Consider the following 139,801-nt stretch of genomic DNA (forward strand, 5'->3'; position numbering starts at 1 on the left):
AGGAAATAGCCACCCAAGTCCAGGAAGTGCAGAGAGTCCCATACAGGATAAACCCAAGAGAAACACGCTGAGACACATAGTAATCAAATTGGCAAAAATTAAAGAAAAATTATTGAAAGCAAGGGAAAAATGGCAACATACAAGGGAACTCCCATAAGGTTAACAGCTGATTTCTCAGCAGAAACTCTACAAGCCAGAAGGGAGTGGCATTATATACTTAAAGTGATGAAAGGGAAGAACCTACAACCAAGATTACTCTACTGGCAAGGATCTCATTCAGATTCAATGGAGAAATCAAAAGCTTTACAGACAAGCAAAAGCTAAGAGAATTCAGCACCACCAAACCAGCTCTACAACAAATGCTAAAGGAACTTCTCTAAGTGGGAAACACAAGTGAAGGAAAGGACCTACAAAAACAAACCCAAAACAATTAAGAAAATGGTCATAGGAACATACATATCGATAATTACCTTAAACGTGAATGGATTAAATGCTCCAACCAAAACACACAGGCTTGGTGAATGGATACAAAAACAAAACCCATATATATGCTGTCTACAAGAGACCCACTTCAGACCTAGGGACACATTCAGACTGGAAGTGAGGGGATAGAAAAAAATATTCCATGCAAATGGAAATCAAAAGAAAGCTGAAGGGCTTCCCTGGTGGCGCAGTGGTTAGGAGTCCGCCTGCCGATGCGGGGAATACGGGTTTGCGCCCTGGTCCGGGAGGATCCCACATGCTGCGGAGCGGCTGGGCCCATGAGCCATGGCCACTGGGCCTGCGCATCCAGAGCCTGTGCTCCGCAACGGGAGAGGCCACAGCAGTAAGAGGCACGCGTACTGCCAAAATAAAAAAAAAAAAGAAAGCTGGAGTAGCAATACTTATATTAAATAGACTTTAAAGAATGTTACAAGAGACAAGGACGGACACTACATAATGATCAAGGGATCAATCCAAGAAGAAGATAGAACAATTATAAATATATATGCACCCAACATAGGAGCACCTCAATATATAAGGCAACTGCTAACAGCTCTAAAAGAAGAAATCAACAGTAACACAATAATAGTGGGGGACTTTAACACCTCACTTACACCAATGGACAGATCATCCAAAATGAAAATAATAAGGAAACAGAAGCTTTAAATGACACAATAGACCAGATAGATTTAATTGATATTTATAGGACATTCCATCCAAAAACAGCAGATTACACTTTCTTCTCAAGTGCACAGGGAACATTCTCCAGGATAGATCACATCTTGGGTCACAAATCAAGCCTCAGTAAATTTAAGAAAAATGAAATCATATCAAGCCTCTTTTCTGACCACAACGCTATGAGATTAGAAATGAAGCACAGGGAAAAAAACATAAAAAACACAAACACATGGAGGCTAAACAATACGTTACTAAATAACCAAGAGATCACTTAAGAAATCAAAGAGGAAATCAAAAAATACCTAGAGACAAATGGCAATGAAAACATGATGATCCAAAACCTATGCGATGCAGCAAAAGCAGTTCTAAGAGGGAAGTTTATAGCTATACAAGCCTACCTCAAGAAACAAGAAAAATCTCCAATAAACAATCTAACCTTACACCTAAAGGAACTAGAGAAAGAAGAACAAGAAAAACCCAAAGTTAGTAGAAGGAAAGAAATCATAAAGATCAGAGCAGAAATAAATGAAATAGAAACAAAGAAAACAATAGCAAAGATCAATAAAACTAAAAGGTGGTTCTTTGAGAAGATAAACAAAATTGATAAGCCATTAGCCAGACTCATCAAGAAAAAGAGGGAGAGGACTCAAATCAATAAAATTAGAAATGAAAAAGGACAGGTTACAACAGACACCGCAGAAATACAAAGCATCCTAAGAGACTACTGCAAGCAACTGTATGCCAATAAAATGGACAACCTGGAAGAAATGGACAAATTCTCAGAAAGGTATACCTTCCAAGACTGAACCAGGAAGAAATAGAAAATATGAACAGAATATCACAAGTAATGAAATTGAAACTGTGATTAAAAATCTTCCAGCAAACAAAAGTCCAGAACTAGATGGCTTCACAGATGAATTCTGTCAAACATTTAGAGAAGAGCTAACAGCCATCCTTCTCAAACTCTCCCAAAAAGTTTTGGAGGAAGAAACACTCCCAAACTCATTCTGAGGCCACCATCACCCTGATACCAAAACCAGACAAAGATACTACAAAAAAAGAAAATTACAGACCAGTATCACGGATGAATATAGACGGAAAAATCCTCAACAATATACTAGCAAACAGAATCCAACAACACATTAAAAGGGTCATACACCATGATCAAGTGGGATTTATCCCAGGGATGCAAGGATTCTTCAATATACACAAGTCAACCAATGTGATTCACCATATTAACAAATTGAAGAATAAAAACCATATGATCATCTCAATAGATGCAGAAAAAGCTCTTGACAAAATTCAACACCCATTTATGATAAAAACTCTCCAGAAAGTGGGCATAGAGGGAACCTACCTCAACATAATAAAGGCCATATACGAGAAACCCACGGCAAACATCATTCTTAATGGTGAAAAGCTGAAAGCATTTCCTCTAAGATCAGGAACAAGACAAGGATGTCCACTCTCGCTACTATTATTCAACATAGCTTTGGAAGTCCTAGCCGTGGCAATCAGAGAAGAAAAAGAAATAAAAGGAATACAAATAGGAAAAGAAGAAGTAAAAGTGTCACTGTTTGCAGATGACATGATACTATACATAGAGAATCCTAAAGATGCCACCAGAAAACTACTAGAGCTAACCAATGAATTTGGTAAAGTAGCAGGATCCAAAATTAATGCACAGAAATCTCTTGCATTCCTATACACTAACGGTGAAAAATCTGAAAGAGAAATTGAGGAAACACTCCCATTTACCATTGCAACAAAAGGAATAAAATACCTAGGAATAAACCTACCTAGGGAGACAAAAGAAAATGTCTATGATCCTGTCTTAAGCAAAACATTTTTGGATATAAGAACAAAGCTACAATTCACAAAAGAAAAAAGTGATAAATTGGGCTTCACTAAAATTAAGATCTTTTGTGAAGAGAATGAAAAGACAAGCCATGGACTATTGGAAAATCTCATATTTGGTAAAGGACTTGAATTTAAAATATATAAAGAACCTTGCAATCTCAATGATAAAAAATAAACAAGCTACTTTTTAAAAAATGGGCAAAAATGTTGGATAGACATTTCACCAAAGAAGATTTATGGATAACAAATGACCACATGGAAAGATGCTCATCATCATTAGTCATTAGGGAAATGCAAATTAAACCACACTGAGATACCATTACACACCTGTTAAAATGTGTTCAATTAAAAAGTGGACCATACCAAGTATTGGTGAAGACGTGGAGGAACTGAAAATCCCAAACACTATTTGTGGGAGGGTTAAGATGGCACAGTCACTTTGGAAAACAATTCGGCATTTTTTTAAAAAATTAAACATATACCTATCGTATGATTTCACCATTCCACACCTATGTGTTACTCAAGAGAAATGAAAGAATATGTTCATACAAAGACTTGTACATGAATGTTCATAATAGTTTTTTTTGTAATAGCCCCAAACTGGAAACAACCCAAGTGGCCATCAACAGGGTAAAGGATAAACAAATGGTATTAGTGTATCCGTATATTACTAGTAGTAGTAACAGTAGTAACAGTAGTAGTAGTAGTAGTAGTAGTAGTATATCCATTCACTCAATGGATACACTACTGAGCAACAACAAATAATTATTAATAGATGTAACAACATGGAATAATCTCAAAATACTTGAACCAAGTGATAGAAACCAGACAAAAATGAATACATACTGTACAGTCTCATTTATATAAAATCTTGAGAATGAAAACAAAAGAAAGAAAGCAGTGGTTACCTAGGAAGAGTGGGGCGAATGGAAGAGTTCTCAAGGGAACAAGATTGTTGTGATGGTTTCATGAGTGTATACATATGTCAAAATTTATCAAAATTACAGTTTAAACATTTTTAGTTAATTGTATATTAATTATATCTCCTTAAAACCCTTTTTAAAACATAAAAAATACATAAACAAATGCATGTTTACTAAATTGAAAATACTTGCAATCCTGGCACCTTCATGCCTCAAGTGTTCTGCCCCTGCAAAGCATCAACAAAATAGAGGTAGAGATAATATAAGCGTAGGGTGAAGCCAGAATAAGGGGACCAAAATTTTGACAGAGCCAAAGTCACCATGGATTTGCTATGTCTTCTTTCTCACTCATACCCCTTCACATTCCTCTTCCTCTAGCTTCAGGAAGAATAGTAAAAGATCTCTTAAAACGCAGCAGTAACCATAAAAGGCAAAGTTGATAAATCAAACTTAATGAAAGATAGGAATATCTGCTGTCAAAAGATACCATTAAGAATAAGTGAGACATGGTCTGGAAGAAAATAAAGAGAGATGGAGATAGAGGTAGAGGTAGAGAAAAAGATATGTGTGTATACATGTATATATTACCTGTGTATACATATATGTTATACATACATGTACACACACACATGCATGTATATGGACTTACATGTAGAATTTTTAAAATTCCTCCAAAGGAATAAGAAGACAACTAACAATCCTGTTTTTCAAATGAGAAAAATACTTGAATAATTACAAAAGAAGATATCGAAATAGCCAATAAACATATTAAAAGGTGCTCAACATCATTACCCATCAGGAAAATGAAAATTAAAACAAAAAGGCATTCTGCTACAACACCAGAATGGATAAAATAAAAATATTAAGTGTTAATGAGGATGCAGAGAAACTGAAACTCTTGGACATTGTTGATAGCAGTGTAAACTGACCTAAATATTTTTGAAAACAGTTTGAGAGTATTTACAAAATCTAAATATATGCCTACTCTATTATCCAGAAAATCCACATCTAAGTACACATCCAAAAGAAATATTTACCTACTTTAATCAAAATACATGTTCAAAAATGTTTATAGAAACGTTATTAATAATAGGGAAAAACTTGAGACTATCTGTTCATTAACAGACTAAATAATTGTATATTCATATAATGGAATACTACACAGCCTTAAAAAATAATGATCTATCCAATGCAACAGTGTAGATGAATATCACAGACTTCATGCTGAGGAAAAGAAGCCAGAAACAATAGACCACATGTTTAGATGAAGTTCAAATATTAATCTATGATAATAAAGGAATAGTGGATAGCTCTTGGGGTGGGGGGAAGTTGTTGAGGGCAGGTAGTTTTTACTGGAAAAGAGAAAGAGGACACCTTCTAATGTGGATGGAAATGTTTTACATCTTTATCTAGGTTGTGGTTATATATAGATATGCAAAAGTTCAATAATCTATACACTAAGATTTGTGCACTTTACTGCATGAAAGTTAGACTACAAATTTTTTTAAAGGTTTCTGTTTTCTTTCATTACCTATGTTGTACTGCCTACCCAATATACCAAACCACTCCTAAATTCTAGGTCCCCTGAATTCAAGGATCTATTCAGTCTCATCTAAAGTACAGTCCTTCTCTGTATGCTTATTCTTTTCATTGAAGCAACATTGAACAGAATCAAAGGGCAAAACTAAACATTTATCCAAACTTCCCTTATTTCCTAATAGAAGAACTTTCCTAAGGAAAAATTGATAAGTAAAGATATTTCCCTAGCACTTCACTTGTCATTGTTCTCAAAGAAATTTTACCACTAATGGTGAGTTTAGACCAAAGATTTTCTCTTCTGATTTTTGATATACAGCTATATTTTCCATTACATAATACTGTGTATTTATAAACGTATCCTGAGTTCAACATCCCTTTCCCATATGCCTCATTATTAGAATGTCCTGGAAATGGGCAGTGCCTGGAAATTCAATAGCAATTGCCCCTCCTAATAAGCAACAGCTTGGTGCTGCCCTGATAACTAAATGTGAACCCACAACCATCTGTTTGCTCTGTTACATCCTCCAGAGCAGTGTCATCCAATAAAAATAGAATGCAAGCCACCTATATGATTGGAAACTTTCCGGTAGATACGTTAAAAAACTAAACAGATAAATTCATTTTAATTATATATTTTATTTAACATAATAGATCAAAAGTGTGATTTCAGTATGTAATCATTATAAAAAGTTATCAAGGAGCTTATTTACATTAGTTTTCATCTTAATTCTTCAAAGCTCCAGTGTGTATTTTACACTTACATTGCACACTTACACTATGTTTCAATTCAGATGATCACGTTTCAAGTGCTTGATACCATGTATGGCTAGTGACTACTGTATTGGATAGTTCAGCTCCCAATTACCTGGGCCCACAGCCAAGGTAACCCTTGAAATGAAACTCCAAATTCTGACTCATTAGTCTTGGAATAATATATACCTCCACCCCATATCTTTATAGCCCATAAAATTATATTTCTCTCACCTGGAAGTTCTAATTCACTAAACTATGTCCCTAGGGCTCCATCCACCAGGCCAAAGGTCACCATACTTGCATCTGTCTGAAACCTAACATACTTCCCACTTACACACTACAAAATCCATCAGAACTGATCTTGTCATTTTGCCAAGACCAACTCAACAAAAATTTTCACCTACTCTCTTAAAAAATGTGATATATCAAAATTATCCTGTAAAAAGTAGCATGAAATTACTATGAATATATTCATAAATTCAATGTGCTAGGTCAACAAACATGTGAAATAGAATCTTCCAAGAAAGACATGAGGCAAGAAAACATGGCATAAGGGAAAACAAACTGGATTGGGGTTCAAGCTGGGATTTCAGTCCCAGCTTTGGCACCAGGTAGTCTTATGTTCTTGGGCAACATACAAACATTTCTCAGTCTCCAAAGTGTGATGTATTATATAAAGGCACTGGATTAAATGATTCCTAAGTCCCATTCAATAGTACCAACTATTTTTGTAAAATAAAGAAGAAAGAGTTGGGAAATGAGGGTGAAGGAGGATAAATCTACTTGGGAAAGAGTTAAAATCTCCTCTACATATAGCATAGAAAGGAAGCACTGGAGCTTGGAGTCCACACCAAATAATAACAACAACAATAGTAATAGTAATAATAATAATAAACACTCCAGTAAAAAATTCTTGGATCCTGTTTCTCAATTTCTAGTATTTCTTCAAGAGAAGGTTATTCTGCCCAAGGTTTTCTTCAGGGCAAATTTGACATCCTTATTCCTCAGGCTATAGATTAATGGGTTGAACATGGGCACAACAATGGTATAGAATAGGGAGGACACTTTCCCCTGGTCAAGAGGTGAAATAGAAGGTGATTTGAGGTACATAAAAGCTCCTGACCCAAAGAAAAGAGAAACTGCAATTATGTGGGAACTGCAAGTACTGAAGGCTTTGGACCTTCCCTCAGTGGAGCTAATGTGGAAAATGCTGAAAAGAATGAAAACCATAAGAGAGAAAACTGGCAACAAAAGGCACCCCAATGCCAATAGTCACAGCAATAAAGACAACTAGTACGTTTATGTAAGAGCTATTGCAGGAGAGCTCAAGGAAGGGAATGATGTCACACATACAGTGATTGACAAGGTTGTCAGCACAAAAGGTCAGAAATACCATATTTCCTGTATGAGCCACAGCCCCAAAAACCCCCATCCCATAGACTGCCAGCAAAAGGAATAAACACACCTGAGGAGACATAGTGACCGTGTACACCAGTGGTTTACAGATGGCAACATAGTGGTCATATGCCATTGCTGACAGGATGAAGGATTCAGAAAAGACCAAAAAAAAACAAAAGAAAAAGAGCTGAGTCATACACCTTGCATAGAAAATGATGTTCTTCTTTGGGACAAAACTTGTCAGCATTTTGGGGATGATGGCAGTAGAGAAACTAAAATCTGTGAAGGACAAGTTGAAGAGGAAAAAATACATGTGAATATGAAGGTGAGAATTCAGTCCAATCAAAGTTATCAATCCCAGGTTCCCCACTAACTATGGTGACCATGTAGAAACCTAGAAACAAGAAGAAGAGCGGATCTGGAGTCTTGGCTGGTTTAAGCCTGCGAGGATAAACTCTGTCACAGAGAAGATGTTATCTGCAGCCATTCTCCTCTAGGAGAATCTGTGAGGGAAAACGAAGAGTTGTTCAGAAAAAAAGAGGGAGAAAAAAAACCCCTTCTTGAGGGCTTCCCTGGTGGCATAGTGGTTGAGAGTCCACCTGCCGATGCAGGGGACGCGGGTTCGTGCCCCTGTCCGGGAAGATCCCACATGCCGCGGAACGGCTGGGCCCGTGAGCCATGGCCACTGAGCCTGCGCGTCCGGAGCCTGTGCTCCGCAATGGGAGAGGCCACAGCAGTGAGAGGCCCGCATACCGCAAAAAAAAAAAAAAAAAAAACCCAACCCTTCTTGAGAATGGCATTTGAACAGAGAGATTTTTGAACTTCAGGAAGATGGCATTTCATCATACCTGTGTCTCTTTTCAGGGTCCCCAAGTACCTTGAACCATCCTAGTAACCTGTGGGTGAAATTTACCTCCAGAGTAAGGGTCCCTTCTGGGCACTTCCTCCATGCTACAGCCCTTGGTCAAGTATGTAAGCCCTTCTCTAGGGTGACTCTTGAGACGTGGAAGCCACTCAGCCGTGCCTAGACCTTCCACCTTGGGACCAGAACTCAGCAGAGCAAGGAGATGAGGCTGTGTGCCCAGGGCCTTTGGCTGGAATGGCTATGGAATTATCATGTGACAATAATAATGGAGTCATAATGTAAAGTTATCAATTAACTTTAAGAAAAAGAAAAGGAACACTTACTGAGCACTAACTATGGGATAGGCATTGATCTAAATGCTGTGTGTCATTGTGATTATCCCCATGTGACAGATGAGGACACTGGGTTTAAGTGACTTGCACAAGTCCCAGTGCTTCTAAGTTGCAGCAGAAGGTGAACTCAGAAGGTGGTCTGGCTCAGAGTTTGAGCTTGTAACCACGCTGCCACAGCACAGACCAGGTCAGGCAGGCACTCACCCTTCTTCTGTTTGGAGTCACAGTGCTGTGCTCTACTGGCTCTCATCCATCTCCTTCATGGAGACTCAAATGCCCTGGTGAAAAGAAGGTGAAAACTTGGAGCTCAGAGTCCTCTGCTTCTGCTTCTCTACTTTAAGGATCAAAACCTCTAGTTTATCTTGATTCTCTTACTGAGCAGAACAAGATCTCTGATTGTGGCTTTGCCCCAAGCCTCTGTCCAGCTTCCAGGGATGAAACAGCATCCTTTCCTAATGCACAGGAGACGATAAAGAGTTTTATTCCGGATCAGAGATCTCAGTTGACCTAGTTACAAGAGACTCCCTCAGGATCACTGCTTCAGAGACCACCTTCCCTAAGGAAGAAGAAATGTTTATTTACATCTTTGATAATGCTTGACACGGCTTTTAATGGCCTAGTCCTTTACAGAGTTTACATTTTTAAAGCACATGTAAGGGCAAAGCGATGTGGGAAAAATAATTCTTGCTACTTTGTTTTGAGCACTTACGGTGTACCAAACACTGTGTCTGACCCAGGATCCTCATATGAAGGATCCAAAGCAATACACAAATAATTTCATCTCATTAATTCCTCACAACAACCTGTTAATAGGCTAGACCTGTTAATCCTCACTTTAAAAGGAGACACGCACACAGCTTGTAGGTTCCAGAATCTTAAGTCAGACTCTGGTCTGTCCAACTCCAAACTTCATAGGGGCCAGGGACGTTGCTGGGCTTTTTTTTTTTTTTTGCGGTACGCGGGCCTCTCACTGTTGTGGCCTCTCCCGTTGCGGAGCACAGGCTCCGGACGCGCAGGCTCAGCGGCCATGGCTTACGGGCCCAGCCGCTCTGCAGCATGTGGGATCTTCCCGGACCGGGGCACGAACCCGTGTCCCCTGCATCGGCAGGCGGACTCCCAACCGCTGCGCCACCAGGGAAGCCCTGGGCTTCTTAAAGATACTTAATGTGTGTTACTGATGGCACCCGGTTTGTCTCTCGGCATCAGTCCTGGCTACTGTAAATTTCACATGTTCTCAAATAGTTCTCAGGAAGGAACTTCATTCAAATAGGGACTAAAGAGGCAACTTGTACTCTGCACCTCTTACCAGGGGCTTTTATGTATTATGGACGACAGATTTCATAGCCAAGAAATAAATTTTGATGTGGGGAAATTTGAGGTTTGGTGTGCTGGTGGATTAGAGAGGGTTTTGGTCCTGGGTTAATGGCAGAAGTCCTCCTACAAAGGTTATGAAATCAAAATATAAAGGCAGAAGTCTGTCTCCTTCAAGCAAGTCTAACTAAAATCACTGCACTCAGGCCTGTGTATGTTTATGAGTTTGTGTACATATATCAGTGATTACCTACTTACCCTCAGCTAAGACTCCGCAGTGATGGTGCCTCATCTTTTTGATATACATTTAGAATTTTCCATGTCCCAAAGTAACCCTAATGAATCTCGGTCCCACTGCACAAAAGTTAAAAATTAAGAAAGATAATTCATTAAAATGAAATTAAAATAGGCTCTCCTTGAGTTCCAAGTACAAAGAAGACTTTCGGTGGTTCTCAGAAAGCTCTTAGGGGATTTTGTTACTTCAGAGACAGTTGCTAGGGCAACCCCATTTCCAAATGCATCTTAAGCAGGGTTTCTCTAAAGCCATGTTACCTGATGCCTTGCTCCAGTACAAGCAGAAAGCAAAAGCAAAAGCAAAAAAATTAAAAAAATAACCTGTTTTGTTTTTCTATTTGTATAGTACTGTCACCTTTCCAAAACTTGAATCTCTGAGAAATGACTTTCTTCTATTTATTTCTAACTTAAATTATATATTATACATAAAACATTACAGGGCATGTGAAGATTTACATATGATAAAATGTCTTTGCGAATACGTCTCATGCATGTGCATTAGCTGTCAGACTTCTGGTAGTCCATCGGAGTTGTACAAGTATGGTACCAAACCAATCCCTACCTATCATAGGATTCCCAGTTTTGATAAGAAGCACAAACCTGACCAGAGAGAAAAGATGGCATCTGAGGGGGCTTCATGTGAAATAGTCTCCATTAGCTCCTGAGAAAGTAGATAGAATTAAATTCATCTTTCAGTAGTCATATGGGCCTGTATAATAGTTAATGTTAAATTGTTTTTAATAAATGTATTTGACAACGTAATATGTGAGGTTCAAGGATGCAAGAAGACATGATGCATGCCAGAAGGAAGCTTACAGTCTAATAGTGCCATCGCCCTTATAAGCTCTTCTTCCTATGTCTGTCCCTTGGTATTTTACATTTCCCAGGGTTCAGTTCTTAACCTTTCATACTGTTTTTTTTTCTTAAATTCTCTGTGAGCTCATTTGTTTCATGGCTTCAACAGTCCCTCCATGTAAATGGCTCTCAAATTTGTGTCTTTAGTTTTCAATTCTCTATTAAGTTCCTTTCCTGTGTATCCAGACTTTTTCTGGATATTTCCAAGAGGCCGTCCTGTGGTCATCCCTGAACTCACTGAGAACAAGGATGAACACGTTTTCCTTTCTCCAAAAGTAGCTGTCTTTTCAACCACTCCATTATTTATCTGGGTATCACCAATGGTTAGGAAGTAGAAAGTAGAATTCATAAGGCTAGATTCTAAGTCCTGGTTTTCTAGGACAGTCCCCATTTGTGCTTATTGTCCCAGAAAAATTAGTAGTTTTCTTCCACTCTGAAATATATCCTAGTTGAATGAGAAGTAATCAGAGCATGAATTTTGGAATCTGGTAGACCTCAGCACAAACCCTGGTTCTACTACCTAGTAGCTATGTGATCTTGAGAAATTTGTTTAGCCTTTCTATGAGTTTCCAAATTTTTATCTTAAAATTAGTAAAATAACCACAACTCAAAGTGTTGTTTTTTTTGTTTTTTGTTTTTGTGGTATGCGGGCCTCTCACTGTTGTGGCCTCTCCCGTTGCGGAGCACAGGCTCCGGACGCGCAGGCTCAGTGGCCATGGCTCACGGGCCCAGCTGCTCTGCAGCATGTGGGATCTTCCCGGACCGGGGCACAAACCCGTGTCCCCTGCATCGGCAGGCGGACTCTCAACCACTGTGCCACCAGGGAAGCCCCTCTTTTAGAAGTTTTAAAGTCTTTGCTTTTACTCGTAGATCTATTATCTATTTTAAGTTAAAACTTTTAATATAAAAATTTTTAAACATATACAAAGTAAAGAGACTAGTTTGCTAAACATCCATGTACCCAACACCCAACTCAACAGTCCTCAACATTTCTTACTTCATTTATCATCTCTATCTCCACCAATCAAGTATAAAATGTTTTAGCCGTTGTATCATCAAATGTTTTTTGTTTCCTCCCTTCCTTCTGGGACTCTAATTACACCATTGTTAGACCACTGGATATTCTGCAGTTTATTGAGTTTGTTCATTTTCCTCTGTGAGGTTTATTTTAATAGTTTCTATTTCTCTATCATTGATCTTTTAGCTTCAATGTCTAGTCTGCTATTAAGTTCATTCAGTAAATCTCTATTTCATATTTTTTATCTCTAAAAGTACTATTTCATTCTTTTTTGTATCTTCCATTTTTCTTTTCATTATATTCACATTTTCATTTAAATCCTTGAATAACTTAATAATAGCTGTTTTAAAATTTTTGTCTTAATTTCATCAGATGTGATATTTCTATTTATATGTATTTTCTCCTGCATTTCTTACACACTTTCCTGCTTATCTGAATGTCTAGTAATTTTGATAGGATGCTGTACATTGTTGGCTCTCTTAATTGTTTTTTGTTTCTTTAAAATATTTTAAAGTTTGTTTTGGCAGCCAGTTAAACTACTCATAGATTGTCTTGGTGTTTTTGAGGTTTATTTAAATTTTGTTAGTACATATGAAGTATAGCTTTTATTCTAGAACTAATTTAGCCCTAATGTTAAGACATAAACCTTGGCTCTCTAGGGAATGCTACAGGTGTTCAAGGAGATCTCCTCACTGGCTGGATGGAACACAAACATCACACAGTCCTGTATAAGGTCTGATAATTATTTAACTTAACTTTCCAAAGATTTAGACTTTGCCCAGCTTCATCGAGTTTTATGTTAGAAATGCATAGCTTATGCATTTGTCAAAGCTTAGACAAAGACACAAGGACCCATATACAAATTCCTGGAGTTCTTTCTCTGTGGCTTCAATATACTTTACTACCCATTCCACCTACTTCAGTCTCCCAAAACTCTAGTCTGCTTCTTCTCAACTCACAAAACAATGCTGTGCTCTGTTGGCATATATCTTCTTTGGGCTATGATATGGAAAGTCTCTCCTGACAAAGAGTCAGGGTGAATATAGGACTCACCTCATATGTTCCTCTTCTGTCTTAGATCATAATTCAGCATCACCTCTTGTCCAATGTCTAAAAACAATTATTTTATATACTTTGTCCAGTTTTTAAATATTTACAGTGGATGGCTTATGGAAAGAACACAATTCAGTCCATAGCACATGCCCACAATGAATGAATCCTATTACATTCTATCAAAATGAGCTAAAACACATTTTTAAATGATACAAGGTATGAAAGAGTAACAAAACTCAGAATTAGAAAAAGTCAATAATTACACAGTAACTCAGGAAATTACTAGAAATAAAAGAAAAAATGATTTAGGAAATTAAACTGAATTAGAAATAATAGAAGAGCAACTAAACACAACACATAATACTTCAAGAAATTAGAAGGTGAGAAAAATGGATGAAAAGAAGAAGAAAAAATAAACTAAGAGAATGAATGGGAAGTAACAGATGCAGTGCTCTGTTAGGCAAAGAAGGCAAAGAAGGCAAAGAAGATCTTATCTGTGGTGACTAGGAGCCACAATGGAGAAAACCAAAGCAAGGGAACAGAACAAATAATAAAAAATATAATTCAAGAAATTTTTCCCAGTTAAATATACATACATACATATATATATATATATATATATATTTGATATATTGAAAAGGAACAGCACACCTAAGAAAATTGTTGAAGAATGAATATGGAAACATATCCTAGTAAAATTATTAAGAACCATGTAATACAAATTTTTGAGTACTTTTTCAAAAGACCTAGAAACAATAACCCAGAAGCAATGAACCCTTATAGCACCTACTCTTTGGCCTTCAAATGCCATTTCAGCACTAAAAGTAACCAAGTTTCTTGGAGAAATTGTTAATTCCTGGTCTGAAGAGAGAAATTTATGAGAGGAGCTTAGAACATCTTGTCCTATCAGATAGTAATTAATATTAGAGGCTAATAGCACTGTGTGCAAAAGACTAAAGAGACAAACTGAAGAGAATACCACAGGCCAAAGGTAAAAAAATTTGAGCAACAAAAGGATAATAATTGCAATGGACTGGAAAACATAAAATGTGATTAAATTAGTGAGAGTATAAAGATACTAAAGAAAAATAACTAATCATCTTTGGAGGATAATAAGAAACCAAATTATTATTTTGAAAATTAGAAAATGAAGGTGATGTGTTTTTATCTGAACTGTGCTGGTGGACACACAAATCGATGCATGTGATAAAATTGTATTGAAGTAAATGGACACACACACAAATGAGTATAAATAACGCTGGAGAAATCTGAGTAAGATCAGTGGATTATCTATGGCAACATGCAATATCCCGCATGTGATTGTACTATAATTTTGCAAAATGTTACCATTGGGGAAACTGCATAAAGGGTACACAGGATCTCTCTGTCTTATTTCTTGTACCTCCATGTGAATCTACAATTAACTCAAAAGAAAAAGTTTAATTTAAAATCTGCATTAGCAACGTTTTCACAGATGATATATTACTGAATGCATTCTTGAGAAGTACATATTCTTATAAACATATTTCCCTTATGAATGAGAATATATGGGTGAAGCGTTCTCATAAGTCTACCATCTTGTGCCCCTCAACCTCCTGTCATTCTTTACTGTCAGTCTACAGGTAGAGGAGCAGGGTGACAAATTTAGCTACTGTTATTACTATTATAGGAATCAAATGAGACAGTGTATTTGAAAGTACTTACATTAAAAGCAGGTAACAAAATGTTTTTTAAAAAAATACATATATGCTCATACACATGTAAATACATATATGCATTGAAAAAATCTAAAATGACACTCATGATGACTGTCTCCAAGGAGCAAGAAAATGGTATTTTATTTTTGCTTATTTGTATTTCTGATTTTCTATAGTGCGCTTATACTGCCTTGGTAAATTTTTTGCATGCAACCGAAATTGGCAATAAAATCTATCCTCTATGTCCAAACATTCAATAAATTAAGTTTACTGAACAATAATAAAGTGCTACACATAAAATAACCTACAGCAGAGCAGCATAGTTTTGTGAAAACAAAACAGACTGGTGGTCAGAAGTCCTAGGTTTTAGACCCAATTCTGTGTCTTGCTAGTTTTATGACTTTGGGTAATTTAACTTTTAAAGCTTCAGTTTTCTAGAGAAGAGGAAAATAATATAGCATTCCTCATTTTTTTTTTTTTTTGCGGTACATGGGCCTCTCAATGCTGTGGCCTCTCCCGTTGCGGAGCACAGGCTCCGGACACGCAGGCTCAGCGGCCGTGGCTCACGGGCCCAGCCGCTCTGCGGCATGTGGGATCTTCCCGGACCGGAGCACGAACCCGTGTCCCCTGCATCGGCAGGCAGACTCCCAACCACTGCGCCAGCAGGGAAGCCCGCTTACAGTTTTTTGAATGACTAGAGAAGGTGTGAGGATGCCCCTGAAGTGACTTCACAATAGATATGACCTACTGGTCAAGAAGCTCCAGTTGCCACTGTGACCATTGCCACCACAAAGAATGCCCCTCATACTCACAAAGTTGGTAAACAATAACTGAACCCTGGGATTGAGCATCACCTGGAAACTTGTTAGAGATGCAAACTTAGGGCTCCTGCTCCACACCTACAGAATTACTAGGTGGGCCCAGCAATGTCTGTTGTAACGGGCCTCCTGGGGATTCTGATGTGCAGTAAGGAATGAGAGCCACCTCTCTCCCACCCTTCAGACCTCACACAGGAGCATTTAATTAGTGGGAACTAATTCACATCCATGGCTCTAGCTACAAGGGAAACTGGAATATGTAATTTTTAGCTTTTTAACCTGACCAGAAGGAGGGTAGAATAGATATTGAAAGAACCATTCTCAACTGTCTACCTAGTGTTTCCTGACCTTTTTCCAGCAAGAGATAAGATCTCTACCACAGAGATCTCTACAGATCCCCTCTAATTAGAAGAAAATGCAGGAAAATATGTTTGTTTTCCAAAGGTGAGAATCTATAAAGCCAAATAAACTGGTGAGTTTGATTCTATCAAAAATTAGCAGTTTTGTTCAGCAGAGGACTCCACGGAAAGAGTAAATAGCAATATAACAAATTGGAAGAAGATATCTAACTAGCATATATTAGAAACTTCAACATCAACAGAAAGAATGGGCAAAGTATACAGAACAATTGACAGAAGGGAAAGCCTGAAGTGCCTCTGAGCAGATGAAGAGATGCTCAAGCCAATGACTAATCAGAGAAGTGCAAATAAAACAACAAGGTATCTCTTGACATCCACCACTGGGTAAGGAATAGGTAAATTGAAGTGGAGACTTTGCAACAGTTCGAAGCAAAAGATTAACTAGGCCATATAGCCTAGAGCTATAGTGCTATATGAGCAAAGTAAGAAAGATAATGAGACATAAAACTTAATGTTACTTATGTATGTTTAACTTACATGCACACAAACCAGAAAAAAAACACAGAGAGAAAACATAATTCATAAAATACACATTAAGCAGGTTAGAATGGTTACCCAGAGAGATAAGATGCATGGAAAGAGGGAATGGGAAAAAGGAAAACAGAAATAAAAATTCCTTCTCCTGGGCCCACCCCCAGCTGCGTAGCAGTCAACTCTCCCAAGAGGCCCTGGATCAGAGCTCCCACTGAACTGCTGGGTAGGGGGACAGGCCAGCCCACCCTTAATATCGTGTGGCCTGAGGAAAGACTTTCTAAATATTTAGAAGTTAAAAATAGCATTCACAGGCTTCCCTGGTGGTGCAGTGGTTGAGAGTCCGCCTGCCGATGCAGGGGACACGGGTTCGTGCCCCGGTCCGGGAAGATCCCACATACCGCGGAGCAGCTGGGCCCGTGAGCCATGGCCGCTGAGCCTGCGCGTCCGGAGCGTGTGCTCCACAACGGGAGAGGCCACAGCAGCGAGAGGCCCGCGTACCGGGGCCTTCTTTTAAAGGCATCTTCACACTCAATATCTATCAATGCTCACAATCTTGTGAGATCATCTATAGACCGTTTACAGATAAAAGAAATGGGGCTAAGTCACTTGTCCAAAGTGTGGGATAAACAACACCAAATGAGAACAAGCAAAGTCTATCTATCCAGAGCTTGCTCTAGCGAGGCATCCAGCCACCATCACTGCCTTTGTCAGACGTAAGCAGAAAGGGAGTGGGAAAGCTTACTAGTGAAGAAAGGGGAAGGCTTCACGTGTGCTCTGATTGGAGGTTGTTGGCACGGGGAAGATGGAGGGGAGCTAACTATAAGCAGGGCATCCTTTGTGATTGGTTTGGGAGCATATTTGGCTTTTCCTGATTGGCCCCAAGTTGGAAGCAGGGGTTAAAAAAAAAAAAATAGGGAAGCTGGCAGGCAGTGAGCAAGTCCTGTTCATTCTGGGCTGATTATTGCAGACACTGTGGTTTGGCTTCCTGGGCTGGTTGCTGCTGGGGTTTTGAGTAGGAGTTCTATTTTTACACATGGTCTAGCCTTCGTGTGTTTGTATATTCAGTTTCTCAAAAGTCACACAGTGAAAAACTGGTACTATCATCACTGGTCTTTTGACTGCAGCTTTGAAAGTTCATGCCCTTTCCACTTCTGTTCCCTGCCCTGCATTCCAGAGCTTTTCAGAAATCCAGTGTAGTTTAAACCACTTGGAAAAAGTCCAGGGTGTGGGTGGGGAAGGATAGCCTTAGGCATCAGTAAATGCAGAGCAGTTTTGGCATGGGAACCACAGCCCTTCATTGGGAAAAAGAATAAATGAAGGTGTAACAATCCCAGAGAGAGCCTTGGGGCTCCATTCTCATTCCAAACCACAAAATGAGGGCCTCCATCTGATACAGTTAAGCAATTTCCACACCAATTACTTAGGGTCCCTAGCCCCATAGGACCCCTTTCCCCATCACCATACTGAAAACTTCTCATTTGCAAGACTTTGGCACAAAGAAAGGGGGCTCCACCAGCTCAGGGACGGCTCAGAGTAGGCAGCCTGGCACCAGTCCCAGCTAAAGCTGGATCCTCCTCCAGCTAAGATGGGCTCAAAGCCAACAAGGCCAAGCCTCCCTCTAATTACCAGGGGCCTGGTCAGGTATTTAGAGAAGCATCTCCTGCTTCTAGTATAGATAACTGCTCAGAGCCATCTGCCTAAAGTGATTGGGTCCCCACCCTGCCTATCCTGGGGTCTCCCCGTGCTCAGGAGTATCTTCTTGTACACACAACTGCAGGGCACATGCTCTTGGAAGCCCTGGTGCCTGACACAGAGTCACATTCATAGCTGTGGGTTTCCCCCTGCCGTTAGTGCCCCTCGCCCAGGGTTCCCCTCCACTGTGTTACTTTCACTACAAGGTGCAGCAGAGGGTCTCCACCACCTTATTCTTCTCTTTGCATGGGATCTAAAATAAGGCAGCTCCAAGTGTGAATCATATGCTGACCAAGTTTCATTATTGGGACTGGCCTGAAAGAAATGAAACAAGCAGATGAAGGATGTGTGTTCTCAGTTTGGACTTTGAGAAGTAGACAAGTCCAAATATGGTAAGGATAATGAGAGGCCTGTGCCACAGGAGCTGGGGTACAGAAACGTCTGTGGGACCCCCAAAGCTGACAATGATTAAACAATATCTCATAAGACGTTTGCTGTAGATGTGTTCCATGCTTATTTCACTTTTGTCATCCCCTGGCCTTTAGGACAGTCATGCTGGAACCCTCTGGCCTTGTCTCCAGATGCACCACAGGGCAGCAAGGCCACGGTCATTTGTTCAGTGTTGAGGGGAAGCAGAAGCCTTGTGAGGGCTGCAGGCTGGTTGGTGGACATCAAATTGGGACCCAAGGAAAGGAACAGGGAAGTCTCCAGGACAGAGTCAGGGCCACTGCGTCCAATCACCTCTCCCCACCCTGAGAATCAAGCTCACTCCCAAATTTGTACATTCTGGGTTTATTTTTGGAAAAATGGCTTTTCTCCCTTTCTTCCTTCTCCTACAGAAGATTCACCAAGTCCACAGCAGTGACCAAGAAGCACACGAAAGAGCAAATATTTCTGTTTATCAAGATAATTCTTGGGACTTCCCTGGTGGCGCAGTGGTTAAGAATCCACCTGCCAATGCGGGGGACAAGGGTTCGATCCCTGGCCCGGGAAGATCCCACATGCCGCGGAGCAACTAAGCCCATGCGCCACAACTACTGAAGCCCACGCGCCTAGAGCCCGTGCTCCACAACAAGAGAAGCCACCACAATGAGAAGCCTGCGCACCACAACGAAGAGTAGCCCCTGCTCACCACAACTAAAGAAAGCCCGCACGCAGCAACGAAGACCCAATGCAGCCAAAATAAATGAATAAATGTTCCTTAAAAAAAAAAAAGATAATTCTTAAAGTATCCATTCATTAAATTGAAAAATATTTATTGAAACAGTCCTTTCTGGTTATATAATCAGAAGAAGAAAACCTTCTGTCACTAGAGACATAAAAATAGTGGATAAACAATATTAAAACAACCTTTTACTACATGGTATGGTTTGTGGGAAAGTATCAGAAGTTGCTGTGAAGGCAAAAGAAGAATTAAGAAAACGTAAATGAAGCTGGAGCCAGTGTTGACCTGAGGGTGTGTGCCGGTCCTCAGAGGCTGAGAGCCTAGATTTTCACACGTGAGGGGCAGGAGATGAAGCCCGGGCCCAAGCAGAGGGAAAGTGGGGATTGAGGCATGTCACCTCCCCACCACCCTTATAAATGCATGCTCAAAGAAAGTGAGGCCTGAGTGAATGAATAGAAAAAAAAATGCCCCACCCAGAGAGATGGTGAGAATGCAGGCTGGTCTCAGCCTTGGCTCTGGACGGAGCAGGGGCGAAAAGGAAAACCCTCTCCCCTGAGAATCTTTAACCACACCTGCAATCACATGTGTATGGAACTGGATTTATTATAAAGAGGTCCGAGGTGTTATTATAATGAATTAGAAGTGTGATAAGTGCTCCAAGGGGAAGTACGGAGTTGGAGGAAAACACAAAACGGGGGAAATGAACTGAGTTCCCAAGGTCAGGGATAACCTCTCTGAGGAAGTGAAATCCAGAGACCTGAAGCATAGGAGGTGGAGGTGCTGTTTGGCTTCCAGGATCCCCCTTCTCCGTCTGGAAATCCGCCCTTGTTTGAGTCTTAGTTGAAATCTCGCTACATGGTGGCTAGTAAGGCTAAACCCTTGTTCCCCAGGCCTCTAAAATGTACAGAGGGGTGCTCAGCCTCAGACAGTCAGATGCCCCCACTCAGGACTTTACTTCTTTACTACAAAGAAGCAAGGAGGATTTTGAGTCCATTATGGACAGACAAAGCCGACTCGCTCTTGCAACCAGCTGTGTTACATCGTGTATCAGGTGGCGCCTGTGGTAACGGCCAGTGGCCAGTGCTCCTTAGAGCAGTACGCTCCTTACCTGTGGCCTTAGCTGTGATTCTAGCCACGTGGCTTCCCCTGGATCCTAATTATTTCCCAAACCTGCTTCCCTAGGCTTCTCTGTGATTCTGCAGATTACCCCATATCTTTCCAACAAATTTATTTCCTGCTGAAGTTAATGAGGAAGATTGTTCTTCTCAGCCAGGAACCATCACTGGCTATAACAGAAGCCAGCAAGATGGGGCACCGGTGGGGAGGGAGTGGGAGGAAGGCACCGCAGGCTGGGGAGCAGTGTTCTCATTCCCCACATGGGTCGTGGGCCCCTGCACCATCTTCCCAGCAAAGTGGGAACAGCCCTTCCCTCTTCCTTCCATACAACACTCATGTATTTAAACTTGTTTTCCCCTTCCAGGCTCTTTTTGTTGGTGTTATTAAGGGGTGGAAATGTACAAATGGACCAGATTCCAGATTATTATTCTTCCAGAGAGTAACATCCTTGGGGAATAGGGAAGGGGAAATCTGTAGGCCATTTGTCTCACAAGAGCTACATTTTAAAAAGATAAACCAAACATTAATGCTCTAAAGTCAGCAAAGCAACTATAAACATGTTTGCTTGCATATATATATATATACTATATATATAGTGTGTATATATATATATATATGTATACGTATAGTGTATATATATATATATATATATATATATATGTCAGCTCAAATTTTACTGGGAAGCATCTTAAAATAATTTAATACATCGCCAAAATTCTTTCCAAAATCACATAAAGCTAATGACAGCATTATTGTTTAAATGTTTAACATGTGGCATAGTTAGCATTTATATTTTAAACACTCACTGTTGTCGTAGAGGCCTGTGTTTCATGTGACACACACATGCACACACAGATACTCACACTCACACACCCCCTTTGTTGTCTGTTGAGGTGCCTTATGTAATCAATACAAGGAGAAGCTCATGGCCCATTTTTATAAAATTTATTTTATGGTTTTGTTTTTAAATGATTATAGCTTATAATATATGGTATGACAGATACTTGGCCATACCTTTATTTTATACTCAGTCTTCACTCAGAAACCATGTCCTAGTCATTCACATCATTGCTATAGAAATACACAATCAGGTTTATGGTGTGCTGAGAACTCATTGCTCTGAGTCCTGAATGATAAGTAAGTGACCAGCAGAGGATGGGGGAGGGATCCGGGCAGAGAAAACAAAATGAAAAAAGACATGGAGATAAAGAAAACCCTAGTGTATTTAAGGAAGGTAGGTGACATGGTGGCTACATCACCGAGTCTCCTGAAGAATGAAATAGGAGAGCTTTGGGGAAGAGTGGTGTGGTCGCTGATTTTATGTGTCAACTTGGCCGTACATTCTGGGTGCAGGTATGGATTCGTTATTGTCTTTACACGGATATCAGTATGGTTAAAGGAGGCGTGTATGGATGCCTGGTTGACAAAGGGTAGACTGTGAAGGTTAATTTTCTGTGTCAGCTTGGCTAGGCTAGGGGTCCAGTTGTTTGTTCAACCACTAGCCTAGATGTTGCTGTGAATGGATTCTGTAGGTGGGATTAACATCATGACCAGCTGACTTTAAGTAGAGCAGCTTATTCTCCATAACGTGAGTAGGCCTGATTGAAACAACTGAAGGCCTTAAAAGCAAAGAAGTTTCCCAGAAAGGAAGGAATTTTGCCCCAAGACTGTAACATAGAATCCTGCCTGAGTTTTCAGCCTGCCTGCCTGCCTGATGCGTTTGAAATTCAAAACAAGCATCAACTCTTACCTGAGTTTCCAAGATGCCAGCTTGCCTGACACATTTCGGACGTGCCAGTCCCCCCACAACTACATGAGCCAGTTGCTTAAAACAAACCTCTCTACAGATATATAGTGTGGGGGGAGGGGAGCAGAGAGGCGTCTCCCTGCCAATCTTAATCTTAGCTTCCCTGTGTCCTATCCTTCCCTGCCCTGTGCCGCTGGGACAGGCAAGTACACCTGACCTGACCAGATGAGGGTTTAGTGCATAGGCTCCTTGGAGAAGAGAAAATCTGTGTGTCTGGTGAGGCAGGGAGAATAAGGAGTCCTAGTCATGGGTGAATGAGGCAGAGGAGCTAGAAGAGTAAAGGCAAGAAGAAATACTTGAACTTAGGAAGGAATCATTCTCCTGCTTCCTGGTGCTCCTTCCATACAAAATAGGACCACAATCGGATTTAGTTCCCAGGGAGGGGGCTAGTAGGAGGTAAGGTTGGAGTCCAGGTCAAGGAAATTGAGCGCTTGCCCAGAAAATCAAGACAATATCCCTCAGAGTCCTGTAGAAAACGGCAGCACTCAAACTGGATGGTTTACCTTAGACTACAGTGCCAAGAGATCTCTGAAGTACATGAATGCTGCAGGGCGGGGGTGGCAGATGAATAGGAGACAAGAAGGAAGAAGAGAAAGTGACCAGGATTGAGTAGAGTCTGCAGGTACTGAAACTTTGGACAAGTCCTCATCAAAGATAATGCCAAAAAAAAAAAAATGATAACTAAGGTGATGAAGTGAATGAAAACATGAGATAATGATGCTGAGACTGGGAACCACGAAGTTAATGCCCATGACAGGAAATCCACCAGCTGTGACATAGGTGCTAACTCAGGAAAGCTGGAGGAGGGAGCTGCATGGCACACCTCTGAAAGCTGTTGCTCTTGTGATCACAGACATGCTCAGTCCACATCTCCTGGTCAAGTCATGGCTCTAGAAAACACGGCAACATCAGAACCAAGCATGAGCAGGAAGGAATCCTTCGAGAACATAGCCTCAATAGTGACCCCAGGCCACTAGTATCAAAGCCCAGGGACCACCAATGACAAAGAAATGAATAAAACGCCTAAGCCCTGTTATCATTTTGGGTGAACTGAAAGATGAATAGAAGAGATCTATGAAGGAGAAGCTAAAGGATAAGAAGAAGAACGTGGGGAGTTGAGTGACTCGACAGAGTGGTGAAGCCCTGGCATCCCTAAGATCAGGAAGAAGTGAATGGCGGCAGCTCTGGTCTGTGTGTGAACTCAGCAGGGATCTGTAATCACGGCTGAGCCACCCTCTTCTGGGTAGTGATCTCTAGGTTTAGAAAAGAAGAACCTTATTAGAGGTAGTACCAGTTCCTTACCTCCAGAATGAGAATTTCTTTCTCCATATCAAGAGAATGGCTAATCTTCATGCAAAGGAAGAGGAGCGAGGTAGCAATGGCTGTCTCTTCTTGCCCCCTTCCACACTTAAGTGTGCCCTTCCCCTATAAATTCATCTGCAGGTGTAAAGTGTCTATAGGTCCTCATCCCCTGCCACCCCACCCAGGGCATATCACCAGTCCAGGCTGGGCTGCCCTAGACTGTGCACCAGAATCCAGTCCACACAGCATCTCAGAGAGATTCAGTAGTTGTCTAGGCTACTCAGATCTTGGTCTTGAACCAGGTCCAAAGACTGAGACCCAGGATGAGACCTAGAGACATCACAATCTCTCCTCTCACCCAGATCAAACAAGGGGAGGGGACAAAGCCAAACCAAAATCCAAATCCAAAACATTCCAGTGCACAACTGTAGGTTAAGACAGACTTGAAGAGACAAGGGATGAGGCCACTCTCCCACTGGTGTCATCATAGAGGGTCCTGTAGTCCCTTCTCTCGGGCTCCTGGAAGGGAAAAGACTCAGATAAGGGAGAGGGGGAAAGTCCTGAACCTAGATCCTTCTTTTCTGTGTTATGCTAGGAAAAGAAAAGCCTAGTCCCTTTGTTTCTACATTATCCTGGCAGGAATTCTGAACTAAAGACCATGATTTCTGATTAAGTCTGTGCCCGAGGCTCCTTGCCAAATAAAGGAGGGAAGCATCATACGTCCATGTCACTGTGGCCATAGGATGATATTTTTTAAAGAGTTTTATTTCACATGTAAATGTATCAGAGGTCTAAGTAGTAATCAAGAGGTAGCTCCCTTTTTCCCAGAGAAAACAAGAAATTGTGGCCTTCGAGTTTACACATGAAGGACGCTTTAACCACTACCGTGCACAACTTCACTTCAACCCTGGCACTGTTTACCCCAGAACAGTGGAGGGAGGGGCCGACTCTGTCCCCCTCCCCCATTTGGCCCTGGGGCCCAGGGTTGCTGCTAGTGGGAATCTGTACACTAGATCTCTACAAAGATGACCAAAATTCAGTAACACAATTTGTGAAACTGGAAATTAGGGCTTTTGTAGTGTCTACATGACAAATTCTAGTGCTTGCTTTTAATTTACTTTTGAAAATAAATATGCATATATATTATATATAAATATTTGAATGCTATGTACATGTATGAATGTATATATATTCAATTAAATATGTGTATATAAAATATAAATATGTATATATACATTATATATGTGTATATATACATATATTAATATATATGCATATATGAGTGTATGTACATTTCCATTTTGAAAAGTAGAAGGCAGTGTTTAAAAGTCAGCAAAGGCCCAAACGTCTTCAATGTCAGTTCCGAGGATGACTCCTACTGCCACCTGGTGGCAACATACCTAAAATTAAGAATCCAAAAAGGTGCTCAGGATCATCTTCTAGCTCAGGAAACACCTGGTCATTACACAGCAAGTTCTAAAACACAGAGAATGCCCAGATTTTGATTTATACGTACATCTGTATAGGAGTTGCGGTGGGTATGAGGAGAGAGATGGGCAAGGAATGGTATAGTATTTAGAAATGAACACCAGCCCTTCAAGGTAGACGGGAAGGCATGCATCACTATTTTTAAATTTTTTACAATTAAAGCAAAAGAGAGAGAAAGGGCATTGGTAGGAATATTTTTAAGGTAGTAAAGGTATGCTTATGTCTGTACACTGAAGAAAAGAATTAGTAGAGAAAAGAATATTGAAGGTACAAGGAAGAAAATGGAACTTTGAGGATTTGCAATACCTGAGGGGATGGGGGAAGGAGTGGGACCAGGAGCATTTGACCAAATTCAATACTCACTCATTATTATAAATACTAAATGAAATAGAAATTGATAGTTTGTAAGATGAATTGAGAACATTTTTTAAAACTTATTTAATTTATTTATTTTTGGCTGCATTGGGTCTTCGTTGCTGCGTGCGGGCTTTCTCTAGTTGTGGTGAGCGGGGGCTACTCTTCGTTGCAGTGCGCGGGCTTCTCATTGCGGTGGCTTCTCTTGTTGTGGAGCACGGGCTCTAGACATGCGGGCTTCAGTAGTTGTGGCATGCAGGCTCAGTAGTTATGGCTTGTGGGCTCTAGAGCGCAGGCTCAGTAGTTGTGGCGCACGGGCTTAGTTGCTCCGTGGCATGTGGGATCTTCCCGGACCAGGGCTCGAACCCACGTCCCCTGCACTGGCAGGAAGATTCTTAACCACTGCACCACCAGGGAAGTCCCAAGAACATTCTTAATGTAAAAATATTCATTGTCCTTATGAGCTGAATTGTGTCCCCTTCAAAATTTATATATTGAAGACGTAACCCTCAGTATCTCAGGATGTGACAGTATTTGGAGATAAGGCCCTTAAAGAGGTAATTAAGTTACAATGAGGCCACTAGGGTGGCCTAATCCAAGCTGACTGTTGTTGTTATAAAAGGAGAACATTTGGACACAATGAGAGACACCAGGGGTGTGTGCACAAGAAGGGAAATCCATGTGAGGACACAGGGAGAAGGCGGCCATCTGCAAACCAGGCAGGGGGTCCTCAGGAGAAACCATCATATGGACACCTTGATCTCGGACTTCTAGCCTCCAACACTGTAATAAAATAAATCTCTGTTGTTTAAGCCACCCAGTCTGTAGCATTTTGTTATGGCAGCCCTAGCAAACTAATACAGATGCATTCCTATTAAAACCTGAACCAAGAACAGAATGCCCATCGTCTCTTCTATTACTTAATATTGTATAGAAGGGAAAAGAAAATGCCATTAGACAAGAGAAAGGATTTAGAGGCAGAAGAATCAGAAAGGAAATGGTAAAACTACCTCTATGTGCAGATGATATTATTATATAGCTGGAAACGCCAAAAGAATCAATGAAAATACACTAAAAATAATACCAGCAAAATTGCAGGAATAAAATTAGAAATCAATATACTTCATACAAACAGTAACCTGTTAGAACGTATAAAAATAGATCTCATTTCAGTAGAAAAGTAAAATAAATTCCTAAGCAAAAATCTAATAAGAATTTTACAAAACCTATATGACTAAAGGTATAAACACACCTAAAAAACACAAAGAAAAATAGAAAGACATTTCATGTCCTTGGATTGAAATATTCAACGAAAATATATCAATTCTAAGTTTGTTTATAATACAATTTCAATAAAAATAGCGTCAGGTTTTTGTTTCAGGAGGAACGCACACTGATTATAGAGTTTATATGAAAGAATAAACAAGCAAAAGTAGCATGAAAAATCCTGAACACACACATTGTTTAGAAGCTAACCCTAACAGGTATGCAAACAATATAAAGCTTCTATAATTAAAACAGGTTGGTGTTAGTTAGCACATGAATAGAATGGTATTGATAGAATGTTGAAATAGAACATAAAGTTCACATATAGACCTGAGAATAGATATGTAATATATGATGATGGTAGCATCTCAAATCATCAGGGAAAAAATGGGTTCCCAATTTTTATAATAGCAATGATACAACTGGATAGCCATATGAAAAGTAATAAAATTAGATTCATTTCTCAACCATAAGCAGTATAAATTTCAAATGTATCCAAACATATATACTTGTATCTCAGACAAAAAGCTAATGTCTTTAATATAAAGAGCTTCTAAAAACTGAGAATCTAAACACCTACAACCCAAGAGAAATTGGGCAAAAGATATGAAGAGATTTCAGAGAAAATAGAAATATTAATGGTTTTTAAACATATGAAAAGATGCTCAAACAAGAAATGCACATTAAAACTACAGAAAAGATACTTCAAGAAAAACTGGGGTTGAGACTACCTTTTCCAACCATGATGGAGCAGCAAGGTTCAGACTCTCCTTATGCCTTAAACAGCTAGACAAATAGAATATATGAAACAACTGTTTCCAGACATTGACAAAAGGCAGCAGAAGAATTTAATTCAGGGGAAAAAAGAAAAACAAATGTGATCACTCTGATTTTCTTCCTAGAGGCAATTTTCAAACAGGGGTGTCAGGAAAGGGAAGCAAACCAAGCTCGGTAGTCTCACTGAACTGAGGAGACAGATGCTGGAGTTCAGCCAGCCCAAGCAGCTAGAATCCGTAGAGCTGAATAGTGAAGCCGAGGGAGCTACGCAAACAAGAACTCCACAAACCTAGATGAGACTTTGGCTCAATACCAAATCTGAGTAGAGTTAAAGTCCATGCGGACAGGTTTTAAAAAAGAAAAAGAGCTTCTTGGACAAAACCAATTACCAGAGAGCAATGAGCAGCTCACACAGCCTGTCATCATTCGAATTACTACCAGCCAGAGAGAAGAGATTTCCGTAAACGCATGGGGCATACCCTAGGCTATTCTAGATGTACCCTAGAAAAGCTCGAAAACAAACTTCAAAGGGTTGAACTGATTCTAAAGATAAGTAAAACCTGCCAGAAGAAAGCCCAGCACACTTTAAAGGAATACAATAAAATCCAGCATTCAACAGCATAAAATCTATAATGTCCACATCCAGTCAAAACTTACTAGATATGGAAGACGTAGAAACATGTGGCCTGTAAACAGCAGGAAAATAAGTCAACAGAAAAAGCCCAGAAATGACAGAGATGATGGAATTGGCAGATAAGAACTTTACAATTAGCTATGATAAATATACTCAATATGCTCAATAATTTAAAGGAATAAATAGACATGCTAAAAGAAATGGAAGAGCTTTTAAATTTTTATTTTATTTTTTATTGAGGTATAGTTGTTTCACAACATTATATGTTACAGGTGTACAACATAGCAACTCACAATTTATAAACATTATATTCTGTTTATAGTTATTATAAAATATAGGCTATATTCCCAGTGCTGTACAATATATCCTTATAGCTTATTTATTTTATTTATTTTTTAATGTTTTTTAAATTTAATTTATTTTTTATACAGCAGGTTCTTATTAGTTATCTATTTTATACATATTAGTGTATATATGTCAATCCCAATCTCCCAATTCATCCCACCATCACCACCACCCCGCCACTTTCCCCCCTTGGTGTCCATACGTTTGTTCTCTACATCTGTGTCTCTATTTCTGCCTTGCAAACTGGTTCATCTGCACCATTTTCCTAGATTCCACATATATGTGTTAATATACGATGTTTGTTTTTCTCTTTCTGACTTACTTCACTCTGTATGACAGTCTCTAGGTCCATCCACGTCTCTACAAATGACCCAATTTTGTTCCTTTTTATGGCTGAGCAATATTCCATTGTATATATGTGTCACATCTTCTTTATCCATTCATCTGTCAATGGGCATTTAGGTTGCTTCCATGACCTGGCAATAGTAAATAGTGCTGCAGTGAACATTGGGGTGCATGTGTCTTTTTGAATTATGGTTTTCTCCGGGTATATGCTCAATAGTGGCATTGCTGGGTCATATGGTAATTCTATTTTTAGTTTTTTAAGGAACTTCCATACTGTTCTCCATAGTGGCTGTATCAATTTACATTCCCACCAACAGTGCAAGAGGGTTCCCTTTTCTCCACACCCTCTCCAGCATTTGTTGTTTGTAGATTTTCTGATAATGGCCATTCTGACTGGTGTGAAGTGATACCTCATTGTAGTTTTGATTTGCATTTCTCTAATAATTAGTGATGTTGAGCATCTTTTCATGTGCCTCTTGGCCATCTGTATGTCTTCTTTGGAGAAATGTCTATTTAGGTCTTCTGCCCAATAAATGGAAGATATTTTTAAATGGAACATCTAGATGCTTAAAAATATATAATATCTGAAGTGAAAAAAATCACTTGATTGTATTAACATCAGATTCAACACTGCAGGAGAAAATATCAATGCACTTGAAGACATTCAAGGCAGTAGAATCTATCTAAACTGAAACACAGGAAAAAGACTAGTATAAAAATGAATAGAGCCTCAGTAACCTATGGAACAATATCAAGCAGTCTAACGTAGGTGTAATTTGAGTCCTAGCAAGAGAAAGGAGGGAAAGAGAAAAATATTTAAACGTATAACGGCTAAAATTTTCCAAATTAGATGAAAACTATATACCCACACATCCGAGGAGCCCAATGCATCTACAAGCAGAATAAACAAAAATAAAACCACACAAAGCTACATCATAGTCAAATTGATGAATACCAGTCATAAAGAGAACATTTTAAAAGCAACCAGAGGAAAAATAGCACATTATATACAGAGGAACAAAATAAGAATGACTACAGACTTCTCATCAGAAATGCAAACGATGCAAGCAAAAAGATAATGGAATGGCATCTTGAAAGTACAGAAAGAAAAAAAATTTGTCAATCTTGAATTCTGTATTCAGTGGAAATATCTTTCAGAATTGAAGGTGAATATGGGGATATATGTATACATATAGCCAATTTACTTTGTTGTACAGCAGAAACTTACACAATATTGTAAAGCAGTTATACTCCAATAAAGATAAAAAAGAAAAAAAGAATTGCAGGTGAAATAAAGTTTTCATATAAACAAAACCTTAGAGAATCTGCTGCCAACTGACTGTACTACAAAAAACATTAAGAGAAGTTCTCTAGGCAGAAGGACAAAAGATACCAGATGGAAAACTGGGGAGCCCCTAAAAGTGTAAAAATTAACCTTGGAGATACAATGTAGATATAAACTTGGAGAGCACCTAAAATTGTAAAATGTGTGGATAAATATAAAAGACATTTTTCTCAATTTTTAATATGCTCAGAAATAAAGCAAGGAAAGATGGTAGAAAGGGATATATATATTGCTGTCCACTAGAGAATGTAAGCTCCTTGAGGGCAACGATTTTGTTTGTTTTGCTTAGCACTGTATCGCTAGTACCTAAAATAGCCCGTGGCATAGGGCAGGTGTTCAACAAAAACTTCCAGAATGAATAATTCAAGAAAAAAAGGGGGGAGGGGCATGGGCTGCAAATTAGGTAGTGGTGAGGTTAGGCCTCATCGTGAAGGTAGTATTTGTACAAATACTTGGAAAAGATGCAGCCAGAGTTGTGCTTGGTAATGTCAGCTATTCCAATGTCTGTTTGGGTAAACATGGCTCAATGAAACATCTCTCCTAGGCAATACACTTCTATTGTGCACTTCAGTAACCATACCTTAACCCAAAGCAAAGAAAAATTGAGATATATTGAGAGTTTAGAGGAGCAAAAATTCTTTCTGAACATTTTAAGAAATCATATGTCATTTCATGAAGGTATCTATGTACACCTAATTCTGTTCTCCAAACACCGAGCCCTGGCATCTCTAAATTCCATACATTATATAACTGACTTCAGGAAGGGATATGATAAATTTATTTCTTCAAGGACTAATAAAGCTGGTATTTGACCACCTGTGATCCACTTTCCTTATTAAGGACACTTTTATTTTAATGAAGACAGACCTTTCAGCCAAAGCAATAAATCTCAATTTGGGGAAATTAAAGCCTCAGCTATTGGGTGGGTTAGATATATTTCTGGTCAGAGTTAAGTGCTGGAGTCCCCTTGGAGAAGTTATGGAATCATAATATAAGGGCCCAAACCCATCTTCTTCAAGGCCTGTTTGTGTTTATGAGTACTTATCAATGATTGATTATATTTCTCTGTGGCCAATATTCGACAAAAACTCAGAAGTAATGGTGCCTTATTTATAGATTTTCACTTAGAATTTTGCTACGTCCTTCAATATCATTAATAAACCCCAATCCCTGTCCTCAATCCCACTGCACAAAATTTACATTAGAGAAACACAGTGCTTGCTTCAGCGACACATATGCTACAAAGAGAGGAAAAACAATTTATTATCACAAACTTCAAATAAGCCCCAGAAGACAGCCTGTCCCTGGGACTCAGGAGCAAATAAGACTTCAGGGGCTCATTAAAAGTTGACTTTTCTCTACAAACCTTTGAGGGCTCTTGTCTGGATGACGCAACATCAGGGAAAGTTCCTCTGAGCTGATGTCACTTCAGAAACTGTTGCCATAGAAGCATCGTTTCAAATGCATTTCAAAGCTATTAGAGCAACCACTTTTTATGTGTTTGTGCTTTGGGGTTTTTTTTTTACTTTAGTTTTACTTTTTTTGAGGTAAAATTCATGTAACATAAAGTACACCATTTTAAGGTAGACATACCGTGGTTTTTAGTGTATTCACAATAACGTGCAACCGTCAGCACTATCTAATCCCAGAACATCCTATTGGCTCAAAAAGAAACCTGGTCACTTCCTACGCCCTCTGCCCCCGGTCCCTGGCAGTCACTAGTCTGCCTTCTTCTCTGTTGGTTTGCCTCTTCCGGTCATCTCACATAAATAGAATCATATAATACGCAGCCTTTCAGGTCTGGCTTCTTTCACTCAGCTGCATGTTTTCAAGGTTTGTCCATGTTGTAAACATCATTTTTTAGGGCTGAATAATATTCCATTAAATGGATATACTACATTTTATTTATCCATACATCAGTTGGTGGACATTTGGGTTGTTTCCACTTGGGGGCTATTATAAATAATGCTGCACGAAGGTCGGCCAGAGGTGAGAGCTTAGGGTCTTCTCAGGTCTTTTCTGAGCATGTGCCCAGCCCTAGCCATGTGTGTGGCCTTCCAGGTTCCCAGGAATACATGGGCTCTTTTCAAAGCCCTTATTTTCAAAAACATCTCATTCCCTAGTCTTTCCTCCCAAGATCTTTGGTTAATCTGTTGTTTGCCCCAACTGTTATCCATTGCCCCAGGTCGCACTGACTAGTACATTTGCCTTTAAATGTTTTCCACACGTGGCCTCCTCCCCCTGTAGCCCCATCAGCCGGTGGGAGGAGTCCAGGTTAGGCAAACTAGAGGCAAGCCCTTTCATGATGCTTCAGAGAGCCACCAGATAGGTCAAAACAAACAACCATGGTTCTTGGAGAATAAGGTCTGTTATGCTCCTTCCAGTACTGGCACTTATACCAGGAATGCAAGCTGCTGTCTTCAAGGCCAACGCTGAGCTGCAGCAAGGCTGAGTTAAAATGCCACAAAACTGTCTTACCAAGATTAAGCTTTTTTTCTTGATTGTGTTCTCCTGGTTGCTACAAGCTTCTGGTTAGTATCTAGAGTTCCAAGAAAGTTTATTTTGAAAGTTTTTGCCAGTTTATTTATTGCTTTTGTCCATGAAAGGACTTCGGAAGTTCCCTGCTGTGCCATTTTGGCTGACAGGACTCAACCCCTTTCAAATCTGATGCGTCCCACTTGAATTACAAATTATATGGCCCTGCTCAGTATTCAGAAAATAAACTTTGGAATTAGTCTGATCTCAGTACAAATCCTGGCTCTGCCACTTCCTAGCTGTATTAAATTTGTTTAACCTCTCACTGAACTTCAGATCCCTTGTCTTAAAATGTGGATAAGAAACACAACTCAGAACTGTAGTTTTGAATAAATGGTGCCTTTGGGGCACCACAATTTAAGGTATAAAGCTTATGGTGCAGTGTGGATTTCCCTGTCTTTACCACTGTAATCTGAAGCCTACAGGAGCATGGTTGGGACAGGTATTGCTAGCGGAGTGTGTGTGTGTGTGTGTGTGAGAGTGATGGGAGGGGAATCATATAAAACCATGTATTTTAAAAGGCAGCCCAATAAAGCAAGCTATGAACAGTATATGTAATATGATCTCATTTCAGAAAAAGAAAGGTATATGTATCCATACAGAAATATCGGGAAGAATAGACATTAAGTAATTAAGAATGTAGAGGAAATACGGTGTTTTTAATTTCTCATTTTTTCTTATTTACTTATATTTTTCTCATTTCTTCATGCACATATATTGCTTTTGAAATCTTAAAAAATGCTTATGAAATACAGCAGTAAGAGCCCATTTATCCCCAGAAATTCAGTAAACCTATTTTACTTTGAAAAAATAAAGTCCTACACAAAAGTATGTTATAGCAAAACAGCATGTGACCGAGAGGACAGGATGGGCTGGTGTCAGAAGTCCTGGGTTCTAGGTCATGCCCAGGTCTGCCTCTTGCTAGCTATGTGACCTTGGGTAACTTGAGTAACTTCTTGAGTTTCTGTTTAATAACGTAGCATTCCTCTTTTTCCCTATGCCATACTGATAATAAGACATCAAGAGTAAAACAACATGCCTGAGAGACACAGGTGTACAGATTTAAAAGGCTACAAACTAGAGCAGTGGTTCTCAAATATTAATGTACATCAGAGTCACCTAGAAAAGCTTTTAAGACTCAGATTGTCAGGCCTCATCTCCAGAGTTTCCAGTAGGTCTGGGGTGGGGCCCAAGGCTTTGTAAGTTCCTGGGCAGTGCTGATGGTGCTGGTCTGGGGACCACACATTGAGAATCATTAACTAGAGGCAAAGAAAAAAAGCACAGAATCTTCAGGTTCAAGTTCCAAGTCACCTCTTTTAGTTCTGTGACTTTGAACAAATCTCTTCATCTATCTACACATGAGTTTCTTCACCAATTAAAAAATATATATATTATAGTTCTTGCTAATAAATACAATCTGCCTCCAGGATTTTTATGAGGATTAAAAGATTTAAACTTGTGAAAAGAATGCATAAACTCTACTGAATTATGCAAATAGCATTAATTATGTAAGTTAGGCAACTAAAGTAGCTAGAATTTAAATTATTTTTATTTTAGGAAGTACATCTCAGACACAGAGATGTCTGTCAGTTTAGATTCCCGGTGGTAAAGATCCATGCTTCTAGCAAGCATGTCTGAAATTTGAGTCCGCTGCCACTGCAGATGGAGATAATAGTGCCTTGCTTAAGTACCATTATAGAAACATGAAATAATAATAATGACACAACAGTCTAAATTTACTGAAACTTGATATTTTTTCAGGTACTGTAGTAATTTAAAATTCACAATCCTATGAAGTAGCTGTGTAATAATTCCCAACTTGTAGCTGAAAAAGTTTGGGCTTCAAATAGTCAAAAAATTTGCTCAGGGTTACACAGCAAAGATTAGAATCAGGGTTTCTAAATAATATGCTTATAATGCTATTTGTTGATTCATCTAATTTAAACATAATTCATTGATTTATGGCCTAGAATAATAGCTAACTCATCATAGTTATTTTACCATTATTTGCTTAGGGAATTACTGCCAATTCAATTTGATTGGGATTTAGGGCTCTTATATTCCCCATCCTCACTTCTCCTCTCCTTTCCTCCCAATATGGGTACATCACAATTTTCATTTCTCAACATTTAATGTTTACTGTACTATGATTATGTTTCCTTACTTGCTCCATTTTACTTTTTCCCAGAGTAGATATTGTCCCCATGGTTTTCTATGTGCCTCTTCTTAATATTTCCACATACTCCAATTTCAGGGATAGAATGTGACATGAGAAAAGGAATTCAAGGACAAACAGACTTCTTGGGACCCCAATGTAAAGGGCACAGAGCATAGGGGAGTCTGGTTCCCCACTTAAATCATTCTCTTTTGATCTGTGAATGTCATATTCTATTTCTAGTTCCACCTACTTCTAACCTGACCTAACCTGAATTTTCCTGAGCTCCTCTGAGCACAAAAGGAGCAATAGATCTCATCTTTTTTTCTTAATTCCCTTATTTTATTCAGAATAAACTACATTCCAAGCCTAATTTGCCCAATTTGTTAAACTGCAAAATTTTTCTGATTCCCCAATTTTTCAAGCTACAAAACTCTCAGTTGCTATAATTTAATCTGTCTTTAGTAGAACAGTGCCTTCAGTCTAGAGTCAGAGATGCTGGCTTTTCAGCAATCATAGGACTTAAGCCCAATTACCAATTTGTTGGATTCAATTTCATATGCAAAGCAAACCTAGTTGTTGGCATAAATACATAAAGTGCTATATCCTACTTCATCTTTTATTTTCAATACATATGTCCACAAGCATATATACAATTTTTCACAAATACATAACTGTGATAACATGCATGTGTTTCGTGGGTGTGTATAATCCCTTGTTATTTATTCTTTTCCTTCTTCTTTGGCTACCTTGGGCCATGCCACACACAGGCCACGTACAGGCACCTAAAACACAGTTTCTTCATGGTCTTCTTTTACATCTGGTGCATTAAAATTCAATTTGTCAAGCTCCATTAACACTGATATGCATGGCCTATCGGGGTGCAGATTATACTCCTTTTTGGAATGGTTTCTCAGGAACTACCATGTGATGTTCTCACCCCAACTACTGCCCTCCAATTTAGCTGGTAATTAACCTCCCCAAAGTAGGATACCTGTTGAGTTAAGTCACAGAGCTTCAAGTCCAGGGGGAAACTAAGGTCAATTTCCAGATGCCTAATGACAATTCACATTTCTGTAGCAACTGAGCATTTGAAAACATATTTGCATATGCAGTATCCCATTTTGTGCTTACAACGAACCTTCGGAGTTGATATTTTTATTTCTTATTTTATAGGTAAGGACATGACTTGTCATTCAATAAGTAGTATAAGCATACCACACTATACTCCCTGGATTTGGGATAATGTCAGCTTTACATTATCATGTTCTGGTGACTATTTTGGAATTGACTATACGAAAAGAGAGATTAAACTTCTGAAGCGAAATGCATGTCCAAGAAACGGAGATTTTTAACTCTAAATGTATGAAGTTGTAGGCAGTAAAAACTCCAGGCCTTGCCCATTTCCTCTAACCCTGCTGGTCTCTGAAACACTGCCCACCTGGTCTGACTCCTAACAAACATTAGCAGTAGTGAGATGAATAAAACACAAGAAACAGTTAGGTGCGGGGAGATGCTCATACCTGGCCTAACCACAGGACTCCCACTTGGAAGAGAATGGCTGCAGCAAAGCATTCTACAGGGACAGAGTTCATTCTTAGGGAATCAACAGGGCAGCCAGGGCTCCAGCTCCCTCTCTTTCAGGGAGCGCCATAGTGGGGTTCCCAGTCTTGATTGCTCTAACTTTTCTTAATTTTCAACTTCACACTCCCATATACTACTTTCATCAGAAATTCATCATTTGTGGATCTCTGCAACTGCTCTGTTATTACCCCTAAAATACTGATGAACTTTGTATCAAAGAAGAAGGTCATCTCCTTTGAGGTCGGCTTGTCACAGCTCCACTTCTTGCTTGTATTTGTCATGGCTGAGGGTTACATGCTGACCCATGACCTCTGTGTCATCATATCTCATCAGCTTCTGCTGGTAGTTGCAGTATTTGTAATGGGTTTAGTTGGTTCAACCATAGACATTGTGCCTTGTATTAAAATTGTCCTTTGTGAGTTATTCATCAGTCATTACCTCTCTCATCCATTACCTTGTATAATATTGATATGACAGTTTTCTCTTTGACTTGATTCAACGTTGGAGTCACTAGATTAACAGTCCTTGTTTCCTATGCATTTTCTCTCCAGCATCCTCCACATCAGCTTCATAGAGGGCAAGTCCAAAGCCTTTAGCAGAAGCTCTGGGATTTTTCTCTGGGTTTGATGCATTCATGCTTCTTCCTGGTTCTCTCTCAGATTGCTTGCTCTGGGAGAAGCCAGCTGCCATGTAGTGAGAACATGGAGTTCTTCTTGTAGTTGACCTATGGAAAGGGTCACGTGATGAGGAAATGAGGCTGCCTGCCACACGGAGGGCTTCTGCCAGGAGCCGTGTGAGTGAGCCTCTGGGACATGAGTCCTCCAGCACCAACCAAGCCTTCAGATGACTGTAGCCCCAGCCAATCTCTTAACTTTAACCTGATGAGAGACCCTGAGCCAGAGCAACCCAGCTAAGCTGCTACCAAACTCCTGACCTACAGAAACTGGGAGATGATAATGTTTATTGTTTTAAGCTGATAAGCTTTGAAGTAATATGTTACACAGAAATAATTAATGCACATATGAAGAGCTATTCAACTCATGAATTATCAAGAGCAATGCAAATTAAAATAACACGGTATCACTTTATACCAACAGCTCTCAAACATTTAATCTCAGGACCCCTTTGCACTCTTAAAAAATATCAGGGCTTCCCTGGTGGTGCAGTGGTTGAGAAACTGCCTGCTAATGCAGGGGACATGGGTTCAAGCCCTGGTCTGGGAGGATCCCACATGCCGCGGAGCAACTAGGCCCGTGAGCCACAACTACTGAGCCTGCGTGTCTGGAGCCTGTGCTCCACAACAAGAGAGGCCGCGACAGTGAGAGGCCCGCACACCGCGATGAAGAGTGGCCCCCGCTTGCCACAACTAGAGAAAACTCTCGCACAGAAACGAAGACCCAACACAACAAAAATAAATTAATTAATTAATAAACTCCTACCCCCAACATCTTCTTTAAAAAAAAAAAAAAATCAAGGACCAAAGAGCTTTTATATATGTGAGATATATCAACTTATATTTACCATGTTAGAAATTAAAACTGAAAATCTTTAAAGATTCATTTTAAAATAAGAATAACAAACCTATTACATAAATATTTTTGTGAAAAGTAACTATATTTTCCAAAATAAAACAAAAATTTAGTGAGAAGAGTGACACTGCTTTATAGTTTTGCAAATCTCTTTAATACCTAGCTTAATAAAAAACAGATGGAATCTCATATCTGCCTCTACATTCAACCCATTGAAAAATCACATATCATGTAGCCTCCAGAAAAGTTTACATTCATGCAAGAATGAGAGTTAAAGACCAAATACTGCCAATATTCATGTGAAAAGAGTTTTGACCTTGCAGGCCTCCTAAAAGGGCTTCAGGGACTCTCAGGGGTTCCTGGACCGCACCGTGAGAAGCCCTGCTTAACATCCAACAGAGTGACAAAAATTTTTAAGTTAGATGGTTCTAACTGTTGGTGAAGATGTAGAAATATAAGAAACTATGCATTACAGCTGTTCTAGGAGCAATATGATATCACCTAAGACAAGTTAAGTATATGTTGCCCTACGATCTAGAAATTCCAGTCTTTGATGTATATCCCAATTGAATTCTGTCATAGAACCACAGGGGGAAATGTGCATTACTGTGGTATAAGGAGTACAGGCAAAATGAATACTCGTCAACAGGCAAGCAAGTAGATAAAATGCAATGTTTTGCAGCAGTGGAAACAATATATTATCTGTGTACATAGCCACATTGATGGACTTTTAGGGGTACAGAGACAAGTTTTTTTTTAAAGTAAGAAACCATAAAATATAAAACATAAAATCACTTACATGTATTAAAATTATAACGCACAGACTTTCAGGCAAAGTTCAGTATGTTATAACAGGCAACTGTTCCTGTAGCCATAGCAGAAAAGGCTGTATTAATTACAAAAACTATGTTTTGTGGATATCAGGAAGTTGTGGAAGAAATGAAGACAAGATGAATTAAAATTCCACAGGAGATAGAACCATTTTGAGGTAACAAGACAATCTTCAGGAAGTTTTCCCCTGGAGGAAGTTCCTGCCTCTGGGTGCCAACCCCCCTTTGTTCTCGGTCCAGGCAGAGGGCTTTTTGCCAGGGAAAAATGAACCATCAAAGCTCTTAGTGGTAGTTACAAAGTGAAGTGACAATAGGAAATTTGAGAGACTTCAAATGCATGCCCAGTCTTCCCCACAGGACATTTCCTGAGCACTGGGGCTGTGTGGAATAGACTAAAAGCCTCTAAAATGCAAAGTGAAATCTCCTACACTCTGTGCTAATTATGAAACAAATACACTACAAAGGGAAGGGTCCTGCATTAAAGTCACTGATCAGACTCACTGAGGCAGTCTCTCCTTCAAAGCATTTGCCAGGTTGAGAAGCTAAATGCAGCAGGAGGCTAACGAGCTACACTGAAATCCTCTGAAGAGGAAAATAGACCCTCTCACAGTCTTTCAGAGCTTAAGAGACAAAGACCCAACAGGCTCACTCAAAATCCTGGAAAGATCAGGCTCTAGCAATAGGAAAAACTAAATGTACATTGACTCTAACTAAAACTCCAGCGCAGACCTACATCAGCTCAGACCCTGATTGGATTCAGTGGTCAGTTCCTCACCCTACATGACTAATAGAAGAAAGGGGAACTGTCTTTGGTAAAAGACAGGATCATCCAGAGCATCTCTGGTTCCTGTGGTCCTTTATCCACGGTGTTCAGCATACAATGCAAGTTCCAAACAGTAATTTTTGCAAAAAGTAGACAATAGGAGCAGATCTACAGATTGCCCCAATCCTGGAGTTAGCAGTAAGGGTTTAAAAATAACCGTGATTAATATGATGAAAAAAATAGAAGACGGATAAATTAGGTGAAAGTATGGAGATTTCATCAGAAAACTAGGATCTCTAAAAAGAATAAAATGGAATTTTCTGGAGTGAAGACATCCTAGTCCTGATGAGGTGTGTATTACACAGGTGTATGCATTTGTCAAAATCTGTGTATGCATACTTAAACTTTGTGCATTTCATTGTACATAAATTTTACCTTAAAAAAAACAAACTGTAAACAAATATTGAAGTATAGTTAGTGATGTGCGTGCTGAAGTATTTAGGAAGTAGTATATCAATATTTACAATGTACTATGAAGTATATCCAAAAAAAAATTGGATGGTTTATGTGTGGATAGAGGGGTGGATAGAAAAATAGATACATAACAAAGCAAGCCAAGTAGAATGTCATAGAATTAACTGTTACAGATGTTCAGTGTAAAATTCTTTCAACTTTGCTGTATTTTTAAGTTTTTTTCATAATAAGATAGTAATACAATATGATGAGAGAATATTATGAATAATGGTATGCAAATAAATTTGACAATTTGGATGAAAATTGACAATTTCCTCACAAATTGTGGTTTAAAATATTCCACAAATTCTTTGACACTCCCTTTAAAATGTGGAGCCCAATTCCCATCCCCTTGAATATAGGCTGGATTTCGTGACTTCCTTCTATTGAATAGGAAAAAAATAGAAGTAGCAGTTGAAACTTCAGAGGTTAGGTCATTAAAGCACAGCGGCTCCCGCTTTGCTCGGATCACCCGGTGAGAGGTGGGGAGGTAGGGAGAGACCCACCTGCTGAGGAACTGAGGCCTCCTGCCAACACCCAACAAGGAACTGAGACTCCTAGAAGATATAAATAAAACATATATCTGGTGATGGTCTCATATGCAGAATATAAAAATAAATTCTGCAAATCATTATTCAAAAGATATACAACCCAAGAGGAAAGCAGGCAAAAGACTTAAACATACTCTTCACAAAAGATTTCCAAATGGTCAAAGTGGCCAACTGCATTCATGATCAGAGAAAACCCCAATCCAATGTCGTTATACACCTTCCAAAATGGCCAGATTGGTTTTAATTGCAAAAACATAAGGAAGTGGAGAAAATAGGACTCTCACAAACTGTTGATAAAAATGCAAATAAATATAACCACTTGGAAAACGAATAAAGATGAACATATGCAAAGCATTATGACCCAGAAATTCCAGTACACCAGTTTTCATGGGTATATAACCAACAGAAATGCATACATATTTTCACCATAAGACACAAGTTAGAATGTTCACAGTAGAATTATTTTATAATAGCCAGAAACTAGAACTCAAATGTCCATCAGTTGGTGAATGGACAAACAAGTTGTTGTATTTCTGTGCAATAAAAAGGAATGGAAATCTGACACACACAGCAACATGGATGAATCTCAGAAATATGTTGAGCAGAGAATCCAGTCACAAAAAAATATGTACATATGATTCCACTTATATAGAGCACAAAAACAGGAAATAAAACGGATTCTCAGAGATATAATGTAGAGCAATAGAAGGCAAACACAAAAGAGTATATACATACGATTCCATTTCTATAACGCATAAGGAAGGCAAAATTAATCTATGCTGTTAGAAGTTAGGATAATGATTATCCTTTGGGAAATGATGGTTATTAGAAAGGAGCACGAAGGTGGCTTCTGGGGTGTAAACTAAAGTTCTGTTTCTTGATCAGATGAAAATTTATGGAACACGTGTGTATTAATGTATGTATATTATACATCATTAAAATGTAAATTATTTTTAAAAGGCAAAAGAAAATACATGCATATGAACCAATAATATTTGGCAAAATACATTTGGCAAAAACACATATAATAAAAAATACAGAAAGGGGAGTGTGGAAAGGCTGATGGGGAATAGAAATAAAGGATCCCTTCTCCCGCTGCCAGGCCTGGATCACTGCAATTAGTGCACACAGGACAACTCTGATTCAGAGTTGGCCTCTAGCCCGGGGATGGGGAGAGAGGCAGTGCCAGACCACATACCATATATCTAAAAAATTAGAAGTTATAAATCAAGGAAGCAAGCTGTTAAATAAAATATGCTCTATATCTGCCTACCTTGACACATATAGACACACACACACACACACACACACACACACACACACACACACACACCCCTTCATAATGATCAGGAATGCCAGGTTCCAATTTAGAATATTCGAACTGCCCAGATCCCTTCTTCCCAACCCAGCTAAGTCCCACGTTGCAAGAAGTCTCACAGTTTCATGTGTGGACACCCAGGACTTCTAAATTCCATCCAAACCCCAACAATGAGCCATTCCTAAGGCCCAAGGGTGCACACCAGCAGCATGATCTGCCGATGGGAGAATGTACCTGAGGAAAAGGCCTGCACAGGCCCTGGAAGCAGGCTGGGGCCATCTGGGCAGGGAATTACAGCATCCCTGGTGCTGGAAGAGTGGTCTAGGCGCATAGGCTCTGAATGAGCACATCCCCTTGGCCCCATGCACTCCTTGCCTTGTGGGAAGGCCACAGGCAGAGGGGCCCAGTGTGAAAGCCAAGGTCAGGGCCTCTCTTGCCAAGTCTAAGGGCAGTCCTAGAGAGAAGATTACCATATGCCCCAGTGTTTGCTTTTCTACCGACCAAGCCCACCAAATTAAAGTAAGAGCTGACATTTACCCTACACTTTCCAGTTTACAATGCATCTTCCCATACAATGCTCTTCATCAATCTTCACAGTTTTGTACAATCAATATAATACCATTTGACAGATGAGAATACAGAGCCCAAAGTGACTCCCTGCAGTCACGCGATGAAACACAAGTACTGCCAGGTCTCCAGTGGGAGACTTTTCCCTCCAGATTTCAAAAGTCATGTTCTTTCTACTACTCAACACTGCCACCCATTCCTCAGCTTTCTAGAGAACTGACGGGAGCTTAAAAAAAAAAAGAAATTTAGTAAATATATGGAAATTGTAAATACACGGTTGAAACATTTTAGAAAAAGACCAGAGGCGGGGAAGGGAATGTAACACCAAACACAGATCAGTGTCTGGGAGAGAGCCTGGGCCCAAAGCAAAAATCATCACTGGGACAAAGAAGACTATGTAGGAGCAGCAACCCTATCTGAGTCCTGGGGAGTCCGTTCCCACCCCAAACCACAAAATGAGGGCCTTCAACACATTTAAGCAATCTCCACCCAAATTCCACACCAATTACATGGGGGACCTGCTCCACAGCCCTCCTCCTCTCCACCACCCCACCAAAAATACTTTATTAATGAGAGGGCAGCATAAAGCCACGGGACTGCATCTGCTCGGGGAGAATCCAGAGGACAGCCTGGCACCAGCCCCAGCTGACACCCGACCCTCCTCCAGCGAGGACCCACTAGGCTATGCCTCCCTCTAATTACCAGGTGCCTGGCTCAGGGCCTGGCCAGTTATTTAGAGAACCAGCGCCCACGCCTCGCACAGATATCTGTGAGGCCAGGGCTGCAGGCACCGTCTGCTGAAAGCCTGCTGCCTGAAGCTGCTACCTCCTGACTCCACTCTCCTGGGACCCCTCCTGCCACCCCCGTGCCCAAGCTCGGGGCATCATGTCGCTTGCACACACAGCTGCAGAGTACATGCTCTCAGATGCCCTGCTGCCCGACCGCAGGGGCCCCCACCTCAAAGGACTGCGCCTGGAACTGCCCCTGGACCGCATGGTCAAGTTCATAGCCGTGGGCTTCCCCTTGTTGCTGATGTCACTGGCATTTGCCCAGGAGTTCTCCTCTGGTAAGTGGCTTCCAAGACCCAGTGGGCCCTGAAATGAGTCAGCCCCCACTGTCTAGATCACATGACTCGGGCCGGGCATCACCCAAAAGGCAGACTATGCATCCGTTTGGGGCACCAGCAAAGCAGAGGTGTTAAAAAACTTTGAAAGTCATTTCTAAAATTTTCCAATAAAAAATATTTGTCTTAATTTCAGTATTCGCATGTTCTGTGTCATTGCAGTGACTAAACTTTTATTTTGATTTTCATGTGGATGATAGAGATTAGGATCCTATAATCTCTCCAGGATTTATGACCTCTAAAGGTCTTAATTAGCCAAGCTTCAGATAAATCTCCTATCTTCTTGGAGTCTTCTTGCTACTCCCTACCTCCAGGATTATTGACTTGAGAACCTATTAAGTGCCTGACAGAGTCTGGCGCATCACAGGTGCTGAATAAATCCACTCCTTCCTCTCCAAGAGCTCCAGCCCCATGCACGAGCACTAACAAACACGTATACCCAGTGTTCTAGGTGCTAGATTAACACAGCGAATCTGCCACCTCTATTAAAGACAACGTGGACTTTCCCGAGAACTGGGATTGCTGGCTTTCTTTTCTGGCTGTGTGCTGAGCTCACCACCTTGCCCAGGGAGGTGTGTCAGCCTCCCACTGCCTCTTCATTCACCCACAGTGCAGACCCAGAAACCTAGGGCCTGGGAAGAAGACAGGGCCTGCCAGATTCAGAAATGGCCAGAGAGCTCTTAGCTGATTGTACCCTGGATCCCCATTCCTCCACCCCAACTCAGGGCTGCCTCAAAGCTGTGTTTCTGTTCCAGGGTCTCCCATCAGCTGCTTCTGTCCCAGTAACTTCAGCATCCGGCAGGTTGCCTACGTGGACAGTTCCTGTTGGGACTCACTGGTTCACCACAAACAGGATGAGTCTGGCCAGCACAGGACGAAATCCCTCTGGCCTCACAAGGTAAAGTGGCAGGGGCTCTGTCAAGCCTGCCTCACGGCTGGGTGGCAGGGGGGCAGAACTGCATCGATAGGTTCTCTCCTGCCCGCCTCTGCTTTTGTATTTTGCTCATTGACTTTCGTGTCTCAGGCATTCTTCAAATATCTGGTCATAGTTGCTCACCCACTTTTATCTGATTGGAAGTTTTGTGCCTTGGGCTGAGGCTGTCAGTTCAAAGTAATCCCTTTGGGCCATTTCATTGGGGAAAACCCCAGATATAAGTATCTGCAATCTGATATTCTGGGCTGGTCAGTTTTCCCAAGAAGAATCATTCAATCCCTAATTTGGGTGGAGGGGGCAGCATGCGGTTGGTATCAAGCTCGTCTGCCAACCCTCTGGGAACTCAGCTGTGGGTGTCGGCATTCACTACTCATTCAGCTCACCCCCGTTCTCAGTATGTTCCCCTGCCCTCAATGGACCCAAGTGCAGAATCCGTCGGGTTTAACGTTTCCAAAGAATAAACCACAAGGGCGGTCGGCTGAGTGCACCATGTTTCAGAAAGGATCTGCGGATCTGTTTTCTCAATATTCCTGTTTCCAGCCCCACCTGTGCCCCCATTTTCAGACACACCCGGTATCTCCCATCCCTGAGTCTTCCTGGTTCTGTGGTGAAAACAGCCTGGCTGTACCCACCTCAACTTCTCATCCTCTCCGCAGGCTGGTACCTTCTTTCATGCAGCTGCTTCCCAGGTTTCAACACTTTGTTACTCTTGTCTCCTCTTCTATTTTCTTTGCCCTTATAGGATTATGTCTTTTGGGTCCCTTTATTGTCATTCTAGTGGGGTTTCATGAGGGAGCAGAAGTAATATGTATGTCCAAGGCACAGTTTTAATCAGAAGTCACTCATAATGTTTTCTAGTTCTGACAGTTTACAGGGCCTCAAAATGCCACAGTTCTAGGACCCAGACAAAACCAGAGACTTAATGGAAAGAGTTCATGAGGTGTCTGTCCCTGGAAGTGTTCAAGCAGGATCTAGATGGTAACAAGTTCAAAGTACTGCAGAGGGGATTCATATGTCAGAAAAGAGTCAAATTGTCGATCATCAGATGGCCTGAGTGCTCGTTAAGCCCAGATTCTCTGGCTGCACCTTAAGCCTCCTGAAACAGAAGCTCTAGGGTGAAAAGTTCATTTTCAAGAAACGTCATTTCTTAGACAGGAGTGAAAAGGTTCTCATTTGCTCTCGTGGTCTAATATACCTTTCCTAGCCTGTCTCTCTTGTTTAGTTCAGAAACACACACATGCGCGCGCACACACACACACACACACACACACAGACACAAATCAAATAGCCTCCCTCTCTCTTTTTCTTCAAACTCTCCTCTAAAATAAAAAGCATCTATGGTTCAGGAGAAGCTATAGGCCAGTATTTCTTAAGGGAATAAGCTCCAAAGTCGGACTGCCTGGTTCCAGATCTGCTCATTCACCTGCTAGACATGTAACCCTGTATCGGGCACTTAACATTTTCATGCTTCAGTTTCTTGGTCTATAAAATAGAGCTACTGATAGTACCTGACGAAGAATGAATAATGCATGTTCAGTACCCAGCAAAAATGTCACTTAACTGAGCCTCTACGAGTAGGGTTTTTACTGTGGGCAAAACAGTGGGTCCAACCTGTTGGGTGTGGTGAGTATGATAAGAAACATAAGGAAAAGTCCTTTATCTAAGGTAGCAAATAGTGTAGTGGAGGACACCAGCTTTATGAATACCCAATGTCAGTTTACAAATACAGACCAGAAACAGCCCCCAAGGATTCCAAGACAGTGCCTGATGGCGTAGTTTGGTCTTACCAAGAATCTAAAGATGAGAAAAGGCCATTGCCCATCAGAGAAGGCAGGGCAGGCTACGTGGAGGAAATGGAACCTGACCTCCTCTCTGGAGGGTTGCAGTAAAGGTCAGCCATGCCGGGGCCCCTGGCAGGACTTGGAAAGCTATGGACTCTGGATGTCTGGAGCAGTCAGAGAAAGAAAAGTGGAAGATTGAGAATGAAGATGCTCTCCCCTAGGATGCCATGACCACCATTGGCCATGATCTCTGGTTAGCTACCCAGGCTAACATGCATGGAGAATGGGGACAGGAAGCTAGCGCTCCCTCTTGCTCTCTTTCTTTCCCTTCCTTCCTTCCTTCCTTCCTTCCTTCCTTCCTTCCTTCCTTCCTTCCTTCCTTCCTTCCTGTCTCTGTCTGTCTCTCTGTCTGTCTCTCTCTCTCTCTCTGCCCTCCCCTTCTGAGGCAGGAACTGGGGAAGGAGAGCCCCTCACTCAGCACCCTGTCTGCAAGGTTGCAAGGTCTGGGCACCCTGGGCCTCCCTCCTCAGCTCGCTCTCACCCTGCAGGCCCTCCCCTACTCCCTGCTGGCCCTGGCCGTGGCCATGTACCTGCCGGTTCTGCTGTGGCAGTATGCAGCCGTGCCGGCCCTCAGCTCAGATCTGCTGTTCATCATCAGCGAGCTGGACAAATCCTACAATCGCGCCATCCGCCTGGTGCAGCACATGCTGAAGATCCGGCAGGAGGGCTCGGACCCGCACGCGTTCTGGGATGAGCTGGAGAAGTGAGTTGTCTCCTCCACTGCTTTCTGAAAGACGCGGTCGAGCCCTAAAATGGGATCTTGCAGAGTAATCTTTAAACTATCCTCTGCACCATCCTTCTCGAGAATTCAACGTTCTTAACACGTCACCGCATTGACTTTCTATCATCTCTGTACAGGGAGAGGGAAGGGACTCTGCCTCCAGTTTATAGGTGACTCCACTGAGTCACAAAGGGGTTAGCCTCTGAAAGACCACTTTTTTCAGAACCCTGAATAGCTCCTCCCAGGCCTACAGGAAAAACAGCCCAATTCTCCCAGATACTTTTCCTAGGCCCTCCACACACTGTCATCAACCACTTCCTCAGACTTCTGTCGAACAACTAAATGACAGAAACCTTCCACTCCACCTAGGCAGTCTCCTGCTCTCCTCCTGAACAAGCCGTTCATTCATTTAAGCATTCACCTGTCATTTAGGAGCACCAGACCCAGCTCTGGGTGCGGTGGATACGGGTGTGTGTGTGTGCTGGGGGCGGGGGCTTAGATTGTATTGAGGGAAAACAAACAGTGAATTAGCATAACACATAAGAAAGCTATATGGTAGAGGATAAGTGATATAAAGAAAACTAAGACAGGGGAAGGGGCTCAGGAAAGCTGGGAGGTGGAGGGAGGTGCAGTTTTAAATAGGGTGGCCAGGGCAGGCCCCCTCAGAGCACAGCTGAGCTAAGGTTAGAAACCATATTCTGCCTCGGGTTTGTGTACATCTCTATCCTCTGAAAAAAGCTCTTCTCCTGTCTATCTTTCTGAACCCTATCTACCTTTGGAAGGCCACTCTAAGACAATATTCTCCATAGAGGTTTCGGAACACTCCAGCTCACACTGTTTGTCTTTCTCCTAACTTTTACAACTACCATGGTTTGTATCCATCATTTTAGCAACAGAATGAGCATTATTTTTATTTCCTATTTGCATGTTTCATCTGCCCCTTCCCTACAAGCCAGACTGCAAGCTTCTTCAGGGCAGAGACTGGATTACATCTACCTGAACACCACAGCTCTCAACAAACACTTGTTAGCAGATTTATTTCTATAAAATGAATGAACTGGCCTAAAAAAAATCATACACAAAGGAAACAGACCAAGAACCAGAATGTGGTTATTTAGAATCCCAGTCCAGTGCTAAGTTAATAAGTCTTAATGCTTCTTAAGGATCCTACTTCAGCTTAGAGATTTAGTCTGCCTTGCCAGGCAGAAATCCAGAGTGATCATTCATTATTCACTGATCATTCACTGGGTTTACTGCATTGCACTCATGTCTTGGAGAATTAAGATACACTCACACACCTCTCTTTGGGGAAAGGAGGGGTTATGCTCAAAGAAGGCAGATATTCCTGTGAGCCAGTAATGCCGTGTTGCATACACAGATGCTGTTACTTCCCCACATGGCTCTCAGGATACAGTTCTAAATGGTCCCTCCTAATCTTGCCTCCTTTCTTCCCCTGCCCAGGGCTCGGAAAGAACGATACTTTGAATTCCCCTTGCTAGAGCGGTACCTGGCCTGTAAGCAGCGCTCACACTCACTAGTGGCCGCCTACCTCCTGAGGAACTCCCTCTTGCTCTTCTTCACCTCAGCCACCTACCTATACCTTGGCCACTTCCACCTGGATGTCTTCTTCCAAGAGGAATTCAGCTGTTCCATGAAGACAGGGCTGCTACATGATGAGACCCACATCCCCGATCTGATCACGTGCAGGCTGACCTCTCTGTCTGTTTTCCAGATTGTTAGTCTCTCCAGTGTAGCAATATACACCCTGTTGGTTCCAGTGGTAATATACAACCTCATGAGGCTGTGTCGGTGGGACAAACGGCTCCTATCCATCTATGAGATGCTCCCGGCTTTTGACCTCCTCAGCAGAAAGATGCTGGGATGTCCCATCAATGATCTCAATGTGATCCTTCTTTTCCTCCGAGCCAACGTCTCTGAGCTCATCTCTTTTAGCTGGTTGAGTGTCCTTTGTGCGCTGAAGGACACAACCACCCAGAAGCACAACATTGACACAGTGGTTGATTTCATGACGTTATTGGCTGGCTTAGAACCCTCAAAACCTAAACATCTCACCCACGGGATGTGTGATGAAAATCCGTAGTTAAGAAACCATGAAGCAAGAAATTTTATGGAAAGTAAAAATCTCTCCCCTTCTTCACAAGTCTCACGCACTAATATACAAAAACACCCACTTTAGGATTGCTAAACTTGCATTTAGCTGAATCGAACATCCTGTATTATGCTATCCCAAAGGTGAGAAGATATAATCAATACATGGAAACAAATCTGCAAGTTGGAGCTGATGAGTCCAAAAGCTAAAAAAAAATAGATCTAGAGCTTAATATGAAGACAGAAGAAAAACTAAGACTAAAATTAAAATCTAGGGACTTCCCTGGTGGTCCAGTGGTTAAGACTCTGCGCTCTCAATGCAGGTGGCATGGGTTTGATCCCTGGTCGGGGAACTAAGATCCCTCATGCTGCACAGCATGACCAAAAAATAAAAAATTTAAAAATAAAAGTTACCATTATTTTAAAAAATTCAAAAAAAATATTAAAGTCTAGACATTGTACAAAGGGAGAGGTTTCTACAGGCTATTAAATGGAGGTAGTTTCTTCTCACTCTGTTTACGCCTTTGCAGGATACACACTCAGTTTAGAGCAAGTGGGGTAATCTGGTAAGAGAATAAAGATATGAAATCCCTGGGAACCCTGTGGTGTGGCCTCAAACCCCAGCTTGTCTTGTGGAAGTCACCAACCTTGCCCAGGTATCCTGTGGCCTGCAAGATGGGCCAAGAGATGCTGATGGCAGGAATTTGCCGTCTGCTCTTGGGGCTTAAGGACAGCATAGAACAAGGCCAGGGCCATGCATCAGCTGTGGGTGGAGCCTTGAGGTGTACAGATATGCTTTTTCATTGTGTAAACCAGGAACTCACTTCACCAAGGGCTGGGATTATGGGCTGCAGACTCTGTAATTCTTGATGGGCCCAGATATGCTTCTAATACCCCAGGGGATGCTCTACCTCCACTTACAGCCAATCACTGATAGCAACCATTTAGAACTAAACAGGATAAATAGTAAAGTGCTGTTGGGCCCCAACTCTCTCTTACTCATCTTAGCTTCTAACTCCCATTGCTATGTTCGGAACCTTGATCTGACTCCAAAGGCCATGCTCAGACCACAATACCTTGCTGTCTCTCATTTGCTATTTGTAGAGCTGCACATTATGTATTTCTTCAGAGAATTTTTGCATAAGTCACTTCGACCCCTCTTCATATAGATAAGTAGAAAAGTTAGACAAATTCAGATAAGTTTACCTAAAACAAGCAGAGGGGTCGATATACCGACATTCATCAGTGGCTTCCTGTCGTCGCTCGGTAAAAGCCTCGCTCTTCAGTTGGTACACAAGACCTTCACGATCCAAATTCTGCCTGCTCCTCCAGTCTCTCCTCTTGCCTCTGTCCACATACATCTTCCACTCTGATCAACAACTTGCAGTTCCCACGCTTCTCACGATGCTGAGCCTGTGAATGTGCTGTCCCCACTGCCCAGGATGCCCTCCTCTGTTCTGCACTGGGCCGACTGCTAGCTCCCCTTCAAAATCTGCCCAGGCACATTTCCTTCAAGAAGCCTTCCCAATCTCCTCTTTCCTTCCCTAACTAGGTGCTGCTATGTCATCCAATACCTACCTCTGAGATAAAACTTATTACACTTAATAATATTAATAATATTAATATAGCCCATGTATATGTCTTTTCCTCTTAAATAAGTTTCCTAAAGGCTGTGTCATCATAGGCACTAATAAATAAATATTCTTCGGAATACATAGTGAATAGTTGCTCAGGAACATTACATTGTCTGGAGAACACAGAACCAGCCACTAAAATACCCTGTATTGAAAAAGCTTTGTACACAAACATGCCCTTCACAGCAATTGATGAGCAAAAAGTCAAACATGGATGTAAATAATTATGTAAAACTATTAAGCCATAACTGGAACATTAAGCAGCCATTTAAATAACATTTCTAAAGAACTTATAATAGCACTACAAAATGACTATGATAATGGTAAGTGAACAAAAGAGGAAACATTATGTTCGGTATGATCTAACCTATATAAAATACATTAAAATATTAAACATACAAACTACTACATATAAAATAAGCAACAAGGATATATTGTCTAGCACAGGGAATCACAGCCATTATCTTGTACTAACTTTCAATGGAGTATAATCTGCAAAAATACTGAATCACTATGCTGTACACCTGAAACTAATATTGTGAATCAACCATACTTCAATAAAAAATTAAACATACATGTTAAAAGTGATTCACTTGGGCTTCCCTGGTGGCGCAGTGGTTGGGAGTCCGCCTGCCAATGCAGGAGACACGGGTTCGTGCCCCGGTCCAGGAAGATCCCACATGTCGTGGAGCGGCTGGGCCCGTGAGCCATGGCCACTGAGCCTGCGTGTCCAGAGCCTGTGCTCCACAGCGGGAGAGGCCACAGCAGTGAGAGGCCCACGTACCGCAAAAAAAAAAAAAAAAAAGTGATTCACTTCGTATGGCAGCATTATGAATTTAAAAAAAATCTTCTTTGCACTGTATTTTCTAAATTTTGCATGAAATGTTTTAGAAATTGTAAGGAAATGTTTCTAATGAAATAAAGCCTGCAAGGACAAAATACAGCTGAACAGCAAATAAATCAGGCAGTTAGCAAATAAGGGTTAAAAAAAGAAGAAGAAAAAACGAAAATCTGTCAATCAGAACTACCTATATTCAGGTTCCAAGGAAAAGTGCCAGTCTATATAGTATGAAAGGCAGGATTATGGATATTTTGTAGACTGAAAGTATTCCTGGCAATTTCCAAAAATGAATCTATATGGTTGCCTTGAGTATGTTTGTAAAAGCATACTGGAACCGTGAGTTCCAAAAGGACAGCTTTCAATACGAAGGGGCAAAAAGGACTCTCGTAATCTTTCTCTCTGTGTTAAAACCATTTTGTCAAGACTCTTGTCACTGTTCTTACAATTCCAGAAATGAAGTACCTGGGTTATCGATTCTAAACCTTTTTTGAACTGATTGTAAGTTACTTATTTTAGCGTTAGTTTTTTCTCCAGTAACTTACTGAACTTAGTGTTTTAACTCTATACATATTTTCCTTAATTTCCGTATACAATTGTAGAAGTCTATGAAAAGTGCCGGTTAAATCTTCCCTACTAAATCCTAATCTGAGAGCAGAGGATTTTTTTCTATTCACCACTGTAATCCCAGCTCCCAGTAAAAGGACAGCGTAACAGGCCCTCAAGAAACATCTATGCGAGCTGTATAAAGAAAGGAAGTAGGGAAAGCAGCAGTCCCAGCAATGCGTTGGAGTGCATCCTACAGTCCAGAAGGCCAGTCTGTATCAAGTGTGGAAAAGTGGTGCTGAAACGCAGTGGGTGGGGTTCGGAAGCGTGTATGAGATTGGCTTCGGGAAGATTTTTGTGCGACTTTAGCTCAACAATAACACGCCTCAGCTAAACACACACACGCGAGTCTCAGAGTCCTTTCCAGCTGCCCTCCTCCTCCCCAGGTTCTCCCCTTCCCCTCCCCTTCCTTTCCCCCTCCCCATTCCCTCCCCTTCCCTCCCCTTCTCTTTCCCCTCCCCTCCCATTCCCTTTCCCTCCCCTTCCCTCCCCTTCTCTTTCCCTCCCCTCCCATTCCCTTTCCCTCCCCTTCCCTCCCCTTCTCTTTCCCCTCCCCTCCCATTCCCTTTCCCTCCCCTTCCCCTCCCCTTCTCTTTCCCCTCCCCTCCCCTTTCCCCTCTCCTCCCCCTCCCTTCCTCCCCTTCCCTTCCCTCCCCTTCCCTTTCCCCTCCCCTCCCCTCCCCTCCTCCCTCCCCTCCCCTTCCCTCCTCCCTCCCCTTCCCCTCCTCCCTTCCCCTCCCCTCCCATTCCCCTTCCCCTTCCCCTCCCCTCCCATTCCCTTTCCCTCCCCTTCCTCCCCTTTCCCTCCCCCCTTTCCCCTCCTCTTCTCTTTCTCCTCCCCTTCCCGCCCCTCCCCTTCCCGCCCCTTCCCCTTCCCCTCCCCTCCCCTTCCCCTCCCCTCCCCTTCCCCTCCCCTTCCCCTCCCCTTCCCTTTCCCCTTCTCCTCCCCTCTTCCGGAGCCGAGGATCGGCCGAACCGAGACGACCCAACTCCCAGCCCCGGAAGTTACGCGCGGCTGGCGCCGTGATGTAAGTTCCGGTCACGGTAACTTCCGAGGCAGACGCGGAAGTGCAGGGAGGCACCGGGAGCCGGATTTGGTTGCAGGATTTGCGGCCGAGCCCTGCGCCTCGTGAATGTTCTAGAGAGGTAGATTCCTAGCGGCCGGCTTCCACCAGCCCAGACCAGACGTAGCCGGCGCTAGGGGCCACTCCTCGGTCGAGGAGCTGATGCCGGCCGCTCCCTGGAGCCCCCGTAGCGGGGCCGGACCATGAGCCTGCTGGGCGGCCTGGCCTCCTCGCCGCGGGCCCCGCTGCAGTCCAGCAAGGCCAGGATGAAAAAGCTCCCGAAGAAGAGCCAGAACGAGAAGTACCGGCTTAAGTACCTGCGGCTGCGCAAAGCGGCCAAAGCCACGGTGTTTGTGAGTGTGACCGGCGCTCAGCCCTTCTCAGCCTCGAGCCCCTCCTAACTCGCGAAATCTTTCCCCGAGCTGTTCCCCTTCCCAGAGTGACAGTATTAATATAGTGTTAGGTTTTACATTGTACATTACTTCTTGTTAGCCTCATGCCTTGGACAAATTACGTAATTCCTGTAATCGTGTTTCCTCATCTGCAAATGAGAGCTAATAACTGCCTTGCAGACTTAATGAAGATTAAATGAGGAAAGTAAAGCGCTCGGTACCTAGAAGCTGTGCTAATAAGTTTTAGTCATTATCGTTATTACCGCCGAACTCTTGGAAATGCCTTTGAGCCTCCAGAGAAACCTGAGAATGAGGCGCTATTTTTAAAGTAGCAGCACTTAAGCCCCGAGAGATGATTTGCTCGAGGGCACTATGTCAGAGCCCTGGCTCCAACTCAAACACCTGATTCTAGTTTCTTTAGTACTTCCATTACGCAGCCTGTTTCCCAAGCACCCCGCTTACCCATAACTGACCCCTTCCACGAACAGGCACATGAAGCTTTCAGTAATTCCCCCCTTCTAACCTCTTTTGAGTCTTCCCGATCCTTTATTGTAGAGGCACTGGATTTACTGAATGAATGAAATGGTTTTCCAGCCACAACCAAGTGTTATAATATTCTGGCTTGCTCAAGCTCACCTCAATGCTTGGAAATAGCAGGTGTCTCAAATATCTCCCCACATCTGAATCACCACTACCTTACCCCTTCTACCAAAAGCTAGAACATCCCTCAGCTTTTTTGGAAGCATAAGGAAAGGTTTGGAAATCAGAGCATTCATTCCGAAAACATTTATTTGGCACTTGCCATGTACACTGGAGAGAAATAAGAAAAGCAGAATTAAGAGGATTTAGTATCTAATTATGTTACCTTTCTTTTATTCCCTAAATGTCAAAGGTACCTAAAGCTTGGCACCTATGTTGTTAGGATACTGCTTCCACCAAGTCTATGCAGAAGGTTTTGTGAAGAAAAAGGATATTGTTTTGATCATTCAAAGTTTGAGGTCCCAACTATGGAGCATCCAGATTGGAGCAGTCCCCTCAGGACTCATGCTTGGGAACTAGATTGAATCGTCAGTAAAGAAAGCTGATGCTTGAATACACATAAATAGGTTATGAAATTTAAGAATTTTATAGACTAGACTAGATTTTGTTCCATCTATATTTTCTCTTTAAGGTTCATACTACATGGGATGCTTTGGGTTAGGTTCGCTTTGTAAGCTCCCCAAGAGTCAAGGCACTTGGGAATGGACCTTCCCCATATTTACAAGGGTTGAGTTTAAGCATCTATGATTTGAGCAGTATGCCCTTTTCTTTGCTAAAGGCTACCCTAATTAAGGTGACCATATGTCTTGGTTTGCCTAGGACAGCCCTACTACTTTGCCATATTGTTCTGGCAAAATCATTAATAGCTCCCCCTTTTCACGCAAAGGTACACCAGTTTCTATAAATTATCTAATTACTCTGCCCACATTAGAACTTGACCCTACCTTTACTTATAGGTTTGTCTACAGTTTCTCTGCAAGGTAGACTAGCACTTCCTTCTCACCCAGCAACACAGACTTCTTTGGTTTGGAATATAGCTCCTCTTCTCAGCATAATACTTTGATCTTTTATTCATTTTGTGTGACTATATTCAAAATTTTCTTCAAGGAAAATGCTGCTATTTGTGATGAAATTGCTCGTCTTGAGGAAAAATTTCTTAAAGCTAAAGAAGAAAGACGGTGAGCTGGTTCATTTTGTGTTCAGAATTACATTTTTTGGTGATTGATACGGTGTTTCTGCTCCTATGAATTTTCCTCCATCGGGATTTTTGTGCTTTGCACAGCCCACTGGCCACTAATCTGGTACAAAGTCACAACCTATGGTATTGGTTCCTGTTTACCCAGGTCGTGTTGGACCGTGATGATGAAACAGCTCTATTCATCTCTCTTGCCACATCTTATAAGTAATTTTATTATAACTCTGCAGTTATAAAAGCCAAGGAATAAAAGAAACTGCATTTCATTCTACATATATTTATTCCATATGTAGTACTCCGTGAGTACATGTACACGTGCAGTTCATGGTATGTGCCCTTCAGAAGCCTAACACCTTCCAACATCCAGTTAGAAGAGCTCTCCAGATGCAAAAGAGATACGCTATAATCCTTTATCCTTAGCTTCTTGAAGTAGTATTCTCTGGAGCTTCGTTTTTCCCGGGGTCCAATAAGAACCTTATTTTTGTGAATGCAATAATCTTTGTATATAGTTCTGGCTTTTCCCAGTACTTGAATAAAATATGGAATTGTGATAAAACAGAAGCTCATACTTCTGCTCCCTTTCCTTCCCGACCTCAGGTACTTGCTAAAGAAGCTCCTTCAGCTCCAGGCTCTAACTGAAGGGGAAGCACAGGTTGCAGCTCCTTCCCACAGCTCCAGTTTGCCCCTGACTTACAGTGTGGCCAGCTCTGTGGGAACTATCCAGGGAGCTGGGCCGCTTTCTGGGCCTAGCACTGGAGCTGAGGAACCATTTGGAAAGAAATCCAAGAAGGAGAAAAAAGAAAAAGGCAAAGAGAACAACAAACTGGAAGGTACCTTGGGGAGAGGATATCAGTTGCCCCAGTGGCTCAACGACTAATGACGAAGACCTGGTACTAACTGGTAGACACTCGGCCACAGAGATGACTTAAACTCTCACCTGGTCCTTAAGCAGCCCTGGTAGCCCTTGAAAACCAAGTGTCTTAAAGCCACTCCAGGTGGAGGAATTGCAGTTAGACCTGGTTAAACGTGATGGGAGCAGGCCAAGGCCTCCCCCTTCTCCTACACACCCGACTCTCTGGGTGCCTTCAGTTCAGTCTTTCCTAGAGGCAGGGAAATGGGCTTGGTGGCCTTTTGAGCACACAGATGACTTGGGAAATTGCTGACCTTATAAATGAAGTCAGAGGCCTTAAAAAGTATAAGGCTTTTAGATACTAAGCACTGATACCAAAATTGGTTACTGCCAGGTGGGTGGGTTAGAAGAATACTCAGGGCTTTGGGGAAAAGTCCCATGTGCCCATTCAGGGAGTGTGTAGAACCAGGATTGGCTTATTGCTCTTAGCATCGTGCAGAGTTTTCCCTTCCCCTCAACACTGGGAAGGGCCTAAAGTGGGTGACCCTAGATTTGCGTTTCAGTTCTGAAGAAAACATCCAAGAAAAAGAAAATGGAGACAGGTGCTCGCAAGCTGGTTCAGCCCATTGCCCTGGATCCCTCAGGACGGCCTGTGTTCCCCATCGGACTGGGGGGTCTAACAGTATATAGCCTGGGGGAGGTGAGTGAGACCAGCGATAAAGAGAGAGGAGAATCAGAAATACGGGAGTGGGGTTGAGCCTTCCCTCCCTGTTCCCATTAGCAGCAGCCCCTTGCTGATCCAGACCAACCCCAGAAAATCTCCAGTCCCTAGGAAACCAGGTCAGTTTTGTCTGCTACACATCCTACGCTCTTTCTCTCTCTGATTTGAGTCACTCTTTGCAGCCCCAAGGTGGTTCTAAAGGCTACCACAGTACCCTGGACTTCTACATTCTCTGGTGACCTCAGTGGTGGGTTGGGGGTATCTTTTTTTATAGATCATCACCGACCGACCTGGCTTCCATGACGAGGGCGCCATCTACCCTGTGGGCTACTGCAGCACTCGGGTGTACGCCAGCATGAAGAGCCCAGACCAGCAGTGTCTGTACACCTGTCAGATCAAGGACGGTGGCACACAGCCTCAGGTACCCACTCTAAGAATAACTGCTGGTTTTCTTCTTTTTTTTTTTTTGAGAACCTTCTCTGTGACACACACTTAATATATATTATCTATTCAGACACTTTACAAGGTAGATGGTGTGTAAGATGCAGAAAGTGATTGGCCCTGAGTCACACCTCTGCTAATAAGTGATTTGAGCTGGGATGTGAATCTGCATTTGTGTGATTGTCCTACTGACACCCATTCCCTTGAACCGTGCTGGTGCTAATGTCAATATGGTGACCACATGAGGCCTGATCAAGCTGCTTGTTTGTAAAGTGCAGGCCTACATTCAGGGAAGATTAGTTTGACACTCTGCCAACTCAGGTGGGACCAAGATGGAGGTAGCAGAGAAACTGCATATTAGTTTCTGACTGCACGTACTCTTGAGGACCTGGGACACCTGAATCCTAGTCGTATTAAGTATCTTTTTTCATCCTTCTCAGTGCTGTGGTTCAAGACAATTCACTTTCCCGGTCTCCTCTGATCATTGGGGGAAAATAGACCATTTTCAGAGTTTCAGGCTTCACTGTCTGATGATGTTACAGATCGCTACAAAAGGGGGTGGAAGGAGATAGAAGCAAGGGAAGGAACCTTTGAGCAGAAGCTGAGGGCCTGCCTGACACATGTGGACAGTATTGCGTCACTCCTATCCTGGTTAGAACGCTGTCGGATGCAGCTGAGAGTTCGGATGACCTTGGCCATGCAGCATTTCTCTTTAGAAAGTGCTCTAACAGACAGTGTCGATATTGTAGTAATAATTATAACAAATCTATATGTTCAAGGAAGATCTAATCAAAATCCTAATAGAATGTAAATGGTAATTGACAAGCTGGTCCTTAATTTCCTCTGAAAGACAAATTGCTAAAATATTTTAAAAAAAAAAAGTCTTTGAGGTTTTTTTTGTTTCCTTTATTAAGCCACTAACCCATCCAGACATTATTTTCAGGTACATTGTGAGCTTTAATTTTTTTCCCCTAATATCAAGTGACACACTAAATATATATAATACTTGAGTATGTTTCCAGACGATTCTGTTTCATCTATTTGTCTAGAAATGCCAGTATGACTTTTAATTGCTTTAGCTTTATAAAATGTTCTATACTATAAATATGTTTAAAAAATATTGAACAATATATTTATAATCCTAGGGTGAGGTGAAAAGGTTTTCCTTAGCAAGATGTGAAAAGTAGAAGCCATAATGGAAAGTAGTAACAGATTTGACTATTAAAAATTTAAACACGTCTGAATGACCAAAACCACCATAATCAAAGTTAAAAGCGACAAACAAGAAGAAAATATGTCACAGTGGATTAATATCCAGATAAAGTGCTCTTGTGGTCTAAGATAAAAAAGCAGTCAGATAAAACAGGCATTTCACAGAAACAGTGCAGATGGTCGATGAGAGCAGACCTTACTAGTAGTTAGGGAGACGCAGATAAAACAGAAAGATCTTATTTTTTCTCATAGGCAAATATAAGATAGATAATAGCAGATGTTGGCCAGCATGTAGGAAAATAAGTACAAATGGCATTAGTAGGAGGGAAAATTTGTAAAGTTCCTTTTTTTGGAAGGCAGCTGGGCAGTATCAACAATTTTAATGTGTGACTCCTTTGATCCAGAATACTTCTAGATATTCTAGTATGTCTTAGAGAAATGTGCAAATGTGAACAAAAGAATTACGTACAACAATGTAATTGTGGCATTGTTTGCAATAGCAAGAAGTTAAAAGTAGCCTAAATACCCATCAATAGGAAAATGGTTAAAAATTAAGATATATCCACCTTGTGTAATATTATACGGCAGTTAAAAGAATGAAGTAGGGAAAGACCCCAAACCAAAATACTACATTTTGGCCTTTTAATTGCTCTTTGCTCAAATAGAATATATAGTTTACACACAATATAAAAAATTGGAATTGGCATGATCAATACCAAGTAGAAGAGCAATCCTGAAATATTTAAAGATAATTGTTTACGGTTTTTTCATGAATTAGCTGAGAAATCAGTATAAACCATCACAATGTTAAACTTGCAACATGTCACTGAAGTAACAAAACCATTGACTAAAACTACTCTCAAGATAATTTATTACTGACAAAATTGAAAGAGCTCTAAAATTGACACAGGAAAATTGAATCAAATGAAATAACCACAGAAGAAAACTAACAGCAGTAGAAACTGTACTCAGTAAGGTTCGCTTTTGGATTCTAAAAAAATGATCAATAATGCACATCACTGGGGGGGAAAAGGAAAAAAAAAAAATATATATATATATACAGAAAATAAATTAATTCTGTGTGGAATAATTTTATTAAACATTGAAAAACTGGAAACTGCTTAACTGAACTTTATAGAAAACTGGTTAAGGAATTTAAATGACTAAAGAGAAGCTGTTACAGAAATTTTTTTTTTTTTTTTGCAAAAAGTCGTGAACTTTATAGAAAACTGGTCAAGGAATTAAGTTGGGTAGATAGCACTTGTTACAATAATGCTTTCTTGGCAGAAATTCCTCAGTATCAGTATAATTTTGATTTAACAGTTTCTTTTTATAAATAAGATATTTTACAACTCAAAAAGTAAAGTGAAATGGCGATTTGCAGTCAAAATGGCCTATACTCTTCCTAGGCGTTATAAAGTAAATCTAAGATTATGTGGAGAATGATTTCATTTGTTTTTAAAATACCATTTGTATTTATACTTACAAATGTAAGTAAGTGGATAAGAAGGCATCTGGAAAGGTATATAAGAAATTAAGTGTTGGCCTCTGGAGAGGAGTCAAGCAAAGAGTATAAAATTAAACAGAAGACTTGCTCTGTTTTCTTGGCTTGGAATTTTTAACAGCCCTCTAGGAAGGGTACCCACCTCCTACCTGGTATACTCAGCTTCAGGTTCCAGAGTGAAGAAAGAGTAATAGCAGTAGTGTGACTCTCTCTACCCCCTTCTCCTTGAAGACTGACCTCATTGCTCCCTTGTATTTCTCAGTTTGAAATTGTTCCTGAAGATGACCCCCAGAATGCCATTGCCAGCTCTTCTGCAGACGCCTGTCATGCAGAACTGCTCGAGACCATAAGTGCTGCTATGTAAGTTGACCAACAGCTTGGAGACAGGCTAAAAAGATCACTTTGGGTACACTGAGGCCTTCTCTCTTGCTTTTAATGAGTAGAGATCCCATATTTTATAGAAAGCTATCCTGTGTCCTTTGAATGTCTTAGCAGCTACCGTCTCCAGAGTATCCAAGTGAGGAAAGCTTATTCCATGTGTTCATACGCACATTCTCATCTCCCTCTCAGCTCTCAAGCTAAAATTCTCCCTCTCCTGTTTAGGGGGAAACTAATGCCCAACGTGCATCCATCTGGAGCTGACTTTTTTGGGTTTTCTCATCCGGCCATCCACAACCTGATCCAGAGTTGTCCAGGAGCTCGAAAATGCGTCAAGTAAGTGGGGTCAAATCCATTCCCTTGAAAGAAGCCCCAGGGACCAGGTGGGCCAGGGACCTAAACTGGCGGTCACTGCTCTGCTCATTCATCTATTTAATGAGCTGCTTCTGTGCACAAGGCACAGTATTGGTCCTCTGCGGCCCCTGGACGGCGAGCAGGAGCCAGTACCCCACTGTACTGAAGTTCTTATCGTCTGTGTGCACCATGACAGCAAATGGATTGGGAAGTCCTGCAGAGTGTGTGTCACTAAAGAAGCCTGTCTGTGTGCTTTTCATTTTTGGTTAGTTAATATGTTTTTCAGATATATATGGCAGAGACCTAAAGAAAAAAACACCTGATCCCTTTGGAGGGAAGAATGGGTTGTATGGCCAACAGACAACTCAGTAATGATCCCTTTGGTCCTGCAGTTACCAGTGGGTGAAGTTCGACGTGTGTAAACCTGGAGACAGTCTGCCGCCCCAAGGACAGCTAGAGAATGATGCAGCTACAAGCTTTGAAGCCTTTCAGAGACAGACCTTCCATAAAGATCACAATGATCCCATTCTACAAGGTATCTTTTATTTTTTCCCTTCTGCTTCGAAAATTGGCCATTTTTAGGCAACCCTCCCCTCTTCATCCATCGCTGAGTATCCCATGTCTGGACAGTGAGTGATAGAAGCTTTCCCTGCTCTGGCCATGGGCAGCCCTCGCAGAAGTCACAAGGCGTGGCTGAGATCATGGTGAGGCAGGGCTCACCGAGAAACTAGGGCATCTCATTTTCTAACCTAAATAAGACCTAAGCAGAATACAAGGGAAAGTTTACTGTGGGACTGAAATTTCAGATGTAGTAAAGGGGATCAGGTCATGGCCTTGGTCCTGCCTATGTTCCGTGGATTCCCTCCCACAAATGAGTGGAGTGATCAGGGGATCCGGCATAGGAGTCATATAGGGAGAGCTCTGGACTAGAAATAAGAAGATAGTATTAACTTCTCTGTCTCTGCCTACTGTGCTGTGTAACCCTAGGCAAGTCACTTGATCTATTTCAGCCAGTTTTGTTCTTTTTTAATATTTTATTGAAGTATAGCTGATTAACAATGTTGTGTTAATTTCTGCTGTACAGCAGCGATTCAGTTATACACGTATATATTTTTTCATATTCTTTTCCATTATGTTTTATCACAGGATATTGAATATAGTTCCGTGCTATACAGTAGGACCTTGTTGTTCATCCATCCTGTATATACTAGTTTGCATCTGCTAGTCCCAAACTCCCAATCCTTCCCTCCCCCTTGACAACCACAGGTCTTTTCTCTATGTCCGTGAGTCTTTGTTTCATAGATATGTTCATTTGTGTCATATTTTATATTCCACATATAAGTGATATCACATGGTATTTGTCTCTCTTACTTCGCTTAGTGTGATAATCTCTGTCCATCCATGTTGCTGCAAATGGCATTATTTCGTTCTTTTTTATGGCTGATATTCCTCTGTGTGTGTATGTGTATGTGTATATGCCACATCTTCTTTATTAATTCATCTGTCCATGGCTTGGCTTTTGCAAATAGTGCTGCTGTGAACATAGGGGTGCATGTATCTTTTCGGGTTATAGTTTTGTCTGGGTAAATGCCCAGGAGTGGGATTGCTGGGTCATATGATAATTCTATTTTTAGTTTTTTAAGGAACCTCCATACTGTTCTCTATAGTGGCTGTATCAATTTACATTCCCCCAACAGTGCAAGAGGGTTCCCTTTTTTCCATATCCTCTCCATTATTTATTGTTTGTATATTTTTTGATGATCCATTCTGACTGGTGTGAAGTGATACCTCATTGTAGTTTCAATTTGAATTTCTCTAATTATTAGTGATGTTGAGCATCTTTTCATGTGCCTCTTGGCCATCTGTATGTCTTCTTTGGAGAAATGTCTATTTAGGTCTTTGGCCCATTTTTTGATTGGGTTGTTTTTTTTGTTTTTGAGTTGTATGAGCTGTTTGTATATTTTGGAACCTAAGCCCTTGTCAGTCGCATCATTTGCAAATATTTTCTCCCAGTCCGTAGGTTGTCTTTTCATTTTGTTTATGGTTTCCTTTGCTGTGCAAAAACTTATGTTTGATTAGGTCCCATTTGTTTATTTTTGCTTTCATTTCTATTGCCTTGGGAGACTGACCTAAGAAAACATTGGTACGATTTATGTCCGAGAATGTTTTGCCTATGTTCTCTTCTAGGAGTTTTATGGTGTCATGTCTTATAATAAGTCTTAAAGGCATTTTGAGTTTATTTTTGTATGTGGTGTGAGGGTGTGTTGTAACTTCACTGATTTACATATGGCTGTCCAATTTTTCCAGTACCACTTGCTGTATTTCAGCCACAGTTTTCTTCATTGTAAAAGTAAGTATCTGTCCTGTCTTACCAAACAAGGGCAGAACTGGGCTGACAGATGCAAAAGAGTTGAAAGAATTAAAAGGACACGTATGTGTCTGGTCAAGCCAGTCTCCTGAGATTCCCAGGCAGCAGTGGAACTTGAGGAATTTTTTTTTCTCCAGGATCCTTGGACCTCCCAGAGCTTCAGCCTACAGCCTTTGTGTCTTCTTATCAACGCATGTTCCTGACACATGAACCCTTGGTAGATACTCACCTACAGCACTTGAAGTCTCCGTCGCAGTGTAGCCCAACTCAGTCTTCAGATTGAACAGGAAGGGATCAATGACCACATCATTTTCATCAGGATGGATTTTTTATCTTAAACTAAAACTTAAGACTATATGGAAGAAGGCAGCGACTCAAGTGAAGAAGATAGTAAATTAACACATTTTGTCGCGGAGGTTCCCATGGTGACAGCTTTCCTGGGAAAAACTTCAGCTGCTTTATTTTTAGTAATAAATTTTTCTTGACAGTTCTGCTTATTTTCATCTTGTTGTAATCAGGATATAATCTTTTGGCTTAGCTCTGCCTGAGGTAAACTTAAGTCCTTTGTAAACCAGAGGGAGAGATGGCTGCTGACTCATGAGGAAGGTAGTAAGATTCTGACAACCTTGCACCCTTGATTCTGATCTAGGTCAGTGAATATTAAGTCGCAGCCCCTACAACCAGCTGCTGCTTTGTTTTCATGTCAGCGTCACCACAGTGAAATCCTGCTTATCCCCAAGCTGCAAGGTCCAGTCCCAGGCCCACTGTTCATCTTTTTCACATTTCACAAGGGGATCAAAAAATCCTCTCTAACCCTTCCTACATTCCCTTTGTGGCTCCTTATTGGAGAATGTGCTTTTAGCTAAACCACATGATAACACACATTTAGATAGAACGTGATTGGTTCCCATCCTCCGTAACAGACTCACCCCAACAGTTCGTTAGTCGTGTAATGATGTAATTCCTCATTCTGTATAACTGAATTTTTTGGACTCTGCTTACAGCATTAAGGTAGAGGCATACCACAACACCTAATCCCAGCCAGGACAACTCCACGGTGCCTTGTGGGATGCTTCGCTGCCCACCCAGCCCGGCCTGGAATGGGAAGGAACAAAAGGACCCCGGAAGTAGAAGAATGGGGAAGGCGGTGAGAACTGGATTGTCACTGTGCTACCGTCCATAGCTGCTAACGGGGGAGGAAACAAATGGGCCTAGCATCTTACAGGACTATATCTGGATGGCAGAGGGAGGGATCTGATGCAGCATTTAGAGCACATCACACTGGCCACTGCAAAGTATCAGAAACTAAAGTAACTAACACTAATTTTATGATTCTTATTTATAGTCTTACAAGTTTGTATAGCTTTTACAGTGCAAAAACAATAGTAAAATTTGGATAATAGCAAATCAGGGATAGAAAGGAGTTACGCAAAACTGTCAATGTTTTTCGTTTTTCTTTTTTCTCTGCATAAGGTGCCTGAAGCCATTTGCACTTACACAGAAATGGTATATGCTGCTTTTATCACATAACCAGTATCTTTCCATTCTGTTACAGCCTGAGTTAATCACAGATTCAACGTGAGCGTCATTCTAAGGACATTAAAACAAATTTATGTAAGTTAGTGCACGGTTTTCCTTTAATTAAAGTATTCATTTTGTAGCTTTCCTAAAACAGTGTTTTTCAAACTACAAATCTCAACACACTAGTTGTTCTTAAACTTAGGCAATCAAGACCCACATCTTTTAAAATTAAATTAGAAGACAATTAGAACATATTGGAATATATCGCACGTCAAAGGTTGAAAGTGGTTTCAACTATAGTGTGTATATAGGCGTTTATATACCATTCACACAATACACATGGGGATACATGGAATGATGTAAAGTGTTTTTACTATGGATCATCATTTTAAGTAGCTTGAAAAACACTGCCCTAGCTAGCATACTTAAAAAATCTTTTCATCTATTGGATTGTTGAAGATAGTTTGACAACATCCAATGTCAGTGAAAATGAGGGAGAAAATGGGACTGTGCCTTGGTGGAAATGTCAACTGTTGAACCCTTTGGAAGGGTTAAGCTATAGGTGTCAAAATGTTAAACATATTTATCCTTAAACCCATTATTCCATATTCAGGACCCTAAGGAATTAAGTGCGGGATGGTGTTTGCACGTAACAGTTATCACAGTATTTGTTTAAAACCCTCTATGTCCACTGATGGCAAATTAGTTAAAGAAAATATGGAGCTCCCACAAACTGAAACAAACTAAATCTGTTTTCACTTTACATAGGAAAATTATTTCTCTAGAATAAGTCAGAAACGCAGGTTACAAAATAATATACCGTGTAGTAGTATGTAAAATGTGACCTAAACAAATCAGGTGATGTTCACCAAGATATTAAGTGTCTCCAAATGATGAATTTTGTGGTGATTTTTACTTACGTATACTTTTCTTTAGCATCCAAGTCTTCTTAGTGATTATGAATTCGATTTTTTCAAATAGTAAAAAGTTATTTTCATTTGGGAAAGAAACTGAATTCCCACAGAATGTTTTAAATTATTCAACCATTAAAAATAAACTTTCATATGACTTTTCATTAAGATATCCACCACCTAAACCTAACGTTTTACACTGTGTGCCCTAGCTTACTGGGGGTGAAGGGAACCTGGGCCTGGAGCGCTTAACTGTTTCTAGCTTCTTCCAAGTTAGAACGGCCGCCACGCGACGCGCGTGAGTGCTGCGGTGAGGAGGAGTGGACAGTACATTCGCTTTTCCGCAGGAGTCTGTTACTGGGTCCGTGGTTCCTGTTAGGCCAGATGAGTAAGAGGCCAAGGTTTGGGTGTTAGGAGCCAGCTGTGCGCTGGGAAGTCCTTGAAGGAGCAGAGTTCCTTGCAAGCTGCGTAGCTGTTTCGCTTTTTACTAAGATCCTGGCACTGACGATGCATTCCTGCTCTTCAGTTACGCCAGGACCCCTTGGGGGACAGGTATGGAGAGAGTGATGCTTATGCTTTCGTTCTCATTTTTCACAGTAAGGGAATGGAAACTACCCACAGATTAGTCTCCTTTCTCAGGTTCAGGGGACAATTTGCAAGCCCGTTCATAACCCAGTTTTGACTAGAGAGGAATGTGTACACGTGACTAATGATTATACTTTTATTTCCAGCTTCTTAGAGATTACAGACAATTGTCAAGTGCCTTTAACTGTTCTTAATCAACCAATAAACAGCATTATGATTCTTAATAGTATACACAAAAGCCCTCTTTCACATTTGCCCCATCTAGATTACTTTTCTAAATGCTTATCCTGTAGCTTTACTTTCAGCCTCACGTTGTTCCTCCATCTGGATTGTCCTTTTCATAGTTAAACCTCTTACCTTTAAAGAGCCTGATATCTCTGTTTGCTTCTCAATGACCTCTGCGGTCACATGGCCTCCCCATGGGCTGCTCCAGCTCGCCCTTCTCTTCCCTCCTTGAGGCCATCCCTTAGCGCCTCCCAAAATGCCTGCACGTGATTCTGGTTTCTTTCTGTTAAATATTCACATTATCATTATTTAGACTAAAGGAATAGAATTGTTTTCAGCTTGGAACAAAATAGGACTGAAATCAGTTCTCTGAAAGATTGTTGTGTAGTGGAAGAAACATTTCGGTTCCACAGGAGGAAAAACTGTTGGGAAGTTTAGAAGGGAAACTTTATACAGAAATTTGATAACCACCTCTCATATTTTATAGAAAAAAACATAAATGCTAGCCGGCCTGCATGGCCTTAAAATCTCTTCCGACCCCGAGTTGCCACAGTCTGGAGGTAAGGGGACAAAAGTGTTAAAGACATTTCACTCCCAGTAATAAGGGAAGCGAATGACATTGAGATTCAAGTTGTTTGTAGTTTGGAATTATTCTAATACAGATACCTGGCCCAACTGGAGGACAAAAGACAAGCGTTACATTTGCCTACCAGCTCTGGCATCTCAGAATATGGAAACAGCCATGTGCTAGCCGGGCGCTGTCAATGAGGCAGTTCTATTCATTTCCATTAAAAAGCAACAGCTGTCATTTAAACTCCTAAATGCCCAAATCTAAAGGATCCACACTTACGTCTAAGATGTGATCATACTGCAACAGAATCATTTAGCAACCTTGCTGCGATACCCAGGAATCTGGTTTGTAATGAAAGCAGTGAAGGGAGGAGCTGGCAGGGCACTGGTGGGGTGGTACAGGGGACACTGCTTATATTCACAAGGCCATGTGGTCCACGCATAGCGAACAGCAACCAGGCTGTTGTGACAAGACTTGACATTCAGGGCCAGCGTCTGGGCGGAGAAAGTGTCCATGGGAGCTGGAAGCCACTTGCACTGATGGTCACTGCAACAGGAGATCTAACAGGAGAGTCATAAACAGGAACAGTTAGGTCAGGAGGATATGCCAAGAGGCGGGACTGCTCTTCAGACAGACTGAAAGAGGAGAAGCGGCCACTCGCAGCCACAGACACATTTCCTACAGTGACCAGAACAAACCTGAGTCCAGGCTGGGTCTGGTCAGTACAGCCACAGATCCATAGTAAAAGTTCACGTGCTAAAATAAATAGCTTAAATCAATGAGTAAAACATTAAATGACTGAGGGAGACAAGGCAGCGTAGTCATGAAACATTCAGGGAAGGCTCCCCTGAACAACCTTCCTGTGATCCTCCGGCCAAACAGCAAAGCAGGCAGGAATTTGGGTGAAGCGAGGCACCGCTGTGCTGCTCTCTGGCTCCCAAAGGAGCTGGGGAATGAAGAAGGGGCACAAAGGAACTTTGGATGGTAAGCTGTTCTCAAGTCAGAAAACAATCTATCTGGTGAAGGGAGCATAAAATACCCAGTTCCCAAGGTTCAATTCTGTCCTGGTCCCAGCTAAGATTCCAGGTCCAGACGATGGGCAGGCTGCCAGCTGTTGACTAGAGAGGAGAACTCAGAACACAGAGGCTCCTTGGAGCTAGGATTCACCTAAAACCCAGCATGCAAAGAAGCTAGGTGGCGTAGGTGCTGAGGAAGCACCTGGGGCAGGTGGATGCTCTGGTTAGGATTCCAGAGGAGGAACAGTCCTAGATAAACTCCTGTGTACAGTTTGTCTTCTACATTCTTTCATCCCCCCTCCAATGCCCTCTTTTCACTCACCGCCCACCACAGCCTAACGACTTCGGGGCTCCCAAAGACACTCATATAAATGCTCCACCTGGGAATGCCTCCACCGCCAACCCCGACCTTAGAAGACTCCTAAAGAAGCTGTTTAATCAATAGCCCCAGTTCCACAGAGGAATGATCCTCACCAGGTATTAGAAGCGAGTACAGAGTTCCGTTACAGTAATTCATACTAAGTTGCAAATCACCAAGCTTCAACCTCTTAAAGGAGAGACTCAAAAGAAAATCAGAATTTAGGATAGTGTGACAAAGAAAAGATGTCTACGAGTGAGGGAAACATTCTGGAGCGAGGGTCCTTTCAATAGGTGTCCACACATAAAGCCACGGGCCCTTTCCCACGCAAAGATGGCTGCTCTGGGAGGGAAAACGCAAAAGGAGTATCATTTCAATGTGGGCACGTCTTCCCTTCCTTGGTGGTCCCATCAAAATTGCCTCTAAGTGAATGAATCAGTAGCTGCTTTTTTGTTGCTCTGAGATAAACTCAGCCCCTGACCAACCAAAACCTGCCTCGCAGTCATGTGATAATTAGAGGTGGGCCTCGGCGTGGAGGATATCCCGCCCCCCCCAACCCCCCACAGGATGAACCCCTACTGTTTCTGCAGTTCTCACCTCAAATATCTTGTTGTTGTGCCTCTGCACCTGGATTGGCTGGGAATATGTGAGGTTCAGCAGCCCCATGTCGCCCAGGAGTTCTATCTTCTGAGGCAGTGGTCCTTGAAAGGTCAACTTTGCCCCATAAGCCACGGCACGGGCCCCCAGGTGCAGCCTGTAGGCCACCGTCTGCTTATCCCGAGGGTGTGTGCTACAGGATAAAGAAGAGGTAGAGAACTGTGGGTTTGGGCTCAACAATAATCACATTTTTTAAAAAAGGAAATCTTATACAAAGCACCCCTTAAGAAGGTGAGAATAAAGTTGACTGAATCTAATAGCCAGTGATCTGTGGCGAGTCAGCCTAAGAGAAATGGTGAGTTGTAACCACAGATGGGGCTCTGGGCCTTCTACGGGTCGGAAACCTTGAAATAACCGAGGACTCGGAAGGAAAGAATAAAAGGAGAGAAGGAGGGAGGGAGGGCAGGTATTGGAACTAACCTAGGAGAGCTCTCGTAAGACTGCTGCAACCACTGAAAGTCCTGTGTTTCATCTGAATCAGCTGTTCATTACTTGGTCTCCTCTAGGTTTATTTGTTCATTCAATAAACATTCATTCATTCAAAACTAAATAAATATCCCTAGTGGTCCAGTGGTTAAGACTGCACTCCCAATGCAGGGGGCCCGGGTTTGATCCCTGATCAGGGAACTAAGATCCCACATACTGCAGCTAAGCCCGCATGCTGCAACTACGGAGCCCACGCGTGCTCTAGAGCCCATGTGCCACAACTAGAGAAGCCCGCGCACCGCAACAAAGACCCAGCGCAGCTGAAATAAATAAATAAATAAATAAATAAATAAAATTAAGAAAGAAAGAAATGTTCATTCAGGCTCCTACTATAATCCAGACACTCTGTGTTGGGCTCCATTTCACAATGAAATCCCCTGGTATCCTACAGCTAGCGGGTGGTAATCATAGGGGCTGTTAACATTGGGGTAGTCATCCAGATAGTCCCCCTCTGAGTCCACGGCAGAATTCCATTTCCTGCTCTCGCTGAAGACAGGCATGGCCATGGGATTTGCTTTGGCCAGTGCAATGTGAGCAGAAGTGACTTACGTTGCTTTGGGTTGGGAAGCATTTAATTGCCAACCTGAAACCGTAGGTGCATGTGGAAGCACAGATCACCCTGGAGCCTCTGTCGCTCTGGATCTGTGAATGACGATGAGAGCAAAGCCTCTCTGTTGACCTTATTTGGACATGGAGTGTGAACACGAAATAAGGTTCCGTGGCGTCAAGGCACTGGGATGGTGAGGGGTTTTGGTTACTGCAGCACATCCCACGTGAATGACTGATAAATCATGCTTCTAATGTCCAATCCTCAGGCCCCCTCACCAGTGAACATCAGAGTGAAGGCCACAGACAAAGAACATATATTATTCAAACAAAGCCCAAGAAGCACCCACCTGCCAAAAGGCGAATTCCTATCACAGAGATCCACAGCTACAGCCATGAAAGTGCTGGGCATCCTTGGGTTAGGGACATAGCCAAAGTCTGCCGTTTGATGCCAACGGATCTCGGGAAGCCCATCATTTGGGGTTGCACCAGACAAATATGAAGATAACTAGGAAGCAGACATTGTGCATCAGCATTTTATTTCACCAGAAACCTATACTGCAATAAAGCTGGAAAAACATTCAACATTTTTAAAAAGAAAGCTACACTAGAGTCTTTCACAAGAAGACCCTGCTTCTGCTTCACTGACCCCCGTGCTCATCCAACACGTACTTACGGAGCCTCTCACCCTTGTGGCTGAACCTCTCACCCCCCTCGCCGCAATGAAACTCTGCCACCCCTCTCAGCAAGAGGTGGAGTCTGTCTCTCCTCTCGCTGAACCTGGCTAAGCCTGTGATTTGCTCTGACAAACAGTGCAGCAGAGGTGAGGGTGTGCGGCTTCTGAGGCTTTGCCTCAAGAGCCCTTGCCTTCAGATTTCATTTTCTTGGAACCCTGAGATGGCCATGTAACAGAAGTCCAGCTACCCTGCTGGAGAAATGTGGAGAGAGCAGCCTTGGAAACTGGAAGGCCATGAGAGAGGTGTTAATATCCCAGCCGTCCCAGCTGAGGGGCCAATCATGTGAATTCTAGATCCTTCAGTTCAAACTGCAGCCACATGAGCAAGCCTGGCTGAAGTTACAGAGCAGAGATGAGCCACCCCAGCTGAGCCCTGCCTGCCTGGCCAACCCACGGAATCAGGAGCAAACACAGTGGCTGATGTGGTAAGCCCCGAACTTCTGAGGTAGCTTGTTACAAAGCAGTAGGTCCGTCACTGACAACTCTGTGTACAACACAGGGCAAAGCACTGTAGGGAAGCAGGGAGGAATCTGCCCTCGAGTGCGTGGCAGATTGCATCAAGGACCCCAGTTCTTCACACCTTCCAAGAGCCACACCCTCCTGCCATATGGCTCTGTGGTTTCTCCCACTAAGAGAAGGAGTACATTTCCCCACCACTTGATTCTTATTAAAATCTCTTATGCAAATTGGCTTTAACATATGAAATGATAAAAGGTGCTGAAGCTGCACAATGAAACGTCATGCAAACTAGAAAATGGCAAAAAAAAGATCCAGTAAGTGACCCTACTTCTTCCCACACAACAGCCAGAAGAAGAGTGAAAGTGGAGCCATGTTCACCAACCAGCGCCATGATGAGGATCATGGCAACAAAGTCTAGGGTGAGTTACTAACCTGAAGCGCTGCGGGAGAAATGCTACCAACAGCCACTCAAGCCTAGGAAGTTGTCTCAAAATGGCAGTTTGCTGAGAATTGCTGCAGTAATTCTCCACTATTTCATCGGCTGCACTACTACACACTGGCCTCACGGGGGCACCAGCAGACTCCACACGCGCATGAAATTCCTGTTTTTCCTGAGATAAAGCAGGGCACTTGCTCAGTCTCCTGCAGTGATTAGTAGAAATACTAATCACTGCTAAAGAAGGCATATAATAGCCAAAGAATATAAAACTGGGCACATTTGGAGGACTTTACAATAGCATCTGCAGTCTGCAGTGTGTTCCACTGTTCCTCCAAAACCCTTTTTAAAAAGCACACTCCTAAAAAAAAAAAAAAAAAAAAAGCACACTCCTAGGGACTCCAGTGCCTCAACTCCGGCTCCTTTTTCTCTCTCCCCGGGCCTCCGCTCACCTCTCTACTCAGACACAGGTGTCTAGCCCTGCTCTCTCCACGGAGTTCGTGTCCTGCCTCTAACTGTGCTCTAGTTACTGCCACCACCGTTTCACACTCGGCCCTTCCATTAAGTCAATTCATCTTCCTTTACACAACAACTGTCCCTCCAGATTTTCTGACTTCTCTCATGAATAATAATAAACACTGACATTTTCTAGCTTGTGCCAGGCTTTACATGGACTAACTCATTTAATACTTAAAATAACAAAAAGGTTCAATATCTTGTTCGAAATCACATAGCTAAAGAAGCCAGAGCTGGGATTCGAATCCCCAGACCATGCTCTGAGCCATTATGTTGCCGAATTTACCATTTCCCTTTGAAGTTAAACATTTATATTTATATTTATATTCCCAGTTTTCCACAAACAACCAACCAACATACTGTTGTTGATGATGATAAAGTTGACACCCAAGGCTAAGGGACTTCCACTAAACCACATGCACAAGTGCAAGGACCAGGTCTCTCTGCTTCATGGTATATTTCTAGTACCTCACACAGTTCGTGGCATGTAATAAGCATTTAAACATATTTTTGGCTTGAATCGGTTGAAGTCACATTCAAATCACCATGTGCACAGGCTGAGAGACAAAAAAATAGTTTCCACCAACAGTAATACAGAACTGGTGACAGGAGTTGCTATTTTGAAAATAATGAGCAGAATATTCTCATTCAAAGTCAAAACAAATGTTAGAAAGAAGAAAGAAAATGATTGTAAAGTAATTATAAGTGGAAAGAAGGTCTATAAAAATCTTTATCCAAAAAAAGGTACATGAAATGGGATGAGGTAGAGGAACAGGAGGATGGTGAGAGGAGAGCATCTGGGGGACACTCAGAGGCAGACGCCTGGAAGTAGGTGCGTCCAACTCAAACATTAAAGCCTATTTTGTGTTTATGCTGTGAGGTGGGCCTCGTTTTTTTGTTTGTTTGTTTTTGTTTTTGTTGTTTGGTTTTTGTTTTGCAGCACACGGGCCTCTCACTGTTGTGGCCTCTCCCGTTGTGGAGCACAGGCTCTGGACGCACAGGCTCAGCGGCCATGGCTCACGGGCCCAGCCGCTCCGCGGCATGTGGGATCTTCCCGGACCGGGGCATGAACCTGGGCCTCGTTTTTATAACACCTTACTTGTTTAATTCCTATGTCCTAGACAAGTCAGAACTACTACCCTGCTAAGACGTCTAGGTCTCGGAGGGGTCACGTGAACAGGTGAGGCAAGGCAATTATGAACTTGGTTAAATATGTTTATTCCTTTTAGACAAGGCTGAGAGCAGAATCTTTCTGACGAGGTACCACTAACTGAAAGTATGGTTTCTCTTGATATACTTTTTCATTTGTGTGTCGGGACATATTTAATGAGTGCCGACCAATTAGGTCGTACTGGGGCTATAAATGTGATCCAGGAAAATGTGGTCATGTGCACAAAGTACATACAAGTAAAAAGGGGAAGTGAAGGGTACTAAGCAGTCACCCATATGGGGACAGACTCTGGGTAGTCGCAGAAGGCTTCCTAACTGATATCCAGGCTAACGGATGATAAAAGTTAGGAATGTGTGGGAAAAAAAGATTATTCCAGGCAGAGAGCATGCGCAGTGGGCTGGGAGTGAGTGAAAGAGCGCGGTTCATTCTCAGAGGTGGGAGGGATAACAGCAAGTTCGGGAAGGTGTGGGGAGGTGGACACTGTCACACATGGTTGCTAAGAGTATAAATATACAAATGGATACATTTCCACAGAAAAATTTAAGGACATGTTCAAAGCCTTAAAAAGTGTGCAATTTAACCTAGTAATTTCATTTCTGCGAATTTATCTTATGGAAATAATTAAGCATGTGTGCAAGGATTTAGCTACAAGGAAAATAAACATGCCACTGCTTATAAAGGCAAAACGTTTAAAGCAACCTAAGAGCCTATCTATGGAAGACTAGTTAAATTACAATACAACCACACTTCTGAACACCCTCCAATTGTTATAAATTGTGCTGAAGATTAAAATTTATTGGCATGAAAAATGTTCACAATATGGCCTTAAGAGAAAAAGCGAGATATGATACAGTATTACGGTATGGATCCTATTTCAAAAATATATGAGCAGAAAAGGTCTGCTTATTTCTGGATTGTGGAATTATAAGTGTTTTTAGCTTCTTTTTTTTTTTTTTTGCCTTTCTCTTTAATATTTCTTTAATGAACATGTAATGCTTTTTAATAAGAAGAAATATTGGTTACTTATTAACTTTTTTAAAGATGTAATTGTCCCATCAGTAAACTGAGATGAATTAAGTTACATTCAGTTCTTGACCAGCAGGCAAGCTAGGAAGGCAAAAAAAGGAAGATGGATTCCAGGGAAGAGATCTCAACAGCACCTCCCCACACCAACGCCCATGAACCCTCTTCCTCTCAGCACGTACCTGGACAAATCCAAATGGGAAGAAGCGCTCTGTCTGCCCCTGGGAGCCATCGTGGAAGGTTTGGCGCCAGTCTTCAATGAGTGCAGGGAACGTACAATTGTACAGGTCCCTGTTAAAGTTTACATTGGACTCCCCTAGAAACAGTCCAAATTGTGAGAAGAGTTTGGGGTAGATGCAAAGGCAGCCACACACTGCTCCCCAACCTCCATGCATGCCCTTAGGTAGCGGGCCTTCCTGCGGTCTCCCTGGACTGGCCTTGTGCTTGTTCTGGCCAATGGGGCATCAGCAAACACGATGCAAGCAGAGGCTTGAAAAGCAATTCAGCTCTGTGGTTTGTTCTCTCCTGATACACTTGGAACCCTGACACTGCCATGTAAATGATAAATTAAGTCTGAACTAGCTTTGCTGAAGGATGAGAGGCCACGTGAGAACCAGGAGGCCCCGGCAGACAGACAGCCCCAGTCAACAGGCATGAGGGAGAGGCCAGGCTAGGTCATCCAGCCACCAGACAACCTGCCAGGTGGCCAAAGGCACGTAAGAGCTCCCGGCAGAAATCAGCCAAAGCAGCCCAGACAGAAAAACTACCCTGCTAACCCAGAGAATAGTGAGCTCGCTAACATTATTACTGTCGGAAGCCACTACGTTCTGGGGTGGTTTCTTGTGCAGCAACAGCTAACTGATACAATGGAAAACCAGCAAACTGAACACTCACCCTGGTACCATATCACCCCTTTCAGAGTCATATTACGGAGCGGATGGATCATGGCATTCCAGAGAACAGAGTATTCACTGGGACCAGTTTCAAGATCAGACGGCATGAACCTGAAATCAGTAAGACACACAAGTGTCAAGAGAGAGCCAATGACTGATCACATGACGATCCCTGAGCTGGGCATCTATCCAGCTTCACTCGGGGCAAGCTCCTGATGAAAGCAACACAGAGTTCAATTCAACCACTCTGTTTCCATGAAAACATGAGGACAGTCTCCAAATTTCACTCCAGGTTCTTCCCAGAATCACTGTCATCAGTCAGCTTTCTGTGAGTTCAGACGGGGCCACCCCGGTTTCCATCTAGTGATTAAGACCAGGGAGGAGGAGCGTTTTAATGAGTCTATTGCACAGGCAATAAGTTTATTTAACTAGTACTCAGTGGGTGGACACTGAGATTGCGTTAAGCTCTTTGCTTTTATAAGCAATGCCATGATTATCTTCCTTAGAGCTAAATCACTGCATATAGTCTTAATTATTTCCTTAAGATAAATTCCCAGAAATGAGATTGCCAGGTCAAAAGCGTACATTTTCTTAAGACTTTGAACATGTCCCTAAATTGTCTCTGTGCAATACTTGTATGAATTTACACTTGCAACAGCTGCATATGAGAATGGCCACTTCCCCTTGCTATTGTCCCTGCCATGTCCCCAGAGACCTGGGAAGCCTGGCTTCAGATTCCTCCAACTCTACCGAAGGCAAGTCTTTCTGTTCCAAAACTGGATAACTTCACTCCACAACAGGCAGACCTTTACCCAAGACATACCAAGAGCTCAAGTCCATGCTCTTCCCAGAACTGATGGGACAAGGTCTGTGAAAGCAGTTCACATATTATTCATCTCTGTTTTAACATTAGTGTCAAGATGTTATTAACCAGCCTTTTCTCTCCCTTCCCCCACCCCCAAATATTCTTCCTGATCCAGCCCTTCCTGAGCGTGCTTTCACCATCAGTCTTCTAATACACTTCTCTGATTACATGGGTACTTGTTCTTCCAAACTGTTAGACTGTGTTTATTCTCACAGGCAACACAGCACAGTGGTTAAGAGCACAGACATTGACACCAGACTTTATCATTTACTAGTCGTGTCCACAAGCAAGTCACTAAACCTCTCTCAGACTTAGTACCTTTTTCCATCATATGTTAATAGTATCCACTTCAAGACAGTGTTGTATTAAGTGAATTAATATATATAAAGTGCTTACAACAGTATCCAGCATTTAGAAAGCTTCTATTAAGTATTAGCTATCACTATTATTAAGGAAAAGGGTCATAATTACTTCCTGACGTATTCTCAGATGATTGTGGTGCTGATGACAGTGAAAATAATACCTGAATAAGTTACATACATTTAATACATATTCGTACATTAAACACATTCTTGACTCCCCAAAGGAGACCACGATCTTTCTCTCTTACAAAATTTCCTGGCTGGCTTTCTCCCAGACCAGAGGACGCTTTCTTACCCTTGCCTTGGGACCCCACAGGCTTTCAGTGACCTTTCAGATGACCAGGCTTCAATGGGCGTCCCGGCCCACGAGGAGGAGATCAGCCCCACGGGATACCGCAGAGTGTCATGCAGGTAACGCCCAAAGAGCCAGCACACTGCTGACATGTACGTGAAATTGCCATGGCCCAAGTTTTCTGTTCGGAGAAACAGTTAAACAGTCACGGAAAAAGTAGATGGATAGGGACTGCAGCTCCTAGGTGAGTCTAGGTGAGAAGAATGGGTGTGGGTCAGGCCTTGCATTTCTTTCTGAGACTTTCCAAGAGTAGGATAAGATCGAGAGGCAGCTGTCTCACTAGCAGAAAGCCAAAGGCTCTCTGGCCAGGCAAGCAGGCATCCCCCTGCTTCCCCACCATGTGGGGGGGGAATCTAGGAAGATTAATACTCCTCTGCAATAGGTGAGGGGCAGAAAGGCTGCTGGCCCCCATTCCACCCTCACCTACGTGTTCCTCTTTCCCAGCATCCATCCCCACTTAGCTCTGTGGAAGGGAACAAGCAAGCATGGGGCAATGTCGAGAAGAAAGGTATATTTTTTCTGGGTAGTTTTATACCCAATTTTATAGCTATGGTAATGAAAACAAGAACAAACAAGTGATGGGGAGTTTGGCCAAAAGGGAAAGTAACAGAAACCAAAACCAGTGTATGTTCAGCATCGGGACTTCCCCGGTGGTCCAGTGGTAAAGAATCCTCCTTCCAATGCAGGGGACGGAGGTTTGATCCCTGGTCAGGGAAGTAAGATCCCACATGCAGTGGGGCAACTAAGCCCACGTGCCACAACTACTGAGCTCGTGTACCTCAACTAGAGAGGCTGTGTGCCGCAAACTATGGAGCCCACGTGCCCTGGAGCCCGCGCGCCACAACTAGAGAGAGAAAACCCACACGCCACAACTAGAGAGAAGCCTGCATGCCACAATGAAAGATCCCGCATGCCACAACTAAGACCCAACAAATAAATAAATCTTTTAAAAATAAATAAATGTTCAGCATCATCTAGCTCATTCGTCCATACAGCCCTGTAACCAACACAGACCAGAAGAGGCAATTTCCATGTTAGAAGAAGGCTGGTGAAGAGGGCAACGTGAACACACGCAGCTGATGGGATCAATCCAATCCAACAGCTGTTAAAGAACCACTATGTGTAAACCACTGGCCTGGCACGTGAAAGATCGAAACTCAATACAGTTCGGCTCTCAAAATGCGGATAGCGTAATAGTAGGAATTGAAATCAGTTTCAAATCAGTTAAAATGGATTGAGCGCCCACCAGGTGCCAGGCGCTTCTAGATGATAGGGGTACTGTAATTAAAGGGACATGGAGAGACATGGAACCTCTCCTCAGAGGTCTTATATTCTACAGAATAAGACAAATATTCAGCTGAGTAAAACAGATGGCAAAATATGGTTTAGTGCTTTAAGAGGTATAAACAAGTGTTAAGGGGTTTTAACAGCAAGAGAAAGAATAAGAAATGAAAGGCAGATCATTAAATGCCAGGTGAGGGCGGACCTCCTTCCCTGTGCTCCGGGCATACTCTGTGCCCGGTGTTTCCCTCACCCCACTAAACCATTAGGACTTCTATATTCTCCATGTCTGGCACCCAGTGCAGAGTCAGTGAATGTTTGTTGGCTGGTGCTGGGTAGCTGTGGGCAGCTGGAATAAAGGTGACTCACTGATGGGCAGGTAGAGGGAAGAGGTAATTAAGTGGGAAGGGGAGGGAGGTCGGGCGGCCTTGAAAGACAGGAGTCCAGGAAGTAGAGCTAGCATTCTAGGCAGAAGAAACAGTATGTACAAAGGCACGTAAAACTGGACAGTTTTTAAAGTATTTGCCTAGAGCATAGATTACAAAAGGAGAATGGTATAAGATAAAACTGGAGGGGAGGCTAGAGGCACATCTTGGAGTAAAGGAAATGGAAAGCCACTCGAAAATGCGTGAGAATGAGAATGTGTGGTGGGCAGCACAGCCCCCAGAGGTCTCCGGAGTCCAATGCCTGGAACCTGTGAATGAACCTTATGTGGCTAAAGGGACATCGCAGGTGTTTTCAAGAGTAAGGACTAGAGAGGGGGCGATTGTCCTGAATTATCCAGATAGGGCCAAGCTAATTACAGGAGTCTTTAAAATCAGAGACCCTTCCCAGCTGCAGTCAGAGATATGAAGGCAGTAGAAGAGGCTGCAGAGACTGGAAATGTGAGAGGGGCTTGACCTGCTAGGCTCTTCCCCACACACCTGTGTGGCCTCACCTCTGTCAGGTTATTACGGAAATGCTGCCTTTCTCAGCTGGGACCTCCGTGGCCACTCTAAGTGGGAAACCACTACCCCATCCCAGCCCCAGCAGTACTGCCCCCCTTCCCTGATGTATTTTATGTACTTATTTCTGTCTCAGCAAGCACGACCATCTAACCTATCCCTTGATGCTCAAAAATTTGAGTCTCTGAGTTCAGAGAGTGAAATGGAGCCGACAGCAAGGTACAATACCTTATCCAAATCTAATCGATTCCTGAGTTTTGGATGACATGCATTAAGAGTTCACGGACCAAAGGATTCACTAAAAAATTTACCCAAATCTATTCAGTTTCTGAGTTCTTAAAGGGAAAGTTCTGACAGTGTGATACGGAATAGTATCAATACTTTGTATATAATTTACAAATTTTATTATTCATTTTCTGTATTCCCTCACTAGAGTGTGAGCTCCATCCAGGAGACCAGGCGTGCCTGCCTGCTTTATTCTCTGCTATACCCCCAGCACTTAGAATAGCACCTAGCTCATAGTGGGCATCCAAATATTGGCTGGATGAATTAATACTTGAAAATGTAGGAGCAATTGAGGTTACCAAGGTAAAGCACGTACAGGTGAAAGAGAAAACGGACCAGAAAGAGCACAAGGGACCACGTCTGGAGGAAGGGACTGAAGAAAGCAAAGAAACAGGCAGGGAGAGGACAGAGAGGGAGAACGAAGGAAAGGAAGTACCAAGCAAGCTCAGAGAAGGCGCAGCTTCTAAAAACAGCAGTCAGCAGTGCCGATGCTACGGGGTGTCCAGAGTGCATTGCAGAAGAACAGCAGTAACCTTGGGGGAACCGGTTGTTGACCTGGATGCAGAAGCCAGATTATAAAGGGTTAAAGAGTGAACACGTTGGAAGGCAATGAAAAGAATGAAAAGGTGTTCTAAAAAGGTTTAACAGAGCAAAGGAGAGAGGTGAGGTACCAGGAGAAGGGTGTGCGTTATGCTTTGTTTCCCTTGGTTTTGTTAGAATAAAAGAAAAGCAGAGCTCTGAGGGCGGGGACTGTGTCTGCCCCAATCACAGCTGCACCCTCCGGGTCTAGATCAGAGCCTGACGCAGAGCAGCCTGAACTAAAGATTTCGTGCAGACTGGACAGTGGGGTAAAAGGACAGAGCCTGAGGGATAAGAGAAGGCCCTGGAGAAGGTCAGAGCCCGCATCAGAGGCAGGCCTGAAAGGAAAGAGTCAGCTGTGTTCAGACACAGAAACAAAGGAAGAAAGAGAAGAGAGCGTCAGACGCTGAAGAGATGCTGGTGGAGCTCGTGCTGAGTGGCCTCAATGGGACCGACGAAGTTGGAGGAAGAGCCATCTCCTCAGAGCAAGGGGGCAAGATTCACTGTGGAGTCTTGGGAAGAAATGTATGAAACAGGTACCGTCAGGAATGGGGGAGGGGTCAGTAAGAATGAATAAAAGGATGAAATAGATCAGAACCAAATTCAGGATCACAGATTGCAAGCAGGGCACCAGCCCCTCACAGAAGAGATGGCACACGTTCCAGCAATCACTTACCCAAGGTGGGCTTGGACCATTGCAAATCAACCTTGGCAAGGTCCTCCAGCTCCTGCTGAGCCTGGGTGAGAGACACGGAGAGGATGTGGACAGACTGATAGGCAGCTGTGTTCGATAGCTCGCTTGTGGCATTAAATATCTGGAAAAGAAGCAGGAACGTCATTTCTTACACCAACCTAGTGGATGGTCAATGATGCTACTGCCTCCTGGTAAACACTGCCAACCCTCCGAGCTCCTTCTGAGCCTTTAGGATACCAAATGAATAATCAAAACCAATGATGGGCTGGTCCGGATCGCCTTGATCCACAGAGACCACGATAAATCATGTCCCCAAAGAAGGTGGGAACACAATGAAATCTGAGATCTCAAGGACAAGTCTGTGTTAGATGAGAGGAGCTGTGGATGGGTTTAGGCTAAAGAAGACCCATATCTTGAAACGGAAATACTTCTATTCAGAAAACGTATCTGTTAACATAAAGCCATGGCACTGAGTTTTTTTTTTTAATGGAGCCAGAAAGGCCGTGGGGAGGTAAGTTTACGTAATCCATAGCCCACGAGAGATGTATATTCAAAAGAAACACACCTGAGCAACGGTTTTTGAACTCCTGAAACATCCTGAAATCAGCCTCAAGATGCTTATCTTCTCATCTCAGTCCTGGAAAATCACCCAAGAATAGCACGGGAGGCCTGGCAGTGTGAAAGGTGGTGTTCAGAGTGATTGCTGACAACAGTCCCAAGAAACCAGACAAAGAAAAGGGTCCGTCCAAAGACACAGCACTTTTTCCCAAAGCACTTTATGAAACCTCACCAGTTGCCAAGAGTGTGACAGGACTGGCTTAGGGTTCCTCTGGACACGAATGTGTGCTACACCGACTGGTTTCATTGTTGGTCCTATGAAGCATCATTCCTCTCTGGGCTTACATGTAAGTGCTATCTCCTTCAATCCTGATTTTTCAGTAGTTATGTTTCTCTTTATTTTAAAAAGAATGTGTCATAAATATATTGTTTTGCTTTTTAATTAGTGTTTGTTTTTCCTGGTCTTCTCTCCATCCTCCTGGACAGTCTGGTCTTCCCAAAACAAAGGCCTAACAGGAGCCTCCAGAAGGCCAGTTATCACTGGCCTCGGGGAACAAGAGCTCCAGCTGAGCCAGGACTGCCACAGCCAGAGGCACAGGAGGCTGGGCCGCTTTCCATTGGCTGCTGGCCACAGAGTGTGCAGCTGGCTGGCTTTCCCTCCCACCCGCCACAGAGAATACAGCTGGCCTGGCCGCTGCAGTGTAGGAGCAGCCAGAGTGCCTCCACAGAGCACTTCATTGAAATGCGCGGCCCCTTGAATCGCCTTTTGACTTGCCGCTGAGCCTGCTGTGGCCAGTAAGATGGCCAGATGCAAAAGAAATGGCTCTTTTGGTCCCAGTGGGAGCCGCAGCCTGAAATGCTCCCTGGGTAATGGCAGCTCTAGGCTGTCAGGGTTACTGGTCTTCCACACATGGTCTCAGGAAAATTCCATAGGAAATCCAGACCTGCTTGTTCAGGATCTTCCCTGGCAAGTTTCATGTAAAATAAACATTAAAGACTAAGAAGAGACTAATGCACTCACAGTATATTTTGGCAGGGAAGTTATTTTTCAGCAGCAAGTACCTGTAAAAAGTCGCCTCCCTTGAAATTCAGTTCTGCACCAAGCAGTAAGGATCGTATGTTGCTTCCATGGAAACAGGGGATGAAACTGCTTCTCTCCACCCACACCAGCTTCTGCACCGACTGGGAACTCCAGTGCCTCCTCGCAATGAGACGCTAGTTTCGGGGGGCAGCGCAGGGAACATACGTCTTTTCTTTTCGACCCGTTGCTAACACTGTAGAGTACTGCAAGGCCAACAGAATTGGGGGGAGCAGGGCGGGGGGGGGGGGGGTCGGCATCCTCCTCTATTGTTACCAGCACAAAGAACTGGATCCAAAGCATTGGCTGGAAAACTTCCATTTTCAAACTCACATTTGTGTATTATTTCAAGCCAAAGCTTGAAAGCCACAGAAAGTGTTAGCAAAAATGGGGGTGGGGGGAAATTCTTGCAGCATCTGATGACAATTACTTCTGAAATTGGTACCCTGTCCCAATATCACCGAGCCTTTTTGATGGAAGGATTTCCTTGGGGATATTGGCAGCAAACTTAGGAATAAAGAGATTTCAGGAAGATTTTCATTTAAATGACACTTGGTTTCCCTGCTGATGAGAGGGGAAGCCTTACTCCATCTGCTGAGATCAAATTTCATCTCATCAAACACCTCAGTGTAATTATTTTTCTACCAAGTATTGAAATGAGGATGTAAATGAATACCAAGGTATTTGAAGTCATTAAGGCTGCAGCGACTGGGAGAGCCCTACCACCTCTCTGGGGACCCGCAGTTCACCATCAAAGCAGCTGCTCACTGGTGTTCATTTTGTAACCTTTATACTACATTCTTGAATTAATGAAGAAACGTCAAGAATCTATTTCCTCAGAGAATCTTGGCACGAGGTCTGCACAGGGGAGCAAGGCATGTGTGTGAATGTGTGTGTGTGTGTGCACACAAGTGCACGCACTGAAGGACACAGGGAAACTTTACTTAAAAGAATTTGGATCCTGTATGTTACTTTACCTTCTACCACAGTACAATATAGCAGATTTAGTTGAGAAAATAACTACAAATAAGCCAGTCATCACAGCTCCTATGAATCTGGTATTGTAACGTGGCACCAGCCCTTCCCTTCTGGATTTTAATTCCCCTATTTGTAAAGCAGGAATGTGGGGATTGCTGAGATATTGAAAAATGGGCTTTCTATCTAATGTTGGCCATCTTCTTCTGAGCTAACTAGAAATATCCAAGTCTTAAGACATACCCTGACTTAGGAGGTGACAGATGAACATTTAGACTTTCCTCCATTTATAAACATCTCACTCAGTGTTATAAATAACACTTGATTTTAAAATTCCACTTTACCCTAACAACAAGATGGGCATACAATCTGCCATTTCCCTCATTTGACTGTGAAGAGTGGTTGGTTATAGTGGAAATCTTATCTCCTCAGAAAAGTCACACGGAGGGAGAGAAGGAGAAAGACAGAGACTCTATGTGTGTATACGCGCGTGTGTGTTGGGAGTCTTCAGGGGGAAAGGAGCAAGTGGAATCAAGGAGGAGTCATGTGAAGCATCCTTTTGATCAAAAAACAAAGTTCTACCGAGTGTTTAGAGACTAGAAAACTTGGCTTTTGGTACTGTCAGCACCTAAAATTCAGTCTTGCAGACTAAGTGCGTGATTTAAAACAAACAAATAAAAAAAATTAACACTTGTCTTCTTCAGATGGAATCTTTTTTCTATTTCCCTGTATCTCAGAGCTTGTAGCCCTAGTTTAATACAGAATATGCTTAAGAGTAAATTCCAGGCAGAAAGAATGTGTTCTGTCTTAACAATCAAAATCTGATTAAGCTTGACAGAAAATGGGATGAGATCCCCTGGCACAGACTGCGGCTGAAAACCTGACTGTACAGATACAAATAGATCTGGTCCGTGCCTTTCTGTGCAAACAGAGAACTGTAATTAAAGCATTAAGGAAAATACTGTTTTCCTTAATGAGTTAACAGCAATCCCACTTCTATATAAAACCATGCTTTCTATCAAGAGATAAAACTTCAATTTTGCTTCTATTCACTTATGTTAAAAGGGAGCCCAGTTAAAGTCCAGTTTAATAAACATTTAAATTCAAAAGGTTTCCGTATACTTAAGTAGGGCAGGAAGCAAGACTAAGTAAAATATTGGTTAGGAAGACATAAATGCAAGAATTTAGATTTTTAAATTAGAAAACTAATAATGAAAGGAAGTAGCTATGTCCAGAGTAGAATCTTTTTAGGAGCATTATTTATTAATTGGTTAAAAAAAAGGAAGAAACCATAAGGGGTAGAAGCTATAGAAGCAAAATAAGAAATCATAAGGATGTGCAAGGACTCAATTTTATAAATTTTTTTAAAAAGATTAATTGAGATCAGGGTCCAGCTGTAGAGATTTTTAAATCTCAAATTTAAATATTTCTCAAAGATGGAGAAGTAGATAATGGAAAAAGGGCAAGGAAATAAAAATCAACTTGAGGAGGAACAGAGTTTCAGAGAAAGAGCTAGGGAAGATGATAATCTTTTCAAGATCTTAACCTATTAAAGGAAACAAATGAAAGTACCCATCAAAGTATGTAAGTGTATTAGTTCTGATGAATAATGCCAATTAAATCATTTATCCCTAAGATTCTTATTTATATAATGTGCCTCTTTGCTGTAAGCTGAGCCTTTGATAGACATTTAAGATGTCAGTTAGGCGAGTATCAATTTCTTGACTTTTTAACTGGCTCTTAAAACTTAGAGTTATTTCATGCTCATTATAGAAAAATCAAAAAATACAGACAAGCAAAGAAAACTAATCCCAATTTCAAATGTGCCGAAGAATTTAACTCACACTAACTTCTCTGGATGTCTGATACTGAGTAAAAAATATTTACTCATCTTTCAGCAATATTTTAAGCTGATAATCTTTAAATGTGTCTATGAACTTGCTACTGTCCAGCCCTGATCCTAATGTAAATGAAACAGCAATGGTCTCACTTACTTTTATTTTTAAATCAGATAGCTTCCACTAAACAAACAAAGCAATGACAATTCTGAGGCCCAAAAGCAATAACCCCATCACACGGTACCTAGAAATCCACTCTCTTTATTCTAGACTGTGTTTGTGTTCAATTAGAAAGTGGAGTTGTTTTTAAAAAGAAATCTCAGTGCTAAAGACATTTAGCACCAAAGCTTTTGTTCTACCACCGTTGTCTTGCTAGGATACCAATTAACAACTAAGAAACCTTCTCCCTTGATAACTCTTTCAATGTCCTTTTTATCCAGCTTTACTTAAGAGACCTCACTCATCGTGTGTCAGAGGGGCCCTATCCTCTAATAGCAATGGGGACAGGAACACCTCAAGATGAGTTTCATCACTGACAATGTACTGGCAGGTTGGCATTCCCTTGTTCTGTCCCATTTGATTCTCTGGGTACTGTATATGCCCCATCCCCTATCTGGGAACTCATGTAGTGCTCTTCCTCCCGACATTCTATCAGGGTAAACAAGAGCCCAGTGAAGTCTCTCTATAGCTACAATAAGGGAGAAAATATGCTAGTTCTCAAAATTTAAGAAAAATTAATCTTCAAAGGCCATGACTGAAACAGAGAAAAAACCTGACACTAACAAAAGAAATCCTAGGCTATGAAAAAGTTAAGCAAAAAGAGTCATCAGGGCTTCCCTGGTGGCGCAGTGGTTGAGAGTCCACCTGCCGATGCAGGGGACGCGGGTTCGTGCCCCGGTCTGGGAAGATCCCACATGCCGCGGAGCGGCTGGGCCCGTGAGCCATGGCCGCTGAGCCTGCGTGTCCGGAGCCTGTGCTCCGCAAGGGGAGAGGCCACAGCAGTGAGAGGCCCGCGTACCACAAAAAAAAAAAAAAAAAAAAGAGTCATCAACAGCTCTTATTTCTGTGTAAAAAATATATATATATATATATATATATATATTAATTTGATATATGAATATATATATCAATTTGACACATGACCCCTAACTGAAGTATCAAGGTGTCTGCGCGCGGCTTACCTTGGGATGGTTCAACAATGACAACAACAAACAGATAAATCAAATATGGCAAAATACTCACAACTGTCAATCTAGGTGATGGATATATAGGTCTTTATAAGTCTCTTAACTTTTGTGTGTGTTTGATGTTTTTACAATAAAAAGTTTTTTTAAATAATGACATCTTATATTTAGACATCACTTTTCAATTTATAAGGGCCTTTTAGAGACAAACAAAATAGTTTTATCTTCATAATGGCCCTGTTAGTTAGGTCAGATATAGTTGCAGTATAGTCATTAAAACTAAGCCTCAGACATTTAACAAAATACAACAAACTTTCATGAAAAAAGCTCTAAGACAAGTAGGAATAGAGGGAAATTTTCTCAATATGATAAAAGGCATTTATGAAAAACCCACAGGTCACATCACAGAAAGACTAAAAGCTTTCTCCCTAAGACCAAGAACAAGACAAGGATGTCTGTTTTCACCATTACTATTCAACATTGTACTGGAAGTTCTAGCCAGAGCTGTTAGATAAGATAAAAAAATAAAAGGCATCCAAATTGCAAAAATAAAAAGGTAAAACTATTTCTAACTGCAGATAATATGCTCCTATACATAGAAAATCCCAAAGAACCTAGAAGAAAGCTACTAGAGCTAATAAACAAATTCAGCAAAGTTTCAGGGTACAACATCAAAATGCAAAAATCATTCATTTCTATAAATGAGCAATGAACAATCCTCAAGGGAAATTAAGAAAGAAGTTCTATTTATAATAGTATGTAAAAGAAAAATACTTCAGAATAAATCTACCCAAGTAGGTAAAAGACTTGTACACTGAAAAACTATAAAATATTACTGAAAAAAAATAAGGAAGATATAAATTAATGGAAAAACGTTCTATGTTCATGGATAGGAAGACTTAACATTGTTAAAATGTCAGTACTACCCAAAGCAATCTACAAATTCAACACAATACCTATCAAAATTCCAACAACCTTTTTTGCAGAACTGGAAAATCATATCCTCACATTTATATGGAATTACAAGGGATCTTGAATAGCCAAAACAATCTTGAAAAAGAAGAATAAAGTTGGAACACTCACATGTCTCAACTTTGAAACTTACTACAAAGCTACAGTAATTAAAACAGTACGGTACTGCCATAAGAAGAGACATATAGACCAATGGAATAGACTAGAAACCCAAGAAATAAACCCTCATATATATGGCCAATGGATTTTTGAAAAAAGTGCCAAGACCATTCAATAGACGAAGGACAGTGTTTTCAACAATTGATGCTGGGAGAACTGGATATCCACTTGCAAAAGAATGAAGTTAGACCCTCACCTTACACTATACACAAAAAAGTGATTAAAACAGATCAAAGACCTAAACTTAAGAGATAAAACCAAAAAAATCTTAGAAGAAACATTGGGAAAATCTTCATGTCATTGGACTTGGCAACAATTTCAAGAAGATGATACTAAAAGCATAGACAACAAAAGAAAAAATAGATAAACTGAACTTCATAAAAATTAAAAACTTTTATGTATCAAAGGACACTCTCAAAAAAGTGAAATGACAAACTAAGAATGAGACAAAATATTTACAGATCGTGTATCTGACAAGTGATTAATACCTAGAAGATACAAATAAGTCCTACAATTTAACAACAAGCAACCCAATTCAAAAATGGGCAAATGGCCTAAGTAAACAATTTTCCAAATAAGACATACAAATGGCCAATAAATACATGAGATAATACTCAACATCACTAGTCATTAGAGAATGCAAATCAAAACCACATTAAGATACCACTGCACACCTACTAGTGTGGCTATAATCAAGAAAACGGAAAGTAAAGTGTTAGAATGCAGTGAAATTAGAACCTTTGTATATTGCTGGTAGGAATGTAAAATGGTACAGCCACTGTGGAAATGGTTTGGTGGTTCCTCAAAAGTTAAATATAGAACTAACCCAGCAATTCCACTCATAGGCATATATCCAAAAGAATTGAAAGCAGGAACTGGAACAGATATCTGTACATCAATGTTCATAGCGGCATTACTCACAATAGCCAAAAGGTGGAAACAACCCAGGTGTTCATCAATAAATGAATGGATAAGCGAAATGTGGCATATACAATGGAATACAATTCAACCATAAAAAGGGATAAAAGTTTGATATCTGCTACATGGATGGACCTTGAAAGCATGATCCTTAGCAAGATAAGTCAGACACAGAAGAACAAGTATTGTATGGTTCCACTTATATGAAGTACCTAGGAGAGGCAAATTCATAGAGAGAAAGCAGAACAGAGGTTACCAGGAGGCAGGAGGAAGGGGAAGGGGGGATTTATTGCTTAATGGGTACAGAGTATACATTGGGGATGATGAAAAAGTTTTGAGGATAGATAGTGGTGATGGGTACACACAGCACTGTGAATATATTTAATGCCACTGAATTGTACACTTACCAAAAACGATACACATTATGTTATATTCATTTAAACCACAATTTTTTAAAAGCATGTTTTACAAAGTTTCATAAACACCAAGTGATTTGCTCCAAGCCATACAACTAGTAAGAGGCAAAGCCAACATTCACTCTCAATTTTTAAATCTCCATAACAACAAAAGACAGAGTATGTTAGCTGCCCAGCATTCAAACAAAATCTAATTGTTTTGATTCCCTAGGCTCTCTCCAGAAGCTCATCTTCTAAACCAATCAAAAAGAAGAGTAATCTACTTTGCCTTCAATTTGATATGAAATCTCCATTACCATCAGATACTCTCTCGCTTCTGCCTTTAGCCCAGAAAGGTGAGAAAATAGTGCCCCACACACTGACACACTAGCCGTGACTAAGAAAGCAGGCTCTGGGGTCGCATTCATATCCTGGCTCCACAATTACACTCTGACCTTAGGCAGGGAACTTAACCTCAGATGGGCCAGTTTCCTCATCTGTGAGATGGGAATATCATATAAGTACTTATCGCATAAAGTTGTTAATCAAATTAATTAACACATGCAAAGAAAGCACTTAGAACAGATCTTGGCACACGGTAGAAAAAGAAGGCTTCTACCTCCTTCTCCTCCTTGCCCCTTTCCTCTTCCTCCTTTCTCTTCTTGTATCAACATTATTAACACTGAGACTCTGCAAATTACCTGTGAAACAGTCATTTGCATGTTACTTTGCCCACTGCAAAGCCAGACATCTCCAAATAAGACATCGTGAATTCTCAGGGTGAAGTTCTTCCTCCCAAGAGTCTGCTGTGCCATCACTTCATAAGGTCCACCAGGCTTCACAGGATCCAGTACCACCATCCAGCTATTAGAGTGTGCTGAAACAATAACAAGGCTCCAAGAATTAATCAATCAATCAACTAAAGTGAAATTAAAACCCAATCCTATCATGCATCAGATCATTTGTGGCGATTCCCAGCTTCTGTGATGAACTGGATTCAAAGCTATGAAGATTGGCCAAATTTCAGACAGGTCAACAGAAATAACAAAAGCAGCAGCGTAGCTATCTTTAATCTGTACCAATCCCTCCTTACTTTTAATCAAAGCATTTACAAGAAAAATAAATCACTCAGTTATAATCCTAAACGAGGACAGACAAAAATACAGAGATTAAAATTCAAGGGAGTTTAATACAAAAATATAAAATAAGAATTCTTCCTATACCATCCAACTATCAATATTAACCTAATCCTAATCTAACAGATTTACCCAGTGCCCCAAACTAACTTGTAAGTATCCAATCAAATGTGAGCACAGGTTAGAGAAAATCACTTATCATCTGAAACTGACTTGATGGTATCATCCTTGTCATCAACCCCCCAACTCGTCCCCCTGTTGCTCTCAGGGATTAATACCACCAGTGGTTCTGGGCTCTCCTATCAACAGTTAAACAGGTGACACATAAAGAAGTAGTAGGAGGCACATAAATTAATCTCTCTTTGAAGAAGATATTGAGACTTGCCCAATTAATTATTTTCACAGAGTTATCCACCAGACTTAAGGTTTTTGAATGCAGTTTGGGAGATGAAAAGCTATCCAAGACCCTATTTCAGAAATTCATAGCATATTCCTTAGGAACCACCCCCCTACCACCTTCCCACCTCTCACCCACGCACACCACCACCGCTGCCAACATCATACTCGGAAACTTAAGAAAAATATCTTCCAAGTGGCAAAATTATGCCTAGGAGAACCAAACAACAGGAACAAAGTTGAAGCAACGAGAGGGAGAAAATAGACAAAATAGAGAGATGATTGTTTTAAAATAAATATTCTTGGACTTCCCTGGTGGCACAGTGGTTAAGAATCTGCCTGCCAATGCAGGAAACACGGGTTCGAGCCATGGTCTGGGAAGATACCACATGCCACGGAGCAACTAAGCCTGTGCGCCACAACTACTGAGCCTGCGCTCTAGAGCCTGTGAGCCACAACTGCTGAGCCCATGAGCCACAACTACTGAAGCCCACGTGCCTAGAGGCCGTGCTCCACAACAAGAAGCCACCACAACGAGAAGCCCGCACACCACAACGAAGAGTAGCCTCCGCTTGCCACAACTAGAGAAAGCCCACGTGCAGCAACGAAGACCCAACGCAGCCAAAAATAAATAAATAAAGTAAATAAATTTTTAAGAAAAGAAATTTATTAAAAAAATAAATATTCTTGGCATAATGCTGAAGAATATGGACTGATTTATAATTTGTGTCCATCGGATCAATGTAAATTCAAAGGGAAAGAATCGCAAGAGCTGGAAACGAGGCATCCTAAGGTTATTACACCAACCAGAAAAAATTAATTATAAAAAAACTAGCCAAGTGCCTACTTGTGCCAGACACTGTGCTAAGTTCCTCTTAATCAGTAAGAGCTAAGAAGAGAAGTCCAGCCTCACGGCAGGAGATTGGTAAAGGCTCAAACCATAAAGGATTGCTCAGAGTCCTGTGGGAAACATCCAAAACCCTCAGGCATCAGTGAAAGGGCACAGGTCGCTCCTCGCAGAAGCACAGCTGACTGAGCCTGCTACTCCCACCCCTGCGAGGTCAATTAAGCCCAGGACTAAATGTTCGCTATTGCTTTTAACACCACCCATAGTCACAGACATCAACATATTAAATGCAGAATTCACCTAAAGCAGAAAAATCACTGTTTTGGAAACAGTGGGCAGCTAGTACAGATTGTGTCGCACAGGTGTGATGTGCTCCGTATGGCTCTCTCGTCTGAGCAGGCAGACTCTCCAATCTGTCCCAACCACAGCCTTGCCAATGTCTTTCCAGACTTCTTGCACTGACGTTGTTTACTGGAGCTCTGTCCTCCTGCCACCAACATTACTCATTTGTGATGATGAGGTCAATCCCTAGAAAACCCAGGACAGGACTATTTTTGAGCCTTCTACTACTGTGCAAGCTATTCCTAGTCACTGCTGTTAATTAGGTATTTACATTTAGTCTCCATCCAGGCAATATGGCTGGTGTGGAAAAGCGCCTTCACCAGAGCTTCCGAAAAGCTTTGCTGCCCAGCAAGAAAAAGACAAAGAAGGAAAGGGGCGGATGTTGGGGCAAAACAGGGCAACACCATCCTACACCCGGAGGATGAGCTCCCTCTAGAGCCTAAAGCGTCTGAAGAGAGCTAGGCATGGAGATCTGAGCCTTGTTCCCCAGGACTGCTCCCCCGCAGGAAACTGCTCCGCTTCCACCAAGACCTCCTTCTGTTCTAGTCCTCGAGTTCCTTTAGTTTCTAGCTCTTTTCCTCTCCCACTTCATAAGAGAAAAACTCTGACACGAGAATGAGTGTTAAGTAAAGTTAACTGCCACGCAAGGCAGGGGAAACCAGCTCCACTACAGAGGGGTTATTAATGGTCAAAGTAACTCAGAAATAATTTGTTTAAAACAATGTGGATTTACTGCCATGTAAGTATCAATATATACAAAGGAGAGCGGCCCTTGTGAAGACTGTTTCTTAGACTCAGGGCAAGGGTGGGACGTTTCACAAGGAGAATTATTTAGGCCTTGGCCTGTCCGTTAAGGACCGGTTGGTGAAAGTGGAGCTGACCACAGGCCAGTGACGTCCAGTTATAGATTTCAGAAACTGTGTTGACCCACCAAGTCCATTAGGTTGAGTCCAAGCAATAAAATTGAGTGACCGGACTTCCCTGGTGGCACAGTGGTTAAGCATCCGCCTGCCCATGCAGGGGACACGGGTTTGAGCCCTGGTCCAGGAAGATCCCACATGCCGCGGAGCAACTAAGCCCATGCGCCACAACTTCTGAGCCTGCGCTCTAGAGCCCGCGAGCCACAACTACTGAGCCTGCGTGCTACAACTACTGAAGCCCGTGCGCCTACAGCCCATGCTCCCCAACAAGAGAAGCCACCGTAATGAGAAGCCCGTGTACCGCAACAAAGAGTAGCCCCCGCTCACCACAACTAGAGAAAGCCTGCGAGCAGCAACAAAGACCCAATGCAGCCAAACATAGATAAATAAATAGATAAATATTTTTTAAAAATTGAGTGACAAACCACAGAGTTAAAGGTCACCATCCAGCTGGCTTCTGCTGAGCTGGATGGCCTTTCTGAGCAACACTTGCTCTGGTTCCTTCCTCTGGGCCCCAATCACTTGCTATCTTGTGACATCTCTTACCAATCCGGGCTCAGGTTTCTGTAAATGCTCATTTTTGTTGCATTCAAACCTCTGCTTCCTCCCGTTCTTTCTTCTTCTATCTAGGAAGATTCACGCCCTTCCTTCCTTGTACAGCCACTGAGAGCGTTTACCAGGTGCCAGGCACTCCATCAAGTAAGTGGCAGAGAGTAAACCCCAGTCCTCCTGGGTTATACTGACAAGAAAGCCACGCAAACTGACTGGGGCTTTGTGTTTTCCTGCCCAATGGTTAGTGTATCTGGTGGCCTATTTCTCACTGTCCTCCTTCTCTTCCTCTTCCAGCCAAGAGCATAAGTAAAGAACTCTCTCCATGTTCTCTCCGTCTCCCTGACCAACCCCACCTCAAAATGGAATAAACAATCAAAGACAAAAAAATTAAAAGAATTTGTCTAGAGACATGATTAGTCATGAAGTACATCTTGCTATATTTTCTCTGCTATTCACATCAGATGTTAATTGTTTTTCAGGTTATTGTGCCAAATCTCAGAAACCAAGAAGAGAAAAAGGAAAATTATCCCACAACCTTTCCCTTCCCAAGAGAGAAAACCTAGAGCTGGAAGCGGCCCTGATCACCTCTTCCCCCATAGAAGCCTGGTACTTCACCAGCTGCAAACGGGTCCACTCGTTTGTGGAAGTGACCTGGAGCTAAAGAAGGCCTTACTGCCCAAACCGCCCCTGCCTGACCTGTATTATTCTGTATAAAGTTCATCTCCACCACCACCAAATATGAATGTAAAAAAAAAAACCTTAACTATTTTTCTATCAACAGAACTGCTGATGCAAGTTACTTAAACTATAGCTTGCTATGGCAGACACACCCTAAGGGGACCCCCAGTGAGTCACACTCTTGTATAGTCCCTCCGCTCAAGTGCAGGCAGAATATATGATTTGCTTCCAATCAACAGAAAATGGCAAACGGGATAAGATGCCATTCTCATGATTAAGTTACATTACATGGAAAAGATGAAAGGGTCTTGCAGATATAATTAAAATCCCTAATCAGTTGACTTTAAATTAATCCAAAGGGAGATTATCCTGGGCGGGCCTGACCTAAATAAGGTGAGCCCTTTAAATAGGGTCTAGCGGTCAGAGATTTGAAGAAGCAGAAATGCTGCCATGAATTCTACAGGCACAAGGAAATGAATCTGCCAGCAACCTAAGGGTGCTTGGAAGCAAATCATTCCTTAGTCGAGCCTCTGGATGAGAATGTAGCCCAGCCAACACCTTGATTTCAGCCTTCTGAAACTCTGAGTAGAGAACCCAGATAAATGATGGTCAGGCTTCAGATCTACAGAAATTGTGAGATAGTAAAAGTGTGTTTGTTTTAAGCGCCTATGTTTGTGGTAACTTATTATGTGGCACAGAAAACTAGCACGCACGCTAACACTGCAACCAGGAGATTTTTAATTTTCTAAGAGGTTTAGGCCTTTTGTATTTTCTATTTACCTCAATCATGACAAATTCAGGCAGATACGCCTTCAGTTTATCACCTACATATGCATCCCCCATGTGTGTCAAAGTGAGAGGATATAGACTATTTGCCCCAATTTTACTCCTTGTGTCTGAGAGAATCATCATGCATCACTTGACAACCTGGCTTGAACAGGCCCAGAACCTGACCATATTCCAAGTCATCCCTCAGGTTTTAATTTTCCCAATGCTTAAGTGTCAGTCTGCTGGACAAAAACCTTTACGTTGTTAAATTCCACTTTGCTGTGGGCACCTAGGGGATTATAGGTAATAAGTTAAATATTAACAGAGATAGAGAGTCTGGCTGAAAATCCCAGAGTCATCATCAAAATTTAAATAGAAGTCAACCCTTCAATATGCCCTACAGTATCTCCTTTGAGAAACATTTTCTTCACTGCCCTGTGAAATTTCTTACATGTCTATCTCTTTTATTCCAAATAACATTTTATCCATTTTTCTTCATGGGCAAGACAGAGCACGCTGTGCACCGAAGTAGGTTTGTGGATCTGTATAAACCACAGTACCTTTCTTCTCACCCAAGCCAGTGTGGAGAGCCTAACAAATAGATCTACCCGCCACCCCACCAATAACAATCTCTTTTCCTGTAAAATTACCTCAAGAGTCCACGAATCACTTGGCTCCCTTAAGTTGCTGCTGGATATTTTAACTCCAAACGAAGCATCACTTTGCAGTGAAGCAACTGAAGCATTACTTGAATCTAAATTGCTAAATGTGAAAGGACAGCATGAGACAGTGAGTTCTTGGAGGGTGGGCACATTCTTCTTTGTATTTTCTAGGGTTGCTAGCTCAGTGTTTTATACATAATAAGCCTTCGGTTGATGTTTATAGAATTGAACTCAAAATAAGTGAGCAGGTTCACTATCACCGTAAACGAGAAGAGGGGCTCATCCCCTAATTATTACCTTTTATTCCTTCTCGTCACCACCTACCCTCTTGTCTCGTCTCTGGACACTCCAAATATTGGCCCTGCAACAGCCATGAAGGGGAAAAAACTAAAAACAATGCATAAGAATATTTTTAAAAACTGAAACGCTATGTATTATGTGTTTTCTCTATTTCTACGACACTGTACAGTCTCTGTCTCCTAAATATTTACTGGTAATGCTATTTTTTAGCACTAAGGAAAAGAAATCCTATTTATTGTTTTTAAACAGTTACATCAATTCTTTAGATCTCTAAATCAATGTCTTTTTACTGAGAGTACCACTATCTGTACTCCGTACTGCTCATTTCTGAGATGGACACAACACAAAAAGAAAGCACTGCTAGTCTCCTGAATTCTTCATTTTCGGTGTATCCTACAAGTCACCAATAGCATTTAAATCTAACAGAGAACAACTTCTCAATCAGCTTAAGTTTCCCTTTCAGGTCTCTGAATTTCACCCAATAAGCTTCTTACCTTAAAAAGACTTAAAACCCAAGAACTAGAAGCACTTACCTTGCATCTATGCCTGGTACTTAGTATTTCTTAATGTTTGCTGAATGGAAATGAATTATTAAAAGTCTGCACCAGCATCTGGATCACTCTGGATTGGATATCAGTCCCGTATATTGACAAAACGAATCAGGTAATCCTTGTTTTCAGGGGCCAATAAAATTTCCACAAGCTTCGCTGTCACATATATATTCAAGTCCCTATCAAACCACCAGCCTCCACCTTAACTCCACCCCCCCAGAGAAGCCTTCTCACCTGACTCTCACCTCAACATCCCATAGCTCCCTAGTTACCTCTAACTAAGATACAACCAGGTCTCCACTTGACCCAGCCCTGAACACACCTTCCAGCATCCAGTAACTCTGAGCTCCTCCCCACGTTATCTTATACATCTTTATCTCTCTCTCTCTCTCTTTTTTTTTTTTTTACATCTTTATCTCTTCTAGACACAGACTCCTTTTAGGACGTCTCTGCTCGTGAAGCCTGCTAACTGCTAATTCTCACCTATTTGAGAATTAGCCACTATTTGGGGTCAAGCCTTCAATGTCTATTGCCTAAATATCATAACAGCCTGCTAACAGGTCCCACCACCTCTAGTCTCATGCATCTCCAATCCTTCTTCCACAGTGGTGCCAGAGTAATCTTTCTAAAATACAGATTGGACTGTGTTATTTTGCTGCTTAAAATCCATCTATCCAAAGTACAGTGTACGCTCCATAGCAACGACAAACTAGCCTCCCTACGTTTCCAACCTTATCTCCTGCCATCCACCACCGGTCACACACCCCAGTGGTCCAGAAAAACCAACCTGCCTGTCATTCCTCCAGTGACCCAGGCTCACTCACGCCTCCATGCCTTTGCCCAGGCTATTCCCTCTACCTGGCTCGCCCTGCTCACCTTTCAAAATAAGCCTTAGGCTAAAGTTAATTTTCCCTCTTAAGCACTCCCATAGCACTCTATACTTCCCAATTGTGGCACTTACTACACGTAACTGTAATTGCTTCTTATTTTTCTGTCTCTCCTCAAATCCATAAGCTTCATTAGGGGAGAGACCACATCTGTTTTGCTCATCACTGCATAACCAGTGCCTGGCATGGTATCTGGCCCTTAGTAGGCACTCAGTAAATATTTGAGTGACTGACTAAATATTATAATAATAATAGTAACAAAAATAACAACAGCTAACACTTCTTCGGTACTTATTGTGTGCCAGGCACTGTTCTAAGTACGTTAGATATGTTAATTCATTTAACCCTCACAATAATCCTAAATATTATTATTATCACTGCTATACAAATAAAGAAATTATGACACAGAGATGTTAAATTACATGTTCAAGGTTATATAGCCATTAAGCGACAGAGTCAGGGTCTGAATGGGGATGGTGAATTCCAGAGCCTAGGTTCTTAACCCCTCCTCAATACTACCTCTCTTTTATATATGATTCAGTTCAAATGTCACCTTCAGTGGAAACCTTCCCTTACCATCCAATCTGAGTAAGATGTTTCTCTTCTGTATCCCATGATACCCCATATCCACCTCCACCAGAGCACCTATCACACTGCACTACATGGCTTGGTGTCTATTCCCATTATTCCATGAGCTCCTTGAGGACAGGGACTTTGACTTGGTCTTATTTTTCTTTGTATCCTCAGTGCACATGGTAAATACTCAAAGAACTTTTATGGATGGATCGATGGATGGATCGACAGATGGATGGATAACCTGAGCTGGACTATTAGGATTCATTTTCAGATCATCCAGCAGGTGGCAGAAGAAGACAAAAGCTGAGCGGAGGATGGCCTGTCTTACCTTTCACACTGGTCACTTTCTTCATGATGGTTTCCTGATCTTGGCACAGAGTCACTGTCACTGTGGCTCCGGATACTCCATAGCCCCAAATCACTGCCCCTGCAGGCTCCTTCTGCAGCACCACGTAATTATCGATGTAGGAAGCAAAGCGAAAACCAACATCTAAAAAATTTAGCAAACACTTAGGAGAGCATCGTTGGAGAGATTCATCACCAGATTGAATCTGGTTAAATGGCAAGGAACATACAGTCTTAATACATGAGAATTTGAAGATAACCAGTCCTTTTAATTTTCTAAAGTGAGAGCTTAATCCTCCTAATTAGCTAAGCAACATAACAAGAACAGTTTCCAGCAATATGCATCACAGTACAAAATGACCAATAAGGAAAACTCAAAAAGCCTAGGGCAACCCATTTACCACAAGCCTCCTCCCCTTCAAAGCTCTTCATCTTCCTTTGCTCTCAGGCTTGGCCCAAACACTTGACTCTCTCCCCCCAAAATCACCAAAATGCTCTTTTTATGCACCTCACAGACGGTATTTATGAGAAAAATAAACCACTTCCTTTCCCTACTTCCCATTACCACTCCCACTCCTCATAGCTGGGAATAAAGAAGGCTGCCTCTCTTCAACACAGCCTTTTCTAAACTTTTCCTCCCTCTTTATCTCCCCCTTTCCATCCTCTCAGTGTCAATTTCCCTCAATAATTCTCCTTATCGTGTTTTTTGACAACCCACTGAAAATTCTAAATAAACATTTATGAATATCTGCAACAAGTCTGCTTCCTTCTAAGGTAAATTCAGATAAATTAAGATGCAAAAAATAAGGTCAGTGAGAGACAGAAGGTCAAAGTGTCTGAACAAAAGGTCTTTTGTTGCAATTCACCCATTTCACAAGCTAAATTATACAAAAAGAGAATGAGCACTTTAAACTGTGGATTCTATTCTAGACAGTCACTAACAAGACTGAATAAGAATTCACTTTAACAATATCATTCCTATTTTTAACATCCAGCCTATATCGAAGTATTTTATTAATAACAAGCATCTATCCAAATTATCTCAGTGGGTTCCTCATCAAAACTTCATAAGGGGGAAAAAAAACTTTTTTAAGTTACATCCCAATTTGTCTGAACAAAACAGACAAAACTCCCTAGAAGAAAATAATTAACAAAATTAAGATTTTTTTAAAGGGTTTTAAACAAAAATGATTGGCAGGAAAGAGAATCAGAACTAACAAAGTTGACATTTTCCCCCCTGGAAGCTACAATGATGACAGCCCCTCAGGCTATACTTAACAGGGCAGCACAGCTAATGGGGTCTCCTACACAGACTTGGTGGCCTATTTTTCCTGCACTTCGAATAACAACCCAGTCCCTAGACATCCTCAGCTCTCTTAGGAGTTTGTTCCATCATAAAACCTACATGACAATCAAAGATCATCCGGAAGACCCACTGGGCTGGAGATGCACAGCTACCAGGAGCAAAACGCTCTAAGAAGAGACTACAACAGCCCAGAATTGCATAAGTACGTTGGAGGGAAGGGAAGAGGCGCATGTGTGGGAAGGCCTTGTCTTGGGTAAGTGTTTTATATGGAACAAAACCTGAAAACCAAAGGCCTAAGAGCTGAGCAGAAAGAGGATGGGGTGGGGAAGGGATTGAAGAAAACTGGCTGCCGCAGGCATGAACCCAGGCGAATAAGGGGCTCTGGAGGTGTGCAGCCACCTTCTCAAATGTTGGGGAAAATACTTTTCCCAGTCAGTCTGTTTTCGACAACACACATCCACCGAACCTCTTTGTGCATGGCTCTATTCTGAGTTAAAGAATTTTAGAGATGGAAAGAATTTTTTACACCCTGGGGTATAATCACGTTATTTACTGATCAACAGATTGAGACCCAAGTAGATTAGGTAATTTTTTAAATAGCTTGTGCATTAATTCATTCAACAAACACTTAAAGATGCCTACTGTGTGCCAGGCACGATTTTAAGCATTGAGGATGTAACAGTGAAAGAAAGAAAAAAAAAGCAGGCAAAAATCCTTGCCAGCAGGGAGCTTACATTCTACTGGGAAGAGTAACTGTGTAACAAAGAGTAACTTCTTTGGCCTCAAATCACATAGGTAGTTTAAGACAGGACAAGAAATCAAGCCACCTGATTCCAAAGTCACTGCAATTTCCACTCTGCCACAGTTAGATACTGGTGGTAAATCACAGACAAGTCATATTCCCTGTTCTTATAAAGCTCACATTCCAAGCTGATAAGAATAGACAGTGGAATATTACCAAGGAATTGAGCAATGGACAAAACAGGAGAACAAGAAAGGAGGTGGGACTGGTAATTGTTTTTGTCAAATAAAAGACACAACATTTGATTTTTTTTTTTTAGGTCTTCAATGTTTCCTTTGGGTGTTGGAGTAGAAAAACAGGAATTAGTGTTCTGGGAAGTTAAAAGTAGACTGACAAAATGAGGACAGTGCTTACCTCTGGTGAGGAACTGGTGGATGCACTAGGGAGGAATATCCATGGAGTCTCAATAAAACTGGGAACGTTCTAGTTCTTAAGCTGGGTGAAGCGCCTCGGGGTGTTCATTTTATCATTGCTACATACATGTTTGCACATTTCAACTATTACGTGATAAACATGAGCACAGGGCGAATGATTTGAAGGAAAGAAGTCAGGATATGCAACCAAATAAGGGAAGAAAATTTAGAGCATTAATAAATTAGAAAATAAAGTCATTGTTAATGAAGGTGATGTAACAATATGACCCAAAGGCAAAGGTAAAATAGTGATGTTAAAGTTAACAGCCTTTAACAGAAAAATTAATAGAATAAGGGCCCTATTCTCCTCTTTCCCTTCTCCCCACCTCATATACTGGACTCAAAGGTCACTGAGTGGGGATGAGTCAGGAAATGATATAAACTGCTGCTAGTTTTCACGTTTGTTAAACCCTGAAAAACCACTTAAGGGCTGCGGTTTGTCTGCATCTGGGTACTTTGCAGGTTCTTAGGTAGTGCAGTCATTTTTCTGCACTCTGTTCTCCCACCTCAACTTTCATTTCTTTTCTGTGACCCAGCATCCAGTCTGGGGTATTCAAATGACACGATATGACCTGGACAATGGTCAAAGTGAGTCATCCTCCTCCCCAATGCCATGCATATTATCCCACCAGCAGTGTCTGCGAGCTGCAGCAGGAATCAAAGCTGAGTCTTACATACTCTGAGCTAGTGAGGGGGTTGTATGCCTTAGCCCTAATCACCACTTAAACTAGGAAAATTTAATTCCCCCAAGCAACCCAGCCTGAAGCAAACCCTCCCCAGGGGCACCACTGAGGGGGCTGCACTGAAATGTTTTGGATGACTCAGTCACCAGTTTCCAAATATTATCTAACTAGCTTCGCCCCCTCCCCTTCGAGTTCCCCTGCAATTATTCAGACACTGAGGGCCTCGGTCTGGGCACATTTGGGCCTCCCCTCCTTAGATAACCCAACTCTCCCGCTGCCCCACATGCTGCAACATAGGGGCGGTGGAAGGGAGTGGAGGAAGCGGACAGGCCGGGGCTCCTGCCCAGCGGACACCCGCAACAGAGGCCCGGGTGGTGGAACCCGGCTCCTACCCGGAGTTCCTTCCCGGAGCTAGAGAGAAGGGCGCGGGGGGCGGTCCTGCGGAGGACGCGGTTATCTCGGAGCCCGCGCAGGCTGACGGACGGGCAGGGGTCGGGCCGAGCCCGGCCGCCTCACCTGCACTTGCGTCGGCCCGCAGGAGTAACGGCAGCACGAGCCCAAACACAAATCCCGGCGCGACCATGTTTGTGAGAAGCCCTCACCACAGCGAAGGTCTCAGGGCGGGGACGCCATCGGGGGCGGGGCCGTGGGGCGGGGCCTGATCAGGGCGGAAAAGGCCTGACTCCGCCCTTCCCAGGCCGTTCAGTCCGCGAAGCTGTCCGCGGCTTCCGGGAGGGCCCGTGCCTCTCCTCGGCCGCCGTAGTTGAATGGAAAAAACAAAACAAAACACGGTTTCCCGGCAACGAGAAAACACAACCTGAACCATCAGCTCCAGCTCTGAGAGACCTGAGAGGTGAGGCGGTTTACCCCGTTTCCTTTCCGAAATCGAGACCTCGCCTTTTCCCTTCGCCTCTCGTATTCTCTCAGGATCCCCGCCGCATTCTGGGAAGCCTAGGGCAGACTGGGAGCCAAGCAGCGAGTCCGAAATCCCAGATCCTCGCCGTGCCGCCCCCGACTAGACCAGTGTTCCCCCTCCGACCGCCCTCCACTCCCCACGTTAGTTCAGAGTCTTTTCCTTTTCACAACCCTAGAATGACTCAATGCCTCATTTCCTGTTCCCTCAAAATAAGAAGGAAAAACTCTATAGATTCGGCCTCATTAAACCGACTAGTCCCCCACCTAGACCCCTACCACGGCTTCCGGCCTTATTCGGCATTGATACTCTCACAAACAGGCCAGGTCCCTGAGTGTTGTTTGCAGACTCAGTAGCCCATCCCGCTGCTTAGCAGCTATCCTTATCTGAGCCTTGTATTCCAAGACAGGAAGAGAAGACCGGGTCGAGACAAAACCAGAAAATGTAAGCATCCCCAAACTTTGCAGGCTGGAACTGCAAAATCATGACTTTGCCCCCAGCCGCTCTGTCCCCACTGCCCCTTCCAGAGTATATAGATGCTTCAACGAAGCATTGTAGGTCATGCTTCAGAAGTGGAAGCTAAGGGAACGACTAAGTGTGAAACTTAATTCACTCGACAAATTAATTTCTATAACAAGGACTAGGGTTTTTTTCCTCTGTTTTTTTAATTTTAGACCTTAAACAGGGTCTTTTCGGCAATTTAAGATGAATTTTTAACAATCATTCTCTCTAAATTCCTGTGGGATAGGAAAAATTACCATTTTAAAGACAAAGAGGGAGGAAATTATTTTTAAAAAATAATTTCACCTATTAAATATTTTTAATATTCTAATAATGGAAAAATTCAAAACTCTTTGGAAGAAATGGATGGACTTGGGCTGTGTTGGGGAAAAAAAGGACTGAAGTCCAGAAATTTGGAGTCTCAGAAGTAATTTGTTGTCATAGTTGTGATTATATAAGTAAAATCAGACAAATTTAAAGACAGTACTCTTTAATGAATCTCTAGGTACAATAGGCAGTTCCTCCCAAGGAGATGTCGATTCCATTCTCCAACACCCACTACCGAATTCCACAAGGATTTGGGAATCTTCTTGAAGGGCTCACACGCGAGATTCTGAGGGAGCAACCGGACAATATACCAGCTTTTGCAGCAGCATATTTTGAGAATCTTCTAGAGAAAAGAGAGAGTAAGCTTTTTTAAAATCGGCATTTTTTAAAAAATAAGAGACTAAGCATTTGATTATGGTGAGACCTGCTTAAGACCATTCCTATTCCACAGAAAGCCTTTATGGGGCAGGTATCTTCAACTAACAGTTCTTGCTATTTGAAACAGCATGTGCCTTTTTGACAGGCTCTCTTAAATCACATTATTTCACATTATTGAAGATTACTGTTTATCACTCAGACCCTCTTCTTTGTATTTCTCATGGACACGTGGGGTGGAAGAGGAGCTCAGGAGAGCACCCACTCTAGCTGTCTGTTTTCCAACATGCTGTTCCTATGCCTCCCAGGCAGTTGACTGTCTATTCTTCTTGGGAGGAGAGTTTATGGTTTTCTTTACATTTTGACTCTTTTTACTTGAAAGTATTATTAAGTGTTGTAAAAAAATAATTCTGTACTCCTTAGATTCAATAAGTTGGTATTCACAGGGGTATATGAAACTGTTCCTCAATAAAGGCACAGAGAAAAACTGCTTTGAAAAGTGAACTTCCAGCTTGGGAAGGTAATTTATATTCTTTTTCTATATTTCCAAGGTTCCATCCTGTCCAGAGACTAAGATTCCTGCCAACTGTGACTCTTTGGTTGAGAGCTAAAGCAGAGTTTCTTCACTTCCATAAATAAAATTTCCAAATTCCCAGCTTTGACGGTTCATGACAGTCAAGACCTGACCCACTGGTCAAAATGAGAATTATTACAGCTATAAGTTTCTATTAAAAACCCTGACTAGAACAACCATTTTGTTTAAGCTGTCATCATTACTTTTGATTACAGTATTCCAACAGAGTAGTAAAGATGACTAGAAATAGTCACAAGCAAATAAACATTCCATTTTTAATCATTTTACAATTTATTGTTACTTGAGGAAAGAACCCAAATATTCATCATAGAGGATTTTTTGAATAAACTTGAGTACATCTACACTACTGATTAATGTATAGCTGTAAACAAACAAACAAAAATGGAACGAGGAAGAGCTCTATGATGTTATGCAGTGACCCTCAGGATATATTAAGTGATAAAAGTAAGGTGGAAAAAAATGTATTTAGTATGCTACCAATTATCTAACAAAGAGGTGTTGATATGAGTACATAACCATTCATTTATATTTTTTAAATGGAAGAATAAATCTTTAAAAAATTAACATTTACCTCTAAAAAAAAAAAAGCAAAAAAACATTTACCTCTAGCAGGAGAAGGAACAGAGAGCAGAGGGAACAGGACAGAAGCTAGACTTGTCTGAATACATCTTAAATTCAAAATCATATATGTTTCACATAGTTATAAAATAGAATTAAATTTTTTAATTGTTAAGCAATTTCTAAATTTAGAAGCAAAGTGAAACAAATGAACCTAACTAGTATTAAATGGGTAACATAACCACACAAAAAAGAATTATTTCAAGAGACTTTATAACACAGTACTTTGTGCATTCCTGGTGGATACAGCCTAAAAATAAAATGAAGTTTTTAAAAAAAATCTTAAATTGTTTTCAGTTATCACTGAAAATAATAATATTTAATAATATTATAGTGCAGTTATTCTGTAATTTTTATATATTGTAGAACATAGCAAATAAGTAACTGTCCTAGTGTTATTAGGAATAGGATTTTTAGTGTAAGAAAAATGACATACAAATATAAAAATGAAAGAAGTTGATAAAATCCCATAATTCTAAATTTGAATTGAAAAATATCATCAGACTTCATGATATATTTTCTCTTTGAAAAGTGAAAGTATTATTTTCTAGCTCTCTATATTTTTTAAAGGCCTCAAAACAATGACCAACCCAGTCCCAGTGAGCACCTAGTCCCTAGACTTTGGCCTCCAACTACCATCTTCCAGGAACCAGAGCTTCTTGGAGAACTAACCAATCCCATAAACTGGGCAGGAAATATGCAAGATGAGCCTCAACACCTTGCCATTCCAGAAAATAAGAAAACTATCAAAGATTATGAGTTGTTTCCAAAGGACTCAGGAACATCTGAGCACCTGAATAAGCCCCTACTGGCCAATTTTGGACAATTAGAGCATCAATAAGATTAATAAATGCAGTGGATTGAAATTCGTTCAATTTGTTAAATATTCATTAATTCATAATTATTTACTAAAAAAGAAAATCAAGAAAACTCGTTGAGAGGATCCTAAGGAACCAACTGATTAATCTGAAAACTGGTAAATAAAGGAAAAGAATCAAACCTTTAACCTACCTTTTATGTAAGAACTGTATTTCAGGGTAACCAAACAGGGAAAGTATTTTTTATTGAGTACTCCAGAAATAAAGAAGTAATGATCAAATTAGAATATTGCCATTTTGCAACCCTAAAGAAATGATCTAAGCAGTCATCATCAATGGGCCCATAAAAATTGTATAAAGAGAAACAACCAGATATTATATATCTCCTGGCAGAATTATACCGCGCTACTTATGAAGTATTCTTGAAAAAAAAAACTCAAACCTGAATCAGATAAGACCTATAGATCTAACTAGCAATCTACAGGAAATTCAAAGGCAGAGGAACTTGGTAAAAAATCATAATGGGAATGAAATCAGATATCTAAACTGTGGAAAACTCCAAAGGAAAAATGACTCAATTTCCTCAACAAATAAATTGCAAGGAAAAAAATGTGGGGTGGGAGGTAGGGAGGTTTCAATTATAAGAGATTTAAAAGACATAACAAAAGGCTCTGTGTGCCCATTGTTTGGGTCCTGATTTGAACAAATCAGCAGTAAAAAAATAAACAAAAATATATTAGACAATGGGAGAAATTTGGATAGTTGATGATATTAAGGAATTATTGTTAGTAGTTTTAGGTGTGATAATGGTATTGTGGCTTTACATCTTAGAGATGCATACTGAAGCAAGTATTTGTAGATAAGATAGTAGGATGCCTGGGATTGGCTTGAAAATAATCAGAAGAAAGGGCAGGAAAGTGAGTGAAGTTACAAATAAAATAAGATCAATCATGAGATTATAATTGTTGAATCTGAGTAATGTGCTCATGGAAATTTGTTATTATCCTCTCTACTTTCTAAATCTGAAATTCTTCATAATGAAAAGTTAAAGAAAAATTCTGTTTAAATACTTCTATGTCAACTGACTACATAATATGCCTAATTTTTAAAAAACTTCTCCCATCTTTCACTTTTCCAAACTTCCTTACTATTTAACATTTATTTTTGTTACATTTCCCCCCATGTTTGCTAATACATAATGTTTCCATAATTATATAACGATAAATTTCTATACTTATATTTAAGTATTAGCATTTGTTCTCTGTCTCTCCCATTTTACTGTAAACTCTGAAAGCAGCAATTAGGTTTTTTAACTGCCTTTCTAAATATCCTCAAGCGTTCATCTAATGTTTAATTCATCATCATATATTTAATAATCACTGGTTATATCTACAGCAGTAGGCTGTGTACAGCGTCAATAAAATTTTCAACTGGCAGTAAAGGACCTATAATTTGAAAAAGAAAACATTTTATGTTACTAGTCTACATTTACTTTAATGAACTCAAAGTAAGTCTGAAATTATTATATTTTTGTTATTTAGAAACCAACTTTGATCCAGCAGAATGGGCGACTAAGGTAGATGACCGCTTCTATAACAACCATGCATTCAAGGTATGGTCCCGTGAAGCTATTGGATTTGGTTAATTCTTCTTCCTGTCTCCGATACAGAGATTATTGGGATCTCCCAAAATCATGAATATTGTGAGAGGCATCACAAATATCTTATGAAACCTTTTTGATTGTGCTGTTCTTTCTGGCAAGAAATTCTTTTCTAAGGTTTCTGCATCGTGTACAGTACTTAGGTTAAATTTAAAGATGATCAACAGGAAGCACGTACTTGAAAGTGAAAGAATAATTACTTTCATTTGTTGTTCCAATGTTATTGAGTATCACAGTGCTTATCAATAGCAGATACCCAATAAATATTGGTTGAATTAATGAATGATATTTCATAAAATAAAACGCTGTTTGTCCAATTATTTCATTATCATTGACGTCTTACAAAAGACTGATTAGAATTAAAGATGGTAATGGTATAGAGTCTTCTCTATTAAGCCAATCTGTTCAGAGAGTCTATCTTCTCTTTAGCAGCATTCTCAGAACCAGTCTTTCTCAACCAAGACGCCTCAAAATAATTAAGCCCTAAGCCAAAGGCATCCATTGCACGTAAGGAATCAATGTCTCTTCTTTGTATCTAGAATGATTCTATTTATGTACCATCCTTTGGGAAATTGAGAAAAATAATCACTTCAAGATTCTGTGTTCTATGATCCCAATGAGGAACACCGGTTGAGAAAGGCTGTGTATGATCCAGCGTCATTGCCTCCAACTGGCAACTTGGTGGAAATTCAATCTCTGGCTCTACCCCAGCTAGAGGTTAAATTTTAACAAGATCCACACAGTAACTTGTAGGTACATTAAAATCTGAGAAGCAGTACTCTAGGCAAGTATGATAATAATTAGCCGTGAAGCAGCAGCAGATATTAGAATTAAAAGGAGTTAACAAAGGTCAAATTTTGATGGTGTTGCACAGTAGATTTGGGGGATTTCCTGAGGAAATCCCCCTGTCACTTATTCCATGAATTCAAAAGTGAAGTTCCATCCATCTGTGCCTGCCAGATATGAGGGTGTTCTGTTTATTTCCATTTAAGTAGATTCTCTGTGTTCATGTTTTATTGAAATCAAAGGAATAATGTTGAAAAATGTTAAATCTTATTCACATAGCAATTTTAGAGTGGTTTTTCTTCTTTTGAATTCTAAAGGCTTTATTTGATTAGCTTATATGTGCTTAAATTTATGTTTTATGAATTAAAGAAGCTCTTCCCATAAGGTTTTGAATTAACCATGCTTCTATTCTGGAGTAATATTTCAGTAACCATGTCAAAATAAATGGAGCTGGTTTCCATTTTTTTCTATTTAAATCCTTCCCTACAGCAAAACTTACTTCTTTGACTCAGTTTTTAATCTACAAACATCATTAAAAAGTCAACTTGACCTCATACTATGGAATACAATAGCATTTATTTCATTCCTGTTTGAGAAACTATTGGCACCTCTTTTTTATTCCTTGTTCAGGATTCATTACAGCATCATATCAACTTTTAGTTTAAGACAATGGTTTGTTTTTAATATAAAACAATATTATACACGTTCCAAAAACAAAAGATCAAACTTTTTTTAACCAATTCCTTGGTCTTTAATATTTGTTTATGCATATTCCCTTGAGAGTTTTCTTTTATCCCTTTTCCCAACCTACTTTCCTTGATAAAAAATATGTGTTTAATTCCCACCACTTATCAATAACTTAAAGTAATATTTAATTACCTTTAAGCAGTTTGATCCAAGACTTTACTGTTTTGGAAATATTGTCTATTTGGCCCTCTCCCCTCTAGGAGGAAGAACCACTGGAGAAATGTGAGCCTGAAAAGGAAAAGTCTCAGACATCTATGGAAGAGGTGACAGCCTTAGTAAGTCATATTTTCCATGTACTATTGGATTCCTACAAAGAATGACATCCCTCAATTTAAAATTATCCTCCAAATATGAATCCAGTCTGTTATCCATATTGCTAAAATCATGATTTTGCTTTTTAGATAACTAGCACCAGTGATATACTAACTGGTGGATCAATTTTAGCCGTGCCTCTTATAAAGGAAAACTCATTGTTCCCCTTAAAAATAAAATCTTATTTTCCAAGATTATGGAAGAAGATTATGGATGGGAAAATCTCCCCAAGGGGAAGAACAGACAAAAATCACAGCCTCAGTCTTTTTTTTAAAATTTTTTATTGAGGCATAGTTGCTTTACAATGTTGTGTTAGTTTCTGCTGTACAGCGAAGTGAATCAGCTATGCGTATACATATATCCCCTCTTTTTTGGATTTCCATCCCATTTAGGTCACCACAGAGCACTGAGTAGAGTTCCCTGTGCTATACAGCAGGTTCTCATTAGTTATCTATTTTATACACAGTGGTATATATATGTCAATCCCAATCTCCGAATTCATCCCACCCCTTCCCCCCACTGGTGTCCATACATTTGTTCTCCACGTCTGTGTCTCTATTTCTGCTTTGCAAATAGGTTCATCTGTACCATTTTTCTTGATTCCACACATATGTGTTAATATACAATATTGGTTTTTCTCTTTCTGTCTTACTTCACTCTGTATGACAGTCTCTAGGTACGTCCACGTCTCTACAAATGACCCAATTTTGTTCCTTTTTATGACTGAGCAATATTCCATTGTATATATGTACCACATCTTCTTTATCCATTCATCTGTTGATGGACATTTAGGTTGCTTCCATGACCTGGCTATTGTAAATAGTGCTGCAGTGAACATTGGGGGTGCATGTGTCTTTTTGAATTATGGTTTTCTCAGGGTATACAGCCTCAGTCTTCATCCTTCAGATTCACCTTCCACTTCAGGAACTTTTCACTAACTAACTTTTCATCACCACACAGTGGTAAAGGTTCAGACATAACAAAAGGAAGCTCATGGGGAATTGCATACAGCCAAATAAAATGGCTTTACACAATGAGTCCTACTCATCTTCCATGCATTTCGCTCTACAAAAATGACTTCCTGCCTGACAGCCTACATTCAAGCAACAATGGGTTAGGCTCGGTCCACTCTCAAAGATGCCTGTATTCAGTGGTGTGCTAAAGCCAGCTCTTAAGAGACAGTCATGCACATATGTACACAACCCCGTGTTCAATAATATCACTTTGATAGCTTGAAATCAGCCACAGTGGGAGTATTAAGATCATGATAAATACTACAAATCAGGACCATTTTTTTTTCTGGAGGGCTAGTTGTTAAACGTTTACCAGCATGTCACTGCCTATATGCTTCATAGTCCAGATTCAAGAGGACCAAGCCTAGTGAGAAAGAAGAACTCACAGTCTACAGTGTTGAAGGCCAAACTTCTGAGTTTCTTTTCATGTATTAATGTCCCAGTTAGTTACCCAATAATTGACACCCAAAATGGGCAATCCCTCTCCAGGAATACCTTACTTCCTACCCAGTGGGTCATAAGTTTACCTTATAACCTTTGTAAGTCATCTCAGAATTATATCAGTGCAACTCAGTCAGCCTGACATTAGCATAAGATGCAGTGGGAGGTCAGGAAAGAAGGAAGGTAGTGTCATTTCCTTACATCTTTAATAGGTGCCCTTACACAGGTTTTTATGACTTTGAATTGAGAGCCCATTGATTTCCAACTTCAGCATAATTCGTTTGCCCACATTAGGGCATCATCTCAGAGGATTTTATACCAATCTGTTTGCATATTAAAGTTTAAGAGCTAGGGGCTTCCCTGGTGGCACAGTGGTTGAGAGTCCGCCTGCCGATGCAGGGGACGCGGGTTCGTGCCCCGGTCCGGGCAGATCCCACATGCCGCGGAGTGGCTGGGCCCGTGAGCCATGGCCGCTGAGCCTGCGCGTCCGGAGCCTATGCTCTGCAACGGGAGAGGCCACAACAGTGAGAGGCCCGCGTACCGCAAAAAATAAATAAAAATAAAGTTTAAGAGATAGATTTGCCTCTTTGCCATGGGGGGAGGGGGTGGTTGAACAACCCAAAGGTCCATTAGTAGGAGAATGAGTAAATAAATCAAAGTATATCAGTACAATGGACTACAATGGTATCATTAAAAAAAAAAAAAAAAGGAATGGGCAGAATTATATACTGAATAACATAAAAAAAGGGAAAAAGGGAACCAAGATACATTGTTACATGGGAAAAGTAGCTGCAGAACATTGTGATTAGCATGATCTCATTTTTTAAATAAAAAGGCAAATATATACCCATATGAATACATTTGTATATAGAGAAATTTTAGAAGGATATATATACTCAATCCATGATGATGGGTTACCTTTTAGGTATAGGATTTGGGAAGATGGAGAAAACTTTCACTACCAGTGGTATTTAAGTTTTTAAATGTATGTGTATCACTTTTTTAATTTAAAAAATATATTAAAAGCTATATATCTATTGACCTGTACACTTAAGATCTGTGCATTTCACTCTCTGTAAATTATACCTAAATTTTTTTTAAAAAGGAAGCTGTGTACAAAAATTCAACCAACCATGTTAAAACTGATTTTATTGGACTATATGGATTCCTCTTTGGCATTTCATTTTAAATGTATTATTTTAATTAGCTAATCATTGAGAAATTAAAAATAATCCATTTTGTGTAATCATGATTATTTTGAAACAGCACATTTACTATTCTTCTTGGCTTTTTTTTTTTTTTTTTTTTTTTTTGCGGTACGCGGGCCTCTCACTGTTGTGGCCTCTCCCGTTGCGGAGCACAGGCTCCGGACGCGCAGGCTCAGCGGCCATGGCTCATGGGCCCAGCCGCTCCGCGGCATGTGGGATCTGCCCGGACCGGGGCACGAATCCGTGTCCCCTGCATCGGCAGGCGGACTCTCAACCACTGCGCCACCAGGGAAGCCCCTTCTTGGCATTTTTACCCTGCTTCAAGGATTCTCACTTATTTTCCCCAAAAAAATGCTGAATAGGAGCTGTTTTGCGGGGAAGAAGTTGGCAATGATCTTTTATTGCAGAGACATATCAAAGAGTGACAAAACAAGATGTCTGATATTTTGGCATTCACCATTTGGTACATATACAACGTGATGATATATAAAATTCTTCAGGAAGCAACCCATCTCAATTGTTACATCCCTAAGTTGATTAAGTTTATACACTTACTTTTATAGCATCAAAATATGAGATGCTTAAGAAGTCTCTTACTTTTTCTCCTCTCTGAGAATGAATCTTCTGAAAAAGACAAGGACATGGAGGAAAATGCTGCTATCAAAATCCAAGCAGCCTTCCGGGGACACTTAGCCAGAGAGAAGGTAAAGAAAATGAAATCGAGTGATCTTCAAGAAAAAACAGAGGAAAACGAGTGAGGAGGCTGGCTTTACACCCCAGAAAACACGAAAAAATCCAAATCCATCAACCTTGTTGTGACTGTCTTATTTTTCTTAATAAGTGAGATTTGAGGTAGTGAAATAACATTTGTTGCTGTTGTGAAAATCTGTCGCGAGCATGTGTTTAATAAACATGCCATTGAACCCATGCCTCTTGAAGACTTCTCTGAGATCATGAGTCTTATTTATACTTCTCCCAGGTCTATGTCTAGAGACCCTTGGATTTAGAGTTACAAAGCTGGAGTATCTGAGTTTTCAGAGATCTCAGAGGCTGTGTGATTCAACCATTATCTAATGAATAACTCCTCTCTATCACATCCCTGAAAAATAGTCCTTTGGCTCCTCTTTCACTCCCAGTAGTAGAGAATTCCACTGCTTTTCAAAGATAGTCCATTTAATTTTTGAATAACTCAAATTATTAGAAGATAAGTTGAGTCAAAAATCTGTCTCCCTGTAAGTTTCACCCATTGGTTTTCATTTGTCATGTATGCAATCTTTTATTGAAAAAAAATGTATTGCGCACAATTCATGTGCTGGGATTTAGTAGTAAATATCTGCTCTTACACTCATGCAGCTGTTGACAGTTTTCTTTTTTTTTTTTAATTGTCTTGCTCTCCAGAACCACACAGAATAAGACTAATGCATAACATTTGCAAAAAACAAAAGTTATCATAACATCATAAATGCTCTCTTCTTTAGCTAAAACTTCCCAAGTTTCTTTAATGTGTAAATGATAATACCTATTTCACAAACTCAGGAGCCTATGCCTTTTTATTTTTTTTTTTCAATGAACCATTCAAGCTACTGGTGCCTTATTTTTAGAAAGTTCAGTTTTCCCTTTTTGAGGCTTCCCCACCCTAGAATATCCAAGAAACTGCAGGGTTCATGTCTTAGACCAAAAGATGCAGTTCCCTTCCCAAAACAAAATGGAGAGAAAGTGGAGTCTTAACATTTAATTAATGTTGTTGCCGTCTACGAGCAGCAGACTGAGGTAATGTCCTGGCTGGTTAATATTCCTGTCTGCACCACAATGGATGTCCCAGGCTTTGGTTCTAGGGTGAGACCTCTCTTAGTTCATAGTCACACAGCCATTATTCCCCAAAGCTCAATAACATGCTTGGGCGGCTCAGACTTGAAAAGCTTCTAAAACCAGCCGTATGTTATGCACATCAACTGCATACACTGAGATCCTTGTCTTAAGCTCAGACATTATCTTTTTGCAAAGCAGAAAGGTACCCCATTTGAGTTACCCGATTGCCCTTTCCTGTCAGAGCCTTTATTAGGCTCTACAACAGAAGTTCACCCAAGTGATCTTCTCCACCCAAATACAGACGACTTATGCCAATGATTTCCAGGTTGTGACATTCATCCTCTGATCTCCACTCACCTCCAGGCAGCCATCCCTCTTCCAAGGTCTTACTGGCAGTAGAGAGCTATGTGCTAGCTAAACACAAGTCTCTAATACCCAATGGACCCCTTCCACCCATCCTTAACCCCCTTCTCCCAGGCTTAGAGAGAAAAAAATTTAACTGTCTTCCAGGATTCCAGCTCTTCATTCCCTCATTCCCTTCAAAGCACCTATTCCAATCCAACCACTTTCCACCCCAAACAAATTCATCCTGCTTGGGAGATTATCAAGGGGACTCCAAATTAGGCAAAGACTTGACTTCCCTGTCCTGGAGAGAAGACCAGAAGAGAAAAAGTTTTTTCCCAGTGAATATATAGCGGGGCAAAAAAAGGTACCAGTTAACTTTTTCAATAATTCTAATATACATGTGAAGTGATTAAAACTGTGCCTTCCATATAGTCAGTATACACACACACACACACACACACACACACAAATCTAGGGATGGTGATATTTTTGGTGGAGGAGGAAAAGAAGAGGAGAAGGTAGAAGAGGAATGGGTGTGGTGTGTTAGGACCATACATATGAATTAATACTTTATTTGCATGTGTCTGATTTTCCTCTTATCTCTCTGGCTGCTTCTTCTCAATCTCCTTTGCTGCTAATCCTTCAACTCCTCAACCACCAAATACTAAAATGCCCCGAGGCTCAGTCCTTGGACCCGTTTTCAAGTGACCATACATACCTGTGAATCTCATCCAGTCTCGGCTTTAAAAGCCACCTGCATACCGATCACTCCCAGATGTGCACCTGCATATATTGGACCTTTCTCCACGCCAGCTCCAAACTTGTATAATCAACTGCCTACCGCACATCCCTATTTGGATGTTTATATGCAACTCAAACAACATGTCCAGTAGCATGTTTGTGCTCCTGATAATACCCCTCAAATCTTCAGTTCTCTCAGTTTTTCCCATCTCTGAAAAATGGCCATTCCAGTCTTCTGCTTGCTCAAGCCAAAAACCTAGAATTCATCCCCAACTCATCTCCTTCTCTCACACCCCGTTTACAATCTATCAGCAAAACCTGTGGACTCAGTCGCTAAAATATACCCAGAATCTGACCACTTCTGTTGTTACCACCCTGGTCCTTGTTCCCATCAGCTCTCTCATGAATTACTGCAGTTACCTCTATATTGGTCATTGCCACACTAATGCTGCACAACCCATTCCAAATTCAGTGATCTAAAACAATTATTTTTTCTCATGGACCTGTAGATCCATGTAGACTTTAGCTGAGCTGCGCTGGACTTCAAGCTTGAGAGTAGATTCAGGTCTGCTCTAAGCTAAGGGTTTGTGGGTTCGCTGGGGAAGGTCTGCTTCAAGCTGTGAGCCCAAGAGTCAATTGCAGTCCCTTTGCTTCATGTGTCCTATTCAGAGCCCACGCTGAAAATGCTACCCGGGGCACGCTCTTTTCATGGTGGTCACAGAAGCACAAGCGGGAAAAGCCAACATAGGAGAATATTCCAAGCTTTTGCTCCTAACACTTCCACTAACATCCCATTGACCAAACAAAGTCATGTGACCGAGCCCAAAGTCAAAAGGTGAGGAAATACACTGCTTACCATGCAACCGTGGCAAAGGCCTCGTTTATGCATAGTACTACTATGAAGAGGTAGTGAAGCGTTGTGAGGAACCAATAACTCAATCTACCACAGTCTGCACTCTTGGTTATAAATATTCACGTCCTTTTGACATGCACAATACATTCATTCCTATCCCACGGCCCCTAAAAGAGCCATCAAATCCTTGAAGTCCAGGATCCACATCAGGTCCTGATATGGCTCTTGTTGATGTACAGACCTATGAATTAAAAGAGCAAGTGTGTTGGGAATTCTCTGGCAGTCCAGTGGTTTCACTGCCGACGGCGTGGGTTCGATCCCTGGTCAGGAAACTAAGATCCTACAAGCTGTGTGGCGTGGCCAGAAAAAGAAAAAAAAGCAAGTGTCTTCTCGTACGCCCAACATACCACAACTAATGGACAGGGATAACATAACCACTAAAAAGTACTCTCATTTATAAAGGAGAATAATGGAAGCAAATAGCAGTCACTGGTCCAAACCAATTATAAAATCCCACTGAGCAAAGGTCCTCAGGTTCCTCTATCTGGGGAGGGGAGATAATGTTTCATGATTAAGCGCTGGTTCTGCTCCCTAAGAATGACTGTCCAGTCTAGTCTCCATAGCTCTTATTTCTACAATCTAGGCAATCATTCTTTTTCCATCATCTTCCATACATCTTTCCTTGGAAAGGGCATTGGAAAATTCCCCTTTTGGGTGGATGTGTCTCAACCTGATTCCTGTCTGTAGAAAACCGAGAGTACAAAGATGTTTACATCTTGCACACCCTCAGCCTCTTTTAGTTGTTGGCAATGCTTTGCCAATAAACTTTTCCAAGAAACTTTGTGGGTTTTCTGTGTGTTTGACTCTAGTCAGCTCCATGTGTCAAAAGCTGCACTCACAATTTCTTTATAGATATGCTTCCCTCTCTCTCTAGATTTAATTCTATTGAGGAGTGAAGAATTGGAACCAATATTTCAATAAACTACAGCCTCGTAGCTGTCATAACTGATCTCCCCGCCTCCATTCTTTTCCCCTTTCAACACAGAGGCCAGAATGTCCTGTTATAATTTATGTCATATCATGTGACTGCTCTTCCTAAAACCCCCAGTGGTTTCTCATCTCACTCCGAGTCAAAGCTAAAGTCTTGATAACGGTCTACAGAGTTCTATGCAGATCTTGCCTCCCATTACCTCTCTAACCACTTTTCCTTACCTTTTTAATTTTTCTCCTTGTTTCTGAACACCATTCCATCCAACCTGTTTACTGCCTGTTTCCTGCTGCTGGAATGTATGCTCTTGGAGGATAGGGATTTGCTACTTTGTTCACAGCCTTTTTAACATGCAGCCAGGAAGGGTGAGTTATTTCTGGTGGCTTAAACAGAAGTGGGAGAAGTCCTAACAATATCCCTTCTGTCAAACTGTCTTTGATTGGGTTATACATCCATCCCTGAATGGATCATTGAGGTCTGGGGAAAAGAATATGCTAATTGGAGTACACCGATCACCGTCAGATCCCGCCCCTGGGGTAAGGGGTCACCTGGGTGAAAGTCAAGGCAATTTGAAGTTCCTTGAGGGAAACAGAGTAATGTCAGGAGGAAGGGGTAATGGATGCCAGGCAGTAAACAACAAATATCCATCACAGTACTTTAATCCACATGGCTTCTCACTACACTGCGCCATTTATTAAATTTTTTGTCAAAACCAAAGGCTAGGGAAGCACCGAGAAAAAAGGAAATAGTTAAAGCAGTGAAGGAGGGGTTAACAAACACAGGCATGTAGAGATTTAAGTCGCCTGCCATAGAAATTGCAATGTGAACGGTGTTCCTTGGAGCTGTGCAATGCAAACAGGGGAATCTCCCAAAAGAAAGAGCTTTGGAGTCTAGGAGAATCTGAAAATCGTGTGAGAGAGAAAACACGGAAACCGTTTTCAAAATACATGCAAAATGTTGCTCTGTGAGCAGCCACGTGTGAGAGTTCGTGAACGTGAATTTTTCATAAAACGTTCGTATGAACACTGTACCTAGAGGATAGCAACCTTCTATCAAGATCATCAATCAGTCCTCTTTAATAAATATAAGTCCAGTATAATCTGGAGGGACGTGCTCTCTGTTGCACTGTGTACGGAGCTCGATCCGTGTCTCTGTGAGTGAGAGGTGAGGCCCAGATAAGAATCTGATTGTTGCTGTCATTCCGCCTCTAAACATATATCATTCACTTCTTTTTTAAATCAGAGTAGATTTACTTTAACAAAATATGTTTACCTTTTCATACATTTATTCTAGTCCAGAACACTTTATTTTAATTTAAAAAAAATTATTATTATTTTTTTTGGCCCTGCCATGCGGCAGGTCGGATCTTAGTTCCCTGACCAGGGATCGAACCCATGACCCCTGCGGTGGAAGCACGGAATCTTAACCACTGGACCATCAAGGAAGTCCCCATAACACTTTATTTTAAAATAATCTTCATCTTAAAGTACTGCATTTAAAAAAATATTTTAGAACATGGGTCAATGTCAAAATTTTCTAATTAAGCAAACATTTATTTCAATGTTTAATAATTTTCCATACTTAATAATATCATTCACTTTTGTTGTTCTAAAGCAAACAAAACACTGACTTCCCTAATTTCTCAATAAAATTAACCCAGTAGTTCCTCTCTGTACCTCAAAACAACTTGAGTTTGAGTTTCCTAACATTTGAAAACATTTCAGCAGGTACCATATTTTCTTCAACTGTGGGTTTTCTCCTATGAAATTCTTCCCATGATCTTATTTCATGGGAAGGAGGGGAGATTATACAGGAGCCAGGTACTGATTTCCCACATGCAGCTCTCTCGGGCTGAGGATATTTCTAAAGTGCAGGTTGCAAACATAGGACTAGCACTTCAGCTCTTCATTTTTAGTCCTCTTTTCCCTCTCCCATCTATCTCTAAGGAGCGTATAATGACGACCCATTTTGTATCAATTTATGATGTTAATAAACTCATTTCCAATCTGAAGTGCTTTAGACACATAGAGCTACTGGGATCGACAGTTATTTATGCCTGTGAGGCTCTCAGAAGAGACTGAACATGCAAAATACAATATTTCACAATGTGAAACTATTTTCGTGAATGGAATGTGCTTGGGAGTAACCAGTCTCTGTTGTGTAGAGCAAAAAAGCAAACCCCTGCCAGGTGATGATGTCACTGTGACTAAAATCTCAAGAGCCACCACACTCATTACCAAACACCATGGCAGAGGATGGTTAACACTCCAAGACCAAGAAATCACCAGAGGAACTATATAAACACACTACCCCAAGGGGGTCAGATATAATGGAGAAGGTGTGAACATTGGCCATCATTCTCTCCCTGAAGACACCTGTCTCAGAGGCTTCTGACCAAGAACCAAGGCATTTTATTCCAGTGAAATTATATTACTACGAAGGAGGGCTCAGTTTGATAAACCAGGCATTAAACCGATTTTGGAAGCTATCAGAAAAACCTGTTTTTGAAACAGTAGAAAGCATGCTTGGCTGGAGACCTAACATGCGATTGGTAGAGAAACATGATCACTACAGTGCAATCCTGACGATGAGTTTAGAGTCACTTGCTTTCAGATTGCTTGGCTAATGTAAGCCTATGGTGTGCTGGCCAGACCTGCCTCCACCCCACCCCACTTTTTCAGGACTGAAGACCACTTCCTTTCTAAGTATTGCCTTCAGCGTTTGGGAGCCGCCTCAGCCTGGATTGCACCCTCACTGGAGACAGCTTGCATCTAATGACTAGCCACTGCAGTGGTACAAGGACTGGGCCCTTTGCCTCAAACTGAAGCAACCCTGAAGGGCCAGCCCAGCCCATAGGACTGGCTGAGGCTGTGTTGCAACTTTATCACATTTCAACTTGGTCCCCTATCCAGTCCTGCTTCCCTACCATCCCTACAGGCGTTGGTCCTGAATATACTCTCCTATCAATCACTTCTACTCAAACTCGCTAAACTGTTGATCCAAAAAACCATTCCCAGGGGACCCAACCTATGATAGGTAAGGTGAAAATCTCTGACATATCTGCACATTTAAAAAGTCTTTTTTTTCTATTTAAAAAAATTTTTTTAACACTAATTGTTTTTAAAGGTTTTTTTTCTTTTTGATGTGGACCATTTATAAAGTCTTTGCTGAATTTGCTACAATATTGCTTCTGTTTTATGTTTTGGTTTTTTGGCCGCGAGGCATGTGGGATCTTAGGTCTCCCACCAGGGATCGAACCTGTGCCCCCTGCATTGGAAGGCAAAGTCTTAACCACTGGACTGCCAGGGAAGTCCCTAAAAAGTCTTTTCTTCATCTAATGTCATCTGCATAAAAATTCAATGATGGGCATACCTGCTGATCAGGGGCTAATCTATAACAGAAGAATATACATTTCTATTTATTCTCTAAATGACTTCTAATTACCAAAATTCCAAATAGTAATACTATGTACTGAATTGCATCCCCTCCAAAATTCATATGTTGAGGCCCTAACCCCCACTGTGATTTATTTGGGGCCTTTGGGAGATAATTATGTTTAGATGAGGTAATGGTGGGGGGTTCCTTATGATGAAATTAAGTGCTCTTGTGGAAAAAAACACCAGATCTCTCTCTCTCTGTCTCTCTCTCTCTCTCTCTCTCTGTCTCTCTCCCTCCCTCCCTCCTTCCCTCTCTTTCTATAATAATGGAAGAGCTAATGGTGAGAGCTTAGCTTTGATTGACTATCGAATGTTAAAATGGGAAAGAGTAGCAAGGGTCACTTAGCTATCACTTTGGGCTTCATATCAGATTTTTCTGGGGGTGGCCATTTCTTGACTATCCAGTATCACTTCCACCGTCCCCCTTTCTACTAGTACCTAGATTTTCCCTTTAATTTCTGCCCTTCATCAACACAGACCAAAAGTTGAGCCAGCTCTAGAAATAAATCCAGATCGGCTTAAGCCAATTAGCGCCTTCATCCCTCAGCCGGCTCTCATTATTCCAAGACCAGACATGCGATTTAAGCTTATCTAATTAGGATAGAAGCTCTCAACCAGGGGTGATTTCACCCCCAGGAGACATCTGACAATGCCTGGAGCCATTTGCTTGTCACACTCAGGGTGGGGAGCAGGAATGCTACTCGTATCTAATGGGTAGAACCCAGGGATGCATCTTACCATCCTCAATGCTCAGGACAGACCCCACCTCCAAAATTAGACATAAAAATGTCATGTGGCTGCAAGGGAGAACAAGCTTTAGAATAAAGCTGACCCGGTAGGAAGTAGGGCAAAAAGAAAGACATCGTACCTGTTCTTTTAGTGATCATGTCAAGGACCTGCTGAATCAAAGCTGAAGTCCGAGGACTTTCCACTTGTATGAGCCAATTAATCCCCTTTATTTTTAATAGTTTTCAGCTGCAACTGATATTCTTCTAAACTTGTGAGTACTGTGTAAAAGAATGAGAAGGAGAAATGTAGATATGAAACAAAAAAGGAAAAGAAAGGAAAGGACCCAAGATAGTGACTAAAGAGGGCAGCAGCTACAGCCTGATCTGCAGAGAAAGACAAGAAGCTACTGTCCACCAATCAGGTGTTTCTGACCTACCAGTTGGGAGTTACTGGAATTAACAACGTAGAGGATGAAAGAAGTACACAAATCATGAGTCTTTCTTTCCTCAAGGGACCATAGATATTCATCAAGGAGATAAAACATACATCCACAAAAAGAATACAGGAAAGATGGAGAAAGAATTTTAAAAACATAACACAAAAAGCACAAACCATAAAGGAAACATCTGATAAACATGATCACATTAAAATTTAAAACTTTCAAATATCAAAAAACACATAAGCAAAGTGAAGAACATAGCACAGAACGAGAGGAGATATTTGTAGTTCAAAATGCATAAAATTAACAAAGATTAGTATCCTGAATATAACTCCTACTCGGTATAAAAACTATGCATGAGAATATGGTAAACACTGAATTCATGATAGTGATTAGTGTGGGGGAAATGGAGGGGAGTAGGATTGGAGAAGGGAACCAAAAGGATCTCAGGTGTATACAGTTGTCCCTTGGGATCCTTGGGGGCTTGGTTACAGGACTCCCCCATGGATACAGAGTGCCCATTGTGGATGTTTCTCTGTTTTTTTTTAATCTGAAGCAAATAAGGCAATGAATAAAAACAAATAAGACAATTTAATGAAGCTGGGTGATGGAAACATGAATTTTTTAATATTATCCTTTATTCTTATTTGTATGTTTCAAATATGTTTTACCAAAAAAGTTTTATGAATTCCTGCAAATCATTAAGAGGAAAAAATTAGACAAATAGACAAAACATAAGAGCAGAAGAGGAAACCCAAGTCGAATAAGCAAACAGCAAAAACATGTTCAGCCTCCCCAGTAAGGAAAATGTAAATTAAACAATAATGAGATACAATTTCTCATTCATAAATTGGCAAAATTTAAGTCTGACAATACTAAGTGGATGATGTGGAACAGCCGGAACTCACTTATACTGCTCTTGGGAGTGAATGTAAATTGCCACAGTACCTGATAGACTTGTTGACAATAAGCATACCTGTCAGTGTTTAAGAAGGGCAGTATATAATACCTCTCTCTCCCCACCCCAAATTCTGAACCAACTGAGGGAAAGTAAGGAGGAAAACTGGGATCAAAAGATAGTGTTTATTATTTTTTTTGCGGTACACGGGCCTGTCACTGTTGTGCCCTCTCCCTTTGCGGAGCACAGGTTCCGGACCGCAGGCTCAGCGGCCATAGCTCACTCGCTCCGCGGCATGTGGGATCTTCCCGGACAGGGGCACGAACCCGTGTCCCCTGCATCAGCAGGCGGACTCTCAACCACTGCGCCACCAGGGAAGCCCAGATAGTGTTTATTTTTTGATGATGGTTATTCTGACTGGTGTGAGGTGATACCTCATTGTAGTTTTGATTTGCATTTCTCTAATAATTAGTGATGTTGAGCATCTTTTCATGTGTTTGTTGGCCATCTGTATGTCTTCTTTGGAGAAATGTCTATTTAGATCTTCTGCCCAGTTTTTGATTGGGTTGTTTGTTTTTTTGGTATTGAGCTGCGTGAGCTGTTTGTATATTTTGGAGATTAATCCTTTTTCCGTTGCTTCATCTGCAAATATATTCTCCTGTTCTGTGGGTTGTCTTTTCGTCTTGTTTATACAGAGTGAGGTAAGTCAGAAAGAGAAAAACAAATATCGTACATTAATGCACATATGTGGAATCTCAAAAAAAATGGTATAGACGATCTTATTTACAAAGCAGAAATAGAGACACAGACATAGAGAACAAATGTATGGATATCAAGGGGGAAAGAGGTGGTGGTGGGTTGTATTGGGAGATTGGGATTGACATACATACACTATTGATACTATGTATAAAATAGATAACTAATGAGAACCTACTGTATAGCACAGGGAACTCTACTCAATGCTCTGTGGTGACCTAACTGGGAAGGCAATCCGAAAGAAGAGGGGATATATGTATACATATAGCTGATTCACTTTGCAGTACAGTTGAAACTAACACAACATTATAAAGCAATTATATGCCAATAAAAATTAAAAAAAAGATAGTGTTTAGAAACAGAATATTTGGATGGGACTATGACTGAATTTGATCAGTAATTAATTCAGCTCAGGAATAGATAGACCATCTCCCACATATGGATACAGTTGCTATTTGGACTTCGTGTCTCCTCATTTAGTGAGAGAGTGAGAATGCTTTTGTGAGAAGGTGGAAGCACAGAGTGGATTTCGTTGTTTTAGGCACGCTCAGGTAGGCTTAGTGGGATACATACATACCCAAGTACCTGAAAGAATAGATCATACTCGTTACCAAGCTAAGGTCCCTCAGCTTCAAGCCAGCCTTCCGGTTGGCTTCGTGATGCTGGGATTGGGCGCCGCACACCACACCTCTCCTTTGCGAGCTGGACCTCCTTTAGGCATTGACAATAGGCCATTAGGGAGACACTCCCAGGCTAGAGGAGGAGGATGGCACGTGCGCATTTCTCTCCACTTCCTGTTGGCTTCCTCTGCCTGTCGGTGTCACATTGCGTCTTCCTCACCCCAGAGCAGTGTCCAGTCCAGAAGCAGCTGAGTCCAGCTTTCCAGCAGCCACACCCGGCCTTAGCCACCGTTGGAGACCCCAGCCCCAGCCAAGCGATGCTGCTCCTCCGAGGTCTGAGTTACAGCTGTGTGAGGCCCTTTCACTATGTTTCCAAGTTCTAATAACTCCAATTTCTTCTCTTTGTTCCTCCAGGCCTAGGGGGGGTAGCTGCTTCCTGCAATTTCTATCTCCATAACAGCTGAGATTCCCCTGTTAGCTTTTTCAGTCACTGTGTTAACAATTTTTACACCTGATTAACAATTCTTTATGTTATACTCTATCTATTAAGATAACTATAGAGGGTTTTGTTGTCTGATTACATGGTGTCTAATTCAGATGGGAATCAAAATATCAGATTTTTTTTTCACTTAGAAGGGTGGAGTGCAGACTGCTGGATGAAGAGGGAAGACTGAACACATGCATCTAATTCTGTATCCTCCAGAAACCCCATGAAAACAACAGCAAATGGATTTTTTTTTAACATGCAAACATGAAATGAGGCAAAATCAACAAGTTTTGGAAGCTGGAAACTAGATTCAGCTGAACCGAGAAAGCCAAATCCCAAGCCCATGCGAGGAAGGCTGAGAATCAACAGAATTTGCACCGCAGCATTGGCAGGAATAGGCAGTACCAGTTAGTGAAAAGGGGGAGGCGACATAAAAGAAAATGGGGTAAAAGCTGCTTGAACAGCAGTTAGATCCTTAGATTCCTTTTCCCAGTCCATGCCACTGGGAACCTGCGCCCCACACCCTAGCAGAAATCTGGAGGTTTACATTCCGGAGAGAATAGAATAGCCCCTAGACTGAGAGATACAGGCCCACTTGAGGACAGAACCACCATGCCCAAAGAAGAATGTGGCGTGAGCACGTGCCACGGAATCGTGAGTCCAGAGACATCCAGCCCTCTTTCCCATTCATCCCCCAGGGCACAGGTAGAAGGATCCTAACCTTCCAGATGACAGACTGGAAGGCCCTTCTCTGAAGAATCTGACCTAAACATCTGACATTAGGGGTGCTCAACAAACAGCCCATCAACTCACTTTGAAACTCAAAGTCAACAAGACTACCCACATGAGAGTGAGCATGATCCAATCAGTTCTCTGGTTCTTTACTCGTGAATGAAATCGCTCTTGATAGGCCAAGGATTTTGAGACATGAACATTTGGGCAAAGCCTCTAACATAGAAAACAGAGATTTTTTTTTTTTTTTAGTTTAAAACAACAGAAATTTCTTCTCTCACAGCTCTGGAGGCTAGAAGTCCAAAATCAAGGTGTTGGCAGGGTTGGTTCCTTCTGGAGGCTCTGAGGGAGAATCTGTTCCATACGGCTCTCCTTCTGGTGGTTGCTGGCAATCCCTGGCATCCTTTGGCTTGTAGACACATTACTCCATCATCACATGGCCTTTTCCCTGTGTCTGTGTCCAAACCTCCCTCTTCTTATAAGGACACCAGTCATTAGATAAGGGTCCACCCTCATCCAGTATGACCTCATCTTTACTTGATTACATCTGCTAAGACCCTATTTCCAAATAAGGTCACATTCACAGAGAGGTTGCTGGGAGAATAAACACCCAGACTTTGTTCTATCTCTCATCTCTAGCCAAATGGTAGAACCCAAGTGGAAGGCAGAAGGCAAGGAAGCCTATGATGGAGACCATATACATCATCCTCTGGGAGCACTGAGCCAGGTGAGGAATGAAGTTGTAAGGGCAAAAGGAAGCTATCTAAAACACTGGATATTTATTTAGTGTCATGAATGTTTGCATGAAAATGAGATTTTTATCAGCTTTTTAAAAAAATAAATTTATTTATTTTATTTATTTACTTTTGGCTGCTTTGTTTCTTTGTTGCTGTGTGCGGCTTTCTCTAGTTGCGGTGATCGGGGGCCACTCTTCGTTGTGGTGCACGGGCTTCTCATTGCAGTGGCTTCTCTTGTTGCAGAGCAGGGACTCTAAGCACACGGGCTTCAGTAGTTGTGGCATGCAGGCTCAGTAGCTGTGGCTCGCGGGCTCTAGAGCGCAGGTTCAGCAGCTGTGGCTCACGAGCTTAGTTGCTCGAAGCATGAGGGATCTTCTTGGACCAGGGCTCAAACCCATGTCCCCTGCATTAGCAGGTGGATTCTTTTTTTTTTCTTTTTTTTTTTTTAGCAGGTGGATTCTTAACCACTGCGCCACCAGGGAAGCCCAACAGAGATTTTTAAAGAGTGAATTAAATTAGCTTCATGAGACAGACTATACAGAGAGAAGAAATCTTTTTTAAAAATTTCATTGATATCCTCAGAGAGGAGAGATATTACATTCAATTTTTTAAAAGGATAAACACTCAGGAAATGAAAAGAAGAGCTCTGAGAAATGTCAAAATTGGTAACAGAATTTTAAAACTCAATGGAGTTTGGCAGTTCCTCAAAAAGTTAAACATAGAATTGCCATATGACCCAGCGATTCCACTTCTAGGTATACACCCAAGAGAATCGAAAACATATGTTCATACAAAATTGGTACATGAATGTTCATAGCAGCATTATTCATAATAGCCAAAATGTGGAAATAACCCAAATGTTCATCAACTGATGAATGGGTAAAAAAGATGTGGTGTATCTATACAGTTGACCTTTGAACAACAGAGGACTGAATTGCAGGGGTTCACTTACACCTGGATTCTTTTTCAATAAATACACAGTCAGCCCTTCGTATTTGTGGGGTTTGCATCTTCAGATATGGAGGGTCGACTGTATTCGACACCATTTTATATAAGGGACTTGAACATTTGTGGATTTTGGTGTACACGGGGACTTCTGGAACCAATCCCCCACAGACGGCGAGGGACAAGTGTACAACAGAATATTATTCTGCCGTAAAAAGGAATGAAATATTGTTAAATGCTAGAACATGGTGAACCTTTAAAACACTATGCCAGGGCTTCCCTGGTGGTGCAGTGGTTGAGAGTCCGCCTGCCGATGCAGGGGACACGGGTTCGATCCCTGGTCCGGGAAGATCCCACATGCCGCGGAGCAACTAAGCCTGTGAGCCACAACTGCTGAGCCCGCGTGCCACAACTACTGAAGCCCGTGCTCCTAGAGCCCGTGCTCCGCAACAAGAGAAGCCACGGCAATGAGAAGCCCGCACACTGCAACAAAGAGTAGCCCCCGCTCGCCACAACTAGAGAAAGCCCACATGCAACAACGAAGACCCAACACAGCCAAAAATAAATAAATTAATTAATTAAAGAAACACAACACTATGCCAAGTGAAAGAAGCCAGACACAAAAGTCCACATATTGTATGATTCCATTTTTATGAAATGTCCAGAATACGTGAATCCATAGAGACAGAAAGTAGATTAGTGTTTTCTCGGGATGGGAGTGGAGGGAATTGGGATTAAACGCTAATAGGTACAGAGCTTCTTATGGGGATGTTAGAAATGTTTTGGAATTTAATAGTGATGATGGTTGCACAACATAGTGAATAGACAAAACCACTGAAGTGTATGCTTTAAAGTTGTATGTTATATGAGGCATATCTCAATTTTAAAATGTTATTAAAATAAACCTCAATAGAATTGAAGAGAAAAGTTGAGGATATCTCCCAGAAAGGAGAGTAAAAAGAAAAAGATGGAAAATAGGAGAGAGAAAATTAGAAATGTAGAGAGAGCAAGAAAACAGAATAGGGCAAATTATCAATGAAATAATTCTAGAAACACTTCCAGAACTGACGGACATAGGTTTCCAGATTGAAAGGACCCTATGGGTGTCTAGAACAATGACTGAAGGTAAATCCACTGCAAGGCACATGGAGACAATTTGCAAGTATTTGGGACAACAAGAAGATTCCGCTCATTTCAAGAGAGAGAGAAGCAACAGGTCACATTTATAGGATAAGAGATCAGAAGAATTTCAAACCTCTCAATAGCTACACTACATTGGAAATTTCTTCAAACTTCTAGAGGAAATCATTTCAAACCTAGAATCCTATACCCCACCCACCAGACTATCATACGAGTATGAGGGTAAACAAAGACATTTTCAGGCATACAAAGTATGTTGGATATTTTCCATTGTCCCTTGCAGGCCTTCATCCTGCTTTATGCATTAAGAAAAAATTTTTAATGGCCTGCACCAGTGGGCTCCCTTACCTTCTAGTTTTGGTGATAAGAGATACCAGCAGGAGGTCAGAAGACAGGAGGAAAGTGAAGGGATAAAATTTACTCCCCTTGCTTGGCTTCTATGGGTTGTCTACATCCCTCTATCAAGGGCCACAGCTCTCGTCAAACATTTTCTCCTTCAGCTACTCTTGTTAGGTTCTAGTAACTTCTTCCTCCCCTTGATCCTTTAAGCCTACCATCAGCATCTCTGGGCTTCTGCCCCATCTCTTACTGTTTTTATTTATTCTCATGTATCCGCTAGCTATTGCTATACCAGTGCTGCATTTCCACCACTCCAAAGTCCAATGTCTGAAAGCAACCATTTGTTCTGATAGCTCTGCAGGTCAGCTAGAACTTGGGTGACGTAGGCTGGGCTCAGTTGGGCATCTTTACTTCATGCTTTGGTAGCTAGAGCAGCTATGCTTCTCACTGGAGGTCTGTGGGGTAGAAGGAGAAACTCTGTTCCACATGCCTCTCACCCTCTTTGGACCAGTAGGTATGTTTCTCTCATGGTCGTGGCAGAGCCTCAAAAGAGCAAGCAAACACATGTGATTACTCTTAAGGCCTAAGCTTGGAACTGGTGTGGTCTCACTTCTACCCACATGCCATTGGCCAAAAAGTCATATGACTAAGCCCAAAGAAGTGAGACAAGGAAGTACACTCCACCCATAACAAGAACATGGAAGGATATGGATAAAGGCAGGGTTGAAGAACTGAAGTCAGTTATTCAATCTACCAGCACTATCTTCAGTTTTATAAATAGCCCTTTTATTAAACCCACCTCAATTACGTTATTTGAGTGTGCTATGTGTTGGCTTCCAGGCTCTAGACTAAAGTAAGAATAGCTATCAGAAAGGTCCCAAGAAAACAGTCCCCTAAAATGGGATTCTAATATTCTATTGCTTTCATATTTAAGAAGCACACAGCTAACCTCCTGCCCAAGAGAAAATGGGATACTAGTAATGCATGGCATTCAGTGGCACCGCAGTGACAATTTATCATTAGTGGTTGCAAGGAATGAAGTTCAGGTGGTGGGCAATAGAAACAAAGTGACTGTGGTACTTAGGCACCATGGTGACAATAGTTATTATAAAGACCGTAGAGTCAGCTGGCTGCTTCTGATGGCTCCAAAGAGAGTTAACGGGGAAAAGGACCTATTGAGAGCCTTGAATATCCAACTCAGAGCCAGGTGGAAAATTGGGAATTGTCCTAAAGACTCCTCCTCCTGTAGTCTCTGGACCATATGGATGAGGATAAAGCCTAGAAAATGATTTTAATGTTGCAGAGTTGCAAACCCAATTAAATACTCAAACCCTTCAGTTTAAGTCTCTTACAGTAAGCTGAGGGTACTGATGGGAAAGAAGTGAGACCCTAAGATATGGGATGGAGACATCTGTGCAGACACAGATGAGACTGAGACCTTGAATGCTCATATCCTCCTAAACCTCCGGGAGTATCCTGCTACCCCATTTCCCAAAGGTTGAATTAAAACATTTCAAGGACCACGCCAAGAAAATTTGATTTTCTCCAGGATCCACATCCGTTATGCTCACTGCTTCCAGATCCTCAAGGAGGGTTAAATGGCAGCATAGTTCTGATTGTAAAGTACAAGACCTGGGCCTGGAGGAAATAGACTGTTGGCCAAAACAATTGCAGGACTTCATTAACTTACACCAACAGGAGTCTGGGGAACAGGTATTTAACTAGATTCTAAGGTTGTTCGATAAAGGAGAACATAACCCAAGGCTTGATTAGCTAAAATCTTCTGAAATGGGTGCGCAACTGGGAACTGGGATTTAATGTCATGGTTTGAGCACTTGGGAAGAGGCACTAAGGGTCAGCTAGGCTGGCCAATCTCGACTGTAGGCTATAGCTAGTAAGATTGAAATGTCAGGACTTCCCTGGCATTCTATAGATATAGAGGAATCTGTCTAAATGCTAAAGAACATGAAGATGGTAAAAAGGATCTATTATATGCAGCCTGCTCAACCTCCCAGCAGCCATATTCCCTCAAGAGTTCCCAGAGGATATGCTCCATTCTTCAGGGCATTAAGAAATGAATTGAACTGACCCTAATCCTAAAACCTGAAATCCCACCTTGGTTCACTAGTCAGAGTGTGCTTATGAAAGTCAGGTAACAGATGAAGCTTCCATCCAAACTCAGTGGGACCATGGATCTATTTCATGGTTCCCAGTCTCAGAAAAATATATTTGGAACAGATACAGTTAGTAACAGGAAAAATCTTTGTACTGATTCCCTGACCCACAGAGTGAGGTCTATTATGGACAGAAAGGAGGGCCAAGTAGAAGGCCCTAGAACTGCCCTACCCGAGCCCAGTCCCCCCTGCTGAGCTAGTAACCCAAAAGCAAGCTAGAAACCATCCCAGAAGAATCACAGTTAGTGTCACCATTAAAGACTTGAAAGAGGCAGAGGTGTGATTCCAAACACATCCCCATTTAACTTCCTTTTCTGGCTCTTTCAAAAAACAGATGGTCTTGGAGAATGGCTGTAGATTATCACACACTTAATCAGTGATGCCATTTGCAGCTGATTCTGGATGTGATAACTTTGCTGGAGCAAAACAACAGAGCCCTTGGAAGCTGGTATGTGGATATTAGCCTAACAAATTCTCCCCCCACTCCCCATTCCTATCACCAAAGATAATCAGAAGCAATTTGACTTCAGGTGGCAGGGACAACAGTATCCTTCACTGTTAAATCTCCTGCTCTTTGTCATAACATGGTCTGGAGAGACCTTGATTGTCTTGATACCCTAAGAACATCATACTAGTCCATTACATTGGTATCATGATAGAAAGCTCAAGGACTTGCCACATCAGTGACATTCCTAAGGATCTAGTGGTCTAGTTCAGGTCAAGATATACTCTCTAAAGTAAAAGACTGTTGGTTCCATCTATCAACAAAAAAGAGGCACAAGGCTTGGCAAGACTCTTTGGATTTTAGAGGCAACATATACCACGTATGAGTGTGTTGCTCCTACCCGTGCATCAGGAAACTCATAATAAGGCTGTCAGGTCAACGGTGAGTGGGTCAGGTAGTGCATTCTCCATAAGAATTATTTCACACAGGAAAATAACAGGGCAAGGAAGGCTTCTTGGAAGAAGGGGTATGGGATCATATGTTGGAAAGGAAAGATGAGTCCCTTCCAGTCAGGGAAAGCCGCTAAAAGACTTCATGCGTTTCCATTCAGCTTTGTTTCAAAAACCCCAGGCTCAGGAAGAAGTATCAGTCTTATTAGAGAGATCACATGAAGCTCAGAGCTTCAGGTCCTATGGTGACACAACCGGGATTAGGGACCATGGGCTTGCTTCTACCCAGGTCCTTCAACTCCAAACCCCAATGTAATAGTCTTTGCCACCAATGCCATAGCTGGCTAAAATGATATTGGGAGGTGATCCAAGATGGGGTAAAAGAATGTGGTACCCCTGGGCAAATCTGCATGGTGTTGTGCTATGGCCACCCTTATCTGCTATATCCAAGGATGATTTTTTTCTAATTGTTTTCATTCTATAACAAACACAGTCCCTTGAAGGACAGGCTCCTTCTTAGGGGCATGGCTGTCCTTGAGGTGGTGTCCCTCTGGGACTCTTGCCTAAGGGTCCCCAAATCCACACTCAGAGGCCAGAGGGAGGGGGAGAGTGGGAAAGGGTACCCTGCCTAGTTTCGCCTTCCCTTTGACTTAGGCGAGGTTGGAAATTAGTGGCACCCTGCACCCATCTCCCCGACAGCTGGGCAAAGGCAGGAGCCAGAGGAGACCAGCGAACGGTCAGTGTGTCATGGGTCTCATTTGTGAGACCAGCAGAAAGGAATCCTGAGCTACAGGCTGGAGTACCTCCCACGCCACCGCGCCTGCCCTGGCCCCCATCTCTCCAGGAGAGAAACTGTATCAGAAGCCAACGTCTGCCAGTCAGGGTCCAGCGGGGACTGAGGAGGCGGGGCCGAGAGCGTAGTGAGGATTTGGCAAAGTTAGCAACCTTGGGAAGGGGGGATGGAGGGAGTGTCATGAAGGCCCAGGCGAGCTGAGCACGATTCTTGCTCTTCTTCCCGAGGAAAAGAAACAGGCTTTCAGCTACCTGCCTGCAGAGAGTCATCTCTCCCCGTTCCCTGACGGCGCTCCCAGCATCTCGCAGTGGGGCCGCCGCCCTGCAGGAGCAAAAGAGCCGGGCGTGGGGACGACCGGGGCGCAAGTGGCTGCAGCGTGTCAGCAGTCGGGCCGCGGGGGGCGGGTAGCGGCGCCCTCGGTGCGGGGAGCTGTTCTGGGGCTGAGAGGCTGCAGGGGGAATTTCAGGCGGCAAAATGATTTGTCTCTCCTCCACCACACTGTTTTAGCGGCGGTGTTTTTATTGTCGTGGTTTAGCCTCGGCAGCGCCTCGCCTCCCTCCACCGTGCCCAGGGCTCTCCCGCCATCCCCTTCCACAGCCCACCCAGGACCCGGGCCTGCTTCTCGGTCTCCCCTCCGCATCCCCAGCCCGGGAAGTGTGCGGCTAGGGAGGGGACAGGAGCGATGCTAAGGTACTAGCTGTATAAATGAGAATGGCAAACACACGTCCTTTCCATCTGGCAGCACAAAAGAAGAGACTGTTGGGGTGCAATTACCCACTAAGGAGAGAGTAAAATATTTGTCAAGTTTAGCAATGAAATTAATATCCCCAGTTACCAGAACCTCGCTAATGAGATGAATGCAGATTGCCTTTCCTGGTTGCAAGAGGAAGAACCGGTCGCATAAAATCCAAAAGGTCCTTTTATCTCAGGAATCTCTGCCACCGACACAGGCATTTTCCTTGTTTGAGGATTCAGGGTAGCAGAGCTGATGTTCCGATCTTTGGTGACGCACACCCTGACATTACAAACTGAGGTTGTGTGTGTAGGACTGTCCATCTGGAGCTGGGCTCCCGGGACTCCAGGGGGCTCTGGACAATCCCCAACCCGCATGACAAGATGGCCAAGGACCCCACGAACCCCCAGCTGCCCAGTCACTGTTCCCAGGTCACCTCTGCAGCCTTCCAGGTCTCCTGCAGCAAGTGGTTGTAGCCCACTCTGGGCCAGACATTTCTGCAATTTCCAACTTTTTTTTTTTTTCTCCATGAAATTTGTATATAGCAGAAGCTGGGTTTGCTTTCGGCACAGCATATGCTTCGTATTTATTGGAATAAGTTTTCTAGTTCCTTAGCATTCTGTTCACTGATATTCCGTATGTTAAAAATATCTCTGCTTTTTCCCCTGATACTCAGTAGTAGGCAGCCACAGTTTTCGTCTATAGCTTTTCTGGGTAGAAACCAGAACCTGCTCTTAACAGCCTGGGGGAGTATTCTGTACCTTTGGAGAGGATGACCTGATTTCCTACTCATGAAGAGAAAGACAATTTTCTTACTTTCTACCAGTTTCATGGATAATGATATCAGGCGGCCTGGTTCTAGGGAGCAAAGACCCTTACTTTAGAAAGAAAAAAGCTGAGGCTAAAGACTTGTCTCTCACTTAGGGATTCTGTCCTCTTGCAGGTCTATAATGTGTTCAGTAGAAGAAGCAAAAAAGAAGAGAATCTGAACACTCCTATGAGTCTGCGATTCAAGGCGATTGCAGATAAGCTCAGCGGGTCCACACTTCCCAGGAGGAGTGGGTGATAATCCCCTCAGGACCTCACATGCTGAGCCCACAGCTATAACAGCCTCTGTGATTTCCCAGAGGTCCAATGGGAGGGTCTTTGTTCCTGCTGATCCTCTAAGAGACACAGGGAGCTACTATCTCAGCAATGGGAAATTGATTTTTATGACAACTCCAGCAACAAGAGAATAATGAATAAGCTGGCACTATCCACATTTGAAAAACAGAAGTTGGAGTTAAAATGGTAAAATCAATATCCAAACTTTGTGTGTGTGTGTGTGTGTGTGTGTGTGTGAGAGAGAGAGAGAGAGAGAGAGAGAGAGAGAGAGAGAGAGAGAAAAGAGAGAGGAAAAAAACAAAGAGAGAGAGACACAGAGGGACTGAGACAGTGGTGTGGGGTGTGAGAGATGTTTACAACTAAGAGGGAAGAGCAAACCCCTCCTTGGAGGAGACCTCAGCTGCATATGCCCCTCATGTGCTGGAAGAGTAGGATGGAGGATGGAGTTGCCAAGGCCAAGGCTGACGATCCACTTTACTGACCCCAACTGCCCATCAGAGATCTCCTGGGAAGACCCGCCCCCTCATAAACCATTTATATGAATCACTGCAGTTTGCTGTCTTGTGAGCCAGGAAACTGTCCGGAGCTGGGCTACAGGTCATGGTTTGGTAAACCCACTAGCAGATCAGGTCCCCCCGCCTGGACCCCAACCTGTCTTCTCTGGGCCTGGCCTCAAAGAGATTCTGTAAGCAGACCAAATCTATGAACTCCTTATGCTTCAAATATTCTTTTGTAAGCTGTCTATCTTGAATTTAAAATGCCTTTTCTCACGTAAACAACACATTGGTTCATTCAGTCAACAATTGTTTATTGAGTACCAGGTGCCGGGGAAATAGTGGTGAAAAACCGACATAGATGTTACGTTCCCAGATCTATCGGTAAAAACCCATTTCATCAATAATAAAGGCAAGTTAATTTGTGTGTGTGGGAGAATTCCGTTCTGAGCTCCATCTCGGGCCACCTGGAAAATAACATTCCCTGCGTTGGCAATAGCAGTCGAAACTCCCACCTAGTCCCTGAGCAACTGCAACCACAAGTAAGAGGTGCAGAAACCGATATCTGTTGAGTGCCTACTGTTACGTCTGGCTGTGTTAGTGCTTCACATACCTCTATGAGATATGACCCTATGAGACAGACACAGTTGCTCTCATTTGACAGATAAAGAATCCAATTCTCAGAAGCTAAGTAAGTTGCTTAAGGTCATACGGTTAGTGACTAAGCTAGAATTTGAGCTCAGGATGCGGACACCAAAGCCCATATTCTTTCTTCTGTTCATCAACTGACTGCCTCAGTTTGGGCTTTGGCCCAGAAGAGTGGGGCAGCTTGGAAAGGTGAGGACTGAGCTTTTGAAAGGGGTGCCCCAGGGTCACGGAGAAGTGAAGTATGCAGATGCATAGGTCATTCCTAGATGATGGTTCTGAATCCAAGTTCTGAGTACACCAGCCATTTCCCCCACATGGCTTGTTGCTCTTGTCCACCCTGTTACCTATCCTGGAACCCTCATGATTGACCATGTACTCAAGTAGCCAAGACTCGGCTAGAACAAAGAACACTTTTCTTGCACTGCGTTTTCTGGGGGAGAGGCTACAGGAGACTTGCAGGAGGAAGCCAGGGCGTGAGTAATAAAGGAGTTGCTATGTAAAAGGAAGCTACACTGTCTAGGACACATGGGCCTCTCCAGGAGCCCGGGAGCCAGGAGTCCAGCGTTCTGTTCCAAGTTCTACCACTCTTGGATCTGACCCCTTGAGCAAGTCACCCCCAACTTCTCCAGTTTCCTCCCATGTCACCTTGAGGCGGTGCTCTTCCTCCCCTTTCCCACTGTGAGACCCCCACGGAATGCCTGTGCATGGTGGCCACCAGGCGCTGGGTGGCACCCAGCCGATGCCTCCCTCATCTTCAGGGGCTCACTTTTCCGTGGCACTCCATGGGGGTTGTGGTGCTCATTTGTCTCTCAAATGTCTCTAGAGTTATTTGATGTGCCTAAGAGGACTGGATTTCTTATCCAAGGGCCCAGCAAGGTTATTATGGCTTCTAATTGTCTAGCTGTGTGCAGAGGAGGACCAACAGCAGCTTCAACTTAAAGTAGAATGAGTCTCGGCCTGGTTACCTGTTTTCTAGTTCTACCTCTGCCACTAATTAGATCCATGTCCCAGGAAAGTCATTTACCTCTCTGGACCTCAGTCTCTGCATTTGTGACAGGAGGGGATTAAACCAGGTATCTCTAAGAGTCTTTGCAGTTTCCTGATTTTGGTCCCCTTACCTACACATCTGAGGCATCTTCTACTTCCTTTTATTTCATAACCTTAGGAATGGCAAGGCTTGTGGGTTGATTCAAATGGACACATGGAAACATGCCCACAGATCAAGACCTTTCCCAATCACGCACCTAGTTAGACCCCCTAAAGCCAGGTTCTGAGATGCCATTTCAGCCACTGCCGTCAGGCAATATCTTAAATAAACCACGGCTCCTGCTGTCTCCCTACCCTCGCACCATCTCCCCAGTACACGATCCTTTACCTCAGTCCAGTTCATGGAGGGTTTCTTTGCACAGCGGGTGGCTGCCCACCAGACAGCCCCTCTCTGCAGTTAGAGGGGCGAGGCTTTAAGAGGAGATTTGTTCCTCACCCCAGCCACACGCCTCTCAGCCTCGGGACAGTTTTCTCTGCTCCACACGCCCTGCGTGGGCTGGCTCCTGTTGCTAGGAGAACCTGACCATTTGCATTTCCTGCTGTTTTTATTTTAGATTAGCAGCCGCACTGCTGCAGAAACACAAGGTATTTTAAGAAAGACAGAAAAAGGAAGGGCGAGGGAAGGACCTAGCATGGGATCTCCTTCCCAAAGGCCTGCAAAACACTCAGACCAAGGTGACACCCATCCCAGCCCCCAGCCCCACCCTGGCCCCTCGCCTCCTCTCCCTGAACAGCACCATCTCCCAGTCCCAACACCTTCACAAGCACTTTCAAGCTATACAAGAACAAAACACAGTTTCCTTCCAGAAAAAAATTCGAGCCTTGTACTCAACCTAACATACAGAGAGCATAGTTTCCCCATGTTAGAACAAACAAACAAATAGAAACACTTCTAGATTCGCAAAGGAATTCTCCAACCCTGCCAAGACACCCGATCTCCAAAGATTATGTTCTCTCCTCTTTCTTGCCCCTTCTCTCCCAGCCACTGCCCTAAAGATGGGGGCCTGATTTTTCCTTAAGGCTTCACACAAATCAGTGTTACCTTCCCAGATCCCTCTCCCTTCTACTAATCTCTCCCTCCCTGTTCTAAAAATACCTGCATAGTATCACCATTACCTTTGCTTTTGATCGGTAATCTGTTCTTCCGTCTCCCCCACTAGACTATGGACTCCTAGAAGCCAGTGTCCATGCAATTTTTATTTTTTAATCCCCTTATTACCTCTGGAATATTTTGCTCACCACAGAGGCCCATTAACACCTTTTAAAATTGGTTCATCCCCATCAAACATACATTGAGCCCGACCAAGAGTTGTCTACCTTAGCTGATCATGAAACGGGTTCGTGCCCCGGTCCGGTTCGTGCCCCGGTCCGGGAAGATCCCACATGCCGCGGAGCGGCTGGGCCCGTGAGCCATGGCCGCTGGGCCTGCGCGTCCGGAGCCTGTGCTCCGCAACGGGAGAGGCCACAACAGTGAGAGGCCCGCGTACAGCAGAAAAAAAAAAAAAAAGATCGCTCAAAATTGCAAACAGTTTCCTGAGGCAGCTGTGGTGGTGAAGTAGAGCCAGAGACACCAGGAACGGTGTCATGGAGCTGACTTTTGAAGAGGGATTGAAAGTCCACCATGGGATGACCACACTGATCAGATGGAAGAGCCCGTGCAAAGGCACAAAGACCTGAGAGAAATGGAATCGAATCTACCACCCAGGTCCTTCACAAGTGGAATCTTACTCTGGTCCAGCTCACCTCTCTGACACCCACACCCCAAACCTGCCCCCATCTGTGTCTTTCTTAAGAAGTAAAAATGTCTCCTCTCTCCTTGGTCACCTATTCCAGGCTGTGCTGCCAGGAAGAAGACGACGAAGACAGACCAAACAAAGCCGCTCCTCGACACACATCACAAAGTCCCCTCATTCCTCAATGGAACAAGCACCCATTTATTTAGCCTCCTTTCAAATAACGACCCTTGTCAGAGGCTAAACCTGCCAACCTCACTTGGGAGGACCAGCCTCTGAAGACCTAGTGTGAACTCAGGAGTGGCTGATGGGTTCCCAAGATGAAGTAGGCACTCTGATGCTCGGCCTTTGCCTTCAGTCAGCTCTGCCTGGGCAGTGGGCATGGAAATCGCAGAGAGGTGTAACGTGTCCTCCCTCGAATCTGAGATTCTTGGCCTTCGGGTGAGACAGAGACTGCAGCAGAAATTCTTGATTATCTGTCATTCTCTCTTTTTTCTTATTAATAGAAACGCATTTTATATGGAGTTGCAACACGCTCATCCGAGAGACCGTATTTCCCTCAAGCCTGTCTTGAGGGTGCGTGCGGACAGGAAGATGGAAGTGGATTTCTGGGGACATTAATAGGGGGACAGAAAACTGGAGTGGAGCTTTTTTTGCCCTCCCCTCCCCATCGCACTGTTCTGCTTCCTTCCTAGAAGACAGATGTTCAGCTAAGGCTCTAGCAGCCATCTTGAACCATGAGGTGGGTACCACAAGCTGAGGATGACCCTGTGGTACACCACACCAGCTCTGAGGGAAATTCATGACTCTCCCCCAAAAGCTGTCTATGTGCACATACATCGTTTTGCAAACAACTTCCAGTTTCCTGAGCCCTGAAATCAATGCATGGACTCCAGGTTAAGAACCCTGCCTTAGAGATGTGGGGAGAGCCAGCTCTACCCCAGCTTCTTAAATCACCATGTTAAAGTGGGGAGAGTCTAGGATTGTCTTGTGACCACATCCTCTGTAACCTGACGGCCCTCTTCTCCCCCCTCCCTCGCCTCATTCCTCTTAAAAGTTCTGAAGCTGGGCTGCCCATCTCTCCTCTCCTCACCTCCTCTCCTTCCCTCTCCCCAGCTATTCTCCCTGGGCTGCCAATCCCACTCCAAAGTCACTTTATACCAGGAAGGAAATTAGCATTTGTGTTGGGACGGAAAGTGACACTGCTCAGCTCTCACTGTCATTCTGCTCTTAATTAATATTTAACCTCAGAGAGATTGTGCAGCAGACGGAAGTGGCTGATGGGAGAACAAAGTTGGAGCTGGCTCTCCTTTTCAGCACTGCCTCTCCCACTTCCAGCTTCTCTCCCTGTACCTTCAGGCCCTGAAGGACGCAGAGGGCCCAACGGGAAGTGAGGAGGGGTGGCAGAGGAAGCCCCTGAGGGCCCTCGGTTGTACTTTTTGGTTTTGCTCGCTCAACTGTCTTGTCTAGAGAACACTTTTGCAACGAGATGAGAGCAGCTAGAGCTCAGAACCCAATCCCCAGGGCCCAGAGCTAGACCCAGGCCTGGCCTGCCCAGAAGGATAAAGAGACCGGAGGGGGAAAGAAAAGCAATGCAAATGTGCCCCTCCACAGATTATATTTAATGCACTATTTTTAGTTGCCTTCAATCCCTCGGGGCTGTCAGGGCGCATGCAGCCCCACTCCCCCGGGAGAGGAAATGACAGGCATTATTACCCAGCCCAGAACACTGGTGCAGTGCGTGATGGGTGGGGGAGGTGCTGCCTTGCCGGCTCCAAAACTGGGGAACTTACTTTCCAACGGGAAATTGAGGACACCGAGAAAGATCAGGCCACGGACAGAAGGTCCGCAGGACCCCCTCCTCCGTTCCCCGCCAGCCTGCCAGACCGTCCCCAAATCCAGTCCACTGGGCGGGGACCAGGAGTGTGGGAGTCTCCTCCGTCCCCCAAGTGTCTGTAAAGTAGGTTATACAACATCGCTCCTGCCAAATTCTTCCCTCTCTCTAATCTTAGCCCTGCCTTCGGTCTAAGCCCATTTCCCCTTGCTCCGCATGCAGAGGCAAAGGAGGACAGCTGGTCACCACCCCCCAGCAAGAGAGCCCTTCTTTGTCTTGAAGAAGATGATTCAGTTTCCTCTCGGCCTTCTCTTCTCCAACCTGAGTCATTCTGGTTCTTTTAACCTTTCCACACATGTCATGTTTTTTAGCTCATCTCCTTGTCACTCTTCTAACTCTGCTCTGAATATATCCCCAAGTTCCTCCTTGGAACCTCAGCAGATGCTGGGCCTTCGCCAGGGAGCACCTGAGCACCCATCTGAATGGCGGAACTTATCCTGCACCGCCTTGGAGAGGTTTTCTAATTGTCTTAGTTGTCCTGCTTCTGCAGGACCAAACTCTCCTTACAGATCACATCCTCTCCCTGTGCATCCTCCCTCACCCTCCTCTACACAAGCTAACTGCAAGGCTTTTAAGTAGTGGTACACGCATTTTCATTGTGTTTAGGTTTAAATGAGATGCAGATATAAAATTTTTCAGCAAAGTAGTTATCATTTACTTTGTAAATTATACAATGGCATCTAAGTGGT

At 42.1% G+C, this 139,801-nt stretch overlaps 4 protein-coding genes and 1 pseudogene across 15 annotated transcripts; 3 read left to right on the forward strand and 2 right to left on the reverse strand.

Annotated features, from left to right (window-relative positions):
* Positions 1–7,181: 7,181 nt before the first annotated feature.
* LOC101274546 (olfactory receptor 8B12-like) lies at positions 7,182–8,121 on the reverse strand (annotated as a pseudogene).
* Positions 8,122–43,626: 35,505 nt separating this feature from the next.
* Positions 43,627–51,899, forward strand: PANX3 (pannexin 3). The gene is made up of 4 exons (XM_004280698.3): positions 43,627–43,817; positions 44,630–44,772; positions 47,138–47,352; positions 48,832–51,899. The coding sequence occupies exons 1-4, from the start codon at positions 43,637–43,639 to the stop codon at positions 49,469–49,471; spliced, it is 1,179 nt and encodes a 392-aa protein (XP_004280746.1). The 5' UTR covers positions 43,627–43,636; the 3' UTR covers positions 49,472–51,899.
* Positions 51,900–53,571: 1,672 nt separating this feature from the next.
* TBRG1 (transforming growth factor beta regulator 1) lies at positions 53,572–65,171 on the forward strand. Of its 5 annotated transcripts, none has more exons than XR_007478911.1 (10): positions 53,572–53,974; positions 55,661–55,731; positions 56,346–56,578; positions 57,162–57,298; positions 57,594–57,740; positions 60,739–60,836; positions 61,080–61,190; positions 61,312–61,429; positions 61,601–61,743; positions 63,714–63,874. XR_007478911.1 is itself a non-coding variant. In XM_004280699.4 (9 exons), the coding sequence occupies exons 1-9, from the start codon at positions 53,825–53,827 to the stop codon at positions 63,857–63,859; spliced, it is 1,236 nt and encodes a 411-aa protein (XP_004280747.1). In that variant the 5' UTR covers positions 53,580–53,824; the 3' UTR covers positions 63,860–64,066. The 5 variants fall into 5 exon arrangements, 2 of the variants coding, with proteins under 2 accessions (XP_004280747.1, XP_033263277.1); XR_007478912.1 differs by lacking the exon at positions 63,714–63,874 and adding an exon at positions 64,581–65,171 and having other exon boundaries at positions 53,612–53,974; XR_004477405.2 differs by lacking the exons at positions 61,312–61,429; positions 63,714–63,874 and adding exons at positions 64,581–64,723; positions 65,050–65,171 and having other exon boundaries at positions 53,615–53,974.
* On the reverse strand, positions 65,020–101,957 carry SIAE (sialic acid acetylesterase). 7 transcript variants are annotated; one of them, XM_004280701.4, is made up of 10 exons: positions 101,806–101,957; positions 98,069–98,230; positions 89,827–90,002; positions 81,031–81,169; positions 77,209–77,386; positions 75,688–75,797; positions 74,976–75,109; positions 70,803–70,960; positions 69,361–69,553; positions 65,020–67,949 (listed from the first exon to the last, which is right to left on the reverse strand). In XM_004280701.4, exons 1-10 carry the CDS (start codon positions 101,870–101,872, stop codon positions 67,698–67,700), a joined length of 1,569 nt encoding a protein of 522 aa, XP_004280749.1. In that variant the 5' UTR covers positions 101,873–101,957; the 3' UTR covers positions 65,020–67,697. The 7 variants fall into 7 exon arrangements, with proteins under 7 accessions (XP_004280749.1, XP_049569894.1, XP_049569895.1 ...); XM_049713937.1 differs by lacking the exon at positions 101,806–101,957 and adding an exon at positions 100,548–100,690; XM_049713938.1 differs by lacking the exons at positions 98,069–98,230; positions 101,806–101,957 and adding exons at positions 95,724–95,787; positions 96,260–98,010.
* Positions 101,958–102,005: 48 nt separating this feature from the next.
* SPA17 (sperm autoantigenic protein 17) lies at positions 102,006–112,530 on the forward strand. Of its 2 annotated transcripts, none has more exons than XM_012537074.3 (5): positions 102,006–102,142; positions 103,209–103,389; positions 106,978–107,048; positions 108,830–108,904; positions 112,218–112,530. In XM_012537074.3, the coding sequence occupies exons 2-5, from the start codon at positions 103,236–103,238 to the stop codon at positions 112,359–112,361; spliced, it is 444 nt and encodes a 147-aa protein (XP_012392528.1). In that variant the 5' UTR covers positions 102,006–102,142; positions 103,209–103,235; the 3' UTR covers positions 112,362–112,530. The 2 variants fall into 2 exon arrangements, with proteins under 2 accessions (XP_012392528.1, XP_004280750.1); XM_004280702.4 differs by lacking the exon at positions 102,006–102,142 and adding an exon at positions 102,205–102,646.
* The last annotated feature ends 27,271 nt before the right edge of the window (positions 112,531–139,801 follow it).

The sequence above is a fragment of the Orcinus orca genome, chromosome 8 (genome assembly GCF_937001465.1).
Source record: "Orcinus orca chromosome 8, mOrcOrc1.1, whole genome shotgun sequence".
Classification (NCBI taxonomy): domain Eukaryota; kingdom Metazoa; phylum Chordata; class Mammalia; order Artiodactyla; family Delphinidae; genus Orcinus; species Orcinus orca.

Bases quoted from the DNA above. Each gene is read 5' to 3' on its own strand.
- PANX3 (XM_004280698.3), top strand. From the start codon at position 43,637: ATGTCGCTTGCACACACAGCTGCAGAGTACATGCTCTCAGATGCCCTG. The intron at 43,818-44,629 runs GTAAGTGGCTTC...TTTCTGTTCCAG, and splicing joins TGCCCAGGAGTTCTCCTCTG to GGTCTCCCATCAGCTGCTTC. The intron at 44,773-47,137 runs GTAAAGTGGCAG...CTCACCCTGCAG, and splicing joins AATCCCTCTGGCCTCACAAG to GCCCTCCCCTACTCCCTGCT.
- TBRG1 (XM_004280699.4), top strand. From the start codon at position 53,825: ATGAGCCTGCTGGGCGGCCTGGCCTCCTCGCCGCGGGCCCCGCTGCAG. The intron at 55,732-56,345 runs GTGAGCTGGTTC...TCCCGACCTCAG, and splicing joins AAAGCTAAAGAAGAAAGACG to GTACTTGCTAAAGAAGCTCC. The intron at 56,579-57,161 runs GTACCTTGGGGA...TTTGCGTTTCAG, and splicing joins AGAGAACAACAAACTGGAAG to TTCTGAAGAAAACATCCAAG.
- SIAE (XM_004280701.4), bottom strand. From the start codon at position 101,872: ATGGTCGCGCCGGGATTTGTGTTTGGGCTCGTGCTGCCGTTACTCCTG. The intron at 75,110-75,687 runs GTGAGTGTTCAG...GACTGTTTCTAG, and splicing joins AGGGGTGATATGGTACCAGG to GGGAGTCCAATGTAAACTTT. The intron at 67,950-69,360 runs GTGAGAACTGCA...CTCTCCTGTTAG, and splicing joins ACAACAACAAGATATTTGAG to ATCTCCTGTTGCAGTGACCA.
- SPA17 (XM_012537074.3), top strand. From the start codon at position 103,236: ATGTCGATTCCATTCTCCAACACCCACTACCGAATTCCACAAGGATTT. The intron at 103,390-106,977 runs GTAAGCTTTTTT...TTTGTTATTTAG, and splicing joins TCTTCTAGAGAAAAGAGAGA to AAACCAACTTTGATCCAGCA. The intron at 107,049-108,829 runs GTATGGTCCCGT...TCTCCCCTCTAG, and splicing joins ATAACAACCATGCATTCAAG to GAGGAAGAACCACTGGAGAA.